This window comes from Nycticebus coucang, chromosome 1 (genome assembly GCF_027406575.1).
Source record: "Nycticebus coucang isolate mNycCou1 chromosome 1, mNycCou1.pri, whole genome shotgun sequence".
Taxonomy (NCBI): Eukaryota; Metazoa; Chordata; class Mammalia; order Primates; family Lorisidae; genus Nycticebus; species Nycticebus coucang.
In genome coordinates this window covers 7,853,720-7,997,898 of record NC_069780.1, presented here as the reverse complement: position 1 = coordinate 7,997,898, position 144,179 = coordinate 7,853,720, and the positions used below count along the sequence as shown (strand labels likewise).

Below are 144,179 nucleotides of genomic sequence, written 5' to 3'. Positions count from 1 at the left end.
ACTAATAACATGTGGTAAATCCACACAAGGGAAGATTACCAGGCAATGAAAAGAAACAAAGCACTAATGTGTGTTCCTACATGGATGAATCTTGAAGCCATCTACTAAAGGAAAGATGACAGACACAAAGGCCATGTACAGTATGATGCCATTTATGTGAAATGCTCAGGGTAGGTAAATCCAGAGACAGAACGTAGATTAGTGGTGTCAGTCACTGGGGGAAGGGCAAATGGGGAGAGACCGCTAATAAGTACAGGGTTCTTTTTGAGGTGAAAAATGCTCTGGAATTAGATAATGCTGATGGCTGCATAATTGTGAATATATTAAAAACCACTGAACTGTATGCTTTAAAAGGATAATAGTGCCTTTCGGACAGAGAAGCCATCTTCCAGTAATTCACCAAAATGACAAACACAAAGGGACAGAGGAGAGGAACCCGATACATGTTCTCTAGGCCTTTTAGAAAACATGGAGTTGTTCTTTTGGCCACATATATGCAAATCTACAAGAAAGGTGATATTGTAGATCTAGGGAATGGGTACTGTTCAAAAAAGCATGCCACACAGATGTCACTGTGGCAAAATTGGAAGAGTCTCCAATGTTACCCAGCATGCTGTTGGCATTGCTGTAAATAGACAAGTTAAGGGAAAGATTCTTGCCAAGAGGATTAATGTTGGCATTGAGCATATTAAGCACTCTAAGAGCTGGGATAGCTTCCTAAAACGTGCGGAGGAAAATGATCAGAAAAAGAAGGAATTTCTCAGAAAGGTAAGCGTAGAGTTATATAGCACCAAAGAATTATCACTTTGTGAGAAACAACAGAAAGGAGCCTGAGCTCCTGGAACCATTCCCTATGAATTCATGGCATGAGAGGCTTATAGCTTAGCTCACAGAACCAAGAGAACCAGTTGAGCAGGAGGATAAGGTGCTGGAACCCATTCCCTATGAATTCATGGCATGAGAGGCGCACAGCACAGAACACAGGAGAACCAAGAGACCCCCCTGAGCCGAAGCATAAAGGACTGGAATCTTTTCCCCATGAACTTGTGGTATAATAGGTGTACAGCGTAGCACACAACCTAATAACCAAGAAAACTAATGAAAGAGTAATAAATGAGGTGCTGGAACCTATTGGCCATGAATTCATGACATAATGGTCATACAAAGCTTTGTCACATTCAATGGCAACGTGCCTCCTCGCTGGAAACTTTTCCCTATGAATTCATGGCATAATAGGTATTAAAAATAAAAGGCTATTGGGCGGCGCCCGTAGCTCAGTGGGTAGAGTGCTGGTCACATACACCAAGGCTGGTGGGTTGGAACCCAGCCCGGACCAGCTAAAACAACAATAACAACTGTAACAAAAAAATATCTGGGCATTGTGGCAGGCGAGGCAAGCTACTTGGGAGGCTGAGGCAAGAGAATGGCTTGAGCCCAAGAGTTTGAGGTTGCTGTGAGCTGTGATGCCAGGCACTCTACCCAGGGTGACAGCTTAAGACTCTGTCTCAAAAAATAAATAAAAGCCTACTCTAAAAATAAATAAATTAATTAATTAAGGATAATAGTGTATGATATATGAGTTACATATCAATAAAGCTGTTATAAAATACTTTTAACTTTAAAAATAAAGTAAGTTATAGGGCGGCACCTGCGGCTCAAGGAGTAGGGCGCCGGCCCCATATGCCGGAGGTGGCGGGTTCAAACCCAGCCCCGGCCAAAAACCACAAAAAAAAATAAAAATAAAAAAATAAAGTAAGTTATAATAGTATTATGTATGTGAGGCATGACAAAAAACAAATATGGAGTAAGGAACGAAACGCCAGGGAGGAAGGGTTGCAAAATTAACCACGATCGGTTGTTACAACTCCAAAGGGTTTAAAAATTATTGTTTGAATTCAGATCATCAGGAGAAGCTACAATTATTTTTTTTTAAATGGCATGGAAAAGTTGCCAACAAAATCATAATTTTTTTAATGAAAAGAAATCTAGCTTCAAAAAGGTTTTTCAAGTTTTTTTGTTTGTTTGTTTGATTCTGGTTTGAAGTTCAGATTGGCTTAGGTTAAATTTGGCAAGATAAAAAATATTACCTTGGGGAAATTAATATTTATGAAATTTTATATTCTTTCTTAAGAATATGCTGATGTATGATATGCAAAAATTTCAAAAACAAAAGGAGGGCAAGAACCAGAGAATGGAGTCAGAAAAACTCTGCCTTTCTTCAAAATAGAGAGGCTAATTTTAATTTGCTGAGTTTGGGACCCGGAATGCAAAACATCTCAACTTGACACTTTGAATGCATTCTCCTCCCCAGCCCATCCCATTCCTTTCTCTGTCTTCACGTTAAGGCCGGATGAAAGGTTCATCAGTTCCTGGATCTGACCCAAATTAGATTTGAAATTGTACATATGAGAACCTACGATCTTGGCAGTGCCTGGCTTCTATCAGTTCTCAGAACTTCATGCCATCACTGCAATGGTATGATAACCAACACTGGCAGCATCATTTATTCTAGTCATATGAAGTATTTTAGAATAAATTATTCCTCTTTTAGAAAACATTTTCGAGAGCAAAGTTTACATAAATCAAAGATACCATTTTTAAAATTTTAAATAAACATCCATCTGCCCACCCTGGTTTAAGCATCCAGAATAGATGTGAAGAACTCCCAGAAGCCTTTCCAGCTCTATGGAGGGTCTGATTACTAGATTGCTTTAGATCCTCTTGTTCTTGGTTTTCTTCAGAAAATGTTGTTCAGAGAGGTTAGGTAAACTGGCCCAGGTAACACAGTGATGGCTGGACTAAATTTAAACTCTAGCTTTTTGTCTCCAAGTTCAATTGTTTTTCTCAACACCTCCCAGTTGCCTCACATTATTTCAACTTTATTTGGGGGGATTCTAGAATTTACAAGTTACATGACCCTTGGCAAGAAAATTTTAATAAAATGTGCTCTCTTAATAGGTAGGTGGAGGATGTACATAACTTAAAAGGGGGGGTTCCTATTACTTAGGCGAAAAGAACAAATGCAATCACGTTAGCTTTCCAGGGGAATAACTGATTACGTGTTATAATCAGACTGCCAGGAACAGACAGGAAACTTTTTTTGGAGTGATTTATCATTGCCTTTTATTTAAAGCAGCCCTTATTTTTAGATTGTTTGATTAATGGCTATACCAGAAGCTCGGCAAATTTCTTAGTAGGCAATTTTAATTTTCCAAAAATGTCCTTGTGTGTCCACTACTCTCTTTTCAAAATGAAATCTACCCCTCTTCAGGACACTGGCTCTGAGATGATCATCCAGGAGTACCTTAAGAACTCTAAATATATCAGAAGCACTCCAACCATATCCTGGGAAAAAACCCAAACTAAGTCACATGGTTTCCACCCAAAGTGAGAGGGGCAGTAAATACTGTGGAGACAACGACAATGATTCGACTACCATGTGCCAGACGGAAGCCAAACAACAGCTTCGGGCTGGATGCCCCACCCTGTCTCTCTGCCATTTGAGGTTACTGATTTTCTATTTATCAACATTAGTCAGCTCTTAGGTTAGTTATTTTCTATCTATCAAAATTAGTCAACCAGCTGCCTCAGAACTTGTCACATAGAATTCTCCTTCCTGAATCCTCCCCAACACGTTCTACAAAGCAAATATCACCCTGATTCCAAAAACAGGAAAGGACTCAACAAAAAAGAAAAACTGTATCATTAATGACTACCAATACGGAAATATACAGTAAGAGCCTAGTGAACAGAATATAGCTACACATTAAAAAAAATTATACATCTTCACCTGTGGTCCCAACTACTTGGGAGGCTGAGGCAAGAGAATTCTCCAGCCTAAGAATTAGAGGTTGCTGTGAGCTATGACGCCATAGCACTCTACCAAGGGCGACAATGTGAGACTCTGTCTCAAAAAAAAAAAAAAATGATATATCCTGATCAAGTGGGTTTTATCCCAGGATGTAAGGTTCATTCAACATATGTATATCCATAAATATAATTCACTACATAAATAAAATATAAAACAAAGACCATATGATTCTCTCAATTGATGCAGAAAAGGCTTTTAAGAAAATAGGCATTGGTGGGACATTTCTTACATTGATAGAGGCCATCTGCAGCAAACCCACGCCAATGTCATATTGAACGGAGTAAAACTGAAAGCATTTCCCCCTTAGAACTGAACTAGACAAGGATGCCCACTATCACCACTGCTATTCAACATAGTGCTGGAAGGCGAGAGGAGATCCAGGCCCTCAGGCAGCACTTGTTAGGATGTTTAGTGGCTTCATTTTCTTTCTTTCTTTTTTTTTTTCAGTTTCTGGCCAGGGCTGGGTTTGAACCCACCACCTCTGGCATATGGGGCCAGAGCCCTACCCCTTCGAACCACAAGTGCTGCCCTAGTGGCTTCATTTTCTTCTTTAAAAACCTCTGCTAATTTCTCTGCATCTTCCTTGGAAAAATTACTTAAAGTTTCATCTAACCATGTGGCAGCACCTTGGTTTTGTTGCTGCTTGCCCGTTAGGGCTGCAGCTGACCCCTCTCCAACCTGGGTCTGAAAGGGTCCTAAACCTGTGCGGACTATAGACCACCTTGCTCATATGATAACTGGCACGGGTTGTCCTCTCTCTGCTTCCTTAAACTCTATCTACACGTTCCCAACCTGCTAACTCTAAAGGACCCTCTTCTGGGAACTATAGACAATGCTTGTCCACTGTGGGTTTTTTTTTTTTTAGACAGAGTCTCACTTTGTCACCCTTGGTAGAGTGCCATGGCATCACAGCTCACAACAACTCCAAACTCTTGGGCTTAAGCAATTCTCTTGCCTCAGCCTCCCAAGTAGCTGGGACTATAGTTGCCTGCCACAATGGTTAGCTATTTTTTGTTGCATTTATTATTGTTGTTTAGCTGGCCCCGGGGCCAGGTTTGAACCCACCACCCTAGGTGTATGTGGCTGGCGCTGTAACCACTGTGCTACAGGCAGCGAGCTTTGTCCACTGTTTTAAAAAGTAATTCCTAAAAGAATCCTAAAGAAGTTAATGTTACCAGAATTTCTACTTCATAAAGTCCTTGGTTTCGGGGATTCGAAGAATGACCCCATGGACCAGAGATCAGTGGCAAGATAGGATTTTATGAGACAGAGGGGAATATAGAAAGCCCCAGAGCTTCTGGCAAAGGAAGACCCAAGTCAGAAGTCTCTCTTGGATCCTTTGTCTAGGGGTATATATTGTCTGGAGAATTATTTTGGCTAGGATTTGGTAGGTGGAAAATATCCTTTCAAAGTTGAATGCAGTCCCTCCCCTGGGGCAAGGTAATTAGATCTTTGCAGTTTTTGTCTCAGGGAAGGGATTGGAGTGTGTGCTGAAGGGATCATGGGGAAACTTGCCCTTTTCCCCTAGGTTGGTTCGCTGAAAAGATCAACTCACAGTCATGGTAGATAAATAAGAGAAAGGTTTATTTCAAAATACCATGCGAATGAGGGGAACCATAAGAATGATTTCTCAAAGTCTCATTGATGGTCAGTGGCTCTTAAACATGTCTTTTAGAAGAGAGGGGGAAGGATGGGGAAAGTACATGTGCAGCATTTGGATGCTAGGGGGAAATGTGTGTTGATGGGTGGAAACAGATTGAGTTGCAGATTAACCTGAGAGAGGTCTCCTGCTTCAAATGACCTTAGGGCTGGGTCTCCAGCAGCCCCTTTTCTGATTCTAAATCAGGTTACTCAGGTTTTGTAGAGGAGAGGCCAGTGTTTTCTAAACAAAAATGGCCTTTTCACTGAAAATACTCTTTATATCAAGGAATTATATTTTAGGGTAAAATTTCCTTAGCTCCTTCAGTGCTCCCTACTAAGTGGAATCACCCCAAAAACATCTCAGTCTGCTTTGTTCATGATCTTGTTAGAGCCCACAAGGTGTGGCCTAGAAAAGGCAGCCTGTTTGTGCCTGAAATGGGGGTCTGATTTCTGAGCTCACCTGGGCCTACAGAATGGGGGAAATCCATGTTCAGTCCTGAGTGGGGGAATCCTGTATCATTAAGATACTTAGAATAGTTAGTGTTAGCTTGCCCCATGGTTTCCCCAGATTCCTCCAAACACAGAAGCTTACCGGTCTGTTGAAAAAGATGTTTTTGGGAGTCCTTTGTCTTCCAAAACCTCTCAAAAACTCACACGCTCATGGGTGTTCCTTCATCAAAGCAGAAGGGAAGCCACCTTGGACGCCAGATGTAGGGAACCAGCCCCCACACACCCGTGAGTGTCCCCAATGCTCAATGGTAACAAGGGAATAAAGAAAAGACAATTAAAGTTACAAACATTGGCGGTGGGGGGTGTCCTTTATGGAAGAGAGACAGCAACTGCCCTAAGTCTCCATTACCCACTGCATCACCCTTAGCAATTTTCATTACTTCTTTAAAATATTTATTAATCACTAACAGGATAATAGAAAACAAAAGAAAAAGGAACATGGATTTTGGAGCTAGATGCCACCCAGTTAATCCTGGGTTCCTGTGGGGCAGATTAGTTAAGGCCCTACCAAGAAGCTGAATCCACTTATCTCAACCCACAAGAACTAGTTTTTCCTGCTCAATGAGTCAGCAGCACATGCCATTTTAGTTAATCTTAAAATGGCTTCTCAAGACCTTTCAGACCTTTCCCCCGGGGTTCCTTTCTGGCTTTAGCCAGGCTCTTGCAGGCCTCTTTCCTGAAGTCTGCTAACATTCATGCCAAGCCGCCTCGTGAAGCCCCCAGTATGGTATATTCTTTGTGGAGGCTCATGTCCTCACCCATTATCTGCATACCTGACCCTGATCACAAAACTTTTGTACAATCATTTCATTATTCTATCAGTCTAACTCTATTCTCACAATCCTAACTTACCAAATGTTCATGCCACGCACCTTCCTCTGGACATCAGCAACCCTTTAACTCTCTTCCACCTTACCTTATCATATTTGCATCACAGCAATTATAAAACCTACAATTAACCCTCTATATTTGTGTTTTGTCCTTTTTGTCCTCCTCTGGAACAAAAACTTTATGGAGCAATCCCAGCATGCCTGCTGGATGCCAGCCAGCGTGGGGGCCCAGAGTGGGACTGCAGCAAGATAGGGTCAGGCAGTCATAGTAAGGGACCCTGTCTGAGCTATGTGGATTTAGGGAGACTGCGCCTAGGAGGGAAACAAGGTTAATAACAGGTAGTAGTCTGGGACTCGGGCAGGTGGTCTCAGTCCCTCTAATTATGATACTGGAATTTTGCTCTTCAGTGGATCCTTGGTCTCAGGGATTCGAAGAATGAACCCAGGGACCACAAATCAGTGGTAAGATAGGACTTTTATTAGAAGTTAGAAAGGAATACAGAAGAAGTAAAAAGCACCAGAGCTTCTGGAAGGGGGAACGAACTGAAGAACTCCCTCGGGAGTCCCCACATGGGCTCTTTTATCTAGGGGTCTTAAGTCTAGAAGATTACACATGGCTGGCAGTCTTTGTACCTGAGAAGGGATTACGATGTGTGCTCCTCCTCAAGGTAGAACCACCAAAAAACCATCACAGGCTGCTTTGTTCATGATCTTATCAAAGCCCAGAGGGTATGTCCTGAAGAAGGCAGTCTGCTTGTGCCTGGAAATGGGGGTCTGACCTCTGAGCTCACCTGGGCCTAGAGAATGAGGGGCTCCCTGTCTAGCCCTGAGTGGTGGAATCCTGTATCAATCAGATCCAGGTTACTTCTCCCCAGCAGGTCAACTCCTGCAGTGATGACTCGGGTGAACCCTGCCCTGCCAGGCAGTGCTGTCCCAGACCTCCTCCACTCCTGGAAGAGGCAAGCCACTCCAATCTTCTCCACCCTGTTTCCAGGAGCTGATGTGGGTAGAAGAAAAGGGACAGGTTGGGTCCTGGGACATGGCAACCTCTGGCTGCAGCAGCTACCAGAGCTCATAATGCTCCGGACTGGCTAGGACCTTGTCCTTCCCTGTTGCCCTGGACATCCACACAATGAGCAAGGCAGCAACTATTTATTGAATACCTACTGTGCGCGAGGGACACCCCTTCCCCCAAAAAGAAACAGCATGGCAGTGCGGAGCCGTGGATAGCAAGTACACTGAGAGCTTCACAGGCCTGAACACCTTCCAGACCTGGGAAGCCTTTTTTTTTTTTTTAGAAACAGAATCTCACTTTCTCGCCCTCGGTGCCGTGGCGTCACAGCTCACAGCAACCTCCAACTCCTGGGCTCAGGCGATTCTCTTGCCTCAGCCTCCCCAGTAGCCGACACCACAGGCGCCTGTCACAACGCCCGGCTATTTTTTGGTTGCAGTTTGGCCGGGGCTGGGTTCGAACCTGCCACCCTCGGTATATGAGGCTGGCACCCTACTCACTGAGCCACAGGCACCACCCCGGAAGCGTCTTTTTTTGACACAAGCCCAGGCTCCAGGAAGCCGCTGTGCAGGGAGCTCAGAGCTGGGCCTGTGTCTCGCCCTTGCTGTAGGGCACTTTTACTTCCCAGATAGACCTGAATTTTTCCATCAGTAAAAGTGATAAGACAGGACGTATGCCTGCACCCTTTACCTGGAATGGTAATTGAGGTTTCTGATAAGAACTGAAATGTTAATCTGGACGTTTCCTCGGGGAACTTGTGTACGGATAGCAGAACTGGGTTGTCAATTCTTGCTTTTCCAGTAGATCCTATGCCCAGCACAGCACATCTACACAGGGCAATTATTTTAATAAACAGTTCATAACTAAGGCACATTCTCAACACAACTGACCCTAGCTGCCTACTCCCTACCAGACAGATTAAGCATCCTGCAAACCTCGTCAAGTGAAGTGGACCGGGCGTTCGCCTCCGGAGAAGGGGCGGTGCCTCTGCTCTCGGAGATTTGGAGCTCTCAAGAGATATGGAGCTCTCAGGAGAGGCTCCCCCCACCCCCAAAGCCCTATAAAGGCGGGGGCTGCGGGAGCAGCAGTGTCACTTCTCTGGACTCTTAGGATCCTCGCTGCCACCACCTGGTGGCCACACCTGGCTCGTGGCCGTGTGATCGGAGCGGGGCCCTAGTGCGGAGAGGGCACCAAGTTGGGTTGCGCAGGGGCTGCAGAGTGTTCTAGCACTTGTGAGTCATTCGCTTAGCAGGTAATGGTTTTCTGTCTGTTGGCAGCTTGGGCATGGCGAGTAAACCACGTAGGTTTCGTCCCTTTGCGGATGTTGAATTTGGGCAGAAGGACACCACAAAACCAGACTGCTTCAGGTGGCGGTAGTTGCTATGGAAGACATAGAACAGGGTGTTTGAATAGGGTAGGACTGAGGGGAGAAGAGGATGAGTGGAGCAGATCACTGGAGGGGCTGCCTGGAGGGGGTGACATTCCAGATGAGGTCTGGACGGGGAGCCCGTTATGAGCAGAGGGAGGAGCAGTCAGGGCCTTGCAGACCTTAGTCGGGTGCATTCCAGGGACAGAAAGAAGCTTCCTATGGGTGACGTTTAGAGAGGTAGCCAGGGGCCTACTTAGTGATGATCATAAGGTGATGTCGAATTTGGAATTTCCTGAGTGCAATGGACAAAGCTACAGGAGAGTGTTCACAGCAAAGCAATACAATCAGATGTACAGTTTCAGAGGTTATTCTGGTGTCTGGACTTGGGGTGAGGTGAGGCAGGAGAGGAAGCAGGGAGATGAGGTGGAAGCTTTTGCTCCGGTCCAGTGGAGAAGTCCTGGTCATTGTTGGCTGATTGGATTGAATGGGAGTAGCAGAGGCGGGAGGACTGGAATGTGAGTCCTTAGTGTTCTCAGTAACTGGGTGGATGCTGTTGCAGACGTCTGTTTAGGCAATCAGCACCCACGATGACCAGTAGACAGGTGTCTACAAAGTTGGGAGCCTGGAAAGAGTAAGGATTGGGGATGTAGGTGGGAATTACCAGCCTTGACTGTGTTTAATGTTTAATGCCTGGGACTGGGACCTATTTTATCCAATAGTTCTCAATGCCAAGACATTTTAAACAAAGTAAATGGAAACTGCTGCAGTGATGGGAGATGACAGGGAAACATCGCAGGCAGCCGTCATGGTGAGGTGGCAGACAGTCCCACCTGCCTTCTCGGCACCCAGGGCATCTTTCCTCTAAGACACCTTGATTGCTTTCTCATTTGTGTACTTCATGAGCAGTTGGATCATCTGTTGTCTTTGTGTCAAGATAGGAAGTTGTGCTACATTTTAAAAGACTAAGAATTAAAAAGGAGTTTTGTATATCCAGTTTTATTCGATTACCTGGAAAATACTTTTAGTCCTCCAGAAGTGTTTTGGTAGTAATTGCTGTGCAAGAGAGATGGTGTTGTAGTTGATGTAGTTCCATCCAGACGGAACATCGTTGGACACCCCACCGTATGACCCAGGCAAAGTTCAGTCGTAGACCACATGAGCAGTGACTACCGTGATACTGAAATAGACTTTTTCTTTTTTCAATTTAAAAAGTAATGCACAAAGGTGCTCGTAGCTCAGTGGTTAGGGTGCCAGCCACATGTTCCAGGGCTGGTGGGTTTGAACCCAGCTTGGGCCTGCTAAACAAACAAAAAAAAACCAGCCAGGTGTTGTGGCCTGTAGTCCTACCTGTCAGGGAGGCTGAAACAAGAGAATAGCTTAGGCCCAGGAGTTTGAGGTTGCTGTGAGCGATGACACCACAGCACTCTACCGAGGGTGACAAAGTAAGACTGTCTCAATAAAAAAAAAAAGTAGGCTCAGCACCTGTAGCTCAAGTGGCTAAGGCACCAGCCACATACACCAGAGCTGACAGGTTTGAATCCAGCCTGGGCCTGTCAAACAACAATGACAACTACAACCAAAGAAAAGTAATGCACAAAGTAACATAGGCTATTTGGGACATCATTAGATAGTACAGAAATAGGGTAAGAAGTGAATCTTTCCCAGCTCCGCTGTGCTGCAGTAACCCCCAGTAACGTTTCATGCCCATACTTCCAGAACTGGCAAGCCCCAGAGATTTTTCTTAAACAAAACTGGGCTTTTTTACAAGTATTTTATGTTTACAAATACTATACCACGTGAGTATAAAAATCCACTTAAGTCCAGTTGACTGAGCCTTGTGCCTTGTGAGCTTACTGTGACAAATACCAGGTTTGGGGGGCTGAGGGGTGGGCCGGGCTGGTGTTTAAAAAAACAAAAACTACGTCTGCCTTTCAGAGCTTCCAGTGTGTGGTTTGAATGCTGTCATCGTGAGAGCTGATTTATTTTTTTATCTTGCAGGTTTTGAAAAGGCCTCAGCAATCCAACAGCGAGCTATCAGGCAGAAAATAAATTAAAGGAGAGATGAGGAACTGGTCATAGGATCAGAGAGGGAGACTGTCTGGACACAACACCTCTCACCTATACCAACGTGGACTGGCAGCCCTGTTGCAGTCATGCTGGCTGGACCCGTGCAGGTGGTGCCTCTGCTGCCGCTGGTAGCCACCGAGCCCAAACAGCCCACGGGGAAAGAAGCATGTTTACAAGATGATTCTACACCTTCTAAGCCAGTGGTGGGGATTATTTACCCTCCTCCAGCAGTCAGAAATATTGTGGAGAAGACAGCGAGCTTTGTGGCCAGAAATGGGCCTGAATTTGAAGGGAGGATGCGACAAAACGAGAACCACCCTAAGTTCAACTTCCTGAACCCCAATGACCCTTATCACGCCTACTACCACCACAAGGTCAATGAGTTCAAGGAGGGAAAGGCTCAGGAGCCCTCGGCTGCCATCCCCAAGGTCATGCAGCAGCAGCAACAGGCCACCCAGCAGCAACTGCCCCAGAAGGTCCAAGCCCAGGTGTTCCAAGAGACTAATGAACCCAAAGAACCCCCTCCCAAATTTGAGTTCATCACTGATCCCCCTTCCATCTCTGCCTTTGACTTGGACGTGATGAAGCTGACGGCTCAATTTGTGGCCAGAAATGGGCGCCAGTTTCTGACAAAACTGTTGGAGAAAGAACAGTGCAACTACCAGTTTGACTTTCTCCGTCCACAGCACAGTCTTTTTGAGTATTTCACAAAGCTGGTGGGACAGTATACCAAGATCTTGATTCCACCTAAGGAATTATTTGAAAAGCTGAAGAAAGAGGCTGAAAACCCCCAAGAAGTTTTGCAAAAGGTGTGCTACCGAGTGGAACGGGCTAAGTTCCAGGAGCGTGAGAGGAAGAAGGAAGAGGAGGAGAAAGAGAAGGAGCAGGTAGCCTGTCCTCAGACTGACCGGCATGGCTTTGTGGTTGTGGGAACAGTGGACTTCCAACCAGTGAGCAAGGGAACTTCCCTCCCCCACCCACGCCAGAGGAGCTGGGTGCCCGAATCCTTATCCAGGAGCGCCATGAGAAGTTTGGGGAGAGTGAGGAGGTGGAGAGGGAAGTTGAGTCTGATGAGGAGTATGGCCAAATCAGTACAGGAGAAATCAGAGGAGCCTCCTTCCCAGCTGGACCAGGACACCCAAGAGCAAGACATGGATGAGGGTTCGGATGAAGAAGGGCAGAAGGTGCCCCCACCCCCAGTGACAGTCATGCCTCTGCCTGTGCCCCCAACTCCAGACCAAGTCATTGTCCACAAGGACTATGATCCCAAAGCTCCCAAGTTACTGCCTCCAGTCCCTGGTCCGGATGAATATCTTGTGTCCCCCATCACTGGAGAGAAGATCCCTGCCAGCAAAATGCAAGAACACATGCACATTGGGCTTCTCGACCCCCACTGGCTGGAGCAGCGGGATCATTCCATTTGTGAGAAGCAGAGTGACGATGAGGTGTATGCACCAGGTCTAGATATTAAGATCAGCTTGAAGTAGTTGGCTGAGCGGCGTACTGACATCTTTGGTGTAGAGGAAACTGCCATTGGGAAGAAGATTGGTGAGGAGGATATCCAAAAGCCAGAGGAAAAGGTGACCTGGGATGGCCACTTGAGCAGCATGGCCTGGACTCAGCAGGCTGCCCAGGCAAACATCACTCTCCAGGAGCAGATTGAGGCCATCCATAAGGCCAAGGGGCTGATGCTAGAACCTGACACCAAAGAGAAGATTGGTCCCAGCAAGCCCAGTGAAATCCCTCAGCAGCCACTGCCTCCGTCTTTAGCCACCAACATCCCCAGTTCAGCCCCACCCATCTCAGTGACCCAACCACCCACATTGTTGCCTCTTGACCATACTACAGTGGTGTCTGCAGTACCCATCATGCCCCGCTCCCCAGTGGCATCTCTGGTCCAACTGCCTCCTGGCTCAGCGATTGCCCCCTTGCCGCCCATCCCCATGCCACACCCAGGATCAATGTGGTCCCCATGCCTCTCTCTGCCTCTCCTATCATGGCACCCTGCCCACCCCCAGTGATTGTGCCAACACCCTTTGTGCCTGTTCCACCCGTGGCAACTGTCCCAGATCCGGCCCCAATTCTCCCTATTCATCCCCCACCTCCCATGGAGGATGAGCCTGCCTCCAAGAAACTGAAGACAGAGAACCGCCTCATGCCTGAGGAAAAGTTCCTGCATAGGAACAAGGGTCCAGTGTCCATCAAAGTCCAGGTACCCAACATGCAGGATAAGACAGAATGGAAACTGAATGGGCAGGTGCTGGTCTTCACCCTCCTGCTTACAGACCAGGTCTCTGTCATTAAGGTGAAGATTCATGAAACCACAGGCATGCCTGCAGGGAAACAGAAGCTGCAGTATGAGGGCATCTTCATCAAGGATTCCAACTCGCTGGCTTACTACAGTATGGGCAGTGGTGCCATCATCCATCTGGCCCTCAAGGAGAGAGGTGGGAGGAAGAAGTAGAAAGAGGGAACCCCCACTGTCAGGTCCCTGCCTTTGTACCTCTCCTGTCCCTACCCCCTGCTCCAGACCCAGGAGGCCTATCTTGAGCTTTGCATTCTGCCTGCATGTTTTCTTTCCCTCTTACTCACTTTGAGAATTTAAATTGTTCCGAGCTTCATTCCTCTCACCCCTTCCCCACATTGGTAAGAGTAGCAGGGCTTTCTAAGCCACTCTCTGGAACTCCTCTGTTAGAGTCTTGATTAGAGGACATTTCTTCAGGCAGCCCATTAGGAACTGAGAATCCAGGGATATTCTACAGGACAGTTTCATAGTGCTAAGAGGTACTTGGCTGATAGAATATGGTAGTTACTGTCTTTAATAATTTTATATCTTTCCTGGGGCAGGGCCTGTGGCTGAAGGAGTAGGGTGCTGGCCACATATACCAGGGGTGGTGGGTTCAAGCCTGGCCCCAGCCAAAACTGCAAAAATAAACAAACATAAAAATAATTTTTGCATCTTTCATGGACTGTCTAATAAACCTCTTGGACCCACTTGTGAAGAAAAATTGAGACACATCATCGCGTAGTGAGTTGCCCTGCTGCAGGGGCAGGGCTCAGGCCCATGGTGGGGAAGTGTACTGCGGGTAGATGCTTTGAAAATACAGCTCCATTTCCTCAGTTTCTGGGTAGTTGGCACTCTGATGCCCTGACTCCATCCATTTTGAGCAAGTGAACCAGATTTACTCCATCTTGTTAAGAGCTTGCAGCCCACCCCCCACCTTTGTAACCGAAAAAGTTCCTGAGCAAGCAGCATCCCTGCAAAAACAGGAAGAAAGTTAGCTGAGAGCTGCAGAATCCTGTAACAGCTGAAAAAATCTTATGAAAAACCACAATCCTGTCACAAGTCTGTATGCATTGTAAGACCCCTCCCCATAGTTCTCACCCTGCAGATACAAGTTTCTGTAAAATTTTTACATTCAGGTTTCCCATCCCCTGCTTGAAGTCCCATATAAAAACTTTGCACCCCAGGGCGGCACCTGTGGCTCAGTCGGTAAGGCGCTGGCCCCATATACCTGAGGGTGGTGGGTTCAAACCCGGCCCCGGCCAAACTGCAACCAAAAAATAGCCGGGCGTTGTGGCGGGCGCCTGTAGTCCCAGCCACTCGGGAGGCTGAGGCAAGAGAATCGCTTAAGCCCAGGAGTTGGAGGTTGCTGTGAGCTGTGTGAGGCCACGGCACTCTACTGAGGGCCATAAAGTGAGACTCTTGTCTCTACAAAAAAAAAAACTTTGCACCCCAGCTTCAAGGGGGTCAAGAGACTTTGTGGCATGAGCCTGCTCTTAACTGGCTGGTCCAGTAAAGAGCCCTTGCTTAATTTGAACTCAGTGTGCTGGCATTTATAATTCCACTTGGGGCTGATACAACATTTGGAGGCCCCAGAAAGATTGGTTGGCCCCCCTGTGCAGTCCCCCAGAGAGGGCAGGAATTATAGGGGAGGTACCCCCCCAGAGATGTTCCAGAACCCCATAATTCCCTGGATTCCTCCTGAAGGCTTTGGAGGGACTCCTGCCAACTCATCCAAATTAGGTCCTATAGTCTACTCAAGAGGTGTTATTTGTGTCTTGTTGCATTTTGTTTGTGGTTAGGGCGTTCCCTGAAATGGGCTACAGAATAGTTGCTGAGATGCTAATGCCACTTGGGATGCTAGTGAGTGACCTGGGGACCAATTTTGCACAGGGAGGATGACAGGGACCCAAGAAGGAGGCCTAAGTACTGCTGAGGGGTGGCCAGTAGTGACCCAAAAAAGAGACAAGAGCTCTTGAGGTTCAACCAAGGAGGAGACATGGACTCCTGGAGGCTGCCTGGAAGCTGGGGAGGCCTGTCTCAGGGTTCCTAGAAAACTCCCAGATGCTGTGGATAGGGGGAGATCTTTGGCCTCAGATGTACCAGTTAGATTTATTTATATGCTTCATTCTTGTAGTTGTCATTTTTTTGGCTATGATTGGTTTTGTGTGCCTTCATAACACCTCTGTCTTCTGAGTCACAACAGTGGCAACTCAGTAAATCTTTGACACCTTTACAATGTATGCTAATGAATTTCACCGTGGGCTTCTCAGAGGATTATGGAATTTGGTTCTCAAAGAATCCCCTCTGGGTCCTCTGTGAGGTCGAGTGGCTGAGGTTTAATGTGGGGTGGCCATGAACAGGCTCCCTGGACCCAGCCCTGGTGACTGCAATGCACCAAGTGGTCACCAGAAAGCCAGGTCACCCAGACCAATTCCCTTATATTGACTAGTGGCTCAGTTTAGTTCACAGAACCCTTCCCCCCCACACCCCACCTTGGCTGTGAGCCTGTGCTATTGAATCCTATTCTGCAGTCCTCCTTGCCTGTCCACACCTATGGAGAGGCCAACAAGTTCACCAACCAGTACTCCCTCCAGGGAGGAAGAGGACTTGCTGCCTCCCTACCATATGGGAAGGCCATGTTCACCCATGGTCTGAGGTAGTCCCATTAGTGCCTCAGCAGAAGCCTCTGACTCCCCAACAATGTACCTATTCACCCCCTGCATCTCATCTTCAATCCCACGTGGACCAGAAGGGGGCCTCAATCCCCCCCCTCGCGAGGCACCCGCAGGGAAGGAACTGGGAGAGGCAACCAACCCTTTCTTGTCTATGTTCCCTTCTCTACTTCTGGTTTGTAGAATTGGAAAACCCCCAACCCACCTTTTCTTTTTTTTTTTTTTTATTAAATCATAGCTGTGTACATTGATATGATCATGGGGCATCATACACTCGATTCATAGACCATTTGACACATTTTCATCACAATGGCTAACGTAGCCTTCCTGGCATTATCTCAGTTACTGTGCCAAGACATTTACATTCTACATTTACCAAGTTTCGCAAATACCACTGTAAGATGCACCACAGGTATAATCCCACCAATCCCCTCCCCTCCCTTTCCCACTTCCCCCTATTGTTAGGTTGTAACTGGGTTATAGCTTTCATGTGAAAGCCCCAAATTAGTTTCATAGTAGGGCTGAGTACATTGGGTACTTTTTCTTCCATTCTTGAGATACTTTACTAAGAAGAATATGTTCCAGCTCCATCCATGTAAACATGAAAGAGGTAAAGTCTCCATCTTTCTTTAAGGCTGCATAGTATTCCATGGTATACATATACCACAATTTATTAATCCATTCGTGGATCGATGGGCACTTGCGCTTTTTCCACGACTTAGCAATTATGAATTGGGCTGCAATAAACATTCTGGTACAAATATCTTTGTTATGTTGTGATTTTTGGTCTTCTGGGTATATGCCCAGCAGAGGAATTACAGGATTGAATGGCAGATCTATTTTTAGATCTCTGAGTGTTCTCCAAACATCTTTCCAAAAGGAATGTATTAATTTGCATTCCCACCAGCAGTGCAGAAGTGTTCCCTTTTCTCCACATCCACGCCAACATCTCTGGTCTTGAGATTTTGTGATATAGGCTAGTCTCATTGGAGTTAGATGATATCTCAAAGTAGTTTTGATTTGCATTTCTCTGATGATTAAAGATGATGAGCATTTTTTCATATGTCTGAAGGCCGTGCGCCTGTCTTCTTCAGAGAAGTTTCTCTTCAAGTCCCTTGCCCAGCCTGCGATGGGATCCCTTGTTTTTTTCTTGCTGATGCATTTGAGTTCTCTGTGGATTCTGGTTATTAAACCTTTGTCAGAGTTATACCCTGCAAATATCTTCTCCCATTCTGAGGGCTGTTTGTTTGCTTTACTTACTGTGTTCTTGGCTGTGCAGAAGCTTTTTAGTTTGATCAAGTCCCAGTAGTGTATTTTTGAAGCTGCTTCAATTGCCCAGGGGGTCCTCCTCATAAAATACTCGCCCAGACCAATTTCTTCAAGGGTTTTCCCTGCACTCTCCTCTAGTATTTTTATAGTTTCATTTCTTAAGTTTAAATCTTTAATCCAATGAGAGTCTATCTTAGTTAATGGTGAAAGGTGTGGGTCCAATCCCAGTCTTCTGCAGGTTGCCAGCCAGTTCACCCAGCACCATTTGTTAAATAGGGAATCTTTTCCCCACTGAATGTTTTTAATTGGCTTGTCAAAGATCAAATAACGGTAAGTAGCTGGATTCATCTCTTGATTCTCTATTCTGTTCCAGATTTCTACTTCTCTGTTTTTGTGCCAATACCATGCTGTTTTGATCACTATCGATTTGTAGTAAAGTCTGAGGTCTGATAGTGTGAATCCTCCTGTTTTTTTTTTTATTTCTGAGTAATGTCTTGGCTATTTGAGGTTTTTTCTGATTCCATATAAAACAAAGTATTGTTTTTTCAAGATCTTTAAAGTATGACAGTGGAGCTTTAATAGGGAGTGCATTGAAATTATATATTGCTTTGGGTAGTATGGACATTTTAATAATGTTGATTCTTCCCAGCCATGAGCATGGTATGTTTTTCCATTTGTTAACATTTTCAGCTATTTCTTTTCTTAGAGTTTCATAGTTCTCTTTATAGAGATCTTTCACATCTTTTGTTAGGTAAATTCCCAAATATTTCATCTTCTTTGGCACTACTGTGAATGGGATAGCGTCCTTAACTGCTTTTTCAACTTGACTATTGTTGGTGTATATAAAGGCTACCAATTTATGGATGTTGATTTTGTAACCTGAGACGCTGCTGTAGTCCTTGATCACTTCTAGGAGTTTTGTAGTAGAGTCCCTAGTGTTTTCCAGATATACAATCATATCATCTGCGAAGAGCGAAAGTTTGATCTCTTCTGACCCTATATGTATACCCTTGATCGCCTTTTCTTCCCTAATTGTGGTGACTAAAACTTCCATTACAATGTTAAAAAGCAATGGAGACAATGGGCAGCCTTGTCTGGTTCCTGATCTGAGTGGAAATGATTCCAATTTAACTCCATTCAATATGATATTGGCTGTGGGTTTGCTGTAGATGGCCTCTATCAGTTTAAGAAAAGTACAGTGAGACTCTGTCTCTACAAAAAAAAAAAAAAAAAGAAAAGTCCCTTCTAGAACAATTTTCTTGAGTGTTCTGATCATGAAGGGATGCTGGATATTATCAAAAGCTTTTTCTGCATTGACTGAGAGAATCATATGGTCTTTGTTTTTTAATTTGTTTATGTGCTGAATTACATTTATAGATTTACGGATATTGAACCAGCCTCGAGACCCTGGGATAAAACCAACTTGGTCATGGTGTATAATTTGTTTGATGTGTTGCTGGATTCTGTTTGTTAGGATCTTGTTGAATATTTTTGCATCTATATTCATTAGTGATACCGGTCTATAATTTTCTTTTCTTGTTGGGTCTTTTCCTGGTTTGGGGATCAGGGTGATGTTTGCTTCATAGAACGTGTTGGGTAGTCTTCCTTCTTTTTCTACATTTTGGAACAGATTGAGTATATAGGTACTAATTCCTCTTTAAAGGTTTGGTAGAATTCTGACGTGAAACCATCTGGTCCCAGGCTTTTCTTTTTAGGGAGTTTTTGTATAGTTGATGCTATTTCTGAACTTGATATGGGCCTGTTCAGTATTTCCACTTGATTCTGGCTAAGTCTTGGAAGGTGATTTGCTTCCAAGTATCGGTCAATTTCCTTCAGATTTTCATATTTCTGAGAATAAAGTTTCTTATAATGTTCATTAAGGATTTTTTGGATTTCTGAGGAGTCTGTTGTTATTTCATCTTTGTTGTTTCTGATTGATGATATTAGAGATTTTACTCTTTTTTTTTCTCATTAGGTTGGCCAGAGGTTTATCTATTTTATTGACCTGGCTTGAATTTTTGTATCCAGTCAGCTAACCTATGCCTCTTTAGAGGGCAGGTTAAGCCGTTCACATTAATGGAGAGTATTGATAAGTCTGGTGGAATTTTGGGAATGGAGTTTTTCAAAGGTCCAGTGGACATTTTTAATCCTTTCGCCAATGTGGAAGTTGGAGTTTGATCTGAAGTTTCTGAGTGAGTTTATTTTTGTCGAATAGGATTGGGTTGGTCATTGTGGAGGATAGGTCTGAGAATATCCTGAAGAGCTGGTTTACTTATGGCAAATTTTTTCAACATAAGAATGTCATTGAAGTATTTAATTTCTCCATCATAAATGAAACTCAGTTTAGCTGAATACAAGATCCTGGGTTGAAAGTTATTTTGCTTTAGGAGGTTAAAAGTCGATGACCACCCTCTTCTGGCTTGAAAAGTTTCAGCAGAGAGATCTGCAGTTATTCTAATATTCTTTCCTTTGTACGTAATGGTTTTCTTTTTTTTTTTTTGTAGAGACAGAGTCTCACTGTACCGCCCTCGGGTAGAGTGCTGTGGCGTCACACGGCTCACAGCAACCTCTAACTCTTGGGCTTACGCGATTCTCTTGCCTCAGCCTCCCGAGCAGCTGGGACTACAGGCGCCCGCCACAACGCCCGGCTATTTTTTGGTTGCAGTTTGGCCGGGGCTGGGTTTGAACCCGCCACCCTCGGCATATGGGGCTGGCGCCCTACTCACTGAGCCACAGGCGCCGCCCACGTAATGGTTTTCTTTCACTGGGCTGCTTTGAGAATCTTCTCTTTCATATTAACTTTAGTGAAGCTAATTATGATATGCCTGAGGGATGACTTATTGGGGTTGAATCATGCTGGGGTTCTGAAGCTGTCTGCTATCTGAATTTCAGATTCTCTAGGCATGTCTGGAAAATTTTCTTTCATAATTTCATGCAGAAGGGCCTCTGTGCCCATCGAGGCCACTTCATCATTCTCAGAAATCCCAATTATTCATATATTGCTTTTCTTTTAATTATCCCAGAGTTCTCTGAGTGAATAATCCATTTTTGCTCTCCATTTCTCTTCCTCTTTGAGAGATTGGGAGCATTCGAAGACTTTATCTTCAATGTCAGAAATCCTCTCTTCTGCTTGCTCCATTCTGTTGCTGAGGGATTCTACTGTATTTTTCATATCTTTGAGGGCTGTAAATTCTTGCTTCAGTGTGTCTAAATCTTTGGTGGTTTTGTCTTTAAATTCGTTAAATTCTTGAGACAACTTTTGAATTTCTCCTCGAATTCCTAATTCCATTTTATTAATCTTGTCTGCAATCCAAATTCTGAATTCGATTTCTGACATCTCAGCCAGTTGTTTATGAATGGGATCTTCAATTACATCTGCCATATCTTTTCTTGGGGGGGGGGGTTGATCTATTCTGGTTATTCACGTTACCAGAGTTTTTCTGCTGATTCCGCCCCATGGTTATTTTACTCCCTTTGATTTTTCCCCTGGGGCTTTATTGAGGGCCCGTAGTACAGTGTTGTGGCCTGAGAAATTGGGGCCCTGTCTTGTGTGGTGGGACGAAGCGGTTCTGTCTTTGTTTTCAGCTGGTTTCTGTTTGATCCTATTGTAACATTTACTCTGGCTTGAAGTCTCAGCTGTGTGGAAAAACCAGCAATTAAGTCACCCCGCCTGCCCACCTCTGGCACCAATTGGGAAAGGAAAATCAAACCTTCCTACAACTGCATACCCAGGGCACGGCCTGAAAAGTCCTCAGTCTATTAGTTCAGTTTAAAAGGTCCAAATCGATTATGTCAATCGGCACATGTCTCGGGTGGGAGAGTTCAAGAAGTCTCTGGGAACTGGATCACAGGGGTCTGGTGACTCCTCTGATATGGCTTACTCCAGTGCTGCGTGGAGTCAGGAGGAGCCACCTAGCAAATAGATCAGTCTGGGAAGGTTGATGTCTCCTTCCCCACTTTGCCCCTCCATCAGACCCAGTCACTGGTATCTCTGCAGATGGCTAACCCAGTTGCCTATAGTGAACAGATACTCCAGGGGTTTGCACCTGCCTGAATTGCAAGGAAGTCTGCCAGGCCCCTGCAGTCTGCCGCTATCTAGCAGGAGGGGGCCTGACATCTTCGAGTGCTTGATGCAGGTGGTGGGGGGGAGGTGTTCACTCAGGCTTAGCCCCGTCCCTGATTGATGTTGCTAACAGAACAGAACAGACAACTTTGCGGGATTCTGTCTCTGTTTCTGCTAAAATCGCCTGCAGAAGACGGGCTGTTCTGAGTTCAAATGACTTTGCTGCTGGAGGTTTGTGTCCAATTACCTCTCTGAGTTGGCCCTGCCCTGGAAGCTTCCCGGGTTTGTGAGCAGCATCAGGCAAATCCTTTGCTCACTGGTGGCCTCCTCTGGTTGCCCAGGGAGACAGGGGGTGTGGCTTCAGAATATCCAGAAGTGAGCCGTTTTGCCATTAAAGAAAAAACGGCTGTTGATTTGCCTCCAGGAACTGCTGCTCTGGTGTGGGCACCCAGCCGACCCTTTTCTCCTCTGTCTCGCGCCCCAGAGTCAGCACTGACCAGCCGCAGTTTATGCTCTGTCCACACCCCTCGAGAGATCTCCCAAGGATCCGAACTCTTGGGGGACAGGCCCCCAGACCCTGCGTGAGAGTGGGGGGGAGTGCTGGGAGCTCAGCAGGGAAGCTAGAGTTTTATTCAGTTTTATGCCTGGCTGTATTGTTGCCCGGGGAGAGCTGCTGCACCGCACCACAGGGAAGTGCCGCCAAGGCTTGACTCCCCCTCAGCAGAGTGCCCTCTCCTCGCTTGCATGTCTCAGAGTCAGCGCTGACCAGTCGCAGCTCGGGCACTGTGCACTCCCCTCGAGAAATCACCCAAGGATCCGAACTCCTGGGGGACAGGCCCCCAGACCCCGAGTGAGAGTGGGGGGGAGTGCCGAGAGCTCAGCGGGGAAGCTAGAGTTTCATTCAGATTTATGCCTGGCCGTATTGTTGCCCAGGAGGGCTGCTGCACCGCACAGCAGGGAAGTGTAGCCGAGGTGTGACTCTCCCTTAGCCAGGTGCCCTCTCCTCACTCGCGTGCCTCAGAGTCAGCGCTGACCAGTTGCAGCTCAGGGACTGTCCACTCCCCTTGAGAAATCACCCAAGAATCCGAACTCCTGGGGGGCAGGCCTCCAGACCTCGGTGTGAGTGGAAGGAAAGTGCTGGGGGTTCAGGGTTGCCGAAAAGGATATTTAAAGTTTTATACAGTTTTATGCCTGGCAGGAGAACGCCATGGCACCCTAGTAGGGGAGGTAGGTCCAGTTTTTAGAAGGTCTCTCCTGTGGAGTGTAGTGGGAGGGCCTTTAATTTCTGCCCGTTTGTTTAATTGTGGGGCTCTTGAGCCGGTCTCATGGGGGAGGGGGACTCCCGTCCACTTGGTGATGGATTTTGTACCTTTTGTTTGTGTCCTTGTGATCACAGCTTGCCTGAGCAGTGTTGGTGTGCGTTCTTCAAACTTCTCTCTTGGTGCAGCTCAAATCCACCAGGATACTTACTAAATTTTTGTCCCTTAACTCTCCTTCTGGACGGGAGCCTCTCTGGAAAGCTGGCTTCAGTCCACCATCTTGTCTCTCCCCTCCCAACCTACCTTTTTCAGAAAAGCCACATGCTCTTATTTCCTTGATTGAGTCCATTTTCCAGACTCATCATTTCACTGGGGAAGATTCCCAGCAGCTTCTCCTGATGCTCCTCACAGCAGAGGAATGAGACAGGGCTTGAATAGAGGCTAGAAAATCATTCCTGGCCAGCTCTGGAGAAGCTGGAGAGGAAGCACAGAGAGTTTAATAGAATTTTCCCAGCAAAGCAGGCAGACTGAGATCCCAATACCTTGTGGGGTTCCAGGCTCTAGAAAAGCAGTTCTCAACCTTCCTAATGCCACAATGTATTTTTTTTTTTTTTTTTTAGAGACTGAGTCTCATTTTATTGCCCTCGGTAGAGTGCAGCATAGCTCACAGCAACCTCCAGCTCTTGGGCTTAGGCGATTCTCTTGCCTCAGCCTCCCAAGTAGCTGGGACTACAGGCACCTGCCACAGTGCCCGGCTATTTTTGTTGTTGTTGTTGCAGTTTGGCCAGGGCCGGGTTTGAACCTGCCACCCTCAGTATACAGGGCCAGGCCCTACTCACTGAGCCACAGGCACCATCCTGTATTTTCATTGTTAAAAAGGGGTTGCAACCCACAGGTTGAGAACCACTGCTCTAGAAAGTTTTTACCCATCTCTTAATTGGTCTATGGGCAGCAGCCCAGAAACCTATAAATTTGTCAAAAACAACTGAGGTGGTCCAAGGCCTAGAGGACTCACCTAGGGCATATCTGGATAAGGCTCAAAGATACACCCCATTTGACCCCTCAGCTCCAGAGAATGCTAGAGCAGTAAACTTAGCCTTTGTCCCCCAGTCAGCTCCAGATATCAGAAGGATGTTACAAAAGTTAGAAGGATTCACAGGCATGAACATTTCTCAGCTTTTAGCGATAGCCCAAAAAGTCTATGATAACAGAGGTGCTGAGAAAGAGAAACGGAGAATGGCAGAAGCAGAGAGGGGATCACACTGGCAGGCAAAAGTTGTAACAGCTCAGCAGACAGTGCAAAGAACAAAGGTACCTCCAGGAACATGGCGGAAAGACCAACGGCCCCAAACCACAGGTCAGTTAGAATGGGAACACTTGGTGAGAGACCAATATGCATACTGTAAGAAAAAAGGCCACTGGAGAAAAGACTGCCCTGAGCGCAGGCCCAATAAGGCCTTGGCACTATCAACTGAACAGGATAATGATTCTGATGGGCTCAGGGCTCACTCCCTCTAGGCCCCTTGAGAGCCGATGGTACTAGCCATAGTGGGGGTCTGCCAGATCCTATTCCTGATGGACACGGGGGCAGAGCGATCTGTTTTGCAGGAACCAATGGGACTCTTGTCTGAAGAAAAAATCCCCATCCAGGGAGCCACTGGGGCAACTCAGATGTGTCCAGTCACCCAACATCGGACTGTGGACCTTGGATGGAAGCAAATGATCCACACTCTCCTGGTAAGTCCAGATTGCCCTTACCCCATCTTGGGCAGAGACTTGCTCTGGAAACTCCAGGCCACCATTTCATACTCCCCACAAGGAGATTAAATAGTCCTGGACCCAAGCCCCGCTCTGGCTCCTGAGCTCCCAGTCTACCAGTTAACATCAATCCACACCTTTATCTGAAGAGTACCTTCTCCTCAGTAATCCTGGAGAAAAGTAAAAAGCAAAACAGCAGCCCCCGCATTATTGACTCAGCTCCAAAAAGACTTCCCCTTAGTGTGGGCAGAATCAAATCCCCCTGGACTGGCCAGCCACAACCTCCCAGTTGTTGTCCATCTCCTTGCTGGAGCCTCTCTGGTCCAAACCTGATAAGCTGGCAAGGCCGACAAGGGATAACTCTCCATGTCCAGTGTCTACTAGAAGCTGGAATCTTAACCCCCTGCCAGCCTGGAGCACACTGTTTCTTCCTGTCAAGAAGCCAGGGACCTCAGACTATCAGCCAGTGCAAGATCTCTAGGAGGTAAACAAGTAGGTGGAAACCATTTACCTGACAATTCCAAACCTGAACGCTCTTGAGTCTCCTCCCACCAGAATTCCAGGTGTTTATAGTCCTAGACCTGAAGGATGCCTTCTTCTCTATCCCACTGGCCCCAGCCAGCCAGCAGATCTTCACCTTTGAATGGACCAACCCAGAGTTTGGAATGACCAGTAAACTGACCTGGACAAGGCTCCCCCAGGGTTTCAAAAACTCTCACCCTCTTTGGAGAGGCCTTGGGAAAAGACCTGAAAATCTTCAAAGACAGGTATATGAACTGTGTTCTCTTGAAGTATGTTGATGACATCCTGCTGGCTGCTACGAATTATGAAGACTGCTTAGAATATACCCATGAAGACTGCTTAGAACATACCTGGGATTCCTCCATTACCTCCACGATCTAGGTGACAGAGTGTCAGCAAAGAAAATGCAGCTCTGCTTGACAGAGGTGAAGTACCTCAGGTCTGTGTTGTCAAAAGGCCAATAGATGCTGACTGGAGAAAGAAAACAAGTTATCCTGCAAATCCCAACTCCTACAACCAAACGGCAGTCTGGGAATTCCTGGAGGCAGTGGGATACTGCCAGCTGTGGATCTGCAGTTTTGCTGAGATTGCAAAACCTGTTTGCTGCCAGTGCTGGGGATGGACCCCTGCAGGGGACAGACCAGGAGAACTAGGCCTTTAAAGCTGTGAAACAAACCCTTATAACAGCCCAGCTTGGGCTCTGCCAATCACCAAGCCATTCTACCTGTTTATACATAAAACAAGAAGTAATGCAAAAGGTGTGTTGACCCCCCAGACTCTAGGGCTATGGAAGCTGCCCATGGCTTACTTATTGCAAACTAGAGCAGGGAAAGAGAGCAAACCAGAGTGGAAGTGGTAGGGATTGAGTTTTGAAAATATAGCACAAGAGAAGACACAGAGACAAAAGATGGGATCAGGAGGTCTGACTGAGCTGATGGCTGCAGCCAGCACCGAAGCACAAAATCAGCTTTATTTTATAGTATCTCCACAGGGTTCTCTATAGGGAAGTAGCATAGACAATATAGAGAAGTAGCATAGATAAAAGACATATCTTTGATCTTACAGTATGATTGGAAAATGTAAATAAATGACTTTAGTAAAGACAAGTCATCCTGTTAATGGTTTCTACTTAACTTCTTTAATGTATGATAAGAAGTGAAAAGGGAAAGATTACAAGGATCTCTGCATAGTTCTTAAAAACTAACTAGAAAAAGAGCTAGTGACTTCTGGCAGGGCCCATGAAGAAAGGAATATGGCTGTTTTGGGAAAGGAGGAGCAGTTGGGGGTTCATTCCCTGAATGTTTCCCAGGCTGTGGAGGCCCTGCCACCTCACGGCCCACTCTCTGCACTTACTTGTCTTATCACCTAGACCTGGTTGTCCATGGGTGGCCAGGCAGTCTGCAAGCCATTGAAGCCAAAGCCCTCCCAGTGTAGGAGGCAGACAAATTAACTCTGGGACAGGACTTAATTTTGACATCTCTTCATGCCATGAATACACTCCTCTGAGGAGCCATGGGTCATTAGATGTCAAATGCCATGCTCATACAGTACCAAATCCTGCTATTTGACCAGCCTTGACTGCAGTTAGCTCAGACCCAAAATCTGAATCCTGTTACACTGATCCCAGAGGATGACCCAACAGAGCCAGTGCACAACTGTGAAGATGTCCTAGACTACTCCCAGCACTGGCGCACCAACTTGCGAGGCACCCCTATCTCAAACGCGGAGACCACGGTGTTCACAGATGGCAGCAGCTATCTATGGGAAGACTCCCAGAAAGTAGAAGTGGCAGTGACCACACCAAAAGAGGTACTCTGGGCACAGGCTCTTCCCACTAACAGCTCAGCCCAAACAGCAGAACTAATTGCTTTCACACAGGCTCTCAGATGGGGAAAAGACAAAGTCAATAAAATAAAATGTACACTGACAGCAGATATGCCTTCAGAATGGCACACACCACAGGAAAAATATATAGAGCGTGAGGCTTACTGACATCAGCTGGTAAGGCTATTAAAAATAAAACTGAAATTCTGGCACTGCTAAACGCCCTCTGGTTTCCAAAGAAAGTTGCTATCATCCATTGCCAAGGCCATCAGAAGTCTGACACCCCAGTTGCCATAGGCACTGCCTGGCAGACAAAACTGCCTAAGAAGTGGCTCTGACATTGGTGAAACCCTTTGAGTTCTTAAAAGAAGCAGCAAGAGAAAAAGCTTGCAGAGCTAAAAATGAACCATCTCAGGAAGCTCAAAAATTATCACCAGTCACTGGAGTGCAGTTTCCAGATCCTATTCTCATTACCACGCCTCACTATTCATAAGAAGAAAGAACATGCTATCAGCCTGGGGGCAACAGAAACCACTAGATGATGGCTGCAACTGCCAGGGGGCCAAATAGATTTACCAGAATCAGTGGGAAGAGACCTAGTCCAGCAAATACACACAACCACCCATCTAGGAGATAAGGTGCTACTGCCACTCAGATACGCATTTAAAGGACTTTCAAAACTGACCCAGTCACCAGCGGCCAGATGCAACACTTATGAAAAGGTCAACGCCAAGGTAAGAACAAGGCTTCTGGTGGGAATGTGCCCCAGGGGGCGTGTGCCAGGAGACAGTTGAGAAATTGACTTTACCTAACTCCATCCAGCCAGTAAAGCATATATCTCCTAGTACCAGTAGACACCTTCTTGGGGTGTGTAGAAGCTTTCCCCACCCAAAATGAAATTGCTTTAACCACTGCAAAAATGCTTCTAAATGAGATAATCCCTGGGTATGGACTACCTTTTTCTTTTCTTCTTCTTTTCTTTTTATTTTAGAGACAGAGTCTCACTTCGTCACCCTTGGTAGAGTGCCGTGGCATCACAGTTCACAGCAACCTCCAGCTCTTGGGCTTAGGTGATTCTCTGGCCTCAGCCTCCCGAGTAGCTGGGACTATAGGTTCCCACCTAACACCAGGCTATTTTTTGTTGCAGTTTGGCCAGGGCCAGGTTCGAACTTGCCACCCTGGGTATATGAGGCTGATGCCCTACTCACCGAGCCACAGGAGCCACCCTGTACTATCTTTTTCAATTGGCTCAGATAATGGGCCAGTATTCATTTCTGCCTTGACCTAAGCAATCAGTAAAGCCTTAGGTATACGGTGGAATCTCCATTGTGCCCACCAGCCCCAGAGCTCAGGACTGGTAGAAAGAATGAATCAGACTCTTAAAAAAAACTTAAACAAAACTCATTGATGAGACAGGTGGAAAGTGGACAGAGCTCTTGCCCTTAGCCAACCTTAGAGCAAGATGTACCTGCACCATTAACAAATATTGACTCTTGCTGGACAAAAGATATGAATTTATGAATTTGAAACAATAAAAATTCTAGAAGAGAGTGTAGGGAAAATACTTGACAAAATTGGCCTGGGAAAAGATTTTATGAAGAAGACCCCCCTTGGCAATTGCGGCAACACCAAAAACAAGTAAATGGGATGTGATCAAGCTAGAAAGCTTTTGCCCAACTTTTGCACTGCTGGTGGGATTGCAAACGAATACAATCTCTATGGGAAGAAGTATGGAGAATTCTCAAAGAACTAAAAGTGGACCTTCCATTTCATCCTGCAATCCCATTACTAGATATCTACCCAGAAGAACAAAACTTATTCTACCATAAGGACATTGCACCAGAATGTTGACTGTAGCTCCTTTGACAATTGCCAAGATGTGGAAGTAACCCAAGAGTCCATAGACCCATGGATGGATTAACAAACTGTGGTATATGTATACCATAGAGTACTATTTCAGCCATAAGAAAAAATGGGGACTTTACATCCTTTTTGTTTACCTGGATGGAACTGAAACATATTCTTCTTAGTAGAGTATCTCAAGAATAGAAAAAAAAATTATCTAATGTACTCAATACTAATATGAAACCAATATATAAACACTTATACACACACATGAAAGAAAACACATAAGTATAGTCTAGCAAGGGGGAGGGGAGAGGAGGAGGAGGGCAAGGCAAATGGCAGGGGGGAGGGTGATTGGTGGGATCTCACCTAAAGGGCACAATGTGAGGGTGTTCAGCACATCCTCTGGGTGAAGGGCTCAACTACAACATGAACTTAGAATTGTAAACAATGTAACCCAAACATTTGTACCCTCATATTAATCTGGGGAAAAAAGAATATTCCTTCCCTTCCTCACCATTATTGGTGCTCACAAATCAGTGTGAGGCTAATGAAAGAGAGCAAAAAAAAAGAAGAAGGCAGCTGGTAGTTTTAATAATACTTTATACAACCACAGCCTTTGGCAAGACAAGAGTTGAGCTTACAGAGAAATCAATGCTCAGATGGGACAGAGCTTGAGACTGGCTTTCAGCCCTAGATAGAGCCAGAAGGAAAGGGAAAGAAGCCCCACCAAAAAGCAAACTTGGTGAGTGCGTGGGAAGCTGAATGTGAAAAGTCAGAGACAGGTAAAGGCCTCAGTTACACCACCATAGATTCCTGGAGTCCAAAGACAAGAATGGACCCAGATACCTGGGAGGAGGGGATGCCCGGTGGGGCCATGCCATGTCATGTCATCTGATGACACGTCATCATTTCACTTCCCACCACCCACACCACCTTTTCTGGAGATAAGAATGTACACCTGACCCTTGAACAACAGCTCTGATATGAGAGGACTCGTACTCCTCTTCCACATGAAGGCGACAATGATGAAGACCTTCATGTTGACCCCTCCACTCAATAGTGAATATATTCTCTCTGCCTTATGATTTTCTTAATGACATTTTCATTTCTCTAGCTTAGTTTATTGTAAGAATACTGTATATAGTGCATATAATGTACAAAATGTGTGTTAATGACAGTTTGTATTATCAGTGAGGCTTCTAACCAAGAGTAGCCTGTTAGTAGTTACATTTTGGGGGAGTCAAAAGTTGCACATGGATTTTTGACTGCACAGGGGTCAGCACTCCTGATCCCCTTATTGTTCGAGGATTCTACGTACCACATGAACGTGTTGCTGTTCATGTGGTTCCCATGAACTATGACATCTACCACTGAACCCAGGAGTTGAGGGGTGTGACTGAGCTAAAGCCAGCCTGTGTATTCTATCCCTTTACAATAATTGTTTAGTCCCTAAGATCTGCGACCTCTCTTTAGTTTTTTGAGGATGAGGACTATCGCTACTGTTGGAATTACAGATGTGAGGAAACCTAGAGCTGCCTGAGGATGGAGCCAGTATGGGAGAGAGCAGAGCTCAGAGGTGCAGACAGAGGGAAGCTGAATTCTGGCAACAGAATCGGAGCTTCAAATCCTGCTCCAGATGGAGCCCTGGGATTTTTCAGTTCATGGGCCAGTGAATTCCCCTTCTCTGATAAAACCAATTTAACTTGGATCTTCCATCACTGGTTACAGAAAGAGTCCACGGTGATAAACATTTACACAAATGCCTTTGAGCAAACTATAATATATAAATGTTTTCATATGTTTGGCCATTTCTGTTGGGAGAGTACTTGCAGAATCTGTTGAAGACATTGTTAGATGTGTATCTAGGACAAATGGAAGTAATTATGTTCTTTGTGAAATATGTAAGTGTGTGGCATCACTTTGTCACACCAGAGCATTATTATTGCAGTCAGAATTTCTCCATGGGCACGTCGCTGACCACCACAGGGACCACACGTGAATGTGACCAATCTGAGGTCAGCAATGCCCAGACTGTCACATGCAGAGAGCTGATTATGTAAGCAATCAGAACCCAGTAATTAAACTGAGTAGATTATGTTTTACTTTAAGTAATAGAAATCAATTTAGAAGTAAATTGCCAGTGATTAGGGACTAATAATAAAATAATAAAGTGATACATTTTTTTAAAGTTCAAATGGAAAAAGACTGAACATTTGATTTAGGTCATGAAAAAAACATGGTTTTCTGTTATCTTCCTGTGTGACAGTCTGTCTGAAGTTTCAATTGAGCAAAAGACACCACTCATGGAAGGGAAAGGAACGAAACAGTTATTTCTGTGTCTGTTATTAGTTATGAAGCTTTCTGTAGCACAAACACAATTTATTCTGGCTCAGAAAATGAGGCAGTTTATCGACTCATTTAATTAGAATGAAGCTAGGGTCAGTTTGATCCAAAGGTTTGCAGTATCTTCAGGTTCATCATTTTTTTTCTTTTTTTTTTTTTTTTGCGATTCCCATAGCTGAGCTCTCCTTCCTGTGGTGGCTTTTTATTTGGGCTGCCTTTCCTAACAGTGACAAGGGTGGGTCCCAGCAGCTCCCAAAACTAAATGCTTTCTCATTTGTACTGGGGGGAAGAAAGGCCTCCCTTCTTCCAACCATAAAATCAAATGCCTAAGCTTCATGCTGACAGAACTCTCCAACCTCTGAAAAGAATTGCTATGGCCAAAGAAGTCAGAGGAATGTCAGACCTGGGAAGTGAGCTTGTGCCTGAGTCAGTAACAACCAGAAACTGAGAACCCACTGTCAGGGCCCAAGACTGGCCAGGTTTCAGGCCCGGCTTAGGTAGGTTCCAGATGCGGACCGCTAAATTACCTTGCTCAGGTACAGTTTCTCTACTTTAGTTGGAGAGAGAGTGTGTCTTAGAGAGAGGAAGCAGTCTTCTTAGAAAGATAGATGTTAGACTCTAGTAGAGCTTGATAATCTTCAATAGGGAGACGCTGTGCTGGCGTTCTGCAGGCAGGAAAGGAGACAGAGTCAGAGTAAGAGGGTCCATGATAGAATGTGCATGCTCCCGACTACCTTTCCTCCAGCCTAATAGAAGGCTGATCTCATGCCTCTCAACACCACAGGTGTAGAGACTACCAATTTACCACAAGTCTCATCTCGCAAGCTCTCATGCTTGTTAGGAGAGCTAAATCCCTTTCCATGCCCTTTTCACCCAGGTGTTCCATTATTGAGCTATACAGGTATTTCTTATAACTTTCAATCCTCCTAGTCATAGGCTATATGGGCTGCTATAGACCACCTCTAGAGCTAGGGAAGAAATTGATCCCACTCTTCTGCAATAGGCATTGTCCAAAAGAAAGGAAGGAGGGATGAAAAGGAGGAGGAAGGTAGAAGGGAGGAAGGGAAGAAGGAAGGAGGGAGGGAGGAACAGAGGGAAGAGTCCTGCTCAGCCACATGATTTCTACCAGAGTAAGACTGTGAGGTGGATGCCGTGGAAGCAGCCACAATACTTGTTACCACCATGCTCCAGACTGACGCTGAACAATAGGATGAAGTAGAGGGCAGTAGTCAAGGGTGCCAATCTGTAGGGAGTTTTCACTGCAAAACTACCTAGCCCTAGAGGAACAAAGTTGTTCCAGGCCAGCCCACATAGGGTCACGTTCTTTAAGCCTTGCATAATTCCAGACTACTTAATCTCCTTACAAGAATAAATGGAAACTAGGGAGAGATGAATTCTCATAGCACCTGCATCTACTGCCGTTAATGGACTATTTTTCCTTTAGTCATTGCTTTATATGTTCTCAAGATTATCTCTAATATTTCATAGCATGCTTTCACCAAGGCTTACAGACCAGTGGGTGAGTGTTGTGACTTATTTTAGCATCTCTAAGCTTTATTCCAAAGATACTGATTTTCAGACCCATTTTCTCAGTACTGTCATTTGGACCACCTTCAACCACTGTAAATATAATTACAGTGAATGTTAAAATAAAGGTAAAATAGTTACTCACAATTACAAAGTGATTATAGCAAAGACTTTTGGTGTCTTAAATCACATGCCCTAAGCTTATTTCTTACCTCTAGTGACAATGGACGGTGACATAATAAAACATATACATTTGGTATGTTCCCCTGTTCTTGGCACAGAAGACTAAAACTTTTGTAATTTCCTGAGCAATAGGGGTGCTAGGTGGATTTTTTCCCTTAATATTTGATCTTTGTCTCTGACCCTAAGCTCCTAATACCTTGGGATTTCCTGGGTGATAGGAGTGTCTTTTGTTCTAATAAAGTGACTCTTGGTGGGCCTGTGAGTGGGGGCTGATCACACAAAAAACCAAGCCTTGATTAGAAGCTTGGAACTCAGCCCCATCCCTTCCTTAGGAAAGGGGAGAGAGGCTGGACACTGAGTTAATAATCAATCATGCCGGTGCAATGAAGCCTCCATAAAAATCCCCAAATGACAGGGTTTGGAGAGCTTCAGGGTTGGTGAATGTGTGGTCCAGAAGGGTGGTGTGCCCACAGAGGGCACGGAAGCTCTGTGTCCCTTCTCCACACCTTCCTATGCATGTCTTTCCTCTGGCTGTTCCTGAGTTGCATCCTTTAAACTTGTGATCTAGCATGTGAACTGCTTTCCTGAGTTCCGTGAACCATTATAATAAACTGTCCTTTATATCCAACTGGTCATCTCACATGTAAACTGCTTTGTGAGCCATTCTAGCAAATAATTGACCCAAGGAGGGGGATAGAGAACCTCTGATTTATAGACAGTTGGTCAGAAGCACAAGTTACACCTGGACTTGTGACTGGCATCTGATGTCCTGCAGGATTGAGCCCTTGTCCTGTGGGATCTGACGCAAACTGTGATTAGCGTCAGAAATTAATTGAATTATGGGACCTGATTGGTGTCTGCAGAGAATTGGACAATTGCTTAGTGTCGGCAAGTCCCCTCACACACACATCAGAATTGAAGTACTGAGCATTATTAAAGAGAAAACAATAAGTTTTCTCTATATAGACAGTCTCACCTCAAACCCCACCACCTCTCTTGCCATTTTCTTTTTCAGGGCCTTGGTCCATAGGCAAACAAAGCCAGAAAATATAGTAGGTGCTTAACCAATATTTGTTGAATGAGTGAATGGGAACGTATAACAGATGGCCAGTAAACTGCCTTGTCAGTAGATGAGTGGCAGGGCTCTGGCTACACATGCACGTTTGTATACGTTGGGTCATTACTTGGGTCATTATAGTACGACCCAGTAGAACCTTCTGTTATGCTGGAAAGAAAGGTTCTGTATCAGTGCTATCAGATATAATCACCACTGCACACATATTGTAGTAAGCCCTTGAAATGTGCCTGATAAGAGCAAATAGCTAAATTGTTCATTCAATTTTAATCAATTTGCGTTTACGTGTCAAGAGCCAGATGTATTTAGATGTGCTACCATTTTGGACAGCACAGGGTAAGAAACACCTGTGTGCGGCCCTGAAAGTCCCCTCATCCTTGCCATATGTAGCTGAAGTCGTATTTAGTTTTAGTAACAGTTTGTGGCTACACAAAATTATTAGCCTACCTGGGAAACCCAGATGGCAAGGAGTACCTCCAAAACGCACTGTACAAGGCTTTCTTCTTTTAGACTCTAAGTCAAGACCTGGAAAAGGCAGACAGGTAGTACCAGGAAGTTGCCTATGGTTACCGTAGCTTGTGCTGGTGATGAGCTTTGAGCACAGACTTTGTCACACCTCACTTCTGATACTACTTGTCAGGCCCAAGACTGGCCAGGACTCAGCCCGGCTTAACTAGGTTCCGGACGCAGACCACTAAGTTACCTTGCTCAGGTCTGTTAGGTGCCTGAGGGTTATCTACTTTAGCTGGAGAGAGAGAGTGTCTTAGAGTAAAGCAGTCTTCTTAGAAAGATAGATCTTAGTCTTTAGCAGAGCTTGGTAATCTTCAGCAGAGAGACACCATGCTGGCATTTTGCAGGCAAGAGAGGAGACAGAATCAGAGTAAGCGGGTCTGTGGTGGAATGCGCATGCCCCAACTGCCTGCTCCTCCAGCCTAATATAAAGCTGATCTCGTGCCTCTCAACACCACAGGTGTAGAGACTGCCAATTCACCACTGCTCTGATCTTGCGAGCTCTCATGCTTGTTAGGAGAGTTAAATCCCTCTCCATGCCCTTTCCACCAAGGTGTTCCATTATTGAGCTATACAGGTATTTCTTGTAATTCTCACTCCTCCTAGCCATAGGCTATACAGGCTGCTACAACTTTCACTGCTGGATTTCCCTATATTGGCTTAGCCAAGTAGAGAAGGATGTGATTTAGAAATGCATGTGACAGTTTAAATCCAGGCCTTTTAGATTCATTTACATTTAAATAAGAAAAAAAGTGCTGCTTTAAAGCAACCATTCATGTCTAGGAAAACATCTTGGAAGCCTTACATTTATTATTGAAAGAGCCCTTTTCACTAGGAAGGAAAAGAAATGTATGTTTTGTGTAATTGCCAGTGTGCAGGTTGCAAAGACTGAACCGTTGGTTTCAAAGAAGTCTCTAACCTCGGTAAGCTCTGCTTCCCATCACTAATAATACAAACTGCACTGTGCACACACAGCTTGCGCTGTGTATTTCACAGGTCACAGGTGGGCATCAGGTGCTCAGGGCTCTAGTCCCAGTTCTCCCACTGGCTCAGTCTTTGACCTCAGAAAAGCTGAGGTAGATTCAGCGCAAGGGTCCCAAGCACACAGTCAGAACTTGTGCATGCTACAGATTTTGCTCCCCTTCTTGAAACTCTCAGAGCTGAACTTTGACACTGCTTTGATGGAACAGGTCAAGGTACAGACACACACCATTTTTTCCAGTTCCCCATACTTTCCAGGAACCACTTTCTGAGATTACTGTTCAAGAATTTGCCTTTTTCTCTTCTCTTCCACATCCCTCTCCCTTCCCATGCTGCTTCCATGATGGCTGCTCACTACGAATAGAATTAGCCAACCAATTAATAGCAAGGAGAACGTGGTATTGTTTTAGATCTTAGGGTACAAATAAACACAGGGAGGTGCCTCCTACACCATCCCTTTGCTTAGACTTGCTTGATGCAGTTGAGCACATTGGTGATGCTCTTTTTCTGACGCAGAGGATCTGATCCCTGCAACTATAGTCGTCCCAGAGCCACAAAGACACTTGACCTTCCAGACCCAAATCCTCAGTTTTGCCTTGCTCCCCGCAGCCTCTCAGACCTGGATTCCAGCTCACATCTGCTTATCCAGGCTTTCTCTCCCAGGACCCCTTCTGGATGAAATCTGCTTTCTCTCTTTCAGGACCCCTTCTGGATGAAATCCTCAGTTGTGGCCCTTTGGGAGTCCTGGGAACTGAACAAAACAAAATAAAGCAAGACCAGTGTGACGGGCAGCGAGTGGGAGATCCTGCCATCCTGTGCAGTCCAAGAACAATGGGAAACCTCAAGCCAATTCCCAAGGGCACAGTTCTTTTAAATTTAGATTTTATGGCTATGGCTTTTACTCTGCATGAAATGGGTTGCTGCTGGAGGATTCTGAGAGAGGACTGACCAATTAGACTCAACTAAAGACTCCCCCTGGCTGCTGGATTTGGATCTCCGGGTATCACGCCCGCCTGCGTTTTCCACTGCCGTGTTCTTGCTGTGCCTGCCGAGTCCACATCCTCTCTCCACCACCCAGAGCAGCTCTGCTCTCCCTCTCAGCAGCCTTCCCCTCTGTCAGGCAGCTCTTCCTCCAGACCCAAGCGTCTCTGTCCTAGGCCACCCCACTGCAGAGCCAGACATGGCCAAGTCCTTATCACCATCAACAACGTGTTAACACTTTGCCATCTGAAATCACTGTCGGGCTCTGTGCTGGTTTGATTCTGCACAGACTTTCCACCTTTTTCTCAGAGGTTCTCAGGCCAAGGCGACCCCCAACCTCTCCCACACAGGTTCCTTGTCGCCTACTGAGCTCGCCACCCTGCTTCTCACTTTGCAGTTTTTTGCATTCTAAGGATGCCCTCACACTGTTTTGAATATCAACCGCTGCCTTTTGGTAATCAATTAGAAAAAAATACCTGAAATAATTTATTATCAAACCTTAATTCCTTTTGATAAAATTATAGAAAGTCTGGACAGGCCAGTCATGGTGGCTCACACCTGTAATCCCAGCACTTTGGCAGACTGAGGTGGGCAAATCGTCTGCGCTCACAAGTTCCAGACCAGTCTGAGCTAGAGTGAGACCCCATCTCTAAAAAAAAAATAGCTGAGCCTTATGGGTGGCACCTATAGTCCCAACCACTCAGGAGGCTGAGGCAAGAGAGCCCAAGAGTTTGAGGTTGCTGTAAGCTGTGATGCCACGGCCCTCTACCAAGGGTGACAAAGTGAGACTCTGTCTCTAAAAACAAAAACAAACAAAAAAACTGGACAATACAGATAGGCTCAAGTAGGAAACAGATTTGCAAATCTCTAAAATTTCACTAACCAATAAATACATTTTCCAAAATCGCATACATATTTATATAAAGTTTGTTTTACAAAATTGCAACTACATATTTGTATCTTGTTTCCCTTCATATTATATAGCAAGAATTTTCCCATCTTCTAAATAAATGATTTTTAGTTCCACTCTGTGCTTTTATCATTACTTAATCAATCCCCTACTTCAGTATTTTCATCATTTCTGGCTTTTTGATATTGTGACTAGGTCATAACAACTGTTCTATCCATGATGAATACCTGCATAGACCTTGGATGGTTTCATTCGGTGAAGTTCCCAGAAGTGGAATCACTGGGTCCGAGGATAAAAGACATGTGTAAGGCAGGCTGAAACTCTTCCAGGGGTGTCCCACCTGCAGCCTGCGGGCCGTACGCAGATGAATTGATGTCTGTTTTGTTTATCTGTCAGATATCACAAAAGTAAGCTTGAACCTTCTCTTTTTCTCATCAGCTTTTGCTAGTGTCTGTGTATTTAATGTGTGGCCCAGGACAACCCTTCTTCTTCCAATGTGGGACATTAAAGAAAAAAGGTTGGCCACACCTGAAAGACCTCGAATCCCAACGCAGATGAAGAGTCACAAGAGAATTGTCTGGTCTCCTCATGGTTCCCTTTCTGTGAGCGGGAAGCGAAGTTGAGGTTGATTCTAGAATTCCCCCCCTCCCCCAGCCTCCCCGTGAGGCATTTAATCATTTAAACTGATTTCTAAAGGCCTGCACTTGCCAGAGCACATCAATCCATGCTAATGAAGGGCTGCAGCTACCAAGAACAGCGGAGGATAAACACGCCTGGCCTCACACCGTCCACCATGGCTACCTCAAATTCTGAAGAACTTCAGTGCTTCTCTAAAGCAAACATGGGCGTCAGGCAGCAATGTCATCATCGTTGATTCTCCCAGTCCATGCAGTGAGACACCAGTTGACCCTGGCTCTGATTCTCAATTATATTTCGAGACCATATTCAATCTGAACAGCAGCTATTCAATGGCAGTGAGAGATCTGTAAAGCATTAATACTGCTCAGAACCGGGAATGGATGAGAACAAGCAGATTACTCAGGTACTTGCAACATCAGCAAAACCAGGACAAGGTTTATGCAGACAGCTCACAGCAGAGTGCGGGAGGGTGACTGGATGTTCCTGACAGTCATCTTCTGAGCAATTTTCTCCTACCACTCCCTATTGACTCTTAAATTATACCTGTGATGGAAGTCAGAATACTTACTCCTTTCAGATAAGCAGATAGAGTATTTCATTTGTCCCAAATCATTTGGGTTGGATTCACTTGCCTCAACTTTTATTTGAAGGCTTCTTATGAGCGAGGCATTGGGCTGTATTAGAGAGTTATAAAGGTGATGAAGACAGGATCTCTGCTGTTGAGAAGGCAAAGTCTATTCATGGAAGCAAAAATTCTGATAGTGTGTTCAAACACGCTTAGGAAGCAATAAAAACAGCAAGGAGTTGAGAAGCAAGTAAGCTAAACAAAGCCTCGAAGTCAACATTTATTTGGACAAAAACTACAAATGTACCAGGAATTGGATAACTTGGAAAAATGATAAATAAATGTGGATATAATGCCCAAATTTATTCTCCCTATTGAACCCTAGAGATGAGTTGCATTTATACCTAAATCAAAGTTAGTAAAGGTAAATAAGTCTTTTTTAGATCCTTTTCCAATGCAGTAATTACTCTTCATAAAAGCTCACAGTAAACATCAATTTCCACATCAATTAAAATCAGTGCCTTTGTTAGCATAATTAGCTCATGCCATCTCATACGTGATGCTGGTCCAAGAAAGACAGATTCAAATGAGAAGATGTGTTTATAATTAAGAATGCCTTAGGGAAACAGTCAACCCTAGGAAAGTCTGTGATAGTCTGAAGAGGTTAGGGATTATTTAGACCAGTGATTTTCAGCCATTGTGCCCTGAGAGGATCTTACATGTGCCATGAAAATTTTTAAAGATGATTAATTAAATTATTTTCAAAAGAAGTTCAAAGGGCAGTAAGTATATTCTTCTCTTCACTCTTTTTTTTTAGACGGAGTCTCACTGGTGTTGCCCTCGGTAGAGTGCCGTGGCGTCACAGCTCACAGCAACCTCAAACTCTGGGGCTTAGGCGATTCTCTTGCCTCAGCCTCCCGAGTAGCTGGGACTACAGGCGCCTGCCACAATGCCCGGCTATTTTTCTTTTGTGGCACTTGTCATTGTTGTTTACCTGGCCTGGGCTGGGTTTGAACCCACCAGCCTCAGTGTATGTGGCTGGTGCTGTAACCACGGTGCTACAGGCACGGAGCCTGCTCTTTTTCTTTAATCAACATAATCAACATAATTTAAATGTGTCCTGGAATTTTAACTATAGGTTCTAGTGTGCCGTGAATTAAAAGAGGTTGACAAGCACTGACTGAAAGATGCTTTCCTTTTCCTTTTTTCTTCCTCATGCTGCTTGGGCCTTGCCATTTGTTATTTACTATTTTCACCTGGGACCCATAGCAAGGTGGAAATTTTGCTGCCCCACAGAAGGTCCAGTGAAAAAGTTTGATAGTAGTCAATGTTAAAGGATATAAAATAGTATAAATAATGTTTGGAAAATTTCAGAGCATTTTAATGGTCTTAGATAGTTCCAGGCCTTCTAACATGAAGAATGGAAAATTAGTTATTACTGTCATTAAACATGCATAACCTTGAGTTTTCCAAATTTTTAAGGTATCTAATCACTGTTCAAATGTAAGGGGCTAATCATATTTTGAGACAGTCCAGGTCCCAGCTAGATCCAGGAAGTGGAATCACTGTAGGGACACGTCCTTGCGATAATGGCTTCCCTGCCGACCCATCTCAGCTGAAACAAACCCGCTGATGAGGAGTAAGTGGGGAAGCTGAGCAAAGTGTGTTTCCAGAACTGGAAACACGATCCCTCTCAAGGAACCCAATCATTCTGACTTTGTTTCTATTTATCAGGAAGTGAGTGTTGAAGAATGAATCACGTTAGTTCAATAGCTGCTGGAAGGATCAATAAATGCCTGTACATCCTACACTTACTTGACGCCTGCTGTCAGGAGGTCAGAACAGCACTCCTACCTTGAGAAGCAGTCCACTCTGGCTGGGTCGTCCACTTTGCAGTATAGATCCGTTTTTTATTCATCATTTCTGATGCTATCTCTAGCTAAAGACACAAGGCTCAGCGAGAGGAGGTCACCTCGCCATCTGAATCAGCCATCGCTGTCCTGTATAAGAGTTTCATATATAGGCTGGGTATCTGTAGCTCAGTGGGTAGGGCGCCGGCCACATACACCAAGGCTGGCAGTTCCAGCCCTGCCCCAGCCTGCTGAGCAACAGTGACAACTGCGACAAAAAATAGCCATGCCTTGTGGCAGGCGCCTGTGGTCCCAGCTACTCGGGAGGCTGAGGCAAGGGAATCACTTAAGCCCAAGAGTTTGAGGTTGCTGTGAGCTGTGATACCATGACACTGTACCCAGGGCAACATAGTGATGCTCTGTCTCAAAAAAAAAAAGTTGCATATACAAGCTGACCCTTTACATACTGTGATGGCAGAGGGAGTATCTGGGTTTGCGCTTTCCTTGCCAGAACTGAATGTTCCGACCGAGTGTTCCTCTCTGTCCCACTGAGCCATTCACTTCACACTGATTGGAGGCCTATCCAAGAAAACGGAACTCCTCCTCGGTATCATCTTGCAAAGTGAAATCTGGAGTGTGCTTCACTCCAGTTCCCTCTTCATTTACTTCTCAGTCTGGGTAAAAAGGAAGGGTATGCCCCTGCCTTGTCGAGTTCTGACTTTACAAGAGACTTGCAGCCTTGTGTGTAATTTTAAATATCTCAGATTCACAAAGGGAAAACACTCTCCTGTCCTAGGGATTGGGGTGGGGGAGAGAAACCTTCATGGTTAGTTGGCTCCCCAGCTGTCCCCCTTCCCTTGCTCCAGGCTGCCCCATCTCCTGTAGCCTCCTTGCAGCTGGGTACGGCCATGTGCAGTGTGGCCAGGAGCTCTGCTGGGAAGTCTATTGGTCCTCACGAAATGCACAGACTGGAGCTGCGGCTCCCTTCTCTCTTCCTCCTGCCCCACCCTTGACAATGGCATCCACAATTGCAGGAGCTCTCTTGGGAGAATAAGGTGATAAATGATGCTTTAGGATGCTGAGCAGAGAAAAACTAGTTCTTTCAGTAACATCCCTGAGTCCCTGCACCAGCCATGGACTATCTCTAGTCTATGAAAGAAAAATGAACCACAATTTGCTTAAGTCACAGTTTTGTTTTGTTTTGTTTTATCTATACCCAAAAGCATTCCTAACTGAGGTAGTGCTCAACTTAATATTCCCAAATGTGGGCTCATCCTCTTTCCTAAAGTGATTGGCTCAGATAACCCAGGTTAGGCCAGGCATGGGGGCCCTCGCCTGCAGTCCCAGCTCTCGGGGAGGCCAACGCAGGAGGATCACTTGAATACAGGGGTTTGTGGTGGTTGTGAGCTAGGCTGAGGCCACAGCACTCTAGCCCGGGCAACAGAGGGAGGCTCTGTCTCAAACAAAACAAACAACACCCCCCCCAAACAAACAAACAAACAAACAAAAAACTGGATAATTCTTTTTAGGCAAATTTGACATTTCCTTGGCCATAGGGATTAGATCAGGAATGGGTCAAGGCAATTTCTGGTTTTCTTTCTCTTTCAAGAAAGCCTCCAAAAGCTACCACACACTCTCTCCCTTTTTGGATCCTGTACTTGGGTGAGGCCTGACATTGCTGTAATCATTTCACCACCAGGAAGGAAATCAGTAAGCGATACGTGGGTCACTACCATCCATGATGACCCGTGTGCCATGGAAGGCGGCACTGCAAGGTGAAAATAAACTTTTTCAAAGACACTGTTGAGCCTAACACATGTCCTCCCCTGAATTTTCCAGTTATATAAACCAATGGACTCTTGCATTGTTTGAATTCAGTTTTTCTGTTATAGACATTAAATAAAAGAAAACCTTACATTCTAAGGATTTGCCTGTCATACTCCTAAGTGTGTTCCCTGCCTTCTTCTCCCCTTCCCCAATTATCATTGCCTGTGTTCAAGCCTTATCACTTCTCCCTTGATTTTACCACATAGAAGTTAGCAAGTCTTGTTGACTTTAATCTCTTTTCCATTCAAACTGTTAATTACACAGCCATCGGAATGCTCGTCATAAAGATCTGATCATTTGAGTCCCTCGCTCAGGACCCTTCACGCATCCTCCTTGTACACAGATGAGATTTAAATCCCTGGTCCTAGGACACAAGGCCCTTCAGGATTTGGCTCCTCTTGCCTGTACAGACTCACTGCTTGACATTCTCTCTGTCCCATCTCTCCCAACGCACATATGCAGGGAAACGTACATTCTTGAACTTCTAAATATGAGCAATTCTTAGACACACGTAGCTATTTTTTGTCCTGGTCACTGCTCATCTGCTATTACCTCTGTCTAGTTTCAAGAACTCTTCCCCAAGAAAGAGTTCATCCAATGGGTAAATTAATGTTCATCCTAGCCCAATGTCTTTTATAAAGTTTATTCCAATTTCTCCATATTATCCATCCACGACTATTTCCGCACAAGACCAAGATCTTTTGAAAGCATCTCTTACCTTATTTTTGTATCTTCTATATGATAAATAGCTAATTAAAATAACAATCATTGAGAATTTGACTAAACCTTTTAGATGACTTCTCACTGAGCCATAGTCCCTGAAAGAAATTTTCGTAACTATGGCAGACATTGTTCTTATCTGTCCAGAATGCTTTTTTACTATTTCACCTTCTTCCTCAATTATTTCCTGACCTTGTTGAGAAAGGTATTTGAATCCTGGGTGTTCTTTTTTTTCCCCCCTCTTATGGTCCACTTTTATCTCCCAACACCCTTAGGGCTCAAGCCATTAGAAGGAACACACGTAAGAAGAACTGCAGCTCCGAGGCTGAGAAACCTGGAGCCATCTTGATGCTTGCTCTTCCCAAAGCTTTCTAAAACTTTTGTTTTCCAGCCCTTTTATTCTGTGGCCTACCTCTGATATCTTTCCAATAAATCTCTGTTGTTGCGTTACTCAGAACTGGGCCTATTTCATGGAATCACAAAAATTTTAGCTGATGATACTTCCTTGATGCATGCTAATTTAGGGCTTTCTGTAAAGTAACATAAAAAGGATATATATTATTTTTGACCAATAAGACAGACTATTGCCACAAATCCCACATGCTTGACATACAGCATATCAAGGAATATTTGCTGTACAAATAGGCTTCCAGATGTGAGTACTTAGGAACTGATAATGTCGTAATAAGCAATAGAGCATGGGTCTTTTGGTTGTTATATTACTCTGTTTATCACATGTTTTCATTAAATATCATCTATTCCCCAATAGCCAAGAGATGGAAACAACTCAAGTATCCATTAACAGATGAATGGATAAGAAAAATGCAGTTTATATGTACCTACAGTGGAATATTATGCAGCCTTATGAAAGGAAGGAGTGTTGCCCCAGGCTACAATGTGGATGAGTCTCGAGTATGTTATGCTGTGAGCAAGTTGCCAATCACAAAAAGACAAATACTGTATCATTCTATGTGAAGAATCTAAAGAAGGTAGAATCACAGAAAGAAGAAAGGTGGTTGTCAAGGGTTATGGTGAGTGAGGAGAGGGAATTAGTGTTTAGTGAGTATAAAGTTTCAGTGTTGCAAGATGAAAAAGTTATAAATATCTCTTCCACAACAATGTCATTATACTTAACACTATGGAACTGTACACTTAAAAATGATAAAGATAGTAAATAGAACGTTATGTTTCCTACCACAATTTAAAAAAATCATTTGATGAGTATATGCCATGTGCTGGGTTATCAAGGAGCTTGTAGACTAGTTAGTTCAATCATGGAATTAATAAATTATAGCTTTCACATGAAGGCTATAACCCAACTACAGCACAAGACTATGGGGAAAGGGCCAAGGAAGGGGAAGGGACGGGGGAGGTTATGGTGGAGGGAGGGTAATGGATGGGGCCACACCTACGGTGCATCTTAGAATGGGTACAGGCGAAACTTACTAAAGGCAGAATACAAATGTCTACATACAGTAACTAAGAAAATGCCATGAAGGCTACGTGGAAGAGTTTGATGAGAATATTTCAGATTGTATATGAAACGAGCACATTGTACCCCTTGATTGCACTAATGTACACAGCTATGATTTAACAATACAAATAAATAAATTAATTTTTAAAAAAGTTATAATCCCCACCTTCATGGAGCTCCCAGTCTAGCAGAGGAGATAAGCTGTAATAGAGTTAACCTCATACAGTACAATAAAGTGCAGGAAAGTGAATCCTAACATTGTGGGTAGGGAGATGGTAAAATGATAGTTCACACAGGTAAAACCTAACTCATACTTTGGTGGGGGAACATTTCCTGGAAGGAGTGAATTCCAAGCTGTGTTCACCTGGAAAAGTGGTTGGGAAGGACAATTCCAGGCAGAAAGTACAGCATGGACAGAGGGGTAGGACGGAAAGTGTGGTGTCCTTGGGAAACAACCATAAATACATGAGTCTGTGCAGAGCTTAGGGTGGGGTCAGGTGAAATGAGGGTGGAGAGCTGTACAGCTTGTAAGTACAGCTTATCATCACGGGTCTTGGAGGCTGATGCAGTGTGGAATCAATCAAGGACCTTAAACAGGGGAGTGATAGAATCAAATATGCCACAGGGCTGCTGTGGGGAAAAGGGATTAGAAGGGGAGAGTCTGCAGGAAGGTCGACCAGTTAGAGCTATGCTGCCACACGTGGCTGCTGAGTTCTTCCAGCGTGACTATTACAAATGGAGATGCTTTAAAGTGGAAAATATACACTGGATTTCAAAGAATTAGAGTTAAAAACAATAATATAAAATACATCAATAATTTGTGATAATTTTATAGTAGTTACATGTTAAAATGATAATATTTGGGATATAGTAGGCTAAGTATAACATATTTTGAGAATTAATTTCAATTGTTCTTTGTTTTGTAATGTGGTTATTAGAAAATTTTAAATTGCACACATGGCTTGGGGTTATGGCTGACATTATATTTCTATTGAATGATGAGTTGCTTGGGCAACCTATGGAAAATGATGAAAGTTTCTATTGAGTCAAATGTAATTTGAATGAAGTGGACTTATTGAATGGCTATAAAGACTGAAGATAGTCAGGTCATGTTTATGGTTGGATGAGAAGGGAGAACGAGTGGAAACAGCTAAGCTTGGCTCTGGGTGCCTGGCTTGGGTAACTGAATGGACACTGAGGTTCTCAGTGAGGCAGGAGAGGAGCAGGCTGGAGAGGAAGCTACTGAGATCAGTATATAATTGGACTCAGGAGACAGTGAATTCAGTGGATAATTGAGTTTGAGGGCCTCGATACTCAGTTGGAAAAATTGGGTAGGCAGATAGATGTACGTAGAATCTGGAGCTCAGGAGACACGGCCAACAGAGAAGTGTTTGGGCATCACCAGACTACAAGTGCCATTTAAAACCTTGAATACAACCGAGAGTGCCCAGAGAGAGTACGCAGTGGTCAAAGAGAGCTAAACAACCACCTGTGACAAATATGGACTTCATGGACTATTTATTATGTAAATGCCGACAGGTGCGCTAGGCTTTCCCATGTTGTATTCTGTAGCAGAAAGTCTAGGAAAGCCTTTGAGTGACTGGGAAAAAGCTGCCCCCTAGAGACTGCCATACACACCACATATGAAGAAACCTCTGTAACAAGATGAAGAAACCTCTGTAGCAAGCTTTTGTGTAAAAATCGTATTTGACTACAGAAAGTTTTCTCTCCAAAAATGCTTGTTAGTGTCTTAGGAAATGTGTGTAGGTAACATATTTTGAGAAGTTTTTTCCTATGGTAATCCAGTCCTTTAGTAGCACAAAAGGTCAAATAGAATTACATGCAACGTGTGTTCATTAGGGCAGATTTATAAAGAAATTACTTTGTCATTTCCGTCAAATAAGATGTATTTTCCATATCCAGGTTACTCTATGCAAGCCTAAACATATTTCTGGGCATTTCCAATGCTTTTTAGAACATGAAGTGCTTGGGATTAAAATAAATACCTTATTTTCTATGAGCAACTTAACATCAATGCCAAAAACCTATTCTAAGATCATAACAAAGAAAATGCTTGCTTTAAGTTTGAATATAGGATATCTGATGGTCTAATAAAAAAGATTATCTCACAGAAACAAAGTTTGAAGGACAAAAATAATTTTCCAAAGCATCAATTTAAATTGAGAAGAGGTACAAAGTTAGGTGGGATTTTTTTGTTTGTTTCTTATAAACTGCTTATTCAGGTGAAAAATGTGCAAGCTCCATAATTTACATTACTTCTGGTGTCCTTGGTATGTTGATTCAGAAAATGCATTGGGTAATAACACGCCTTAAAAAAGGCACCAGATGGCATAATAATTTCCCTTGCTTAGCAACTAATATGTTATCCACTATGGGCAGAGTCTAGATTTCCACATTAATGCATAGTATTAGAACATTTAACAATAGGAGCCCCAACTCCTACAGTCAGGAGTCGAGGTACAAGTCAGGTGTTACATAAATGGCCATAAGCCATATCTAAACAAAGGGGTTCAGATGTAAATTTTAAATTTTCTTTTTTTTTTGTAGAGACAGAGTCTCATTTTATGGCCCTCGGTAGAGTGCCGTGGCCTCTACACAGCTCACAGCAACCTCCAACTCCTGGGGCTTAAGCGATTCTCTTGCCTCAGCCTCCCGAGTAGCTGGGACTACAGGCGCCCGCCACAACGCCCGGCTATTTTTTGGTTGCAGTTTGGCCGGGGCCGGGTTTGAACCTGCCACCCTCGGTATATGGGGCCGGCGCCTTACCAATTGAGCCACAGGCGCTGCCCGTAAATTTTAAATTTTCTTTGGATTTAAGGCATCTTGAAATGCCATAGTTATAAAAGCCACTTTAAATCTGAGTTATGCCATCATTTTATATTTATGCACTTACAGAAGATGTTGAATAAATTGGATCTTTCTTTTCCTCAAAAAATTCCTACACAATAGAAGAGGAGTTGGGAGAAGAAGGATCACATAGTGGGAAAGGCTAAATATGTGGTTCATACATCTGGTTCTTGAACCCACTAGCTGAATGATCTTGAGCAAATGCTTAATTTCTCATAGCCTCTAGTTCCTTCTTAGTAAATTAATAAAAATAAGTCCTTTCCACTTCACAGGGCTGTTGCGAAGACCAGAACAACACAACAAATTTTGCTAGAACATAAGCATCACGAGGCAGAGATTTGTTGTTGTTGTTGTTCATTGCTGTATCCCTAATACCCAGAAGAGTACCTGGCACAGAGTCGTCCTTCAGTGAATCCTGTTAACCTGTTTTTAATATTTTAAAGATGTAATATTATGTTCATAAGGTATCTCAGTTACTCATTAAGCCAAGGAAAGCAACCAAAGCAGAAAGACAGTAAGTTACTAGCTCAAGTTACTCACTAAGTTAGAATGAAGTTCAAGGCAGGTCTCTTGGTATTTTATTTATTTGGTCATTCAACAAATTTTTGAGAGTGTGTACTACATGTCAGGCCTGGTACTAAGTGCTGAACATGTAGTGGTAAGATGATCGTAATTTTTTATCTTTCATTATGTTTTACACATGTACAATGTATTGTATCACATTTCTGATTTGCATATGTTGCAAATCAGATGTTGATCTGCATAATTTCTTTTTTGGATATAACCCCAAATGTACAGGCAACAAAAGTAAAAACAGACAAAATGGAATTGCATTAAATTAAAATCTGCTAGGAAACACTCAACATCATAATAGCATTGTTCATGATAGCCCAACAGTATCTGTCAGCTGACAAATGGATAAACAACATGTGGTGTATCTATAAAATAGAATGTTATTCAACAATAAAAAGAAATGAATGACTAATGCATGCTGCAACATGGAGGAATCTTGAAAGCATTATACTAAGTGAAAGAAGCCAGAATACATTGTATTTTTCCATTTATATGAAATGTCCAGAAAAGGCACATTTATAGAGACAGAAATAGTTTAGTGGATGTTTAGGGTTGGGAATGGGTATGTTGGGAAAAAAAGAGGGTGACTAAAGAGGGGATTTCTTTTTTTTTTTTTTGTGATTTTTGGCCGGGGCTGGGTTTGAACCCGCCACCTCTGGCATATGGGACCGGCGCTCTACTCCCTGAGCCACAGGCGCCGCCCTAAAGAGGGGATTTCCATTTAGGTTTATGAAATTATTCTCAAATTATTTATGTTCACAACTCTGAACATATAAAACCCATTAAGTACACATTTCAAATGGGCAAACTGTATGGTATGTGAATTATAACAATAAGGCTGTGATAAAATAGAAGAAAATGCACAAACAATAAAACAATCAATAAATCAAAACTGCTTTTTAAAAATGGTTGATAAAATTATAAACTTCTAGCTCATCATCCTTAAACATCAGAGAAATGCAAATCAAAACTACTCTGAGATATCACCTAACCCCAGTAAGAGTAGCCCACCTAACGAAATCCCAAAACCAGAGATGTTGGTGTGGATATGGAGAAAAGGGCACACGTCTACACTGCTGGTGGGAACGCACACTAATACGTTCCTTCTGGAAGGATGTTTGGAGAATACTTAGAGACCTAAAAGTAGACCTGCCATTCAATCCTATAATTCCTTTACTAGGTTTATACCCAGAAGACCAAAACTCACAATATAACAAAGACATCTGTACCAGAATGTTTATTGCAGTCCAATTCATAATCGCTAAGTCATGGAAGAAGCCCAAGTGCCCATCGACCCACGAATGGACTAGCAAATTATGGTACATGTATACCATGGAATGTTATGCAGCCTTAAAGAAAGATGGAGACTTTACCTCTTTCATGTTTACATGGATGGAGCTGGAACATATTCTTCTTAGCAAAGTATCTCAGGAGTGGAAGAAAAAGTATCCAATGTACTCAGCTCTACTGTGAAGCTAAATTATAGCTTTCACATGAAGGCTATAACCCAACTACAGCACAAGACTATGGGGAAAGGGCCAAGGAAGGGGGAGGGAGGGGGGAGGTTTTGGTGGAGGGAGGTAATGGGTGGTGCCACATCTATGATGCATCTTAGAATGGGTACAGGCGAAACTTACTAAATGCAGAATACAAATGCCTACATACAGTAACTAAGAAAATGCCATGAAGGCTACATTGAACAGTTTGATGAGAATATTTCAGATTGTATATGAAACCCACACAATGTACCCCTTGATTGCACTAATGTACACAGCTATGACTTAACAATAAAAATAAATAAATTAAAAAATAAATAAAAAAAAACTCTGTTTCTTAAAAAAAATAAAAATAATATTTTAAAAAATTGGGAAATAATGCTGTGGTAGGTAAGCAAGAATAAAAAATACAATTGTGAACAAACAAGTGGGATTTTTGAAATATACTATCTTTCTCTTAATACACAATGAGCCTCATTAAGAAAATAGCCATACACACTTCCTGGGTGATGGATACAACTACAACTTGGGTTTTACTTTTACAAATGCAAACAATGTAACTGTGTGTGCATTTGTATTAATCTGAAATAAAGAAATAAAAAAATTAAAAAAGAAAAAAATTATAAACTTCTAGCTTATACCAGTCAAGAAAAAAGACACTAATTTCCAGTAAAGAAATGAACGAAGAGTATTACCAGAGGTATTATAAATGTTAAAAGGATAATAAGTATTTAAGCATATTTATTCTAATAAATCTGACAACTTAGATAACATAGATCAATTTCTTAATAGTCAAGAATTATAAAATCAAAACTGGAAGAGAATTTTTTTAAAAAAAAACTTGGGTTATCTATTCAGAAAGCTCTACATCAATTAAATAAATTGAATCAATAACTTAAAATCTTCCCACAAAAACATTCCAGTTCCAGATGGATTCACTGGTGAATTTTTTTTTTTTTTGTAGAGACAGAGTCTCACTTTATGGTCCTTGGTAGAGTGCCGTGGCCTCACACAGCTCACAGCAACCTCCAACTCCTGGGCTTAAGCGATTCTCTTGCCTCAGCCTCCCGAGCAGCTGGGACTACAGGCACCCACCACAACGCCCAGCTAATTTTTGGTTGCAGTTCAGCCGGGGCCAGGTTTGAACCCGCCACCCTTGGTATATGGGGCCGGCGCCTTACTGACTGAGCCACAGGCGCCGCCCTCACTGGTGAATTTTATCCAGCATTTCAGGAAGACACAATAGTTATCTTACAGATAGTTTCAGAAAATAGAGGTAGTATTTCCCAACTTACTCTACTCAACCAGTATTAGTCTGATACTGACAGAAAAGCTATTTTAAGAAAAGAAAATTAAAGATCAATATCTCCAGTGAACTTAGTTGAAAAGTTTCTAATAAAATATTATCAAACCTGAATTAGCAACATATAAAAAGGGTAATGCATCATGACCAAGTAGAACTTATCCCAAAACAAAAGGTTGGTCTATCTAACCTTTGAAAAACAATAAATGTAGTTCATCAGTTTAATAAACTAAAAAAGAACATCCATATGGTCTTCTATATAAATTAAGAAAAAGCATGTGATAAAATTTAACACCTACTCATGGAAAAAACCAAACTCTCTGTAAATTAGGATAGAAAAAACCTCCAATGTTTTCCTGAGAGCCCTTAAAGAAGACCCAAACAAACTGGGAGATATACCATTTTATGGATTAGAAAAATCAATATTGTTAAGGTAGTGGTTCTGTCTAAATTAAAATATAAATTTAATGAAATCTCAACTAAAACCCCAGCAGTCTTTTTTGTAGAAATTGACAAGGTGATTCTAAAATTTTATAGGAATATAAGTGATGTACAAAAGCATGAAATTTTAAAAAGAAGAACAAAGTCGGAGTATTTAAATTGTCTGATTTCATGACTTACCATAAGTCTCAATGATCAGGACTTTGTGGTATTAGTGTAAGGATAGATGTGGTTGTTCAAGCCTATAATCCCATCACTGTAGGAAGCCAAGGCAGGATTGCTTAAGGCCAGGAGTTTGAGACCAGTCAGGGTAACATAGGGAGATCCAGTTTCTACAAAAAAATGTCAAAATTAGGCAGGAATGGTAATGTGCACCTATAATCCAGCTACTCAGGAGGCTGAGGCAGGAGGATCACTCGAGTCTAGGAGTTAGAGGTTGCTCTAAGTTAGAGGTTGCCCAGTTTAGAGGCTACACTGTAGACTGGGCGACAGAGTAAGACCTTGTCTCAACAGCATTTTTTAAATAAAAAAAAAAAGGGAAAGGATAGACAACAATATCAATGAAACAAAACAGATTCAGAAATAGACCCACACATAGTGTAACTGATTTCTGACCAGGTGCCCAAGATGAAGGAACAGATCTTCTCAACAGTGGTGGAGACAATCAGAGATCTGAATGGAAAAACTATACTGTGATCATCACACCCTGAAAAAGTTAACTTGAAATACATCATAACCCTAATGGTAAAACTTACAAACCTTACAGAAGAAATGCAATAGAGAAAAACAGGAGAAAAATTTTTACAACTTTGAGGAGAGAAAGAGATCTTAGGATACAGAAAGCATTAATTGGCTTGGTGCCTGTAGCTCAAGTGGCTAAGGCCCCAGCCACATACACTAGAGCTGGCAGGTTCAAATTCAGCTTGAGCCTACCAAACAACAATGACAACTACAACCAAAAAATAGCCAGGCGTTGTGGCGGGTGCCTGTAGTCCCGGCTACTTGGGAGGCTGAGGCAAGAGAATCACTTAAGCCCAGGAATTGGAGGTTGCTGTGAGCTGTGATGCTACCCCACTCTACCCAAGGTGACAGCTTGAGGTTATGTCTCAAAAAAAAGAAAGAAAAAAGAAAGAAAGAAAGAAAACATTAACTATGCAAGAAATTTCAAAATGGACTTTATGAAAATTATAAAATTCTGCTCATTGAAAGACACAGCTAAGAAATGAAACGTCAGCCCATGATTGGAAGAAAATACTTTCAATATTTATGTTTGACAAAGGACTTAAAATCAGTACTCTTACAACTCAATTAGACTACCTAATTTTTTTTTTTTGTAGAGACAGAGTCTCACTGTACCGCCCTCCGGTAGAGTGCCGTGGCGTCACACGGCTCACAGCAACCTCTAACTCTTGGGCTTACGCGATTCTCTTGCTTCAGCCTCCCAAGCAGCTGGGACTACAGGCGCCCGCCACAACGCCCGGCTATTTTTCTGTTGCAGTTTGGCCGGGGCTGGGTTTGAACCCGCCACCTTCAGCATGTGGGGCCGCTGCCCTACTCACTGGCGGAGCCACAGGCGCCGCCCAGACTACCTAATTTTTTTAAAGGGAAAAGTTTCAATAGACACCTTAAGTGGAAAATGCTACAAACTTGGAGACCTATTGGACAGTTTCTTATGAATTAAACATACACTTACCATGTGACCCAGCAGTTTCATTCATTAAGTATTTATCTAAGGGAAATAAAAGCAAATGTCCACACAAAAAGAGCTTACACATAAATATTCATGCAACTTTCACTCACAATAGCCCCAAATTGGAAATAACACAAATATCCATCAACAAGGGAGTGGATAAGTATATTTGATATATCTATACGATGGAATATTTCTCAGCAAAAAAGAGCAAATGAATGGCCATGTGCAGTGGCTCCCGCCTGTAATACCCAATACTTTGGGAGGCCAAGGAGGGAAGATCACTTGAGGCCAAGAGTTTGAGACCAGCCTGGGCAACATCGTGAGACTCCATCTCTGTAAACCAACTTTTAAAAATCAGCTGGGTGTGGTGGTGGCACACCTGTGGTCCCAGCTACTCAAGAGGCTGAGGAAGGAGGATGGCTTGAGCCCAGGGGTTTGAGGTTGCTGTGAGCTATGATGGTACCACTGCATTGTAGCTCATTCTAGTTTGTTTCTTTAGAGACTCTGCCTCTAGAGAAACAAACATGCAAAAAGAACAAATGACCTGTTAATACACACAGCAACACGGCTCAATCTCAAGAACATGATTCTAAATAAAGCCAGGCACGTGCATCCCTGTTTGTATAATATTCTAGAGCAGGTAAAACCATAGTGACAGAAATTCAACCTATTGTTGCCAGGAGCTCAGGGCAAGACTGAGTACTAAGCACACAAGTGAACCTTGGGGGTGATGGAAATGTTCTGCATCTTGATTCCATCATGCGCCATACTCAGTGAACTCTACAGTCGGTTCTACTATAATAACCCCTGTTTTTGAAAGTCCAAATTTTTTTGAACATGACAGCTAAAAATTATAACTTGAATATTAATTTTGCTTATGTGTGATTTTGTTGACCAAAAACACTAAATGCAGAAAATTGCACGGCTGAACTGAGCCATACAGAATACCCTGCCCCGCTTTGTGCTGCTATTGTCACACGTTTTACCTCAAACTGCTGTAAGCCCCTTTCTATACTGTTATCTTTACTCTGGATGGGTAATTTTTTTCAAGAAATGGTAAAAATGAGAAAAAACATCATTTGTATTTTCGCACATATTACCATTTCTGGCATTCTCTATTCATTTTCAAACAATAAGTTTGCATCTGGGATTGCTTTTCTTTCTCTATGACAGTGATGTTCAACTGGTGTGCCACAAAAATTTTTAGGGATCATTAATTAAATTATTTTCTAAAGAAGTTCAAAGCACAGTATGTTCTTTTTTTACTCTTTGTTTTGATCAACATAAGTATGCTGCAGAAGTTTAGCTGCAAGTTCAAGTATGCCATGAGATAGAAAAGTTGAAAAACACTGCACTAGAAGATCTTTCTTCAAAATGTCTTATAATTCAGGTCTGTTGAAAAAAAAAAACTCCCATGGTTTTCTTTGTCAAAGAAGTCTTTATTTGGCTGTCATTTATAATGTTTATCTTTACATGACAGAACCTTAAATTAACTTTTTATTTCAAAAAAAGTTAACATTTTTATTCCATTGCCTTTTGTTTTAACTTGCATTATTTCTGACACAAAATCAGTAGTAATTCTTATTTTGATACATTTCTATTTAATGTTTCGTTTTTCTCCGGCTGCTTTTAAGAGTTTCACTGTGTTACTGGTTCTCAATAATTTGAAATATGATGTACCTTAAAATGGTTTTTTCTTTGATTATTCTGATTGGAGTTTGCTGAGGTTCTTTAATCATCATAGTTTTCATTTTGCTTGGAAAAAATTTAGTCACTATTCCTTCAAATATATTTTTTGGCTCCTTTCTGTCCCTTTTCAGAAACTCCAATTACACATGTCAAATCACCTGGAAAATTCCGGAAGTCACTGGAGCTGGTTCTATTATTTTCTTTCTGCACTTCCATCTGGACGGTGTCTATCACAGTACCTCTAAGCCCACTGTTCTTTTCTTCTGCGGTGGCTACATAGCTGATCATTTCATCAGGCACATTTTAGCTCTAGAGGTTAGTTCCCTTTCCTTCTTTGTAATAGCTTCCATCTCCCTCACCGTGCTCATGTATTCCTGTAAATATCTGAATATTTATAAGTTGTTTTAATGTCTCTGTGTCTTCACTCATCTCAGTAATTTCTCAGGTAGTTTCTATTGATTGATTTCCTTCTTTGCATTTTCCTGCTTCTTTGAATGTCTCATTTTTATTAGGTGCTAGGCATCATAAATACTATGTTCTTAATAAGATTTTTGGATTTTTTTTCCTTCACTTAGGGTGTTGCTTTTGGCAAGAGTTTCCTGCTGATGATCCTGATCCTTCAGAGGCTGTTTTTAACTTTGTCAGTAGTGGTCTTTCGCGTTTTCCCTCCAGGGCTCTTGTCACCTATTCTATGGTACTAAGCTGAGGTACCCACCTGCCAAATGACCAGAATTTTCAGTGAGGTCCTGCCACTCTGGTAGTTGAAACTCAAGTACCTCTCACCCATGTTTAAGCTGTGGGAATCATTCAATTTGCAGCTCCAGTGACTGCTTTCCATCTCACCCTCTTTGTGTGCACCTTGGCACGCAGTCAAAGACCCAATGAAACCCCTGTGCAGGTTCCTGGAGCCTCTCTGCCTGGCTCCCACATCACTGGTGCTGAGACCCACACACTGAACCTGCCACAACTTTCTGTCTCTTCTAAACAGACTACCGTGCTTTCCTGGCTTTCCTACTTCCTGCACTGTCTGGTTTGGTATGAGTCACTCCATTATGAGCAGAAATAGTAGCTAGAATTTATTATTATTATTATTTTAGACAGAGTCTCACTTTGTCGCCCTCAGTAGTGCCATGGCATCACAGCTCACGGCAACCCCGAACTCCTGGGCTTAGACGATTCTCTCACCTCAGCCTCCCAAGTAGCTGGGACTACAAGCGCCCACCACAATGCCTGGCTATTTTTTGTTACATTGGCTGGGGCTGGGTTTGAACCCACCACCCTTGGTATATGGGGCCGGCTCCCTACTCACAGAGCCACAGGTGCCACCCAGAAGCCAGAATTTTAAAAAATCTAGTTTGAGCATTTTACATGTGGAGGCTCATATAATTGCCCTAGTATTTATGAGAGCACAATTTATGACTGCACTAGTTTTATAAAGTTATTTAATGTACATTCTGATTTGGTCCTCACAATAACAGTGAGCCAAAGATGAGCTGTTTATGATCATTTATAGTCAATTAGCCCAAGGCTCACAGATGCGAGAAAATACTCAGAGAAGCACACCTGCTAAGGGTTGAGGTTGGGAATGCGACATTCCCAACTTGTCTCTGGGTTTTCTTTTCCTCAAATCCCTGGTTTCATCAATTTTCAGGAAACTCTTTTATTTTCCACCATCTATTCTAACTTCTTCCTTTTTTAAACTTTTAAATTTATTTTTATTATAGGTTAATATGAGGGTACATACAATTAGGTTACATTATGCATTGTATTAGACACCTAAAGCAACCTCTTTAACATGCCCCAAATAGAAGAAAATGAACAATAATTTTAAAAAATCGCTCCAAAACAAAGGTCCAAGTGATCTATAAAGTATCTTTGCTATTTTATTTGTATAGGCAAGTGAAAAAACCATTTACCAGTAAGTACAGAACTATTTTAGTTGTAGAAAAGGCTATTACTGCCACCTACTGGATATGTCTGTAATTGACAACTTGCTATAAAAAAAATTAGCAAGATTAAAAAAAATCACTATTTAATAAATCCCCTATTCTACCCCAAGCATTGTAACAAGATAGTGTTAAATAATGCCATTAAATTTACATATAATTTGTTTATATTAGTAATGCTAATTAATAATGAATATCACTTGTGACCATAAAAATGCCACCTACTGGTGTACCATAAAATTTTGGTTGCAAGTACACTGGTGACCATCTTATGATAGCTTGTATTAGGGAAGATCCCAGAACCTGAATTGTTTGCCCATAGGTTTAGACCCAGAATTTCAATTATTTACACCAGCTCTAGATAGAGCAGAAGGTTAGAAACTAGTCTTGGCTCTGAAGTTCAGTGCATTGTCTTTGATCTCAGTCTTTTAAAATCTCAGCTTACACTGCAAAGTGTATATCCTTCATAACTCGACTAATGATATACTCCGGTGATTCTTAACCCTGATGCACCAAAATCACCTGTGAAATTCTAAAATAAACTGATGCTGGTACCAAAGCCAGAGATTCATTTTATCCTGCCAGGGTTTAAAGAGCCATTAGTAGATACTAGGGGTTCTAAAAGCATGGTCCCTGGACCAGCATCACCACCTGGTTAGAAATACACATTTTCAAGGCCCACCCCAGATTCTTGGGTAGGGGTAGTAATTTGTGTTTTCCAGGCCTTTCAGGTGATTGGGATACAAGCTAAAGTTTGAGAATCACTACTATTTACTATAAAACTTTTCTTTTTTTTACTCTTGTTTATACGTAAAATTTAGTTTACTGTTCTCTAAGAAAAAAATATGCTAAAAACAAGATTTGCATTAAGAGTAATATAGTGCAGTCCTATTTTTCCAGAAGCATACCATTATAAATATTCAACAAAGTTCCAGTTAGCCAATAGAAAAGTACTCTGGAAGGGTAAAGAATAATTTATCCACAGGCCAGTGAATAAGACCCTGGAAGGTTCCTGCACAGTGCAAGTTTTACAGTCATATTTCCTTATTCTGGCTTGTTCTGATCAATAAGGTACTAAAGGCCTTTTAGCCACAGTAGACCTTTTGACCCAGGATTACCTAGTACTAATATTTTAGTTTTCATTTGAGAAAGTGAGAGTGTGTGTACATGATGCTACAAGGCATTTCCCTGTGTTATTTTAAATACCTTATGAAAAGCATCATTTTAATGATTGAACAATATTTCACTCAGACCTTTTGCCACTTCTGGAAACAGGAAAATAAATCATGCCTAAATATTTTCTCTACCTGTAGCTAATTAAGCCGACCAGGTTCTTTTCCTCATGGGGCCTGGTGTGCAGTGGCTGCAAACAGCAGCCTCCTTGGTAGTGTACGCAGCCTGTTGCTTATAAGGGTTGCTCTAAAGGACCTTGGAGATAGTCCTTCCTAATACAAGTTCATGTGTTAGACCTTGTGCTCTTCCCAGGCTAGGCTCCAGACAGGTATACGTGGTGCCTTTGGAAAACTCCAGGGAGCTGTGGCCAGGGTTCACATTGGCCAAGTCATCGTGTCCCCTGACCGCCAGAAGATTCACATCTCCAAGAGGTGGGGTTTATCAAGTTTAACTCAGATGAATTTGAAGGCATGGTGGCTGAGAAGCAGTTCATCCCAGATGGCTGTGGGGTCTAATACATCCCCAATTGTGGCCCCCTGGGCAAGTGGCGGGCCCTGCACTCGTGAGGACTTAGACTATGCTGTCTCTCATTTGCACCTACCAATAATAAATCCTACGTCCTGTACACTTAAAAAAATAAATACTTTCTCTAAAGCACTGTAAACAATGGGGGGAGGGGACCAAAAGTTAAATGAGCAGCTATTGGGGAATGATTCATAAATGAGAACATCAACAGGATGAAATATTGTTCAATCATTAAAATGCTTTTCATAAGGTATTTAAAATAACACAGGGAAATGCCTTGTAGCATCATGTACACACTCTCACTTTCTCAACTGAAAACTAGAGGCAGGATCATGAGTGATTTTTAAGATCGTCTTTAATAAAGATATTTAGTCTTTAGTATTTAAAATACTAAAATGTTAGTGCTAGTTATCCCTGAGTGGCAGGATCCTGAGTGATTTTTAAGATATTTAGTCAATGTTTTTAAGTTTTTCGAGTATACTTACTCCCTTAATCAGAAGAAAATTTACAAACATTTAAAATAACAGAGCTTCTACTTTATGAATTACGATCTTCAAGTAAGATTTCAGGAGATGGTAACTGTGGGAAAGCGTCTTTTCCATCCTGTGCTCTTCTCTCATCTCACTCCTTGCTCTTCCATTTCTACTTTCTTCACATCAGCCCTGCCATGTACTAGAAAGACCAGGAAACTGAAGGGTAATTATTCAATATTATAAAGTTTTAAAATCGTTCAGTTACATGGTTTATGTTAGACCATATGAAAAGGAGGTAAAGTACCTTAACAGTCAAGAGAGCCTAAGGGGTTTAAAATCAGGTAGATTTAGGTGTGAATCTCAGTCTTGCGGGACCTCACACGAGTCTCACTTTCCCCATCTGTACAGTGGGAGCACTGGGCTGGGACCTGCCATGAGGATGAAACGAGAGGAAGCACAGAAAGCACGAGACCGTAACAGGTCCTTTGTTTGTTTGTTGTGTGCTGCTCTAACAAGATCCCAGAGCCTGGGAAGTCTCAGATCAAGGTGCCAGCACCTGGCAATGACTTTCAGGCTCCCATGGCAGAAGTCCAAAGGGCAAGAGAGAGCAAGGAGGACAGCAGAGGCCCCTGCAGCCTCGAGGCTTTCACTGCAGGCTGGAATCCACACAGGGGGAGAGAGCCCTCGCCACCTGCACCCCCATCAGACGCCATCTCCAACACTGCTGCACCGGGGATTAAGTTTCCAACACATGCTTTTGGGGGGACATGTTCAAACCCGGGCATCGCTCAATAACAGATAATTGCCATTACTGTAATGTTATTGCTATTTTTTGGTAAACAGCCACTAAATTTTAATTTTCCTGTGGGAAAAAAACTTAGAGGAGTAGAGTGGTTATTCATAGTCATTTGAACTTCCCAGACTACTAAAATTTCAAAAACAATTCAGGAGACCTACATAAAGCTGTCAAAAGTTTTCTTTACAAAGTGGATGTTATTAAAACCCCACCAGTAAATTTATTGTCACTATTATTTCATAAAATAAAAAGCACAAAATACCCCCTTAAAAAAAAGTAGAAGACAGTCTGAGAGTAAAGGATTCCTTCCCAAGAAAGAACAGTTGCCAATAAATGTATGCTAAAATTATGCTTATTCTTTTCATTTTGTAATATACCAGTAAGCGCTTAAGGTTTAACATCAGTCTGCAAACTGGCTCTTGATGAAGTAGACTTTACTTCTTAGCCTGATGCTTCACCTAGGCATGAAGTTGTTCTGCTTCCTCACGGGTGTTCATTCAACACACACTAACACTTACTATGTCACCAAGGAGAGGATTCACCATCAAATGAGGTTGAGCATAATATGAAAACAATACAGGCACAGTGCCTTGTATATTATGAGCATCATAAAAATATGAGGTATTATTACCACAAAAAGTACATTATTACACATTGATTCCTAAGGGAAAGAGATTAGTGATGGCTTAGTAATTTTCTATATTCATGCTATCACAAATGGTGATATGTACTTTTTCTTTTTTAAAGAAAAGTCGTATTTGTGATGTACCTCACAACTCTGCCATTCTTTGCCTTACGGGAACTGAGAATGCAACTATTCCCTCTGATGATTATGGCTCCTGAGGGAAGGTTATTAAGCTACAAATTGCTGCTATAATTAGCCAGTATGTACACTCTGGTTTCTAAGGAAGAAAATGTGATAGCATTGAAAAGGCAGGTTCAGACATAGGGAAAATTTTATTTTCTTATTCTTGAAATTGTTGTAAGATTTTTCGGTGTTGAAATTCACTTTCAAGTATGATGGTTGAGAAATGATAAGACAACAAGAAACCAAACATAGAAATTATGCAGTTTTATAATTTTCTCTGTTGCTTCTTCACAATGTAATCGTGAAATTCACAAATTTAAAGTTGTGAATTCACAAAATTCACGAATAATTTCATAATTCAACACACATTTAGGCAGCTTCTTTATTACTTTCTTCGGTTTTTACTTCTTTAGGCAAAAATGGATCCATTTTTAGTAGCAAACCTTCACTTGTTGAAGAACGAAGGAAAGCGCGCACCACAAAGGGACCTGGAAACAAAGACAAGAATCACCTTTATTTTATTCCATTGATCACCTAATGACCAGAGTAGGTCCGTACTTAATGTCATCAATAAGTTCTTGGAAACTGGCTTTAAATGACTTACAATGACCAGTTTTACTGCAGGCTAATTGACAGAAACGAGAGTTAAGTCTCTACAGCACATTTCTGGTCACAAGTATATCATCAAACTTCTAAAAAAGACCCAAAACACTTCTAATACGGAACACAGAAATAAATGTACACTATAGACGCATTTTCAAAAGATTAATAAAACAAGTAAAATACTTATTTACCCAACTTTGGGTGAATCAGTGAGTCACAAGAATCACAATGCTGGTAGATTAAATCAAGGAATAACTGTTTGCAAAGTGAGACCGACCTCTCAGTGCAGGATCACAGGAACAGACAAACAAACACCACACACACTCACTCAAACTGGAACTGAACGCTCAAAATGCAAAATTCAACAGAAACAGAGCAGGTGGGAAGGGGAGGTGGGTGATTCAGTGAACGGGCCCAGTGCACAGGGTCTGGGGATGGACACAGTTGTAACCTTGTCTCCAACTGTGAACAAAAGCAAGCATGTAACCAAAACATTTGAATCTTTGTGACAGTAAAGAAAAAGGTCATTGTAAGGACCACCTCCACAAAGTTTTAAAAAACAAACACACCTAGCACCATTTGTTAAATGGGGAATCTTTTCCCCACTGAATGTTTTTAATTGGCTTGTCAAAGATTAAATAACAGTAAGTAGCTGGATTCATCTCTTGGTTCTCTATTCTGTTCCAGACATCTACTTCTCTGTTTTTGTGCCAATACCATGCTGTTTTGATCACTATCGATTTGTAGTATAGTCTGAGGTCTGGTAGCATAATTCCTCCTGCTTTGTTTTTATTTCTGAGTAATGTCTTGGCTATTCGAGGTTTTTTTCTGATTGCATATAAAACGAAGTATTGTTTTTTCAAGATCTTTAAAGTATGACAGTGGAGCTTTAATAGGGATTGCATTGAAATTATATATTGCTTTGGGTAGTATGGACATTTTAACAATGTTGATTCTTCCCAGCCATGAGCATGGTATGTTTTTCCATTTGTTAATATTTTCAGCTATTTCCTTTCTTAGAGTTTCATAGTTCTCTTTATAGAGATCTTTCACATCGTTTGTTAGATAAATTCCCAAATATTTCATCTTCTTTGGCACTACTGTGAATGAGATAGAGTCCTTAACTGTTTTTTCAACTTGACTATTGTTGGTATATATAAACTCAAACGCATTAGCAAGAATAGAACAAGGGATCCCATCGCAGGCTGGGCAAGGGATTTGAAGAGAAACTTCTCTGAAGAAGACAGGCGCACGGCCTTCAGACATATGAAAAAATGCTCATCATCTTTAATCATCAGAGAAATGCAAATCAAAACTACTTTGAGATACCATCTAACTCCAGTGAGACTAGCCTATATCACAAAATCCCAAGACCAGAGATGCTGGCGCGGATGTGGAGAAAAGGGAACACTTTTGCACTGCTGGTGGGAATGCAAATTAATACATTCCTTTTGGAAAGAGATATGGAGAACACTCAGAGATCTAAAAATAGATCTGCCATTCAATCCTGTAATTCCTCTGCTGGGCATATACCCAGAAGACCAAAAATCACATCATAACAAAGATATTTGTACCAGAATGTTTATTGCAGCCCAATTCATAATTGCTATGTCATGGAAGAAGCCCAAGTGCCCATCGATCCACGAATGGATTAATAAATTGTGGTATATGTACACCATGGAATATTATGCAGCCTTAAAGAAAGATGGAGACTTTACCTCTTTCATGTTTACATGGATGGAGCTGGAACATATTCTTCTTAGTAAAGTATCTCAAGAATGGAAGAGAAAGTACCCAAGGTACTCAGCCCTACTATGAAACTAATTTGGGGTTTTCACATGAAAGCTATAACCCAGTTACAACCTAAGAATAGGGAGAAGGAGGAAAGGGAGGGGAGGGAGGGGGGAGGTGGGTAGAGGGAAGGGGGTTGGTGGGATTACACCAGCGGTGCATCTTACAAGGGTATATGTGAAACTTGGTAAACGGTCTGTGAAGCTAGTGAGTGATGCCCCATGATTATATCAATGTACACAGCTATGATTTAATAATAATAAAAAAAACCACACAACACAGACATGCTGAGGAGCGTCCCCACAGCAACATTTACTCTCCTGCTTTCCCACGACTGTCATACACTTTAGAAACTTCTATTTTACAGTAACTTGTATTCATTCCTTTGTTATTTCAATCCAGTCATTTCAGTTCAGGGTCTGGCTGGCCAGAAGCTCTACTGGCAGCTCCAGGTGCCAAGTGGAAATGAATCCAGGACAGGACCCCAAACCATCACTGGGGATGCTCATACCCACACCCACACCCTGGACAGTATAGACCCACCAGGACAGGACATCACACTGTCAGAGGGGACACTCACACCCCCACCCTGGACAGTGTAGACCCACCAGGACAGGACATCACACTGTCACAGGGGACACTCACACCCCCACCCTGGACAGTGTAGACCCACCAGGACAGGACATCACACTGTCACAGGGGACACTCACACCCCCACCCTGGACAGTGTAGACCCACTAGGACAGGACATCACACTGTCAAGGGGACACTCACACCCCCACCCTGGACAGTGTAGACCCACCAGGACAGGACATCACACTGTCACAGGGGACACTCACACCCACACCCTGGACAGTGTAGACACCAGGAAAGGACATCACGCTGTCACAGGGGACACCCACACCCATACCCTGGACAGTGTAGACACACCAGCACAGCAGATCACGCTGTCACAGGGGACACTCACACCCACACCCTGGACAGTGTAGACCCACCAGGACAGGACATCACACTGTCACAGGGGACACTCACACACCCACACCCTGGACAGTGTAGACACACCAGGACAGGACATCACACTGTCACAGGAGACACCACATACCCACACCCTGGACAGTGTAGACACACCAGGATAAGACATCACGCTGTCACAGGGGGCAGTCACACACCCACACCCTGAACAGTGTGGACACACCAGGACAGGACATCATGCTGTCACAGGGGACACTCACACCCACAGCCTGGACAGTGTGGGCATACGAGGACAGCACATCATGCTGTCACAGGGGGCACTCACACCCACACCCTGGACAGTGTAGACCCACCAGGACAGGATATCACACTGTCACAGGGGACAGTCACACACCCACACCCTGGACAGTGTGGGCACACCAGTTAACCCAATGCACAATCTTTAGGATGTGGAAGGTACTGAATTACCTGGAAAAATCCCACGAAGACATGAGGAGACATATAAATCCCACACAGACAGTGTCATCCCAGGCCAAGAATCAGCTTTTTCCCACCAATGTTGTAACAAAACAACATTGAATGAAATGATGTTATTTGAGGACCTGCTCTAAATACAGGGTGTCCTAAAAAGTCACCATACATAGGGGAAAAGGGAGAATTGTAGCTAAATGTACCTTTATTTATGAAATATTCATTGTAAAATTTTATAAACAGGTGACCAACACATAAAGAATATTTTGTAAATACTCTGTAAAAACCGTATAGGATTCATCATATTTTCACTTGAAAAGTGCTATATCATTGAACTATATTACTGTATTTTGTTTTGGGGGCTTTTAAAACTATTTATTTATTTATTTATTTTGAGACAGTCTTACTTTGTCACCCTCGGTAAAGTGCCATGGCGTCACAGCTCACAGCAACCTCAAACTCTTGGGCTTAAGTGATTCCCTTGCCTCAGCCTCCCGAGTGGCTGGGACTACAGGTGCCCCCACAACGCCCGGCTAGTTTTCTAAGACAGGGTCCCTCCCGAGTGGCTGGGACTACAGGCGCCCGCCACAACGCCCGGCTAGTTTTCTAAGACAGGGTCCCTCCCGAGTGGCTGGGACTACAGGCGCCCACCACAACGCCCGGCTAGTTTTCTAAGACAGGGTCCCTCCCGAGTGGCTGGGACTACAGGCGCCCGCCACAACGCCCGGCTAGTTTTCTAAGACAGGGTCTTGCTCTTGCTCTTGCTCATTCTGGTCTCGAACTCGTGAGCTCAGGCAATCCACCCACCTTAGCCTCCCAAGTGCTGGGATTATAGGTGCGAGCTATATTTTGTATTGTAAGAAAGGGAAGATAGTTTCATTTCTAGAGTTGAAGATAACCAAGTTATAATCTAGAATATTAGAGATTTATCCTTGAAACTACACATACTAACTAACCATTTCTGTCTTCCAGAAAACGACCACCTAAAGTTTATTTTATTACAAAGTCAACTATGAAGGGAGCAAGTGGTCATACTTAGATGGAAATAGTCTAAATATTTATTTATTATAGTCAGAACAGATGCTGTATTTGTGTTACCAGTTGGCAAAAATTCTCTAAAAATTAAAATCTTTTTATGAGAATGATATTAAGGCTTAATTTAAAATGGCAAAAAGAGAATCACAATATTGCTTAGAGGACTCACTGTCCGTCATTCCACCTGTGCTACAGTCCCACAGGACCCTATGCAGAAACCAAAGTTCTCCATGGAATATGGAATACTATGGAATCTAAGAATCTGTACACAACAATTACTAAGTAGTATGGCCATATTTAGGACAATAAAGTTAACAGATGAGGTATTTATTCACCAGAGTGTGTGAGAAGGTGAAAAATAGCTTAAATTGTGTCTTTATTATAAACTTGGTTATAAAACTAAACTTGAAAAATTCCTGCCATAATAAGCCTATAAATCAATTGAGTATAACAGACCCTTGCTCAGCTTCAAGCACCCAAGAGTGAAATTTGAGGGAGAAATATAACGCAGTGATAAAGGCACCAGGCTAGACCGCATTCTGCCTACTACACTGCTCCCACATCTTGATCAAGTTTAGTGATTTACCAGGAATCTCCCCATTAGTGACTTCCATGTTCACTTGGTTGTTTTCTTAATATTTTACATTTGTTGTAAAGTATCACAGGGCTACAGATTAAGTCCACCTCAGCAAACCACTTACCCAAACTCAGTGGTCTGTGCTTACAAACTTCATTAACAACTGCTTGCAGATTGGCAATTATCTGGTCACTCGACATATTCAACTGAAAGAAAGGATATATGTATATATATATAACATGAATAAGAAAATGAGATGATTATACAATTTGAGTAACTGTATCAGTATTTATTCTAGGCTATTTTTCAAACATTCAACCAATGCACATTATCTAGGAAGAGACCCTACTGTGAAAGGAAAAAAATCTCTGTAACTCTTCTTTTAGAATGCTACATTATCCTGTCTTTACATGCCAAGATATAATTGCCTTACAGAACTTATTATGGCAAAGTATTTTAAGGTTTTGTACTTGAAAGATCTTGAGCAGTGCCTGTGGCTCAGGGAGTAGGGCGCCGGCCCCATATACCGAGGTTGGTGGGTTCAAACTCAGCCCTACCCAAGCTGCAACAACAACAACAACAACAACAAAAAGATCTTGATTTCTAAGTCATTTCCCTAAAGCATATCTTGGAACAAAATACACCACTTCGCACATCCACCCCAAGAAATTAGTGACACTTTCTCTTAAAGTTATTTGTTCATTTATATGTAAAGGAAACTAAGAAAATGTTTAAAATTAATGCCTTCATGAGTCCAAAATAAAACTACTTGCTACATGCATTCAGATAGTAAATATCTCAGACAGAGACGTTTCCAGGATGCTGTGCTACAGTCGGATTTTTAACACACCCTATACAGTAATAATTATCTTGCTATTGAGCAAAAACTATGGCAAGTAAATACACAGTGAACGAGTCCTATTCATAAAACTCCTAAACCTGGCTTGTATCCTTAAAAAGTCCTTCATTTATCATTCAAATTCAATAAATATGAACGATATGAATATCCTAAATATATCAGTTAAAATTGGTTTCTTACATTTAAATGTTTAGAGGATTTTGCATTGTGCCAGTTTTTTAAAGCAATTTTTAAAAATTCATATAAAACTTACAATAGCATAAATGTCAAAAATCATATAGTAAAGAGTCCAAATGCAAACAAGATTTCTATTGTCTACAGACTCTGAGACCATCGTGAGGAATGTGCCCCACACAAGCATAAACAGAATTCCTCCCAAGAATTTTTTTCCATTATCATCAAACAAAGTTAATTGACACCCACTTGGGCATGATGCATTCCCAAACCCTAAATGAGGAAGTCTGGACAAATATTGGAAGAATTCTCACTTTGGGCCCATCCCTACGAGGGAGTTTGGAAAGGAAACTAATCAAAGCAACACTGAGTTCACCTTTGAAGTCCACAGACCCTGTAGACTTCTAACGTGCACTGAAGCAAGCTGTTCATTGGCAGAGAAGTCACTTTACATATTTTGTTTAAAAAAAAAAAGGCTAAGGGCATCAGCATGTGTCTCTACCTCCTTTCATTCCCCTCTGATTCTCCACTTGACCTCAACCAAACTGACCATCAGAGCTAGCAAGTTCCTTCACTTTTTATTAAAGACTATACTTACCTTAGTTTGAAAAACAGAAAAAGCAAGATTTTCAACATATGTATTTTTAGCAGTTATAATCTTTATTGTTATTTATAACTATACTTTCTGTAGCCTTATGTCCACCATTCCTACAGAAAGCTAAAATGACAACATACGCTTTAGGCCAGGCATGGTAGCTCACGCCTGTAATCCCAGCACTCTGGGAGGCCAAGGCGGGTGGATCTTCTGAGCTCAGGAGTTTGAGACCACCCTGAGCAAGAGCAAGACCCCGTCTCCAAGAAATAGCTGGGCATTGTGGGGGGAAGCCTATAGCCCCAGCTCCTTGGGAGGCTGAGGTAAGAGAATCACTTGAACCCGAAATTTTGAGGTTGCTATGAGCTGTGATGCTACAGCACTCTACCAAGGGTGACAAAGTGAGACTCTGTTTCAAAAAAAACAAACAAAAAAAAAAAAAAAAAAAAACAAATGCTTTAAATGCCATGTAATTACTTCCCCTGCAACTTTCATTACTAGGATGCCTTCAATGATTTTCTTTAAGTTTTAAAAAATATAAAATGTTTTTTAAACAGTTTGTATTTTTCTTCAGATTTTAGCATCTGTTGTTAATCTATAATACTGTGCCCTCTGCTGAATTTTAAAATATATTTATAGCCATAGCACTTTATTTTACTTTGTCTTTTAGATATTATATAAAATTATGGAAAAGTTACATATTTTATGGGATTATAATCATTAAATTGGCTGATGACAAGATAGCTACGTACAAAAATAAAATGTGCGCATGAGTTTCATCAAAACTTACATAGGAATTTAGTTGGGCTGAGCATGATTTGGAGATAACTTAGGAAAGGAACACCTACGAGCTTTTCCGCCTCCCTCTGCAGGAACATTCTGAGGTCTTCAGACAGCAGAGATGACTATTTTGAAGACAGTATCATTCATTAGATTCTCAACAACACAGCATACGACTGGTTATAGCAGGAAAAAAAACCCCAGGGCTGAGGTGACCTTGAGGGGTTGACAGAACTATGTTGAGCGTGTTCGTGTGCATGCATATGTGTGTCTCTGAACATACAAGAGTCACAGTACTGTCTACGCTAGCATCATTATACACTACAGGGCAAAACAGTTACCCTTCATTTTGGAGCATCAATGGTCTCAAAAAAAGACAGTTGTACAGAATCCTACTCTCTGCGTGGCAACCTTTATGTCAGAAATCCTTCCCTAAGCAGACTAGACGGAAGACTTTCACCAAGATGTCAGTGCAGGCAGGGGAGCTGCTATGCCTCTCTCTCTGCTTTAACTCTCAGATTTTCCCCTTTCATGCAACTCCTGACCTTTATCTTCAATAACTTTCCTACCTTCAGGAGAAAATTAGAAGTCAGTGGTTCTTCACCATATCTGCCCCTTTGGGTTGGACATATTTCATTTCAGGACAAACTTAATTGTGAGCATGCCCAAGGCAAGTTTAATTCTTAAACTTTTTAAGGCCACTGAACCTTGCTCCAGAAAAACACACAACCACAAAAAAATGTAGCCTATACTACTGGGATCTTCACGGATTCTCCGATGTAAAAGAAAGGGGAAGAGAGAAGAAAGAAGAAAGACTGCTGAGGAAAGTGTGAGTTAAAGGGATCCCTGTGCCATACTGTGAGAACCATTAGTACCGAGGGCAGTCTGTACGAGCACCTTAGGGGACCAAGGATTATAGTGTGAAAAAATGAATTCAAAAAAGCAAAGTACATATTATATGATTTTTATTTTTTTATTTTATTTTTTATTTTTTTATTATATGATTTTTAAACAACTGTATGTTCTTTCTAAAGTGTCAGCTTCTGTCACTTGCACCTAATCACCTTTCACTGAAAACTGCAGAGAGGGCTACTGCCTTGGAGAAGCACCTATTGGACCATACGCCATCCAAACTCCCTTCCATGTGCTACATTCTAAGGTTATATAAAGTGTGATGCCTGGCAGACAGTTTCTGCAGATGGGCCAAAACTGGGAACTCCCATGACTCGGAACAGTCTGAAATGAAGGAAAGGAAGGTAACCTGTGTCTCCCACACTACATAAGTAGTAACAGTGATAATCGTGCAGTTTTATTTACTGTGTAGTTACTTTGAGCCAAACTCTCTTCTTGTATTTACATAGATATGCTCATTCATTTCTCCCATGAACCATATAAAGTAGGAACTATTATTATTCCTTATTTACATATAGGAACGGAGATTTCGAAAACTTTGTAATTTACCCAAGAGCATACACATAGTCGGGAGTCGCCCAGCAGCCACATGCACACACACTGAGGGCAGACCATGTGGATACGAACCCCACTTCCTCCACTTACTCTAATGTGAACAGCCTGTGACCCAAGACACAGTTATCACATGTTGATGGTCCTTATGGAAAAATGAAAGGTAAGTTGTCTCAAAAACATAAATGAGCTTGCTGCAAACTAAAGGAAGAAAAAAGGGACACTAAGTGAAATAGTGAAAGGAAAAAAATAGGCATTTAAGAGGAAAAATATCGTTTTCTCTCTGCCTAATGACTCCTTCATTACCATCCCAATTGTTCCATGTTACACCACATAATCTGGCAACATTACTCAGCCCCCACTCTTCGTCAAGCAACACACTGGGAGCCAGGAACAGAAAGATGAGTAAGATACAGGTCTTGTCCTTAAGAGGCTTACAATCTAGTCCCTAAAACACAATGTGACAAGTGCCCCTCTGACTATATGAACACACTGCTACAAGGCCACAGAAGAGAATGACTTTGACAGCGGAGGCTTCACAACATGATATCTAAGCTGAGTCCTAAAAAGTCAAAAGGTCTTGTCTTCTAGACATAGGTCTAGGCAAAGAATTTATGACTAAGACCTCAATGACTAATACAGAAACAACAAAAATAGATAAATGAGGCTTAACTAAACTAAAAAGCTTCTGTACAACAAATAATAACAATAATCAGCAGACTACATAGGCAACCTACAGAATAGGAGAAAATATTTGTAACGTATACATCCGACAAAGGACTAAAACCCACCATCTACCAAAGAAGGCAAACAAATCAGCAAGAAAAAAACAACCCCCCCCCCAAATCAAAAGGTATGAACACAGAAGTTCTTCAAAAGAAGATAGACAAATGGCTAACAACCATATAAAAAAAAGTTTGACACCACGAATCATTAGGAAAATACAAATACAACCACAAGATACTACCTTACCCCTGTCAGAATGGCCGTTATTAAGTCAAAAAAATAACAAATGCTGGCATGGATGCAGAAGAAAAGGAGCACTCACACACTGTCAGTGGGACTGCAATCTCATATAACACCTGTGGAAAACGGAAGGTTCCTCGAAGAGCTAAAAGCAGACCTACCATTCGATCCAGCAATCCCACTACTGGGTATCTGACCAAAGGAAAAGACAACATTTTATTAAAAAGACACCTGCACTTGAATGTTTATTGCAGCACAACTCAACCTAAGAGTCCTTCAATTCATGGATGGGTAATGTAAATGTGGTACGTGCACCATGGAGTACTACTCAGCCATCAAAACGAATGCAAGAATATTTTAGTGCAGCAACCTGGATGGAATTGAAGATCATCATCCTAAGTGAAGTATCTCAAGAATGGAAAAACAAACAGCACATATGGGCACAGGGATATAAAGAACACTGGAAACTCAGGAGGAGGGTGGCTGGGAAGGGGGTGAGGGATAAAGTTGCCTCCTGAGTACAGTGAACACTGTCCTGGTGATGGGCACACCAAAGCTCTGACTCTAGCATTATACAGTGTATCCATGTAACAAAACCAATTGTAACTCCTTAATATTTTGAAATAAATGTTTCAAAAAAGATGAAGAGTTCTGAAAGACAATGAGGATCTTTTAGGCAAACAGACCAGCATGAGGCAATGCGAGAACAGGCAGATCAGGAGACGGTGGGGAAGCTCGCTGTAGACAGGTCCATGCTGCATACGGGGGTTTCACACTCATATGCCTACCGTGCCCAAAGCAGGGACACTGAAGAGGATGTGTAAGTGCATGAGCACACATCACGTGCACCACACAGGCTGTGAAGGGGGGAGGCCTGTCTGGGGGAGGAGGCAGTAGACTGTACCATGAAGGCTGGGGGCCAGTGTCATCAGAAGAATTCCTTGTATGTCAAGAACAAAAATCTCATATACAAATGCATTCAGAAAAGAAATCAGACGATTGCTGCAGCAAAATATTGAGCAATAATAATAGTGCAAAAAAGTAACATTCACAGTGTCAGGTAAGAGTATGTTTATTATAGAATGCTTTGACTCTGAGGTTCAGTATGGAGTCATCAGTTAACTTCTTATTTTTTTTCCAAAGTCACAAAAAATAGACAAAATAATATTTATAAATAAAAATAAAAGATAATTTCAAAAAAAAGATGATACCAAATCTTATAGACAATAGAAAAAGAAATATTTCAAAATCATTCTACTTTATCTGGATACACTTGATATTAAAATTAGAAAAAATATATTATTATAAAGGGAAATTACAAACATATTTCACTTATAAATGAGGATGCAATATCCTAAACAACTTATTAACAAGGTGAATTAAAAATTAATGTTCAAATAATATACTTTGGTCAAAATTAAATCCAATTTAAGTGAGAATTAGGCACTATTTTTTTCTTTCCTTTCCCTCACCCCTCGCTCCTCCTCTGTCTGCTGTCCCCTTCCTTCATGCTCCACCGTGTCGTTCATTGTCCTCATATCAGAGTTGAGTACATAGGATTCATGCTTCTCCATTCCTGTGATGCTTCACTAAGAATAATGTGTTCCACCTCCATCCAGGTTAATACAAATGCTGCAAAATCTCCTTTTTAATGGCTGAACAGTATTCCATGGTATATATATAGCACAGCTTGCCAATCCATTCCTGGGTTGAGGAGCATTTAGGCTGTTTCCACATTTTCGCGATTGTAAATTGAGCTGTGAAAAACAGTTTAGTACAAAGTTTCACATATGCCCTTGTAAGATGCACCGCAGGTGTGAAACTTAGTAAATGTGGAATGTAAATGTCTTAGCACAATAACTAAGAAAATGCCAGGAAGGCTATGCTAACCAGTGTGATGAAAATGTGTCAAACAGTCTATGAAACTAGTGTATGGTGCCCCATGACCACATTAATGTACACAGCTATGACTTAATAACAAAAAAAACAGTTTAGTACAAGTGTCTTTATAATAAAAGGGTTTCTTTCCTTCTGGACAGATGCCCAGTAATGGGACTGCAGGATCAAACGAGAGGTTTAGGTTGAGTGCTTTGAGGTTTCTCCATACTTCCTTCCAAAAAAGTTGTATTAGTTTGCAGTCCCACCAGCAGTGTAAAAGTGTTCCCTTCTCTCCACATCCACGCCAGCATCTGCACTTTTGAGATTTTGTGATATAGGCCATTCTCACTGGGGTTAGGTGATATCTCAGGGTGGTTTTAATTTGCATATCTTTAATAATTAGGGATGATGAACATTTTTTCTTTTTGTTTTTGTGGTTTTTGGCCGGGGCTAGGTTTGAACCCACCACCTCTGGCATATGGGACCGGTGCCCTACTCCTTGAGCCACAGGCGCCGCCCGATGAACATTTTTTCACGTGTTTGCTAGCCATCTGTCTATCTTCTTTAGAAGGTTCTGTTCATCTCTCCTCCCCACTGATGTATGGGATTATTGGTTTTTTTCTTGTGGATTAAGTTCTGTATAGAGCCCAGTTATTAAGCTTTTGTCTGATTCAAAATATGCAAATATCCTTTCCCCTTGGATAGGTTGTCTATTTGCTTTGGTTGTTGTCTCCCTGCACAAAAGCTTTTCAGTTTAATTAAATCCCATTTGTTTATTATTGCTGTTGTTGCAATTGCCATGGCAGTCTTCTTCATAAAGTCTTTTCCCAGGTAGATATCTTCCAGTGTTTTTCCTATTCTTTCTTTAAGGATTTTTATTGTTTCATGCCTTAAATTTAAGTCCTTTATGCATCTTGAATCAATTTATATATATATATATATATATATATATTTTTTTTTTTTTTTTTTTTTACTTTTTTTTTAGCAGTTTTTGGCTGGGGCTGGGTTTGAACCCGGCATATGGAGCTGGCGCCCTACTCCTCTGAGCCACAGGCGCCACCCATCTTGAATCAATTTTTATGAGTGGAGAAAGGTGTGGGTCCAGTTTCAGTCTTTTACATGTGGATATCCAGTTCTCCCAGCACCATTTATTGAATAGGGAGTCATTCCCCCCAGTGGATGTTCTTGTTTGGTTTATCGTTAGGTGGTTGTAAGTTGTTGGTTTCATTTCCTGGTTTTCTATTTGATTCCAAATGTCTATGTCTCTATTTTTGTGCCTGTACCATGCTGTCTTGACCACTATGGCCTTGTAGTACAGCCTAAAATCTGGCATGATGATACCCCCAGCTTTGTTTTTATTACTAAGACCTAACTGCCTTAGCTATATGAGGTTTTTTCTGGTTCTATACAAAACACAGAATCATTTATCTTCGTTCGTTCTTTATGAGGTTTTTGTTTCTAGTCCTTATCTTAAACATTGTTATTGTTATTAAATTTTAAGCCTTTTTAATTTTGTGAAGGCAAAAAAGTGGAAACCAAATAAATACATGTATATGTAATAAAAAAAACTGATCTACACCGAGACTCATCATAGTATTTTAGAACACTGGGGATGAACAACGACAACAAAAATCTGATATGTAGTACCTTCCAGTTCTTGAGCGTTGATGCAACAAAACAAAACAAAAGCACTGTTTGGGCCAAACAAAATAACTGTGGGGGCCAACACAGCCTGCGAGCTGCCATTTGATAACTGTGGTCTTCAGGACCCAACCTGAAAATAGCAGGGCACACTGAATTTAAACCTGAAAAGGGGATGTGAAACTGCAGACTGCAAAGCGAGTTAAAGCTGAAGATTTCAGGACATATCCTGTCAGCAGTGAAAAGACATTTCATGTTTCCAAGCAGCTAAATTGTCTATGTTGTTCTACATTTTGATAGAATTCTGCAGGAAGAGCATGAAACACGGGTTGGAGTATATTCCTTGTAAATAGCAAGAGAGTAAATATTTTAGGCTTTGCAGGTCAAATGGTCTCTGTCACAACTATTCAAATTCTGCCACTACAATACAAAAGAAGCCATAGAAAATGCTACAAAAATGACTGAGTGAGGCTGTGTTCCAACAAAACTTTATTTACAAAACCTCCCCATAGTGCAAAGTTTGCCGATCTCTGGTAAAGAAAACAAAATATGCAAAAATAGAATATGCATATTAATATGCAAATTAATATGCATTAATTTTTGCTGGAGCAGAACCATTTGCTGTGTATTTTTTTTTTTAATGGAAGCTTTGTTGGGTGGTGATAGACTTTTGGTTTCCTACTATGCATCCACTAATCTGCTATGTAGTTGAGACAAAAAAAAAAAAAACGTTTGTCAGGCTAAATATTACATTACGGTTTAAAAATAACAGGAAAAATTCTTAGCAATGGTTCAACAGCTCTTGTAAAAATAAAATAAAATTAAAAAATTAAAAATATATATATACATGCATTTTTTTTTTTTTTTTGAGACAGAGTCTCTATTTGCTGCCCTTGGTAGAGTGCCATATGGTGTCACAACTCACAGCAACCTCAGACTCTTGGGCTCAAGCCATCCTCCTGCCTCAGCCTCCTGAGTAGTTGAGACTATAGGTGCCCACCACAACTCCTAGATAGTTTTCTATTTTTCCTGAGCTCAGGTGATCCACCCGCCTCAGCCTCCCAGAGTGCTAGGATCATAGGCATGAGTCACTGTGCCAGGCCCAGTACCCTTATGTTCTAAAGAAAGGTCAACAATTAAGACCACATAAAAGGTCCTACTGTAACCAACACCCAGCCCAGTAGCAGGAGAAGCTGAGCAAGGGAGCATAGCCCCCAGCAGCTCAGGTGTAGACTCTGGGGAGTACCCGTAAGGAGAGACTGGGGCTGGTGGAACCTGTGCCATGTGAAGGGCACCCAAATAGGAAGAGACGGCACCAATGAAGTGACAACCAGAACAGGATCAACACACACTGGCAGGGATGGAGAGACATCTGCCTGTATTCCCCTATTCTCCTCCCCAGGCCTCTACCCAAGAGGGGCTGGGGCTGGAAAAGGCACAAGGCCAAGGCACGTTAGCACTGAGCACTCTGAGGTCTGAACATGTAAGAAGCTTTCCTCACTTCAGGTCACACAGCCATAACAGTGGCTCCAAATCAGGCCAGGGAAATTTTGAGGTATAAGATTAAAGTTTTGAACCGCATCAGGCTGCACTTTCAATTATGTTTCATTTGCTTGAGCCTAACAGAGGAGGGAAGTTACACAGTGCATGACAGAGGAGTGAAGGAACTATTCCGTGTTTGTTCCTCACTGAATTCAGACTTTTCAATAAACAGTTACACATTTATACTCAGACGCAGAATGCATGCCGCGTACAACAGGCGTGGATTTACATTTAATAGAGTGATATTTATTATACTGAGATATTAGAAACAATCTACATGCACAAGAAAAGAAATAAGGTTGAGTAAGTTATAATACCCCTACCCAACGGGCTATGAAACAGCTAGTAAAGTGTTATTTTGCAAGAATTTTAATGACATGGAAAAATGCTCAAGACACAATGTGAAAAAGAAAAAGAACACAAAACTCAATATAATGGGAATTACATAAACAAAAAATATATGCATACAGAAACAGCAGTAATGAAAAGTACTAAAATGTTACACATAATTACAGGAATGTTGAATGATTTTTATAGTTCTATCTATGTTACTCAGTAATTCCCAAATATTTTATCATGTGCACTTACTACCTCTTAATAAAAAATGTTAGTTTTAGTTTAGCATTTAAGATTATAAAACCGACCCTTTATAGCACTTTATTTCTTTGTAAAGAAATAAAGCAAAATAAGAATTATTCTCGCTGGCCCAGTGTGGAGGCCCATGCCTATAATCCCAGCACTCCGGGAGACCGAGGTAGGTGGACTGCCTGAGCTTACAGGTTCAAGACAAGCCTGAGCAAGTGTTGAGACTCATCTCTAAAAAACAGCCGTGAGTTGTGGCGGGTACCTGTAGTCCCAGCTACTTGGGAGGCTGAAGCAAGAGAATTGCTTGAGCCCAAGAGTTTAATGTTGCTGTGAGCCATTATGCCACAGCACCCTACTGAAGGGGACAAAGTGAGACTCTGTCTCAAAAAAAGAATCATTCTCACTAACGGTACTGGGGATAGACCCAAATCCCTACCCCAACCACCATCATAGCTCCTAATAGGCTAATTATATTGTCATATGTTTACATATTTTTTAGTTTTTTTTTTAATTAAATGTAGTAAAATTGACCCAAGGGAGTGTAAAGTTCCATAAATTTTAACTCCTGTGAAGATGTAATGATCACTCCAATACAGGACACAGATTCCAAATGTACTCCCTCATGTGAGTTCTCTTAGGCAAAAACACCATCCATTCCTAACCCCTGGTAACCACTGGTTTGTTTACTAGAGTTCCGTCTTTTTGAAAATGTCATACAAATAGAATAATAGATATACAGTTAATCACTAACTCCTGACTTTCCCTCTCCCCCAGCACATGACAACCATCATTCCACTTTCTGTCTCTAAATTTAACTGCTACAGGTACCTCATACAAATGAAATCATGTAACATTTGTTCTTCTATGACTGGGTTATTTCATCTAACATGTTTTTAAGGTTCATGTATGTCATAGCACGTGTCAGAATTTCCTTACTTTTTAAGACCAACAATATTTCATTGTATGTACACACCATGCTTTATCCACTCATCCGCTGATGAACACTTGGGTTGCTTCCACTTTGTGACAACTGTGACTGCTGCTGCTATCAACACAGGTATACATATGTCTGTTCAAGTCCCTGCTTTCAATTCTTTGGGGTATATATCTAAGAGAAATGGAATTGCTGGATTAAGGGTAATATGTTTAAATTTTTGAGGGACTACCATATGTTTTTCATAGTGGCTATACCATTCTACATCCGTACCAAGAGTAAAAAAAGAGTTCCAATTTTTCCACATCCTCACCAACACTTGGTTGTTTGTTTGTCTTGCTTTTTCTTTTTGTTTTATTGTACTGATCGACGAAATACAATATTTGGGCACTCTTTCTTTCTTTCTTTCTTTTTGTAGTTGTCATTGTTGTTTAGCAGGCCTGGGCTGGGTTGGAACCCGCCAGCCCCAGTATATGTGGCTGGCGCCCTAACCACTGACCCACAGATGCCAAGCCTGCTTTTTTGCTTTTTTAGACATTCTTGCTCTGTTGTCCAGTGCGGGGTCATCATCACAGCTTACTGCAACTTCACACTCCTGGGCCCAGGTGATCCTCCTGCCTCAGCCTCTCAAGTAGATGGGAATAAAGGTGTATGCCACCATGCCTGGCTAATTTTTCTATTTTTTGTGGAGACAGAGTCTTACTCTTGCATGGGCTGGTCTTGAAATCTTGGCCTCAAGCAATCCCCCGGCTTTAGCTGCCCAAAATGCGAAGGGTGAACCACTGCATCTGTCCTTGTTATTTAATTATTTATTTTAATAATAGCCATCCTAAATAGTGCAGAGCAGTATCTAATTGTGATTTTAATTTGCATTTTCCTGATGGATGCTGTTATGTGTTTACTGGCCGTCTGTATATCTTCTTTGGAAAGATGTACATATAGGTCATTTTAGTCATTTTAAAATTGAGTCATCTTTTTATTATTGATTTGCAAGAGTTCTTCATATATTTGAGGTGTAAGTTTCTCTCTCTGTATGTGATTTCCAACTATTTTCTCTCATTCCATCAGTTGCTTTTGAACTCAGTATGTAACCTTCTAACTGGCTTCTTTCACTCAAAGGAGGTAAATATTTGAGACTCATCTGAGTTGCTGTGTCTATCCATAGCTCATACCTTTTCATTGCTGAGTAGCATTCCATAGTATGGACATACCAGGGATTTTTTTCACATGTAAGACAACTGAGTTTTTCCAGTTTTTGGTGATTATCAATAGAGTCATTATAAACATTTGTGTTCAGGTATTTGAATGAATGGAAGTTTTCATTTTGCTTTAAATTTTTCTTTCTCTTTTTTTTATTGTTTGGGATTCATAGAGGGTACAATAAGTCAGGTTACACTGATTGCATTTGTTAGGTACAGTCCCTCTTGCAATTGTGTCTTGCGCCCAGAAGGGGTGGCACATACCAAGGCCCCACCCCTCCCTCTTTCTCTCTCTGCTTGCCCCTTCCCCCACCCCCACTGTGACCTTAATTGTCATTAATTGTCCTCATATCAAAACTGAGTACATAGGATTCATGCTTCTCCATTCTTGTGATGCTTTTCTAAAAATAATGTCTTCCACTTCCATCCAGGTTAATACGAAGGATGTAAAGTCTCCATTCTTTCTAATAGCTGAGTAGTATTCCATGGTATACATATAGCACAGCTTGTTACTCCATTCCTGGGTTGGTGGGCATTTAAGCTGTTTCCACATTTTGGCGATTGTAAATTGAGCTGCAATAAACAGTCTAGTACAAGTGTCCTTATGATAAAAGGATTTTTTTCCTTCTGGGTAGATGCCCAGTAATGAGATTGCAGGATCAAATGGGAGGTCTAGCTTGAGTGCTCTGAGGTTTCTCCATACTTCCTTCCAGAAAGGTTGTACTAGTTTGCAGTCCCACCAGCAGGGTAAAAGTGTTCCCTTCTCTCCACATCCACGCCAGCCATTGCAGTTTTGAGATTTTGTGAAGTGGGCCATTGTCACTGGAGTTAGATGGTATCTCAGGGTGGTTTTGATTTGCATTTCTCTAATATATAGGGTTGATGAACATTTTTTCATGTTTGTTAGCCATTCGCCTGTCTTCTTTAGAGAAGGTTCTATTCATGTCTCTTGCCCATTGATATATGGGATTGTTGGCTTTTTTCATGTGGATTAATTTGAGTTCTCTATAGATCCTAGTTATCAAGCTTTTGTCTGATTGAAAATATGCAAATATCCTTTCCCATTGTGTACGTTATCTCTTAGCTTTGGTTGTTGTCTCCTTGGCTGTACAGAAGCTTTTCAGTTTAATGAAGTCCCATTTGTTTATTTTTGTTGTTGTTGAATTGCCATGGCAGTCTTCTTCATGAAATCTTTCCCCAGGTTGATATCTTCCAATGTTTTTCCTATGTTTTCTTTGAGGATTTTTATTGTTTTGTGCCTTAAATTTAAGTCCTTTATCCATCTTGAATCAATTTTTGTGAGTGGGGAAAGGTGTGGGTCCAGTTTCAGTCTTTTACATGTGGATATCCAGTTCTCCCGACACCATTTATTGAATAGGGAGTCTTTCCCCCAAGGTATGTTCTTGTTTGGTTTATTGAAGATTAGGTGGTTGTAAGATGTTAGTTTTATTTCTTGGTTTTCTACTTGATTCCAAGTGTCTATGTCTCTATTTTTGTGCCAGTACCATGCTGTCTTGACCACTATGGCTTTGTAGTACAAACTAAAATCTGGTATGCTGATGCCCCCAGCTTTATTTTTGTTACAGAGAACTGCCTTAGCTATACGGGGTTTTTTCTGGTTCCATACAAAACGCAGAATCATTTTTTACAAATCTTGAAAGTACGATGTTGGCATTTTGATAGGAATGGCATTGAATAGGTAGATTGCTTTGGAAGTATAGACATTTTAACAATGTTGATTCTGCCCATCCATGAGCATGGTGTGTTCTTCCATTTGTTAAAATCCTCTGCTATTTCCTTTCTGAGGATTTCATAATTTTCTTAATAGGGGTCCTTCACCTCCTTCGTTAGGTATACTCCTAGGTATTTCATTTTCTTTGAAACTATGGTGAAGGGAGTTGTGTCCTTAATTAGCTTCTCATCTTGACTGTTATTGGTGTACACAAAGGCTACTGACTTGTGGACACTGATTTTATATCCTGAAACATTACTGTATTTTTTGATGACTTCTAGGAGTCTTGTGGTTGAGTCTTTGGGATTTTCTACGTATAAGATCATGTCGTCAGCAAAGAGGGAGAGTTTGACTCCTCTGCTCCCATTTGGATTCCCTTTATTTCCATGTCTTGCCTAATTGTATTGGCTAGAACTTCCAGCACTATGTTGAATAGTAAAGGTCACAGAGGACAACCTTGTCTGGTTCCAGTTTTAAGACAAAAAGCTTTCAGTTTTACTCCATTCAGTAAAATATTAGCTGTGGGTTTGTCATAGATAGCTTCAATCAGTTTTAGAAATGTGCCACCTATGCCTATACTCTTCAGTGTTCTAATTAGAAAAGGATACTGGATTTTATCAAATGCTTTTTCTGCATCTATTGAGAGGATCATATGATCTTTATTTTTGCCTCTGTTAATATGGTGGATAACGTTTATAGACTTGCGTATGTTAAACCAGCCTTGCATCCCTGGGATGAAACCTATTTGATCATGATGTATGACTTTTTGATGATAAGCTGTAATCTATTGGCTAGGATTTTGTTGAGAATTTTTGCATCTATATTCATGAGTGAGATTGGTCTGAAATTCTCCTTTTTGGTTGGGTCTTTTCCTGGTTCTGTTATCAGGGTGATGTTTGCTTCATAGAATATGTTGGGGACGATTCCTTCTTCCTCAATTTTTTGGAATAATTTCTGCAGTACAGGAATAAGCTCTTCCTTGAAGGTTTGATAGAACTCTGGTGTGAAGCCATCTGGACCAGGGCATTTTTTGGTTGGAAGCTTTTTTATGGTTTCTTTAATCTCAGTGCTTGAAATTGGTCTGTTCAGGAGCTCTATTTCTTCCTGGCTAAGTCTAGGGAGAGGCTGTGATTCCAAATATTGATCCATTTCCTTCATATTGTCAAATTTCTGGGCATAGAGTTTCTGGTAGTATTCAGAGATGAGCTCTTGTATCTCTGTGGGATCAGTTGTTATTTCCCCTTTATCATTTCTGATTGAGGTTACTAGAGATTTTACTTTTCTATTTCTCGTTAGTCTGGCCAATGGTTTATCTATTTTATTATCTTTTTCAAAAAACCAACTCCTTGTTTCATTAATTTTCTCAATGATTCTTTTGTTTTCAATTTCATTGATCTCTGATTTGATTGTAGAGATTTCTTTTTTCTACTGACATTAGGCTTAGATTGTTCTTCTTTTTCCAACTCCATAACATGGCTATGAGTTTGTTGATGTGCTCTCTGTTTTTCGAATGTAGACATCTAAAGCGATAAATTTTCCTCTCAAAACTACTTTTGCAGATCCCACAGGTTTTAGTAGCTTGTGTCTTCATTGTTGTTATGCTCAAGGAAGTTAATGATTTCCTGTTTTATTTCTTCCTGCACCCATCTGTTATTCAACGGAAGGTTGTTTAATTTCCATGTCTTTGTGTGGGGTTGAACGTTTTTGTTAGAGTTGAGTTCCACCCTTAGTGCCTTATGGTCTGAGAAGATACAAGGTAAAATTTCAATTCTTTTGATATTTGTTTTGTGTCCCAGGATATGATCAATTTTGGAGAATGTTCCATGGGGTGAGAAGAATGTGTATTCTTTACCTTTGGTATGGAGTGTTCTATATGTGTCCATCAAGCACAGTTGTTCTAGGGTCTCATTTAAATCTCTTATATCTTTATTTAATTTCTGTTTAGAGGATCTGTCTAGCTCTGTAAGAGGAGTATTAAAGTCCCCTGTATTATGGTATTATCAGATATCATATTGCTCAGACTGAGTAAGGTCTGTTTCAAGAATCTGGGAGCATTTAAATTGGGTGCATAAATATTTAGAATTGAAACGTCTTCTTGTTGTAGTTTTCCCTTGACCAATATAAAGTGACCATCTTTGTCTTTTTAGACTTTAGTTGCTTTAAATCCACATGTATCTGAAAATAAGATTGCAACTCCTCTTTTCTTCTGAATTCCATTTGCCTGAAAAATTGTCTTCCAACCCTTGACTCGGAGCTTTAATTTGTCTTTTGAAGCCTGGTGTGTTTCTTGCAGATAGCAAATGGATGGCTTGTGTTTTTTAATCCAGTCAGCCAATCTATGTCTCTTCAGTGGGGAATTCAAGCCATTGACATTTATTGAGATAATTGATAAGTGTGGTAGTATTCTATTCATCTTATTTTGTGAGAGTTCATTGCTTAGTTTTATCTTTTGCATCAGTGTGGAGTTTAGGTTCTGTCCTTTAATTTCTGAGTTCTTACTTTGCTGCTGATCCATTGTGGTGGTCAGTGTGCAGAACAGGTTGAAGTATTTCCTGTAGAGCTGGTCTTGTTGTGGCGAATTTCCTCAATGTTTGTATATCCGTAAATGATTTGATTTCTCTGTCAATCTTAAAGCTTAGCTTAGCAGGGTACAAAATTCTGGGCTGGAATTGTTCTGTTTAAGTAGATTAAAGGTGGATGACCATTGTCTTCTTGCTTGGAAAGTTTCATCAGAGAAGTCTGCAGTCACGCTGATGGATTTGCCCCTGTAGGTCAACTAGCAGAATCTTTTGTTTCTTTCTTTTTTTTTTTTTGTAGAGACAGAGTCTCACTTTATGGCCCTCGGTAGAGTGCCATTGCATCACACAGCTCACAGCAACCTCCAACTCCTGGGCTTCAGTGATTCTCTTGCCTCAGCCTCCCGAGTAGCTGGGACTACAGGTGCCCGCCACAATGCCCATCTATTTTTTCGTTGCAGTTCAGCCGGGGCCGGGTTTGAACCTGCCACCCTCGGTATATGGGGCCGGCGCCTTACCGACTGAGCCACAGGTGCCGCCCAGAATCTTTTCTTTTGTCTTGATTTTGGACAGGTTCATCACAATGTGTCTGGGAGAAGCTCGGTTAGAGTTGAGGCGACCTGGGGTCCGATATGCCTCTGAAAGCAGTGTGTCAGAATCTTTGGTGATATTTGGGAAATTTTCTTTTATAATATTCTCTAGTATGGCTTCCATTCCTCTGGGGCATTCTTCTTCCCCTTCTGGAATTCCTATAACTTGTATGTTGGAACGCTTCATAAGGTCCCATAATTCTGACAGTGAACGTTCTGCTTTCCCTCTCTTCTTTTCTGCCTCTTTTACTATCTGAGTTATCTCAAGAACTTTGTCTTCTACCTCTGAAATTCTTTCTTCTGCATGGTCTAACCTGTTGCTGATACTTTCCATTGCATCCTTAAGTTCCCTAATTGACTGCTTCAGTTCCTTCAGCTCTGCTATATCCTTTCTATGTTCTTCATATCGTTCATCTCTTATTTGATTCTGTTTTTGGATTTCCAGTTATTTTCCACTTTATTAGCAGTTTCCTTCATTGTTTCCATCATTTCCTTCATTGTTTTCATCATGTGTATTCTAAATTCCCTTTCTGTCATTCCTAACATTTCTTTATTGGTGGAATCCTCTGCAGTAGCTACCTCATGGTCCCTTGGAGGGGTTGTTCTGGACTGGTTCATCATGTTGCCTGGAGTTTTCTGCTGATTCTTCCTCATTGAGTGATTTCTTTTATCTGTTTCCTTGCCCCAATTTTCCTTTCACTTCCTCTTGGTCTTTAAGTTCCCGTGCCTGTGGAGAATATCTGTTGAATGAAAAAGTGACTGAATGATCTTGGCCAGGAACATTAGAGAGAGGATTCCAGTCAGCTCACTTTTAATTTTTCATTCTGTGGAGTCAAGTCCCAGAGTAGAACTGTGGGCATATGGTAAGTGCATGGTTAGCTTTACAAGGACCACCACACTGCTGTCCTCCTCTGCATTCCCACTAGTAATGTCTTGAGAGTTCCAGTTTCTCTGCAATCCTTTTATTACTTTTTTTTTTTGTGGGGGGGTATTAAATCACAGCCTTTTATTACTTTTGAAGTAATTTTACATTTCCTCCTTTCCTTCTGGAACACCAACAACATAAAAGTTAGAGCTTCTCTCACTGTTCCACAGGACCCTAAGACTCTCCTTTGCTTTTTAATTTATTTTTTCTCTTTAAGTCTTTTCTCTCTGTTTTTTCAAATAGGATAATTTCTATGATTTTCAAGTTCTCTGACTCTCCTCTGTCATTTCCATTTATTTTATGTCCAAGAGCTCATAAATAATTTTATGAGGTCACTTTCCAAAGTTCTGCTTTCTCCTTATCTCCCTAGTATTTATGGGTTCCCAGGGGCTCTCCTTTTTCAGCTCTCTGCTCAGAGAGCTGGGGCTTTATTCACCCAGTGCTGACACTTTCTCTCTGCAAACTATTCCTCCAATGAAGGCTGACTAGTAGGGGACAGGAAGAGGGGAAAAAATGCCCACCCTTCTGTGATTCTGGCTCCTCTAGTCAGAAAGGAAGGTTCCCTCCTCAAAGACAGACACCCACATCTTTCACAACACTGCTGTCTCTATAAGACATGATTTCCCCTTCTCAAGCCAGTGACGACAGACCTTCTGCTGGAGCTCTCTGCCTACACCCAGGTCCACTGCCTGGCTGAGACAAGGCCAGTAATAACTGAAGGGGATAGATGACAAACTCCACAAGTTTGGCGGTGCTTCAGATTCTGGTCTTCTTTCCCAATCTACTACTATTTGCTCTTTACTACTTTACTCCTCAAATAGCTGATCAATACATTCTATCTCAGTTTTATATCGACTCGGTTCATGTGGTCCTCACCTGGAACCAGAACCTCCCGGGGATTATGAATTGTGTATTTATACTTTAAGCTTGGCAAACATTTTCTGCAAAGGGAGAAACAGTAAATATTGTAGGCTCATGAGGACCACATCTGATCTCTATTACATCATCTTCTCTAAGCTCATAGCCCATACAAAAACAGGCTATACAGCCATGGTTTGCCAATCCCTGTTTAAGAAGCCATTATTTATCTATAAATATATGAAAATTCATCCAAAGACAAGGGGCAATATAAGTTACGCTTCACAGCATAGGATGGTCTTAGGCAGAAGTAGCTTTCATTGTCTATGACAAAGTTGTTTAGAAAATGCTTAATTTTGTGTTTATATTTAATGATTCATAATAGGGTCTCACAGATATCTTATTGTTTACTGTAAACATTATATTAATGAATGTTATTATTTGCTTAGACATAAAACTAATGAAACATACAAGGAATTACCTTTCAAATCCATTGAACTTCTCCCATTTGGATAAAGATAGAATTTAGCAAAAGCTATGTTATTTATCTCAGGTTCTTAAAATAAAGCTAACACACCAGGTGCGGTGGCTCATGCCTGTAATCCTAGCACTCTGGGAGGCTAAGGCTAGTGGTTCTGAGCTCAGAAGTTCAAGACTAGCCTGAGCAAAGTTGGGTCAGCCTGGGAGCCATCTCTACTGAAAATAGAAAACTAGCTGGATATTGTGGCAGGCACCTATAGTCCATCTACTGGGTAGGCTGAGGCAAGAGGATCACTTGAGCCAAAGAGTTTGAGGTTGCTGTGAGCTATGATGCCCCAGCACTCCACCCAGGATGACAGAGTGAGACTCTATCTCAAACTAAATAAATAAAATAAAGCTAATGAAAGAAAGCTACATGTGGAGGGAGGGGCATTGAAAGGATCACACCTGTGGTGCATCTTACAAGGGTATATGTGAGGCTTGGTAAATGTGGAATTTAAATGTCTTAGCAAAGTAACTAAGAAAATGCCAGGAGGGCTATGTCAACTAATGTGATGAAAATGTGTCAAATGGTCTATGAACCAAGTGTATGGTGCCCCATGATCATATTGATGTACACAGCTATGATTTAATAAAAAAAAAAAAAAAAGAAAGGTACATGTGCAACATGCTGACAATTACAACCATGGTGGTTCTTCTCTACTGGTTTACCTCCCTAAGTTGACCTAATTTTCGTAGACTGGACATACACATGTTGGTATCAGTACACTAGGCCTAGTTCTTTATGTTGACCAGTTTGTTACAGTCTCTTGGGTGGTCAACTTACACAGGTCCTATTTACTTGTTAGCAAATGGACTCCAACGGAGTAATTGGCAAAGGAAAGCTAATCAGTTTACTCTCCTTTTACAGGACACATTTATGTTTTTCCTCACGTGTTATTCTATTAGCAATGACTATTACATCGTTGAGTTAATCAATGGATTAATGAGAAAAGTTAGCTGTTTCTCTCAAATGGTATGGTTTTCTTATGCTATTATTCATATCTGACAGAAGGGGAAAGTCACACTTTCTTTCTTTCTCTTTTTTTTTATTCAGACAGACCTTCACTTTGTCACCCTCAATCGAGTGCCACAACACCCATCTATTTTTTTTGTTGCAGTTTGGCCAGGGCTGGGTTTGAACCCACCACCCTTGATATACAGGGCCGGCGCCCTACCCACTGACCAACAGGCAGCACCCTACCCACTGAGCCATAGACACCGCCCTGAAAGTCACACTTTCAACTCCCACAAGTTCTAGGAAATTACCATCTGATTTTATAGTTTGAAAACAATAATAAAATATTTTTTATTCTAATATTCCTATTGGTAAGAACATTGGTAAAAATCCAGCCAAAGAATATAACCGAAGCTCTATACTTTTAGCAATTATAGACCTACTGCCAATCTACCTCCTGCTCTACATTCTAGTTTTCAGAGTTTAAAATTTCCTTGTTTATAACACAGTATACCAGCATACCAAAAATAATGCAATAAAAGAAAAGTTAATCATTAACTGGAAGGAATAAGGGGGAAAAAAAGAGGGCAAGTGGCAGTGAGCCATAAGCCACTAATGAGGCTAATGCCTTTTATCCAGCTATTGTTTGTATCTAATTAGCAATATTTCTTGCTGGCCACTATTATAACTTATGGACCTAGTTGCTCCAAAGTAAGTATTCAGTTTCCACATCTTGCTGTTTAACTGAACTCCAACACATTCACTTTTCCTGTTCTAACATGCTAACTAAAAGCAAAGGCTCTCTGATTTCAACACAAGGTTTTACTATGTTTATATTCCTTTAATTTGTTTATTTTTGTTACAACATACTTCAGCTTTTATCAGCTGTCAGGCTGACAGTATTCTTGCCACAAAACAATTTGCTATTACATAAGCAAACATACTGATTCTCACCTATGAATGGACCATGTCTACAACTTTAAAAAGAAGGGGGAAAAAAGCACATCAAAGACACCACCTTCACTTTAAGTATGTCAAAGCTTCAAATGTATCTGACCAAGATAAGGAACACTTGTTAATTCAGGTCTTGGCATGATTTGGTATAAACATAAGTCTGAATTATCTTTATAGAAAACAAGCTTAGGTTTGATGTGCCAAAACCATGACTATTTGTAAGTTCTTAAAATGTGGATATTTACATGACTGTAAAAGGGCTACACTTGTTTTTTCTTTAACCCTATGATAGATAATTTAATGTTGAAAGTAGGCTATTATATAAATATATTTATGTAATGTATTTTTAAAAAATGTTCCCCATAATTTCAATCATATTTAGTGAAATTTTTATAATTCTTCCTCATCCTAAATTATCCAAGACTTTATGTTCTAATTACATGCTAATAATTTAAAATAATAGATATAGTAAATAATTTAAACTAAAACAAGTGGCATCCAGATTTTTAAAGTTTGTAGTTTCTTTATAATACTTTATTGACTTAACTTGAATTTATAGCATACTAATGGGAACATGTCCTGTGATATAAAAAAAAAAGTAGAAGAGTAGGACTCTACTCATTCATAGGAGGAATCAATGCTTCGTCATAAACTTAATAATGCTACTAATTTATAAATAGTTCAGAAACAATGTCAACCGTGTTTAAAAAGTTTTATGAGGTAGTGAATGAATAACATACATATAAGATGAGAGGAAAATGTTTAAACATCTGATTTGTTATTTACATGCCATTATGAATTTAGGCAGCGTCTACCAAGGCAACATTTTTTGGTTAGATTCTCTGTAATTAAGATTAATTTAGTTGTATGTCATTGAAAAACTGTTCTATGGGACACACTCCCCACTAATTCATACTAATTTTCTCATAAGTTTAATTTTATTTTTCATGTGTCTTTCTGACATGTAGGTAGACAACTAAGAAGTGAGGGACAAGTATAAAAGCACGAGAAAGTAAAGACAGAGAGAGGGGAAGAAAACAGAAATGGAGAACTTCAGAAAGCTGTTTAAAAAAGATGACAGGGGGTGGCGCCTGTGGCTCAAAGGAGTAGCGTGCTGGCCCCATAAGCCACATGTGGCGGGTTCAAACCCAGCCCTGGTCAAAAGCTGCAAAAAAAAAAAGATGAGAGGGAGAGAGGAAGAAAGAAGGGAAACCTGACAAGTAATATCAAAAACGAACTATGAATTAAATCAAATACTTCTCATAAAGTACCAGAAATGAACAATTATCTCTTCATCTGGAGCTGGAAAGAGAGAGTAAAGCCACCATGAATGTTTAAAATGGGAAGGAAAAACTTGTACAGCTGGTTCACATGCCTTACTATCATTATACCTTCAAACTAAACAACTACTATCCTGCTGCTGAGAGGGCCAGAGTTCTGAGCCAAGGCACGGAAGCCGGATGGTGGAGAAGAAAAAGGAGTCTCTCGGGATTCAATATACACACACTCACCTAAGCCACCCAGCTGCTGCCATGGAAAGGGCTGTTGCCCAGGGCTATCAAGTATGTGAGGCTTTTCTTCAACAGCTTTCAACCAAAGCCCCCTCAATATACCACGCACACCCGGTTCCAGAAGTGTCTAGCGCAGCGGTTCTCAACCTGTGGGTCGTGACCCCTTTGTAACAGTGAAAATACATCTTGCATATCAGATATTTTAGGATTCATAACAGTAGCAAAATGACAGTTATGAAGTAGCAATGAAAATAATTTTACGGTTGGGGGTCACCACAACATGAGGAACTGTATTAAAGAGTCGCGGCATCAGGAAGTATTAAGAAGGTTGAGAACCAGTGGTAGAGACAGATCCTTGCCTTTAAGATCCTGGACTTAGACTGTGTTCAATTTTTGACTTTCTTCTTTGCTGAACTAAGGATTTGGCACTTTAATCAGTTACCACTGTGGCATACAATTAATTCACTATGTTTACCTGGAAGCCTCAGAACACATACTATTTTCAAATGTCCATGAAATATTTGAAAAAAGAATATTAACTTTATACTATAGGCTACATGAAAGTCTCAATAAATTAAAAAATAATAGAAACCACAAAGGATGCATTATTCAACCATAAAACAAACTGAAATACAACAAAACTAAAACAAGCCCCCCAAAGGCTGCAAATTTTAAAATATTCTCCCAAATACAAAGAAATAATAGTATCATCATAGACTATTTCTATCATAGGAAACACTCAATAAATATTTGCTTAATGAATTCCTGAAGAAAAATACAATCACTCACCCAAAAAAAGTACATAGACATATACACACGACACTCTGCATACAATTTCAGGAAGTTCACAAAATCGTGAAGTCCACTGTCAGCCTCGTAAAGGTTTCCTGATTTTAAAAATCTCTACACAAAAAGATTTTCTATTTACGTAAAAGTCAAGATTGTTATTATGTAAAACTATTCAGAAACGTATTGTCAAAATAAAATACATAATTCTATGTCTCTTGTACGAAAATAGTTTCCTTTGTGTGTTTTAACACTTATTCTCAATATATTTTGAGCATGTATTTCTTCCAGGACATTTTAGCCTTTTCTAACACTCAGCAGAGAAGGCGACTCCTGTTCCTGTAAAATCTCAGGCCCTTCTCTTCCTTTGTGCTTGCTGGCTGTCCCCTCACCCACGATGGCTTTTCTTCCAGAGATCTTCACAACTTGTTCTCTTACTCCAATCACTATTCAAATGTCACCTCGGAGAGGTCTTCCCTGACCAACCTGTTTAAAACAGCCACACACACCCCACCATCACTCTGCCCCTGTATATGTATTGGTACAGTACCAATATTCTGAACTAGAAAGTAAGCTATTTGAGGACAAGAACTTTTTGGTTTTATTCACAACACATCTACACAGTTAAAAGTTTTCTGTCACACACTAGGCATTCAGGACGTGGATATGTGTGTACTTCCTGATAGAACAGTAAGGAAGGGCCAGAGGATTAAAGGAGGTGCCAGCCCACATAAGAAAAGCAAAAAGATTGTTTCACTTTTCCTGTATTCAGCTTGATATGCTGAATTACTAAGTCGAGGGATGAACACAACAGAGAGGACACCTCAGAGGGAATGAGAGTGAAATAACAAAGTTTGTTTTAGACATCATACAAGTATGGGCTATTCTGCAGAAGCTAGACTTTCTAAGTGTGCACTGGAAGTTTTGCCACTCGAGAATCACATTTCAGGTGATCCTAGCCAGTTGCCTATATTCCCTCTCCTCAGAAATTTCCCCCTTTTTTAAAAAAGAACTTAACTAGAATTAAGGCTCGAAGGAGCAACAAATTCCAAGAAAACACATGATGTTTCATTTCTTTACTTTCTTACCTGAAATGTTATGAATATGAGTTAATTTCTCTTTAGATTCTCTTTTAAAAAGTGCTATGAACCGAAAGAGTTCCCAGTGTTCTAAGACAAAATGAAGATAAAACATCAAAATTTCTGATTTTATGCTTTTTCAGAAATTATTATAGTAAAAAGTTACTTTAAAGCTTCACTGGTGTATACATGTATACCTGAAAGAATTACTTTGAACTGAAAACTTAAAACAGAAGCTGACTGGAAATATAGCAGCTCTTCACTAAACACCCTTTAGAGGCCAAACATTTTTTTATAAGGTGTGGCAAATTCTACCAAACTGTTGCACTGACAGCACTTAAAAAGCGGCCAAAATTATAAAAAATGATCCAAAACTAAGTAGCTTTCACAGTACACGGATCTTTTAAAAGGAGCAATGTGCATCATCAAGGCAAATCCATCTTCTTATCCTCATCATTTATCTAACTTTACCAAAGATTTTTTAGTTAGAATTGATTTGAAAATTAAAGTTTAAAATAATTTAGGCTCTAAATCCATGAAAACTACATTAAATACTTTTACATATATGGATTCTACTCAACTGGATGTGGCCGTAAAAGTACCTAGTTGCTACTTAAAAACATACACACAGAAACATGAGTCTCATTTTACAGGCTCTTGAGTATATATAACAGATTGGGAGAGTCATATAATTTATTATGGTATTAAATGTATCAAATAAGCACATTTCAAATTTGCCTTTAAGTTAAACTAAAGTCATAGTATATGATTATCCACTCTCTTGTGGATAAATACTTGTTACCACAAGTCCTAAAATAATGTATTTAAGAACTCTTTCTTAGTGAAAAGTTCTCCTTGACCTCTGCCACTTTCAGCAATGAAAGAAACCTCACCTACCATGCTAGCACATGTGTACATTTCTGAAATATGTGAGGGAGTCAACACTAAAAGTGAAAGAAGAAAGAGGGAGAAAACAATTAAGTTTTCGACAAATATAAAGGTATTACGTGTGCCTCCGTAAAATGGGATAGGCAATGTTATGAGAAATTACAAAGAACCTTTCCCTTATAATGAAGGCCAAGTGAAGAAAACCAATCAACAATGCAAGTGGCCTTCAATTAACTTAGGAGTGCCAGGGAGAAGCACTCAATTACAACTTGGACTTAACCTAACAAATGCAAACAATGAAACCTAATTGTTTGTACCCTCATATTAATCTGAAATTTTTTAAAAACGGAGTATTCTAGAAAAGCAGACTGAAGGCTAAGACTCTTAAATCACACAAGGAATCTATCAGTGAAAAAAAGCAAAGCAAGTTCTGAGAGCCTCACAGCTAACATAAAATGGATTTGTGGTATGGTATAAAACAGCCTAATGCCCACCAACCCAGGAATGGATCAACAAGCTGTAGTATATGTATATCATGGAATACTATTCAGCCACTAAAAAAAAACATGAAGACTTTACATCTTTCGTATTAACCTGGATGGAAGTGAAACACATTCTCAGCAAAGCATCACAAGAATGGAGAAGCAATGTACTCAATTCTGATATAAGGACAATTAATGACCTAGCACAGGGTTGGGGGTGGAAGAAGGGGACAGCAGAGAGAGGGAAGGAGGGAGGAGGTGGGGGGTGGGTCACTGTGGGGAGGAACACTATTATAAGAGGGTCTTTATCTGACACGAGCAATCATTGTAACCTGGTTCTTTGTACCCTCAATGAATCCCCAACAATGATAAAAAAAAATACTAACAGGTGCCCATTGAAAATACTTCAAAGTTGGGTGGCACCTGTGGCTCAGTGAGTAGGGCGCCGGCCCCATATCCCGAATGTGGAGGATTCAAACCCGGCACTGGCCAAACTGCAACAACAACAACAAAAACCCCCAAAAAGAAAATACTTCAAAGTCATAATCTGAGAGGATTATGCTGTATTATCTGCATACAATTTAACTTTTATGAATAACATCAAAATATACACCTGGATAGCCATTTCTAAAATAAACAGGACAGGATTCTTAATTCTAACTCACTTTGGGAAACTCCCAGTGACATTTCACTTGCAATATTACCTATTTTGGAAAGTTTAGTACTAATCAGTCAAATTGTTATAAAATAAAACATTTTGGGCAGTGCCTGTGGCTCAAAGGAGTAGGGTGCTGGCCCCATATGCCGGAGGTGGCAGGTTCAAACTCCGCCCCAGCCAAAACTGCAAAAAAAAAAAAAAAAACTTTACCACTGATCACATTATTTGAAATATCTTCCAATAACTTCTAACTGATCTTCACTTGACAAATTTTATTTATTTACACATATGTACACTACTCATTCAATACTCACTGAGCACCTATTATTTGCCAGGCATTCTTCTAGGAATTAGTGATAGAGCAATAAACAAAATGAACAAAAATTCTTGCCATTTTCTCATTCTTTTAGGTGGCTCCTCAGCTAAGGTAAAACCTTAATTGTCTCTCCAAATCTACCCTTCTTTCTACTAATCAATGTTTTGGCTGGGTACATGGCCACCCAGCTAGATGCTAAAAAACACAGTCCTTGAACTCTATGACATGTGACTGACCCCTGGACCAAGGAATGGAGGCAAAAGTGACAAGGGTGACAGCTCAAATACCTGAAAGAAAGCTGCCTACTCTCTACCTCCTCTTGTCTCCTTCACTCAGGCTGAAGTCAGACATGGTAGTCAGCAAGCTTCAATCACACAGAGGAAGGGAGGGAGGGAAGGAGATGAATGATGACCATTAGTTTACCTGGGATATATTTTCAAACTCCTCCTAGAAGCCATCCTTGACTATATAAATCATTGCCATGCCATGGTTATATAAATCATTGATTCTTTTTTGTAACTTCTGTGTCTCATAATATATGTATATATTTCTATTGTTGGACTTATCACATTTTCCTGTAATTTATTTCCATGTATGTCTCTGTTAGATGTATCTTTTTTCAGAAAAATGGTCACGATCTTTTTAGCATCACTCACATTGTGCCTGGCACAGAGTCAGTATGTATTAAATATTTGTTAAGAAGAACTTATACGTTAAGTTGGTTGTTTTCTATTGTTATTTCTTGTTTTTCTTCTTTGGTTAAATTAGAAATAAGCTAACAATAATTTTTCCTATTCAGAGAATAAAGTTTATGAAAAGTCAATAAAAGGGCCAGGCATGGTGGCTCACGCCTGTAATCCTAGCACTCTGGGAGGCCAAGGTGGGTGGACTGCTTGAACTTAGGAGTTCAAGACCAGCCTGAGGAAAAACAAAATCCTATCTCTACTAAAAATAGAAAAACTGAGGCAAGAGGATGGCTTGAGCCCAAGAGTTGGGAGATTTCTGTCAGCTATGACACCACAGCACTCTACCCAAGGTGACAGCTGAAGAGTCTGTCTCAAAAAAAAAAAGAAGAAGAAAGAAAAGTCAATAAATGGATATAATTATTTAAATACATAGGAGATGTAAAAATCTCTATTAAATCATGGGTCAGAAAAATCAATCTGAAATATAGGGTAAAAAGGGCTTTATTTTCAGTAGTTAGCAGATGCCATGAAACCTCAGTGTTTCTTGAACACTTTGATTTTATAAGCAGTCAACTTTCAACAACCACGGCTCTTGTCATTTTCATTTACCAGGCACTAGTGAAAAGAGCAGGTGACGGTAGGGAGTGTCAGGTAGGGAAGTCAATGGAGTCTCTCACACACACACACAAGAAGGAAGTTGGAGTCTCACACACACACACAGGAAGGAAGTCAATGGAGACACACACAGTAAGGAAGTCAATGGAGACACACACACAGATTAAGGAAGTCAACGGAGACACACACACACACACAGTCAGGAAGTCAATGGAGACACACACACAGAGTCAGGAAGTCAATGGAGATCCACACAGAGTAAGGAAGTCAATGGAGACACATACACACACACAGTAAGGAAGTCAATGGAGACACACACAGAGTAAGGAAGTCAATGGAGACACACACAGAGTCAGGAAGTCAATGGAGACACACACAGAGTAAGGAAGTCAATGGAGACACACACACAGAGTCAGGAAGTCAATGGAGACACACACACACATTCAGTAAGGAAGTCAATGGAGACACACACACAGAGTCAGGAAGTCAATGAAGACACACACACAGAGTAAGGAAGTCAATGGAGACACACACACACACACACAGTCAGGAAGTCAATGGAGACACACACACAGAGTCAGGAAGTCAATAGAGACATACACACAGAGTTAGGAAGTCAATGGAGACCCACTCGCAGAGTCAGGAAGTCAATGGAGACACACACACAGAGTTAGGAAGTCAATGGAGACATACACACACAGAGTCAGGAAGTCAATGGAGACCCACTCACAGAGTCAGGAAGTCAATGGAGACACACACACAGAGTTAGGAAGTCAATGAAGACACACACACAGAGTAAGGAAGTCAATGGAGACACACACACACACAGTCAGGAAGTCAATGGAGACCCACACACAGAGTCAGGAAGTTAATAGAGACATACACACAGAGTCAGGAAGTCAGCGGAGACACACACACCAAGTAAGGAAGTCAATGGAGACATACACACACAAGAGTCAGGAAGTCAATGGAGACCCACTCACAGAGTCAGGATGTCAACAGAGACACACACAGAGTCAGGAAGTCAACAGACACACACACACGGTCAGGAAGTCAACGGAGAAACACACACACAGTCAGGAATGGAGACACACACACAGAGTTAGGACGTCAACAGAGACACACACACGGTAAGGAAGTCAATGGAGACACACACACAGAGTCAAGTCAATGGAGACACAGTCAGGAAGTCAACAGACACACACACAGAGTAAGGAAGTCAAGTCAATGGAGACACACACACAGTCAGGAAGTCAAGAGAGACACACACAGGAAGTCAATGGAGACACACAAACAGAGTCAGGAAGTCAATAGAGACACACACACAACCACAGAGTCAGGAAGCTAACGGAGACACACACACAGAGTAAGGAAGTCAAGTCAATGGAGACACACACACAGTCAGGAAGTCAAGAGAGACACACACAGGAAGTCAATGAAGACACACAAACAGAGTCAGGAAGTCAATAGAGACACACACACAACCACAGAGTCAGGAAGTTAACGGAGACACACACACAGAGTAAGGAAGTCAATGGAGACCCACACACAGAGTAAGGATGTCAATGGAGACCCACACACAGAGTAAGGAAGTCAATGGAGACACACAGACACAGTCAGGAAGTCAACAGACACACACACAGAGTCAGGAAGTCAATGGAGACCCATATACAGAGTCAGGAAGTCAACGGAGACCCACACACAGAGTCAGGAAGTCAATGGAGACACACACACACAGTCAGGAAGTCAATGGAGATCCACACACAGAGTCAGGAAGTCAATGAAGACACACACACAGAATCAGGAAGTCAACGGATACCCACACACAGAGTCAGGAAGTCAACGGAAACACACACGCAGAGTCAGGAAGTCAATGGAGACACACACACAGAATAAGGAAGTCAATAGGAGATAGGGAAGTCAAACAAACACACATATACACACACACTCATGACAGTGGCAGAGAATCAGAGTAGGACTAGCAATGTGACAAGAAAAGGAATAAGAATGACAGATGGATGAGGAAACTCAGAATCTTAATAAGTAAAACAGAGGCTTGGCGCCTGTAGCACAGTGGTTAAGGTGTCAGCCACATACACTGAAGGTGGCAGGTTCGAACCTGGCCCAGGCCAGCTAACCAACAATGACAGCTGCAACAAAAAATAGCCGGGCATTGTGGCGGGCACCTGTAGTCCCAGCTACTCAGGAGGCTGAAGCAAGAGAATTGCTTGAGCCCAAGAGTTTGAGGTTGCTGTGAGCTGTGACACCACAGCACTCTACTGAGGGCAACATAGTGAAGAGTCTGTCTCAAAAAAAAAAAAAAAAAGAAGATGGTAACCAAAAAAAACAATGGTAATGGTTCACACAGGAATTTTCAAGCTATTAAAAAATGCACACGTACTCACACCAATAATATACTGCCTATCAAATTGAAAAAAAATGTTTAAGTTTGATAATACTCAATGCTGGTAAGGGTGCAGAGACACAGGTACTTTAACACGTGGTCAGATAAATTATAAATTAGTGTGACCATTTTACAAAGTAATTTGGTAATATGTAAAATGAAATTTTTAACATATACATATTCTATTTTTAACTTTAACACATGTGGGAAATTTAGGCAATATTTACTTGTTAAAGTACCATTTGTAATACCAAAAAAGTGGCACAATAAAGGCCCATTGATAAGGAACTGATTATGGTATTATGACGGAAAATAATTTTATGCAGGTAGATCTCCGCATCTTGGAAGACTTCCATGCTATTATTTACGTCAATGGAGAAGAAAGTTACAGAACATTGTATGTGACATAATATCTTGTGCAAAAATTAATTTCGTGTGAGTGTTTATGCCTTAACATTTCTGGAAGGACAAAACTAAAACTATGAAAAGAAATCCCACAAGAAACAATAGCAAGGAAGAGAGCTTTAGTGTTTATCTGTTTTTGTGAACTGTTTGGATTAAACCACATGCATATATTAATTTGAAAAAAAAAAATCTTTTTTGAGACAGAGTCTCACTATGTCACCCTTGGTAGAGTGCTGTGCTTTCACAGCTCACAGCAACCTCCAATTCTTGGGCTTAGGCAATTCTCTTGCCTCAGCCTCCCGAGTAGCTGGGACTACAGGCGCCCGCCACAACACCCGGCTATTTTTTGTTTTTAGCTGGCCAGGGCTAGGTTCAAATCCGCCACCCTCGGTATATGGGGCTGGCGCCCTACCCACTGAGCCACAGGCGCCACCCTAATTTGAAAATTTTAACATGTCAAGAGAATTGTCTGAGTAGTGGGCTTATGACAAATATATTGTTTTCTATATTATAAACTCAGATAAATTCCTTTTAAATTATTTAATTACTATCTGAAACTAAACTGCTGTTTAGAATATAAACACTGGCCAGCTACATAATATCTCAACTTTAGTTTCAGTTCTATTTTATGGAAAGAGCCAGTGGGAAGAAAAAGGTTGAAGAAATGTACTTTTTCCTCCCCGTTCCCCTTTCTTTTAAGTGTCACGCTTTAAAACCTTTCCCTTAAATCTGATCAGTTAGCAATGTACTTTTATCCCAACCAATTATGCTCCATGCCAAGAGAGAAAATAAAAGGTGACCACATTAGCTCGGCGCCTGTAGCACAGTGGTTAGGGCACCAGCCACATACACTGAGAGTGGCAGGTTTGAACCGGGCCCAGGCCAGCTAAACAACTGCCACAAAAAAATGGCCTGGCGTCATGATGGGCGCCTGTAGTCCCAGTTACTTGGAAGGCTGAGGCAAGAGAATTGCTTAAGCCCAAGAGTTTGAGGTTGCTGTGAGCTGTGATGACACAGTACTCTACCAAGGGCAACATGGTGAGATTCTGTCTCAAAAAACAAACAAAAAAAAAAAGGTGACCATATGATAGCAATATAATTAAAAAAATAAAATATTCCAGTAACTTGTTCTGCCTTCATAGTGTCCAACGTATCATTTGAATGACATTTTCACTAATATGAGCATTTAATCTGAGAGTACAGTGACAACCAATTTCATGAATATGTAAGTTATAGGTACAGATGGTAGAAAAGATTAAGAATGAAACTAATTTACCTGTAAGTACTACAAACAAACATTAGATAACGCCTGGCTATTAAGAGCCTTAGTATGCATGATGCTGATATATGTGGCTCAAGATGCTAATCCCAAGAGAGATCATTCAACTGTTGTATTTAACACTTTGATGAGATCAGGCGTGTTCGGGGTGGTATGGCCGTACACTGTATTTAACACTTTGATACAGAAGGAAAACTAGTTTAAACTACACAAGATCAATTTCACAATATGTCAATGTTAGAACCAGATCTTGAAGTGCACAACCTTTACACAATCTCAACAAAGGGACATCAAGATGATTTAACTGAAGTCGCACAATCTCTTGTACAAATAGAAACACAAAACTAATCTATTTCACTCTCCCAAAAAGCATTTTTGTAGATCAGGAGTCAGCAAACTTTTCCTGAAAAGAGCTAGATAGTAACTATTTTAGGCTTGCAGCCCACATTCAATCTCTGTACTAGAAATTTCACATAAAAGGTATCATACACTGTGTGGTTTCTGTGCCTGGTGTCTTTCCCTAAGCATAGTATTTCTGAGGTTCATTTGTTAACTTTTTATTGCTAACGAGCATTGCATTGGACATGCTACACATCCTTAAAGTGGACAGTCTGTTAAGCTTTGACATATGTATAAACCATGAAGCCATCTCCAGTCAGGGTAACAAAAAGGTCCATCACTCCTAAAATTCATCACGCCCCTTTGAAATTCCTCCTTCCTGCCCCTCTCCATACACCTGTCCTCAAGGCAACCACTGGTCTGCTTTATGTCACTATGCATTACTTCACAGGTATTCAGAATTGCATATCCACAGAATCATACAACATGTATTTTTTTCCAACTTCTTTCACTCAGCATAATTATTTGGAAATTCTTCAATGTTGTAGCATGTTATCAAGAGTTTGGCATTTTTTTTTTTTTTTTTTGGATTTCTGCTAATAAATTCACCTGTGATGAATATTTAGAATTTTTCCAGTTTTTGGCTATTATAAATAAATCTCGGGGGCGGAGACAAGATGGCAAACTAAAGCCAGCTTTCCACAGAGGCTCCTGTCCAGAAGGAGAGTTAAGGGACGAAAATTTAGCAAGTAACCTGATGGATTCAAGCAGCACCAAGCGAGAAAGTTGAAGAACACACATCAACCCCGCTGAGGAGAGCTGCGACCACAAGGACACAAACAAAAGGTACAAAACCCACCACCAAGCGGACGGGAGTCCCCCCTCCCCCACCTGATCGGCTTAAGAACCCCACAAACAAACGGGCAGAAATCAAAGGCCCTCCCACTACACTTCACGGGAGAAACCTATTAAAATCTGGACCTACCTCCCTTACTAGGGTGCCTAGGCATTCTCCTGCCAGACATAAAACTGTATAAAACTGTAAATATCCTTTGCCGGATCTCTGAGCTCCCAGCACTTCCCTGCACTCTCTCTGAGGTCTAAAAGCCTGTCCCCCAGGAGTTCGGATTCTTGGGTGACTTCTAGAGGGGAGAGGTCAGTCCCCAAGCTGTGGCTGGTCAGCGCTGATTCTGGGGCACGGGAGAGAGGTGAAGACAGTCAGTGGAGGGCGACCCTCACCAGGGCGGCGCTTCCCTGAGGCGTGGTGCAGCAGCCCTCCTTGGGCAACAATACAACCAGGCATAAAACTGAGCCGAACTCTGGGACCTCGCCGGCAGCTCTGGGCTCCCGGCACTCCCCCGGCCCTCGCTCTGTGGTCTGGAGACCTGAGCCCCTGTCGTGTGCCCGGGCAAGGAACTGGGTAGAACTGAGTCTGTTCGCTGCCGGCAGCTCTGAGCTCCAGCTGCTCCCCCCACCCCACCCTCACTCTGAAGCCTGAAGGCTCGAGCTGTGGTGATGTGGCCGGGCGAGAGACCAGGAGGGAGCTGAGTGTGCTGGCTGCCTAGGGCTCTGGGCTACCGGTGCTCCCCCGGCCCTCGCTCTGTGATCTGGAGACCTGAGCACCTGCCAGGCGGCTGGGCAATGAACTAAGTGGAACTGAGTGTGTTCACTGCCGGTGGCCCTGGGCTCCCACCACTCCCTCTACCCCGCCCTCACTCTGAAACTTGGAGGCTTGGGCTTTGGCAGTGCGGCGGAGCTAGAGATTGGGAGGAACTGAGTGTGCTCCCTGCCAGCGGCTCTGGGCTCCTGGTGACCCACCCCACCCTCACTCTGGGATCTGGAGGCCTGTCCCCTGGGAGTCCAGATTCTTGGGGGATTTGTCGGTGCGTGGACAGTGCCCGAACTGCGGCTGGTCGGTCCTGACTCTGGGACACAGGAGTGAGGCTGGGGGAGAACCACATCAGAACGGCAGTGGTACAGCTGTTGTATGGCTGAAGCCACACCCCCTGCCTCCCTGGGCAACTAGAGGAGGCCACCTGAGTATAGGATTTGCCTGAGGTGACTCACAGACCCCAGAAACTTACAGGGCAGGGCCGACTCAGAGAACTGAGACTTCAACGCAGAGCAAGTGCTTCACTGGGGTCAAACAGAAGCCAGCTGAAAATAAGTCAGAACCACTTAGCCCCACCACACCAGACAGGGCCCCAATCTCTCAGGCCACAACAATGAACGGGCCCTCAACTAAACCCCAGGGGAAAAATCAAAGGGAGTAAAACAACCATGGGGCGGAATCAGCAGAAAAACTCTGGTAACATGAATAACCAGAATAGATCAACCCCCCAAGGAAAGATATGGCGGATGTAATTGAAGATCCCATTCATAAAAAACTGGCAGACATGTCAGAAATCGAATTCAGAATTTGGATTGCAGACAAGATTGATAAAATGGAATTAGGAATCCGAGGAGAAATTCAAAAGTTGTCTCAAGAATTTAATGAATTTAAAGACAAAACCACCAAAGACTTAGACACACTGAAGCAAGAATTTGCAGCCCTTAAAGATATGAAAAGTATAGTAGAATCACTCAGCAACAGAATGGACCAAGCAGAAGAAAGGATTTCTGACATCGAAGATAAAGCCTTTGAACGCTCCCAAACTCTCAAAGAGGAAGAGAAATGGAGAGCAAAAATGGATCACTCTCTTAGAGAGCTCTGGGATAATTCGAAGAAGGTCAATATAAGAATAATAGGAGTTCCGGAAAACGATGAAGCGGCATCTAGGGGCACAGAGGCCCTTCTGCATGAAATTACGAAGAGAATTTTCCAGACATGCCTAGAGACTCTGAAATTCAGATAGCAGACAGTTTCAGAACTCCAGCACGATTCAACCCCAGTAAGTCATCCCCCAGACATATCATAATTAGCTTCACTAAAGTTAACATGAAGGAGAAAATTCTCAAGTTTATCAGGTGAAAGAAAGCCATTACCTACAAAGGTAAGAATATTAGAATGACTGCAGATCTCTCTGCTGAAACTTTTCAAGCCAGAAGAGGGTGGTCATCGACTTTTAATCTCCTTAAGCAAAATAACTTTCAACCCCGGATCTTGTACCCAGCTAAACTGAGTTTCATCTATGATGGAGAAATTAAATACTTTAACGACATTCATATATTGAAGAAATTTGCCACAACCAAACCAGCTCTTCAGGATATTCTCAGACCTATCCTCCATAATGACCAACCCAATCCTCTGCTACAAACATAAACTCACTCAGAAACTCCTGATCAAACTCCAACTTCTACAATGGCGAACAGATTAAAAATGTCCACTGGACTTTTGAAAAACTTGATACCCAAAATTTCACCAAACTTATCAATAGTCTCCGTCAATGTGAATGGCTTAAACTGTCCTCTAAAGAGACATAAGTTAGCTGACTGGATACAAAAACTCAGACCAGATATCTGTTGCTTACAAGAGTCACATCTTAATTTAAAAGACAAATACAGAATCAGGGTGAAAGGATGGACATCCATATTTCAGGCAAATGGTAATCAGAAAAAAGCAGGTGTTGCAATTTTATTTGCAGACACAATAGGCTTTAAACCAACAAAAGTAAGGAAGGACAAGAATGGTCACTTCATATTTGTTAAGGGTAATACTCAATATGATGAGATTTCAATTATGAATATCTATGCACCCAACCAGAATGCACCTCAATTTATAACAGAAACTCTAACAGACATGAGCAACTTGATTTCCTCCAGCTCCATAATAGTCGGAGATTTTAACACTCCTTTGGCAGTGATGGATCGATTCTCCAACAAAAAGCTGAGTAAAGAAATTTTAGATTTAAATCTAACCATCCAGCATTTAGATTTAGCAGACATCTACAGAACATTTCATCCTAACAAAACTGAATACACATACTTTTCATCAGCCCACGGAACTTACTCCAAAATCGATCACATCTTAGGTCACAAGTCTAACCTCAGTAAATTTAAAGGAATAGAAGTTATTCCATTCATCTTCTTGGACCATCATGGAATAAAACTTGAGCTGAGTAACAACAGGAATCTGCATACTCATACAAAAACATGGAAGTTAAATAACCTTATGCTGAATGATAGCTGGGTCAGAGATGAGATCAAGAAGGAAATTGCCAAATTTCTGGAACAAAATGACAATGAAGACACAAACTATCAGAACCTCTGGGACACCGCAAAGGCAGTTCTAAGAGGGAAATTTATAGCACTGCAAGACTTCCTCAGGAGAACAGGAAGAGAGGAAGTTAGCAACTTAATGGGACATCTCAAGCAACTGGAAAAGGAAGAACACTCCAACCCCAACCCAGTAGAAGAAAAGAAATAACCAAAATCAGAGCAGAACTAAATGAAATTAAAAACAAAAGAATAATACAACAGATCAACAAATCAAAAAGCTGGTTTTTTGAAAAGGTCAACAAAATAGACAAACCTTTGGCCAACCTAATCAGGAAAAAAAGAGTAAAATCTCTAATCTCATCAATCAGAAATGACAAAGATGAAATAACAACAGACTCCTCAGAAATCCAAAAAATCCTAAATGAATATTACAAGAAACTTTACTCTCAGAAATATGAAAATCTGAAGGAAATGGACCGATACTTGGAAGCTCGTCATCTTCCAAGACTTAACCAGAATCAAGTGGAAATGTTGAACAGGCCCATATCAAGTTCGGAAATAACATCAACCATACAAAACCTCCCCAAAAAGAAAAGCCCAGGACCAGATGGTTTCACATCAGAATTCTACCAAACCTTTAAAGAGGAATTAGTACCTATACTACTCAACCTGTTCCAAAAGGTGGAAAAAGAAGGAAGACTACGCAACACGTTCTATAAAGCAAACATCACCCTGATCCCCAAACCAGGAAAAGACCCAACAAGAAAAGAAAACTACAGACCGATATCACTAATGAATATAGATGCAAAAATATTCAACCAGATCCTAACAAACTGAATCCAGCAACACATCAAACAAATTATACATCATGATCAAGTTGGCTTTATCCCAGGGTCTCAAGGCTGGTTCAATATACGTAAATCTATAAATCTAATTCAGCACATAAACAAAGTAAAAAACAAAGACCATATGCTTCTCTCAATCGATGCAGAAAAAGCTTTTGATAACATCCAACATCCCTTCATGATCAGAACACTTAAGAAAATTGGTATAGAAGGGACATTTCTTAAACTGATAGAGGCCATCTACAACAAACCCACAGCCAATATCATATTGAACGGAGTTAAATTGGAATCATTTCCACTTAGATCAGGAACCAGACAAGGCTGCCCATTGTCTCCATTGCTTTTTAACATTGAAATGGAAGTTTTAGCCACTGCAATTAGGGAAGAAAAGGCGATCAAGGGTATCCACATAGGGTCAGAAGAGATCAAACTTTCGCTCTTCGCAGATGATATGATTGTATATCTGGAAAACACTAGGGACTCTACTACAAAACTCTTAGAAGTGATCAAGGAATACACAACGTCTTAGGTTACAAAATCAACATTCATAAATCGGTAGCCTTTATGTATACCAACAATAGTCAAGCTGAAAAAAACAATTAAGGACTCTATCCCATTCACGGTAATGCCAAAGAAGATGAAATATTTGGGAGTTTATCTAACAAAGGACGTGAAAGACCTATATAAAGAGAACTATGAAACTCTAAGAAAAGAAATAGCCGAGAATGTTAATAAATGGAAAAACATACCATGCTCATGGCTGGGAAGAATCAACATTGTTAAAATGTCCATACTACCCAAAGCAATATATAACTTCAACGCAATCCCTATTAAAGTTCTACTGTCATACTTTAAAGATCTTGAAAAAACAATACTTTGTTTTATATGGAATCAGAAAAAACCTCGAATAGCCAAGACATTACTCAGAAATAAAAACAAAATAGGAGGAATCACACTACCAGACCTCAGACTTTACTACAAATCGATAGTGATCAAAACAGCATGGTATTGGCACAAAAACAGAAAAGTAGATATCTGGAACAGAATAGAGAACCAAGAGATGAATCCAGCTACTTACCGTTATTTGATCTTTGACAAGCCAATTAAAAACATTCAGTGGGGAAAAGATTCCCTATTTAACAAATGGTGCTGGGTGAACTGGCTGGCAACCTGCAGAAGACTGGGATTGGACCCACACCTTTCACCATTAACTAAGATAGACTCTCATTGGATTAAAGATTTAAACTTAAGAAATGAAACTATAAAAATACTTGAAGAAAGTGCAAGGAAAACTCTTGAAGGAATAGGCCTGGGTGAATATTTTATGAGGAGGACTCCCCAGGCAATTGAAACAGTATCAAAAATACACTACTGGGAATACTATGCAGCCTTGAAGAAAGATGGAGATTTTACCTCTTTCATGTTTACATGGATGGAGCTGGAACATAATTCTTCTCAGTAAAGTATCTTGAGAATGGAAGAAAAAGTATCCAATGTACTCACCGCTACTATGAAACTAATTTAGGACCTTCACATGAAAGCTATAACCCAGTTACAACCTAAGAATAGGGGGAAGGGGGAAAGGGTGGGGAGGGCGAGGGTGGGGGGTAGAATGAGGGGCATTGAAAGGATCACACCTGTGGTGCATCTTACAAGGGTATATGTGAGGCTTGGTAAATGTGGAATGTAAACGTTTTAGCTAAGTAACTAAGAAAATGCCAGGAGGGCTATGTCAACTAATGTGATGAAAATGTGTCAAATGGTCTATGAACCAAGTGTATGGTGTCCCATGATCATATTGATGTACACAGCTATGATTTAATAAAAAAATAATAATAAATAAATCTCATATGAAGACTTGCTTACAAGTCTGTGTAAAGCCATATGTTTTTAATCTCTCCTGGGTAAATTATCTACAAGTGAAATGGCAGGATCATATACGGGGTGGATGGTCAACTTGAGAAACAGCTGACTGTCTGCCACACAGGCTGCAGTGTTGAACACTCCCACAACATTTTCTGAGTACTGTCCTCATCCCTTACATCCTCACAATGATTTATGGCCAGTGTTTTAAATTTTATTCATTCTAATAGATGTGCAGTGATAGCTCATGTGGTTTTCATCTACTTTCCTAGTGACTAAAGATGCTGGGCACCTTCTCCTACGTTAACGTGTATCTCCTTGGGGAGGTGTTTTCAAATATTTTGCTGATTTTTAAATTGGGTGGTTTTATTATAGAGTTTTAAAGGACCTGTATAAAGAAAATTATGAAATCCTCAGAAAGGAAATAGCAGAGGATTTTGACAAATGGAAGAACACACCATGCTCATGGATGGGCAGAATCAACACTGTTAAAATGTCTATACTTCCCAAAGCAATCTACCTATTCAATGCCATTCCTATCAAAATACCAACATCGTACTTTCAAGATTTGGAAAAAATGATTCTGCATTTTGTATGGAAACAGAAAAAAACCCGTACAGCTAAGGCACTTCTTAGTAATAAAAATAAAGCTGGGGGCATCAGCATACCAGATTTTAGTCTATACTACAAAGCCATAGTGGTCAAAACAGCATGGTACTGGCACAAAAATAGAGACATAGACACTTGGAATCAAATAGAAAACCAGGAAATGAAACCAACAACTTACAACCACCTAATCTTTGATAAACCAAACAAGAACATACCTTGGGGGAAAGACTCCCTATTCAATAAATGGTGTTGGGAGAACTGGATTTCCAAATGTAAAAGACTGAAACTGGACCCATATCTTTCCCCACTCACAAAAATTGATTCAAGATGGATAAAGGACTTAAATTTAAGGCACAAAACAATAAAAATCCTCAAAGAAAGCATAGGAAAAACACTGGAAGATACTGGCCTGGGGAAAGACTTCATGAAGAAGACTGCCATGGCAATTGCAACAACAACAAAAATAAACAAATGGGACTTCATTAAACTGAAAAGCTTCTGTACAGCCAAGGAGACAATAACCCAAGCAAAGAGACAACCTACACAATGGGAAAGGATATTTGCATATTTTCAATCAGACAAAAGCTTGATAACTAGGATCTATAGAGAACTCAAATTAATCCACATGAAAAAAGCCAACAATCCCATATATCAATGGGCAAGAGACATGAATAGAACCTTCTCTAAAGAAGACAGATGAATGGCTAACAAACATATGAAAAAATGTTCATCATCCCTATATATTAGAGAAATGCAAATCAAAACCACCCTGAGATACCATCTAACCCCAGTGAGAATGGCTCACATCACAAAATCTCAAAACTGCAGATGCTGGCGTGGATGTGGAGAGGAGGGAACACTTTTACACTGTTAGTGGGACTGCAAACTAGTACAACCTTTCTGGAAGGAAGTATGGAGAAACCTCAAAGCACTCAAGCTAGACCTCCCATTTGATCCTGCAATCTCATTAATGGGCATCTACCCAGAAGGAAAAAAATCCTTTTAACATTTAAAAGTTTATTGTTTATTGCAGCTCAATTTACAATTGCCAAAATGTGGAAACAGCCTAAATGCCCACCAACCCAGGAATGGATTAACAAGCTGTGGTATATGTATACCATGGAATACTATTCAGCCATTAAAAAGAATGGAGACTTTACTTCCTTCGTATTAACCTGGATGGAAGTGGAAGACATTATTCTTAGTAAAGCATCACAAGAATGGAGAAGTATGAATCCTATGTACTCAATTTTGATATGAGGACAATTAATGACATTTAAGGTCATGGGGTGGGGAAGGAAAAGCAGAGAGAGGGAAGGTGGGAGAGGGGTTGGGCCTTGGTGTGTGCCACACCTTCTGGGGGCAGGACATGATTGCAAGAGGGACTTTGCCTGACAAATGCAATCAGTGTAACCTGGCTCATTGTACCCTCAATGAATCCCCAACAATAAAAAAAAAAAAAAAAATTCTTTATATATTCCAGATTAATCAGATACATAATTTTCAAACATTTTCCCCAGTCTGCAATTTGTCTTTTTAGTCCCTTGATGGCATCTTTTAAAGTGCAGAACCTTTTAATTTTTATAAAGGGCAATTTGTCAATTTCTTTTATGGGTCATGCTTTTGGTGTCATATCTAAAAAATCATTCCCTAAAACAACTTTTTCTTCTAGAAGTTTTATAATTTTAGGCTTTACATGTAGGCCTTTGAAGAATTTTGAGTTATAATATATGGTTTGAAGTATAGGTCAAAGTTCTTTTTATTAGATGTAGATATCCAATTGTTCTAGTGCCATTTGTTGAAAAGACTATTCTTTTGTCCACTAAAAATGCCTCTGCACCTTGCTGAAAATTAGTATGTTTGTCCTTCTTTGGATCCTCTATTCCATTCCATTAACTGTTTTATCTCTTTTGATGTCAATGCCACATTACTATAGCTTTATAAATCTTGAAATCAGATAGACCTCCAACTTTGTTCATTTTCAAAACAAAGAACATATAGATACTTTACATTTCTATACGAATTTTAAAATCGGCTAGTCAATTTCTACAAAAAAAGCTGATTGGGACCCCGAGTTTGCAATGAATCTACAGATTACCCCAGGGAAACTGACATTTTTAACAATATTGAGTCTACTGGTTAATGAATAAGGACCATCTCACTATTTATTCAGTCAGATCTTTAATTTCTCTTAAACGTGTTTTGAAGTTTTCAGTGTATGGATCTTTCATAACTTTTGTAAGACTTATCTTTAAGTACTTAACATTTTTGAATTATTATAAATGACATTTTTATAAATTTTAATTTCTAACTGTTCATTGCTGTTACACAGAAATACAACTGATTTTTGTATATTGAGCTTATGCGTTCAACCTAACTTAACTTCTTTGTTCTACTAGCCACAGCGCATAATCTGTGAATAATGACAGTTCCACATGTTCTTTTCTAATCTAGATGCCTTTTATCCGTTTCCTGCCTGACTGTACTACCTAGAATGCCCAAGTAAATGCTGAAAAGAAGCAGTGAGTGGATATCTTTGTCCTGCTCCTAATCTTAAGCAGAAAGCAGCACTCAGTCTTCAATCACTAAGTATGATGTCAGCTGTTAGGTTTTTTATAATGTCGTTTATCAGGTTAAAAACATTTATTTCTTTCCCTAGTTTGCTGTACATCAGAAATGGATGTTGGCCTCTGCCCAATGCTTTCTCTGCATCTACTGAAATGATCGTATGCCTTTTGTTTTTTAGTTTGTTAAGATGGTGAATTACAATGATTACTAAATGATGTATTCTTAGGATAAACCCTACTTGATCATGATACATTATACTTTTTATATACTGCTGGATTCCTTTTGCTAAAATTTAGTTTAGAATTGTCACACCTATGTTCATGAATGAGTGTACTACTTGTACTGTAGGTTTTTTTCTTTTTTTGATTGATTTTGGTATCAAGGTAATGCAGATTGTTTTAAGTAGGAGGATAAATCAGGTCCCTATTACTCTACCTTATCCAGGAGCAAGTCTGCTAAATAGTTATTATGTTATTTTTTCATTCATTTATTCCTCACCTAGGAAATAGGTACCATTATTACTATCACTTTACATAGGGGGGGAAATGGAGAATGAATAAAAACTGAGGCTCAGAGAGCAAACTGACATAATTCTTTCTAAGCTGGAACTAGGGTTTGAATCAGGACAGTATGAACCTAAAACCCATTCTCTTAACCTCCTACCATACTACGATGCTTTAATAGTATTTAGAAAGATTCTCTTTAGGCCAGGCATTGGGAGGCTGACGCGGGAGGATTACTTGATACCAGGAGGTCAAGATCAGCCCGGGCAACTTAGCAAGAACCCATTTCTATAAAAAAAATTTAAAAATTAGCCTGGTGTGGTGGTACATACCTATAGTCCCCACAACTCAGGAGACTAAGGCAGAAAGATTGCTTGAGCCTAGTATGATGCCACTGCATTTTATCCTGGGCAACAAAGCAAAACCCTGTCTTGAAAAAAAAGAAAAAAGGATTCTCTTTAAACACACAATTTCTTTTTCATTAAGAAAAAGCATTGTGGGAGACCCTGAGGGTGGAGCTTGCCGGGGCAGTTCTTTCACGATGGCTTCCTGCACCCAGCTCAGTGGCTCAGTCTGGGGCCCCAGACAATGCCCAAAGTTCTCCATACTCCTGCTCAAGCTCTCCCCAGGGCAGTTCATCTGAGTGCCAAGTCCAAGAACACCGAAACAGTTCACAGATAGACCACATGGTGCAGGGCCATGCTGCCTTCCCTGAACTCCAAGCCAAGGCCACAGCCAGATGCCAGAGCATATATGCATATTTGAACAGTCACCTGGATCTGATTAAGAAGGCCCAGCCTGTGGGTTTCCTCACTGTTGATTTGCATGTTTGGCCAGATTTCCATGGTAACCGGTCTCCCTTAGCAGATCTGACGCTAAAGGGCATGGTCACAGGATTGAAGCTGTCTCAGGACCTCGATGATCTTGCCATTCTCTACCTGGCCACAGTTCAAGCCATTGCTTTTGGGACCTGCTCCATTATAGAGGCCATGGAGGCAGCAGGCCATTCTATCAGCACTCTTTTCTTGTGTGGAGGCCTGAGCAAGAACCCCCTTTTCGTGCAAATACATGCAGATGTTACTGGCATGCCTGTGGTGCTGTCACAAGAGGTGGAGTCTGTTTTGTGGGTGCTGCTATTCTGGGTGCCTGTGCCTCGGGGGATTTCGCTTCTGTGCAGCATTGCCATCCCTGAAAACCATTGACTCCTCGCATTCCCACCATCAACTTTCCCTGTCACGTTCCAGACAGACTCCTGTGTCTCCAGACCAATACATCTTTGTGAACAAAGCTTCATCAGGGACCCAGGAGTGTCTTATGGGACCGTAGAACTAAAGCTTTGTACCAGCCCGACAGAAGAGATGGACTAAAATGAAGCAGCCATCAACGAGAGGGACGACAGATGTTGAAGCATATCCGATAACCGTAAACAGCAAGCCCACAGAGGCCCCGGGACTTGGCATCCTCTTCGTAAAAAACACCCTGTTTGCCTTCAAGAGAGAACAGTGTGGACTTTTTAAAACCACGTTAAGTGATGTATTTCTTTTTTCCCATTTGGACAATTGCTACCCCATGAAATATTTTTACTGAAAAAAAAAAAAAAAGAAAAAGAAAAAGCATTGTGGGCAGCGCCTGTGGCTCAGTCCGTAGGGCGCCAGCCCCATATGCCGAGGGTGGTGGGTTCAAACCCGGCCCCGGACAAACTGCAATCAAAAAATAGCCGGGCGTTGTGGCGGGCGCCTGTAGTCCCAGCTACTCGGGAGGCTGAGGCAAGAGAATCGCCTAAGCCCAGGAGTTGGAGGTTGCTGTGAGCTATGTGAGGCCACGGCACTCTACCGAGGGCCATAAAGTGAGACTCTGTCTCTACAAAAAAAAAAAAAAAAAGAAAAAGCATTGTATCTCCAAAAGATCCAAGTAGTGTGATATGGAGCCCATGTCTTAATCATTACAGTATTTGTTGAAGAAAGTAAATGAGATGGCATTGTTACTTAGACTCTGAGTTGGGATCCACATTATCTACTAAATATACAGAAGACATTATGTAAGAAAAGGCAGGGTAGACTCTTACACTGTGGCTACTTGCTCCTTGCCTCCTACGTGACTGCCGGGAATCTTTGCCACCCTGCCAGCATGTCTCAGGCTGAGTTTGACAAAGCCGCAGAGGAGGTTAAGCACCTCAAGACCAAGCCTGCAGACGATGAGATGCTTTTTATCTACAGCCACTACAAACAAGCGACTGTAGGAGATGTGAATAGAGAACGGCCTGGGATGCTGGACTTCAAAGGCAAGGCCAAGTGGGATGCCTGGAATGAGCTGAAAGGGACTACCAAGGAAGATGCCATGAAAGCTTACATCAACAAAGTTGAAGAGCTAAAGAAAAAATACGGACTATAAGAGACTGGATTTGGTTGCCAGCCATACGATTAACCTAAACTGATACGATGCCTTGTTTTTTCTAATACTGTGGATGATGTGAATAACCAGTTAACCCAGTTCCTCAAGGTCTAACAGATTAGGGGCTAAAATGATTACTGACCTTCTCTTAGTAGTTTTTATCAGAGATGAATTAAAAGTGTATTTGTTACTTTAAAAAAAAAAAGGCAGATTTAATTTAGCTAAAAAGGAAGAGTCTTATTAGGATATTCTATAGTTCCAAAAGGCCAACCAAAATAATAATAGATAGTACAGTACCATTTTAAAAAAATTTTATCTGATCTTCAATACCACATAGTGAAACAGGTGTTACTATACACATTTTATAGATGAGGAAATTTGAGACACAACATTAAGAAACTTGGTTAAAGCCTGTCATGTCATAAGTAGCAGAACAAGTATTCAAACTCAAGTCTCTACAGCTCCAGAATAGTCTCTTAAATTGTATTTTGGCTTTTTTTTTTTTTTTTTGGTTTGGTATTTAGATCACAATGTTGTCAACCCTAAGAACAAGAAACACTGCTGTGGGCCTTTTGGAAAAAGGGAATTTCACCATCAGATTCTCGCAGAGCTCAGTATCAAATAAATTGGAGCTGAGCTTTAATGGTAATGATGGCAAGTAGGGGCTTCACAATCTCTAGATTAAATTTCTTTTGCTCCTTTGGTAAAGCAAGATTTTCTACCATAAAACCAGCTCAGAAGCTAGGTGTGCTGGTGCAGTCACTGCTACTCAGGCTGAGGCAGGAGTAACACTTGAGCCCAGGAGTTTGAGGCCACCTGGGCAACACAGCAAGACCCTGTGTCTCCAAAACAAAAAACACCTAACTGCATCCTTTTCTTACAGTTTTGATGATCCGCAATGGGCACAACCCAATAAGCGTGGACTACTAGCTATTGATCATGATGCAGAATTCCTTTTAAGAGTAAGATGGGAGAACAGAGAGGGTTACTTGCTATTCGAGTAATTCCAGCCTTGAGGCAACATGATAGAGGAGTAAAGAGTCTGGACTCTTGAGAAACTGTGGTGGTTCTGGAGATCTTTTCTGTCTCACAGTAGATGTAAGACCTTGAAAAAGTTACTTATCTTTTCTTGGCTCCCATGCCTTTATCTATAAAATGGGGGTGATGGCCAGTGCAGAGGCTCACACCTTTAATCCTAGCACTCTGGGAGGCCGAGACAGGTGGATTGCTAGAGCTCACGAGTTCAAGACCAGGCAGAACAAGACTCTGTCTCTAAAAAAATAGCCAGGTGTTGTGGCGGGTGCCTGTAGTCCCACCTACTTGGGAGGCTGAGGCAAGAGAAACTTAAGCCCAAGAGTTTGAGGTTGTTGTGAGGTAAGATGCCACGGGATTCTACCGAGGGTGACATAGTGAGACTCTCTCCCAAAAAAAAAAAAAGAAAGAAAGAAAAATGGGGGTGATAATTTTACCTTTCATAGGGTTGAAGATTAAAGGAATAAATGAAAAGCATTTAAAATAGCACCTGACACTAAACATATATTTCAAATTACCAATAAAATGTAGATAACAATGAGAAAAAAAGAATAGCACCTGACACTAAGTAGACACTGTTTAGATTTTCCTATAGAGAATATTATTATTAACCTTATTATACTGAACATGAAAAAATTACATATGGGAAACAGGCACTTTAAAGACTCTTTAGTATAAATAATTTTAATATTTCTAATGACTGGATATTTAAAAGCACAGTCCTGTAAATCTGACATGGATATTAGGGTCCTAAAAATGGGCTTTGCATCTTTTGAAAGTAGGCAAAGAATTTTCAAAACACCAAGATAATCAGACAAAATTCATTAAAATACAACAAATTACTCAATTCCACTAAAGTATAAGCTAAAAATACTAGGGAACCAAAAAAAAATACATAAAATAAATAAATAAGGCAGAGTATAAGTAAATGTCAGTGAGTAGCACATTAACTCTGTGAGGAATCCTAAAGTACCGTAAAGGTCTTAGCAAAATAACTAAGAAAATGCCACGAAAGCTATGTTAACTAGTGTGATGAAAATGTGTCAAACGGTCTATGAACCAAGTGTATGGTGCCCCATGATCATACTAATGTACACAGCTATGATTTAATAAATAAATAAATAAATAAATAAAATAAAAAGAATAAAAAATAAAAAATAAAATGTATGAGTTCAATCTACAAAATAAAAAATTGGCTGGGCATGGTGGCTCATGCCTATAATTCTAGCACTTTGGGAGGCCAGAGGAGGAGAACCGCTTGAGCCAGGAGTTCCAGACTAGCCTGAGCAACATAGCGAAACCCCCATCTCTACTGAAGGAAAAAAAATTATCCATGTGTGTAGTTAGTGCCACTCCTAATGCCAGTGCCAAGAACAAGTTCAAATGACTGGCATATTATATAATATTAATGGATCACTTGAACAAAAAAGAAAATAGGGTCATTTAATAACTTCCATCGTAACTTACTGCTGCTATTTTGGTCTTCAGAAAGTTCTCCCTTTCTTCATCTACCTTAATTTCAAGTCCATATTGAAATAGTTCAAGCATTTTGGGGATGTCACGGCCAATAGAATCTGGTTAGAAAAACAGAAAAATCTAAAATTATCACTAAATCTAAATAAACAGGAATTACTGAATAAAATAAACATGTACCCCATGTGAAGACATAACAAATAAGTTGTGGCAGACAGACTTTAGGGTATCCTCAAGACCCCCGTTTCCTAGTTCATGCTCTCCTATGATCCCCCCTGCTATTGAGTGTAGATAAGACCAGCAACTTGCTTATAACCAAGTGATAGAATGATTATTTGCATGTGATTACATTACAGAAAACTACTATGCCTATCTTAGAGGAGAGACCATACCTCTTGCTGGCTCTAAAGAAACTACTTTTGTGAGCTGCCCTACAGAGGGTCACGGGGCAAGATGCTGAGCGCAGCCCCAGGCTGACAGCTAGAAAGCCCTGGTCCAGCAGCCCACAAGGAACTGAATTCTGAATAGGACGTAAGAAGGAAATAGTTCATTAAAACACAGAGATGAAGGTGCTAATGCAATACTGAAAGAAATGTATTTGTAAACAGTTAGAAAAAAGAAACCAGACAAGGTAATAGATTGAGGATGATGGAGAGTTTAGTTTTTAGGTCAGTGCCATCCTAAAACAAAAATAAAAACTTTCTTCCTTTGACCTCATGTAATTCTTTTTCTACCTTTCTCTTTACCTAATTTACATTTCTCTAACAACCAAGATATTTAGCATCATTCTACGTGTTTAGTGGTCAAATGTATATAGTATAGTCTCTTCTAACATGCCTATTCAATTCTTTGGTCCTCTTTTCAAAAAATTAGACTGATAATCATACTTGATAAGAGTCTGGATATAAGTCCTTTGTCAAAGGCCAGTCGTGGTGGCTCAGGTAGATTGCCTGAGCTCACAGGTTCAAGACAAGCCTGCGCCAGAATGAGACCTCGACACCAAAAAAAAAAGCCAGGTGTGTGGTGGATGCTTATAGTCCCAGCTAATTCAGAGGCTGAGGCAAGAGAATCACTTAAGCCCTAAAGTTTGAGGTTGCTCTGAGCTGTGACACTACAGCACTCTACCAAGTGCGACAAAGTGAGACTCTCTACAAAAAAAAAGGTGTCCTTTGTCAGGGATAAGTGTAACAAATATTTTCCCCTGACGTGGGCTTGTCTTTTCACTGTCTCAGTGATGTCTACCCATAAGCAAAAGTTTTTAATTTTGATAAAGTACAATTTACCATTTTTTTAATTTTTATGACTTATGCTTTTTTTACTTTAAGAAATCTTTGCCTAATCCAAGGTTCATGAAGATCTTCTCCTAGAAAATTTTCTTCTAGAATCTCATGGCTGTACCCCTTACATTCAGGTCTATGATCCATTTTGAATTGATTTTTGTGTTTGATATGAGAGGAAAGGGATATCCAGTCACTTCAGCACCATTCTTGAAAAACCCTAGTCTTTTCCCATAAAATCTCAGCACTTCTGTTGAACAGTTAACCATGTAACTTTAGGTCCACTTCTGACCCCTGAATGTTTAAACCACATTCATTTACCCATAACACCACACCACAGTGCCTTGATTACCACAGCTCTATAGTAAAGCTGTAAATCAGGTAATGCAAGCCCTCTACCTTCCTTCTTCCTTTTTAAATCATTTTTCTACTCTAGGTTCTTTACATTTCCACTTAAATACTGGAATAAGCTTGCCAATTTCTTCTTTTAAAAAAGCCTTCTCGGAGTGTGGCTAGAATTGCATTAAATCTAATCCTAAACTTTCACCAACAGTTTTCTGTGAATAGGTCTTATACAACTTTCATTAAATTTATTGATTTTTTTATGTTCATGTGAATGAAACTTTTATAAATTTCATCTTGATTGTACATTGGCAGTATACAGAAATATAGTTGATTTCTATGTAGTGATCTTGGATCTTGTAACCTTGCCAAATTCACTTAGAATTCACCTATTAAGGTATCTTAAGATATCATCTGAGAATATTTATTTCTTCTTTTCCCATTGTATGCCCTTTATTTCACTGATTTCCTGTACAGTGTTGAACATAAGTGATGACCTTTACCTTGTTCCTTATCTCAGAAGGAACTTCTCGATAGTCTTACCATCAAACATGTTGCTTCTTCACAGATACTTGTCAAGTTGAGGAAGTTTACTCCTATTTCTAGTATTCGGGGAATTCTTACTATTAACAGGCATTGGATTTTGTCAAATGCTTCCTCTGCATCCATTAAGATGGCCCTGAGGTCTTTATCTTTTATCCTATTAACACAGAATATTATATTGATGTTCAGGTGTTAAGACAACTCTATATTCCGGAATAAACCTCTCTGGTTAAGGTGTATTAACCTTTATTGATACAGTGCTGGATTCAATTTGTTAAGGTTTTTTTTTTTTGTTTGTTTATTTGTTTGCTTGTTTTTTGCTTCTATGCGCATGAAGAATACTTATCTGTAGTTTTTTGGTATGTCCTTATCTAGCTTTCATATCAGGGTAACACCAAGCTCATAAATCAAATTGGTATATATGTGTTTTTTAGTCACAGAGGTTACAAAAAATACGTATTATTTCTTCCTTAAATGTTGGACTAGAAGGTTGGGTTGGCCTGGACTTTTTATTGGAGGAAGTTACAAATTACTAATTCAATTTCTTTACTTGATATAGCTCTATTTAGATTTTCTATTTTTCCCAGATGCTTTTGGTAATATGTCTTTAGAGGAATTTGTCCATTTCATCTAAGTCATTATATTTACTGGCATGAAGTTGCTCATGATATTGCCTGACTGTCTTTTAATGTTTATAGACTACATATTAATGTCTCTTCTTTCATTCCTGACGCTGATAATCTACCTTCCATTTAAAAAAAAAAAATCAATCCAGCTAAAGTTTTATCAACTTATTGATCTCTTTAAAGAACCAGTTTTGCTTTCATTGATTGTCCCTAATGCTTATCCTTTTTCTATTGCAGTGACTTCCACTCTGATCTTTATTATTTTCTTCCTTCTTCTTACTTTGAATTTGGGTTTAATGTACCTTTTTTTTTCCAGGTGCATAAGGTAAAAGTTTAAAACAATGATCTGAAACCATTCTTCTAACTGAGGCTTCTGTTTATTTTAGAGGCAGAGTCTTCTGTGTTGTCCAGGCTGAGTGCAGTGGCTACTCCCAGCATCATCACTGTGTGATGCAGCCTCAAGCTCCTGGTCTCAGAAGATCCTCCCACCTTTGCCTCTCAAATAGCAGGAATGACAAGTCCGTGGTAGGCTAATTTTGGAGATCTGTCATGGTTATCAATTTCTAATTTAACTCAGTTATGATTAGAAAACATACTACATATGAGTTCAATTCTTTTAAATTAATAAATTTAAGACTTAAAGACTTGCCTTATAACCCAGCAAATGGTCTACCCCTGGTGAACGTGAAATACCAAGTAACACCAGCTGTTCCTGGGTGAAATGTTCTATAAATACCATTTAGGACAAGATGGCTACGAGTGTTGCTCAAATCTTTTACACCCTTACTGCTTTTCTCTCCATACGTCCTATCAATTACTGAGAGGATTAAAGTAATATCCAGCTGCACTTGATGACCAGCCTGTTTCTCCTTTCACTTCTGTCAGTGTTTGCTTCGTATATTTTGAGGCTGTTTTTAGATGAGTATGATCTATTATTGCAGAAGAGCCATTTTTTTCCTAGTAATAATCCTTACTTAAAAGTCTATTTTGAATGATATTAATACAGAATTCAACTCTCTAATGCTTACTATTTTCATAGCATACCTAACCTATCATTTTACTTTCAGCCTTTTTGCTTGGTTGAATATAAATGGGTCTCCTGAAGACAGCATATAGATGGACTGTTTCTTCCTCATCTTATAACCTGCCTTTAGGCTGGAGCGTGTGGCCTGTTTCCAATTAACGTAACTATTGATATGGCTAGATTTAGGTCTCATTTTGATACATATTTTCTATTTGTCTCATCTTTGTTTGTTCCTGTACCTCCTTTACAAATATATTTATTTATTTATTTATTGAGACAGAGTCTCAAGCTGTTGCCCTGGGTAGAGTGCTGTGGCATCAGAGTTCACAGCAACCTCAAACTCTTGGGCTTAAGCAATTTTCTTGCCTCAGCTTCCCAAGTAGCTGTGATTACAGGAACCTGCCACAACACCCGGCTATTTTTTTTTTTTTTTTTTTGCGGTTGCATTGTTGTTTTTTTTACCTAGCCTGGGCTGAATTGAACCTGCCACCCTCAGTGTATGTGGCCAGCGCCCTGCCGACTGAGCTATGGGCACTGCCAAATTTACTTTGTTTTAAACAAACAACAAAAAATTCAGTGTATCATTTTTACTACACAGATTTAAGCTGTTTCCTTATGTGTTCTTTTTACTTCCTCTTGATTACATTGTCCATACTGAGTTATCACAACCACTTCAAATTGATACTGTTACTATTTCATGTTAACACATAATAAAGTTGTGCCAACTTATCTGTTCCCTCCCCGCCTCCCACCCTGTACTATTACTGTCATGCCCAAACCTGCTACATATTTAGCTTTTGTAATTCACTGGGCTACCCAAGACCAAAATTAGAGAATCATTCTAGACTCCTCCCTCTCCCTTACCCACCACATCTAGTTAATAACTCCTGTTAATTCTACCGCTTCAATATCCCACACAGCCTTCCTGTTCTGTCTTTTTGCCACCGCCAGATGCTGTCCTTCATCTTTTATCCAGATTACTACAACAGGGTCTTCATTGGTCACTATTCTTAAAGTAAGACCACCCTAATGTGGATGCCTTACTACTTGCAGAGTCCCTATAATACTTATTCTAATAAGTAAACATCTTTTTTTTTTTTTTTTTTGTAGAGACAGAGTCTCACTATACCGCCCTCGGTAGAGTGCCGTGGCGTCACATGGCTCACAGCAACCTCTAACTCTTGGGCTTACGCGATTCTCTTGCCTCAGCCTCCCGAGTAGCTGGGACTACAGGCGCCCGCCACAACGCCCAGCTAATTTTTTTTTTGTTGCATTTTGGCCAGGGCTGGGTTTGAACCCGCCACCCTCGGCATATGGGGCCGGCGCCCTACTCACTGAGCCAAAGGCGCTGCCCGTAAGTAAACATCTTATATGACTGTTCTGAGCAAAAGTTTTTAATGGGTCCTATTGCAAGGAGGATAAAAATCTAATCTCCATGGTGTAGCACACAAAGCCCTCTGCAACCTGGCCCACTGCCTATCTCTGCCAAACCCCATTGACCACCACTATCTGATAACACTTATCTACCAAATGGCAGAAAGCTACTTATAATTTCCTGAACACAACTGGCTCTCTCGTACTTTTGTACATTAGAAAAGGTCATCGCCTCTGTCTAAATGTCCTTCCCACGCATGCCAGAAAAGCAAATGCTTCTTCTTGCTTAACCTCTGAACTGCCAGCTATCCTCTTTATATACTCTGATTCTCCTAAGCAGTCCCTATTCCTCTAGGTACCTTGTACATCTGCCATGAATACGCTTACTGCATTTTAGCACAGCAGTTTATTCTCATCTTTCTAACCTCTTAATGTTTATCTTCTTGAAGATGAGAAAATGCCTTTATTTTAAGTGCAAAGCTTGCATACTCTCAGCATTCAATAATTATCTGCTTATCCAATAAGTTGTAAAAGTAGAAATGACATGAAAACATGAAAAAGAATAAGTTCTCCTAAAGTAATTGTGGAGAATGAATAGCTACTTAAGGAAGTACAGAGAGCCAATGAAAATAACAAGTGGCCCACAGGTACCGTATACTTGTTACCGGCCCAGTTTGTGCTGAGCTCTGCACACATTAGCACAAAAACACTGTAGGATAGATATTACCACGAAAACTATTTTGTAGATGAATAAACAGAGGCATAAAAATGTTCAAAAGTTTGTTGAACATCAATCATAATAAATAATAAAATCAAGACTAAGAGAGGTCTCTATAACCACTACTCTGCTTTTCATAGCTAAATGCTAAATTGTTTCTGCTGTTTCTAGGGCTTTACTATCCCCTATTACTATGTAACTGCTCTTTCCCATCTCTACTTCTCTTTCTTGTGTTTATATGCTCTTCTATTTTTCTCTTCTCTCTTCCTTTCCCCTTCTCTCCCTCTATGAATATAACCTACACTAAACCATATGATCAGGTGTTAACACCCTCATGTACCACTTCTTTTCTTCTAACAGGAAAGACAGAGAAGGAATAATGTTGTTCTACGAGTTACAAAGGAGGCGAGTTAGGATCGTAAACATAAGTTTCCAGAAACTGAGAAAACTAAAAACAAACCTTTGAATCCAGCAAAAGAAAGAACTGTGATTATAATTAAGAGCAATAATTTAGCTAAATTATGGAAGAAAAGTAAGACAGAGTAACACTTAATAAGGAAATAGAGACAGCCAATCTTGGTATAAAGCAACAGAAACAACTAAGATCATAGCTATAAAGGACAGTTGAATCAAATGAAGGGTGGGGGCAGAGAGAGGCTGTGGTTTGCTTTTCGTTTGTTTAACTAGAGACATCTGAGCATAATTAAACGCTAAAGTCAAACCAGTTTGTCTACTGAAGAATACAAAACTATTAGTTCTATGAAGGCAACAACCTTGTCTGTCTTGTTCACAGTCATCACACCCAAGGTTTCACACACAGTAAATGATTACTACAAATATGATTATTCTAATCCAAGAAAAATCTTTAAATTGTAAATAGTCCACTTTTAAGTTGTAGCATTTAACTCTACATCACCTATCAAATGAATAATGTATTAAATGTTCATTCTACAAATATTTGTAGAGTATATGCTACAAATATGTACTATAGGATAGGATGGGAATGGGAATATAACAATGGACAAAACAAAACCACCCTTGATTTAATGAGAGGAACTAAATACATCCACAAATAGAAATAAGATACCAAGAGCGGCAAGTCCTGAAAGTTACAAGAGAATAATGAGGAGATATCTTATGATAATGGGAAGTGGAGGTTAATACTTTGTCAAGGATGGTCATGGACAGTCTCTCTGTTCAGGTGTCATTTCACTGAGAAAGTGAGCAAGGCACACAGGGAAAGGGCACCACAGACACCTGGGACAAAAGTCCAAAGACCTGAGGAGGAAGAGCACTCAGTGTGTGTAAAGAGCAAGGAGGCAGCGCGCAAGTGTAATAGGACCAGCTGTAATGTAGCTACAATTCATCTATTAACACAACAATTGTAACAGTACCTAATCATTAATAAAGTCTTTCGCATATGGGCAGTTTATAAACAAATACATAAAGGGAGGAAATCTTTTTAAATTTCAAATTGACTACCTTTCCAAAATTCTCCATTTTAGTTTTTCCTTATATAACCAAAAGAGTTCTGATCCTTTCAATAACACAAACAATAGTCTCAAGTACATGTTATTCTATGAGTTAAAAATACTCCACGTTAAGTTATGAGAATTTCAGCATCCTTAAGTCTCAACAACCAACTTTCTTACAGAAAGCAGTGTCCTTGAACAAGACTCCGACTGGAGCACTGGTGTTCAATTCTAAGAGCTACATGCTAAGATTATATATTAGCATAATTCGAATTTACTAATCATGTTTCTTTCTCATTTACCTGCAAATAACTTAGTATGGTTTAAAAGAATTCAACTGTTTCCATACATGCTATGGAACCTATCACGGGTTAATATGCATTAACAGAAAATTAATTCTAAGTCAAGATATTTTTCGTACTAGTATTTTTGGTTTAGAAAATGCTGAAAAATAAAGATTAGGAATAACATTTTTTAAATCAGCAAAGTATACCTATACTAGAGATGGAAGAATTTCAGGGGGCACTTATATTGAGTGGGGAAAAGCCAGATGATGAACAAAACGAAGCAAATTTTCTTCTTCTAAGAAATTTTAAGAAGTTTAAAAATTTAGAAATACTGAAAAAAACAAGCCAAATGTGCATCTGAAAAATGGAAACCTTGCTTACAGTAATGTAAGCAATTACAATAAAACAAATAAAACCACAGCCTTAAACATGCAGCAAAATGTGCTGATGCCTCCTCCATTAGTGAGGCTGGGACAAAGTGGGGCATGGACAAGGTCAGCTGCAGAGGCTCGTTTGTCTGTTAATTCCAAGCACTTGCTCAAACCACAATTTCTAATTTACCCTAAAGACTTTCTTGGAGATATGGGGAATCAGACCTTCTTAAACAAGAATCTGAATGCGCTCTGAAAAGGCATAATTAAGTTTCATCTGTTCTAATGCACATCTGATGTGTTCTGTTTTAACGTTTTTGACAAGTTAATCGCGTCTTCATGTGTAAAGAACAGAAATATCTTGCCAGTACTGTTAAACAGATCGTGTGGGGGTGAAAAGAAAACGTTAGAGAAGGGAAACTTTTTTTCGAGGTGCCTCGTTAAGCAAACAGGAGGGAAACACACTTAGGCACTTGGCCATGACATGCAAAGCTGTGATTCAGTCTGAAAGCAGAAATGAAGTAAAGCCCACAAATAAAAGTGAACATTTTTAACAGGAAGCTTCCACTACTTGAAATAAATAAGATATTTAAAAACTAAAAAGTCCCAAATTTTGTGATGACAATGGTAATTAAAGAAAAACCTCAAGGCTAAGTTAAATGGAAGCCAAAAATAGTGTTACACAGACAATGAAGAAAGTAGCAGAGGTGAAAAAATTAAAGTCTGTGAAAAATCAATTCACCATGCAAAGTAAGGAGCTGGAGGAACACAGTCATTTTCAGTTTTGACTATATTTAGTACTATTTGTTTTGCTCTGATGTGAACTTGAATTTAATTAAAAACAAAATAATCAGAAGAATATTTTCATCACACTTAAATGCAATTCTGGTTTAATTTCCAAAATAATGTTCAGTTTCAAGTCTTACCCAAGAAATAACATAAACTGTTTCCATAACAAAAAGCACTACTGTAATGGAAATCACTAAGAAAAGGTGTCAAACCTCAGTCCAATATCTAATAAAGATGTGTGCTTTAATACAGGCTATCAAAAACAAAACTTTAGTACAACAAAGGAACTAGAGAATCCGTTTGAATTTAAATTAAACGGAGCATGATTTAGAATTCAGACACGTGTTAGTGGCTAGCATGTATGAAAAATTTTAGCAGAATTTTTTTAGCTCAACTAGAGTTAAACTTTGAAGACAAATCTATTAATCCAAAAACAATTTTAAGTATTTATTGTTTACACTACAAAATTTTATTGGAAATAATACTCCTCTATACCAGACATAAGGACTACGTAAAAACAAACTGTGTTGTCAAGTGAACTTGTTTTCACTCCCAAATGTGTCCATCAGATACCACTTATTAGGAAAGGTCGCTAGACTTAAAAATCTCAGCATTGTTTGATTCTTCCCTTGTTCGCCCTGAAGCTCACCATTCCTAAATACTTCGCTGCAAAGTCTTAGTATCTCTGACATTTGTCTTCTTCACTCCAGTCCCCTTATGAAGGCCTCAGTTTAAATGTCACCTTCATCACTCTCTTGTAATTCCATACTGATCTCCCTGCCTCTAGTTTTAATTCATACCAATACATCTTGCAAACTCTTGCCAAATTAAAGTTCTAAAAAACAGATGTCACTCCCCAGTCCATGCCTATTAGCCCATCATTCAAAGTCCTTCTCAATATGGCATCAATCTACCTTTCCAACATCATTTCCCATTATTCTCTTCTGTTTCAATAGGGGGGTACCATTCCCTATAGCCAAAGAGAACTAATTGATTTTTCTTGTACTTGGCCTGTAATTTCTGACTTATTCTAATGACTAGTACATTCCTCATACTCAAAATATTCCCCTTACTCGATTCATCCAATTAAAGTCACCTCATTTATTTTTAAAGGTCAGCTCCTTTATGATGCCTTTTCTGATTTCCCACCTGTATGTAAACTCCTTCCCCAATGAACACTCACAGCATCTTGTGAATTTATTATATAATATTTCACACTTGATAACATGGCTGTTCATATAGCAACCTTTTCTCTCTATGCATTTTCTTAAAGGGAAAACATCTAAAGGAGAAAATACACTAAGGGAAAATACCTGCAGAGTCATGCACACAGTCAGCATTCTTATACATATTGAATGTTTAAATAAATAAGAATATGTATTAATTGATAAAGAAGTACAAAAGTTAATAAAATATACCTTGTAGATAATACAGTCTACTAATTTGGAGCTAGAATATAATTTAAATGTAAAGAACCATTATTACAAAGTAACTAGCTTTTCAAATTATATTGGATCAAATCCACATGTTCTTATATAAAATGAAACTCAAATCAGGATATATATATATTAGATATAGATATAGATATAGATATATATTACACACACAGATACAGGGTGTCCATAAAGTTCATATGCAATTTAAAATAGTTGACTATGTATTTGTGGGTGTGTATATATATTTTTTCTCTGTGTGTGTGTGAGACAAGAGTCTTACTCGGTTGCTCAGGCTAGAATGCAGTGGCCTTAGCCTAGCTTACAGCAACCTCAAATTCCTAAGCTCAAGGGATCCTCCTGCCTCAGCCTCCCGAGTAGCTGGGACTACAGGCGCCCACCACTCACTCTTGCTCAGGCTGCCCACCCGCCTCGGCCTCCCAGAGAATAGGCATGAACCACTATGCCCAGCCCAGGACTTACTATTTTCAATATTGATTCTACATAAATATTAACAACTCACTGAACAAAGTTATGAAGAAAGTTGTTGATTGTATATTGAAATAATAAAAAAAATTCTCACTTCGACTAAGCTTTGGAAATCTTTTTTTCAGTTTCTTCCTTAATGGGTGAAGCTCAGGCATTATTTCTGGGACAGCTACATAAAAGTCTACATGAATTTCATCATCCAAAATCTGAAAATGAGGAAAGAAAAATGAAGATAATTTTAATTAGATGAAAAGCTTTATCCCTCTGAGAATAAAGGAGAATGTAGTCATTCCCTTATAATTCAGAAAACAGACATTAAGCACAATTATTTTCTTCAAACACAAAGATCATATGAATGCATTTACCAATTATGAAAACCATCAGAAGCAAAACATTTTCTTTTGTTTTCTTTTAAACTCAGCTATATCCATTTTGTTAAAAAAAAAAGTACTTAATGGTTTTAGTTGTTCCATGAAGTTGTGCTTGGCAAAAGTGCTATAAACTAGAACATAAAACTGCTATGTACATGGCTCATACAATCCCACAAAACTGAATTTGTATGTCCCTAAACTGAAGAAACCTATTAAAGCTAAATAGTTTGCAGTAGGACACATGTGAAATTAATAACCACTAGCTGCCAAACTCATTAGCAAGCAGTAGCTTCCTAAATTTAGAGCATCAAGAGAACTGAACCTATAATTATTTTCACAAAGAACTAGAACTTAAATTCCCCTTGTCACCAATAACTAAAAATAAAAGAGGGGGGGAGTGATCAAAGACAAATTCATGTAGAGTTTATTATCCACATTCTATTTCCATTCTCAGAGCAAAGGGATTAATACTCATATTTAATTTTCAGAAAACATATTTAATTCAGGCAAGCACCCAAAATAATTATTATATTACCATGATATACTTAAAATTTGTATTGATTATAAAATAAAGCAACCTTTTAGAATGATACCGTCTTGGCAACAAATATTTCACCAATAATTTTTTTTGCATGAATGTGCCATTCAAAGCCTTGATTTGGGGCTACAGAGTGAACCCTAAAAACTGAACTGCAGCAAAATTAAGTAGTGATTATGGAATTTTATGTTCTTGTTACTGTCCCTTCCTTTTACAAACCCTTTACTCCCCAAATAACATAGCACGCTCTCCTCAACAGTAACAGTTACATCACATGAGCACTTCTCATGCGCCAAGTATTCTGCTACGTATTCTACCTGGTTTAGTGCACCCAGTCTTCACAAGGCCCTATGACAGGGGTCTTCAAACTTTTTAAAGAGGGTTGCCAGTTCACTGTCCCTCAGACTGTTGGAGGGCCGGACTATAGTTTAAAAAAAAAAACTATGAACAAATTCCTATGCACACTGCACTTATCTTATTTTGAAGTAAAAAACAAAACGGGAACAAATACAATCACACCGCCTCATGTGGCCCGCGGGCTGTAGTTTGAGGACCCCTGCCCTATGAAGTATTGATACTGACCACACATTACAGACAAGGAAACTGAGGGCTCAAGGAGGAATGGTCAGCCTGTGCACTCAGATGTGGAGCCAGAAGCCAGAATCCCCACCCAAATTCACAGTACTCTGAAGGTAGGACAAAATAACAAGTACTGTTGTATATCCCCACGGATGAGCTCAGTTAAAAGTTCCTCAGATGAAAATATGAATATGAGACAAGGATACATTTTTTTTTTTGAGACAGAGCCTCAAGCTTTCACCCTGGGTAGAGCGCCGTGGCATTACCGCTCACAGCAATCTCCAACTCCTGGGCTCAAGTGATTCTCCTGCCTCCGCCTCCCAAGTAGCTGGAATTACAAGCAGTCGCCACAACGCCCAGCTATTTTTTGGTTGCAGCCGTCATTGTTGTTTGGCGGGCCAGGGCTGGATTCAAACCCGTCAACTCAGGTGTATGTGGCTGGCACCTTAGCTGCTTGAACCACAGAGGCACTAAGCCAAGGATAAATTTTCAAGCCACTTTTTTTTTTTTTAGAGACAGTCTCACTTTATTGTCCTCAGTAGAGTGCCGTGGCATCTCCAACTCCTGGGCTTAGGTGATTCTCTTGCCTCAGCCTCCCATGTAGCTGGGACTACAGGTACCTGCCAGAATGCTGGCTATTTTTTGTTGCAGTTAGGCCAGGGCCAGGTTCGAACCTGCCACCCTCAGGATATGGGGCTGGCACCCTACCCACTGAGCCACAGGCGCTGCCCAAGCCACTTTTACTTTTCTCCCTCCCCACTCCAAAAATTCCATAAAGCAAATGATTATATTTAGAAAAGAAGTTTTCAAAGAGTATTAGGAAAATCTTTTGTATTTTCAAAAATAGTTCCATGCCTCTTTTCCCAATCTCTTAAAAAAATTTTTTGTTCTTCTTTTCAAACAGGCTCCACAAGTTCTTTGTTATTTTCTGAAAGCAGGCTACATAATAACTTCTATTTTTTTTTTTTTTTTTTTTTTTGAGAGAGAGTGAGTCTCACTTTGTCACCCTCGGTAGAGTGCCGTGATATCACAACTCATAGCAACCTCCAACTCTTGGGCTTAGGTGATTCTCTTGCTTCAGCCTCCCAAGTAGCTGAGTTGATAGGCACCCGCCATAACACCTGCCTATTTTTTGTTTCAGTTGTCACTGCTGTTTTAGCTGGCTGAGACCAGGTTCAAACCTGCCACCCTCGGTATGTGGGGCCGGCACCCTACCCACTGAGCCACAGGTGCCACCCCATAATGACTTCTCATTGCTCTGCTGAGCCTATGCCACTCTGAACTGACTAGGGGTAAAAGTTAAGAGGAACCAAAAGCACCAGATTATACAGGTCACATACCATACTTTGTTAACTGCTAAGTAAATCATACTTTCCTTCTAAGAAGCAAAGTAAATATTTGAACTTTAAAATATCAATAGACATATCATTGTGTGCCACCTTTTCATTTTAAATCTCTCATTCAAAACCAGAGTCATATTTCCCTTTCTAGTCTCCCCCAAAACTCTCATAGACAAAAAGAAAAAAATTATATCAAGTATAAAGTAAAAAAAAAATCAATATACAAAAAAATATATATCAAGTATAATCAATATCAGACTGCCTGGATAGTTTAGTCTTAGCATGATTTAAAATTATAAAAGGTAGGAAAACTTTTTAAGTCCTAATAAGTATCATGAGATATGAGCCCAGTGGTTACGTCCCTCATGTAATAAACCAATGGATGGCAAAGATAAGAGAAGGATCTCTATACTTAATGAAAATAAAAACACTGTACCTTTTGAATCAGATCAGTTCCTCCTGCAAAAGCAGCTCCATTTTCTTCTGCTATTTTAACCTCTTCTGCATTCTACCAAAACACAATAGTTTTTAATTTAAAACATATTCCATCTACTTTCAAGTATTTTGTGAGAAATAATATCACAGTTCAAAATAAAAATTGTGGTTTTTAATTTTAACTGAAAATACATCAACATCAAATGCTTCAAAATACAACATTCAAAACAAATTTAGTTTGTCAGGGATTATAAAACAAATTCATAATCATGTTATAAGCAGACATTTATAATACAAAAGAATGACAAAGAGCTGTACTCTTACATCTGCAATCTACTTGGCTTTTTGACTTTTCAGACTAGATATTTGTAAAAGTTGTAGTTTCTGAGGCACAAAGCACTGAGTGGCCCTGCTGCTTTACAATAATCCTGCTGATGTTCAGGGAGGGAAGTTAGAGCAGGAATGAGTTAACAGGATAAATCCTAGACTTCCCTTTGGTGTCGTGGGAGAAATAGTGTGATGGGCTAGTAATGATGAAATTAACGTTCTAAGCTCTTTCTCACACTAGTGACATAACTTTAAATAAATAATCTAAGTGCTTTGAGCTCCAAATGGAGAAAATAAGACTAGATTTTCTCTATTTATTCAGTGGTTCTCATCACTGATTGTGATTTCTACAAAAAATTAATATAAATAGTTAACAAAAGTTAGTGGTGCCTATATCTTAATGGGTAGGGCGCTGGCTACGTACGCTAGGGCTGCTGGGTTCCAACCCAGCCAGGGCCTGCTAAAACAACAATGACAACTGCAACAAAAAAATAGCCAGGCACTGTGGCAGGCGCCTGTGGTCCTGGGTACTTGGGAGGCTGAGGCAAGGGAATTACTTAAGCCCAAGAGTCTGAGGTTGCTGTAAGCTGTGATGCCACAGCATTCTACCCAGCATGACAGCTTGAGTCTCTATCTCAGAAAAAAAAAAAAAAAAAGTTAACAAAAGTTACTCACCCCTGTAAATACAGCAACTTTATTGATTTCTGAAGAGAATGGGTATGGTAACCTAACAACACTGGCAAATGGTTCCACTTTTTTCTAAATAAACAACAGGGGGGAAATAATTATGAAAATTTCATTGTGTGTATAGCTCTCATATTCTATCAAAATTAGAACTAACAAGTTTTAGTGTTTTAATTCTACCATATAAGAATACAGCTTATATGCCTAGTAGATCATCCCCAATTACCATCATTGGCTCTTAAACAATCAGGACTATAAACCCTAAATCTAAGACCACCAAGACTAAATAGCTCTTCTGAGTGGGTCTATTTTGAAACAACCTGGACCACCACCACTTTCGGATTTATTTGGAAAGTCAACTGAAGAATCCCAAAAAACAATGGCATGCATCTGAGGCAGTCTAATATAGGCATAGACTCTATGGGGTCTCAGAAAAAAATAATCCATTCCATGATCGTAGCTAGGGACCTAATGAGAATGGAGCCTCAGAACTCTCAGACTTCACATGGAAACAAGTTCTAGGCCCTCCATAGCTTTGGAGTAGGCTTAAGGTTTGGAAGAAAGAGAAGAGGGAGTGTCCCTTCACAAAACTGAAAGACTAATATTTTTAGAAAAACTTTATTTTGAGTAGAGACGTCCTCCTGGGGATTTCTTTTCAGATAAGTAGGCACAAATTCTTAAGCACACTTTATACAAGGCTAGTTCACAATTCACATGAACTTAGTTATGGACTGGCATTCCATTGCCTTGAACGTGTCTCAACCAGTTTTAGTAAATTTTTCAATGGGGAGCAATCACGATAATAGCATCCCCTGCTGAACACTGGCTTGTTGTACAAGCAACTCTATAAAGAACAAAAAGTGCCTTAGGAAGACAATAGTTATCTTTCCAATGCCATGTGTTTACAAGTGGCTTCCACACATGATAAAATGAAGCTTGTGGACCTATAAGACCTTGTGATCAACTACATTAACAGTCCATTGAGAACGTGATCATTTTGAATACCACAACATTTTTAAAATAAAAGAACAGTAATACCATAATACAAAATAAAAATTGTAACATGACTGGTAATAAACTATTTCTAATAAATGGGAACCAAGAAAGACCTTTTAGCAAGTCACTTCACTTTCTATGCCTCAGCTTCCTCTTCTAAGATTATAGAATTAAGTGAGCAAATGCATGCAGTACAGCATTATGATGGTACGCAAAAACAAGAGGGTGGGACTCTAGTCTGTATCTGACTCTAGAACCTATGCTTTTAAGCACTACTGTGTCCCCATAAGGGTAGAGAGGCTCTGAATGAAGCAAAAGAGTTGTACAAGCAACTCTATAAAGAACAAAAAAAAAAATGCCTTAGGAAGACAATAGTTTATAAGTGGCTTGAACTCCATTCATGAAAATTTACTCTTAACCTAGGACTCTCAGGAAGACATCTGAAGGCCATGAGCTAATCCAAAGCCTCATTTACAGAGAAGAAACATGCCACCCAGGCAGCTTACATCATTTTCCAAAATTATAGTAATGCCTCAATTAATTTAAATAATACTTTTGTTGAAATTTATACTAGTGATACTTTAAGGAAATAGGAGATATATATTCAACAACTCTCCACAGGATTTTCAAAATGACATTTTACATTTGGAAAATTAAAAAAACAAACATTCTTCATACTAACATATAGAAAGAACATGAGACTTTCTAAAAATTATGGGAGGCAATAATTTTAAAAATTAGGAAACACTAATTCATATTGTCACTGTTCACAAATAAACTTATTTTAACTGAGTCTACATACCTTCTTTCCCAGTGCCATATCCAATGTCAAATCAAGATAAACACCTTGCCTTGGATTAGTAAAGTCAAGAATTTGAAATTTCTTAAGTAAGGGAATCGCTTTCTCCACGTCATATATCTGCCTTGGGTATAACCGTTTTAAATACACATCATCCTCAGGTTCCTCTTCCATGTAAGAGTATGACTTTATTTTTTCTATGTCGTCTTTTGTTTTGTCTTGTGCTTTGTCTTTACCACCTTTTTTTGTTTTCTTTGCGGGCCTTCAAAAAAGATAAATTCAAGATGAATTATATGTATTCTGAAACTTTTTAAAGTTAATATACATAAAGCAGAGAAAAAAATTAAAAATTTTAATTCAAAAGCACGGATTCCTATGTAGTGTTTCTAATTCAACAACTATCACGTGAACTTTTGTATGGTTTGCAGTCATGAATAAGTTGAATAAGGCACCGAAGCTGATACAGTGTTGTAAGTACTACGAAAAAATTACTAGCGCCTTACAGAAAACACACTCAACTCAATGTAGGAGGCAAGGGAAAAGTTCTCAAAGAAATAAGCTCAAAGTCAATTCTTAAAGGATAAAGAACAGTTAGCTTAGGTATACCCAAAAAGAAGTGAAAATGTGTCCATATAAAAACTTGCATACAATTGTTCATAGAAGCATTATTCATAATAGCCAAAAAGTAGAAACAACCTAAATGTCCATTAAGTGATGAATGGATACATAAAATGTGGTGTACCATACAGTGAATATTAATCAGCAATAAAGAAGTGATATACTGGTACATGCTACAACATACATAAACCCAAAGTGACAGAAGCCATTCATGGGGCCAGGGGCAGTGGCTCACGCCTATAATCCCAGCACTCTGGGAGGCCAAGGCAAGTGGACTGCCTGAGCTCAGAGGTTCGAGACAAGCCTGAGCTAGAGCAAGACTCTGTCTAAAAATAGCCAGGCCAAGATGGGCAAATCTATGGAAACTAAAATAAATTTAGTAGTTATCTAGAGCTGAGAGGAGGTTGGGGGAATAGGGAGTGATAGCTAAAGGGCATAGGGTTTTCCAGGAGGACAACAAAAATTTCTAAAATCGATTTGCCACAGTTTGCTAAAATAAAAGGGAAGAAGGCAGCAAGAGTGGAAGACAAGGTTGGAAAATCTGAATCACAGAGGCCTTTTCTGGAGGCAATTAAGTAACATCTGTATTACAGGTAGAGTGTCCTGGCTGCAATAGAAGGGATAAATCTAAAGGAAGCTGAATTGGAGACAATTAAGAGACTATTCCCTCTCTTTCTTCTCAAGAAGATATGACAGCCTAAAGCAGAGCAGCGAGGGAAATAAGCCTAGGAAAGATGAGAGGTGAGAGAAACATTTACAGGGTAAACACTGAAGATATGGCCAGGAGAAAGAAGAGACTCCAAAAGGCATTTTAGGTTCTGTCTCAACTGACTAGAAATGAAGACAGCCAAACAGGTGCCCGGTGGGGGAGGCAGTCATAGAGACAAGCTCAGTTTGGAGTATACAGAGTTTGCATGTGGGGCAGATTGTGTCACTGGTCTCAATTCTTCACCCCTTCCTTCTCCATTCAGCCCCTCTGCTAAGTGACTATAGTTCCTCCCAGTAAAGGGGTACAGCATGTTTCCCAGACCCTTGATTGGGCCAACTGACTAGTCTTGGCTGACGGAATAAAGCAGAAGCAACAGTTTCCCTATTCCAAGCTTAGACCATAAGAAGTTTCATCTGTTACCACTTTCGTGTTTGTATTCCTGACATTTTCATTAGAGGAACATGCCTAGGCCAGCCCAAAGGTAGGAGGATAAGAGAAAAGTAGAACAGAGCTGCCTCCACAAAGCCCCAGGCTGCATTAGATAATTCTCGGCTAAACTCACCCAATCTTGTAAGTCCAGCCAGGGTCACCAGAGACACCCACCTGAACCCAGCCTATGTAGCTGAGCCACAGCTGTGCAGGTCATGATAAGTACCTGTGAATAGTTTGTTACAGCAAAAGCTAACAAGGTGCTTACATAATATCTAAGAAAAAACATTCAACAGGTAATTGTAGTTCACAGTTTAAAGCTAAGGAAAAAAAGACAAATACAGGTAATGTAATTTTTCTCATCATTAATTCGAATCGTATCTGTAATCTTAAAATCACAAAAGTTTAAAATCAGTAAAATATTAACAATATTCTGGAAAGATATTTGAGTTTTGAGGTAAGTAGAATAATGGCCCCCAAAGAAATATCTTAATCCCAGGACCTGTGAATAGATTACCTTGCATGGCAAAAAGGACTGCAGATGTGATTAAGGTTAAAGACCTCAAAATAGAGAGATTATCCCTAGATTATCTACATGGGACCAATCTAATCACATAAATCCTTAAAACTGAGAGCATTCCCCTTTCTCAGCTGCATCAGAGACGGAGAAATCACACTGGAGAAATGTGAGCAACGCTGCTGCTGCTCTGAAGGTGGAGGAAGGGAGGAGCCACAAGCCAAGTACACAGGAACCCCTGAAGCTGAGAAAGGCAAGGAGACATTACCCTACATCCTCCAGAAAAGAACTGCCAACACCTCGATTTCAGCCCAGGGAAACCTATGCCATACTGCTGACCTACAGAACTGTGAAATACAAAATTTGTGTTGTTTAAGCTTCAAAGTTTATGGTAATTTTTTGTGACAGCAACAAAAAATAAATATAGGGTCCTAAAAATTAATGTGAAAGAAATGGATGACACTAGAACAAATTTCTTGAAAAGGATCAAAAACCAATCCAATGTATAATTCCACTCTCACTTTTAGCACTTAATAAATCCTTATTACCACCACTAATAATAGTATCCTCCCAGCTAACGAGCAATTCCACAGAACAGCAGATAATGATAACGTTAATTCTTAATGGGGTGCAGGTGTCCTTCTGGACTGCTGACAAGTTTAAGCCAGTGCCAAAGTGGATGGATGCAACACATAGCAATAGCTACGTTGGAAGGACTCCACAAATACTGCAACCTTCCAAACTGGAGAAACCACATTTTTACTTTATATTTAGCAAAGAAGCAGAGAAGCCAGAAGAAGGAAGAGCCTGGAGAGCCCATCTTAGGAATAAACTCTCCTTCTCAAAGTAAACATGTCCTCGCTATAGCCTCCCAACATCACATAAATGCACATTTCACTACTAAGTTTGCAATCACAGTTGAATCTGTACATTGATTTTGCAATTAATATAAAATTCTCAGGTGCTGAAATACAATGTTTTAAAATTAATAGCAAAACCCAACAAAAGTCTGATACATAAAGAGGCTGAGTTGGGTATATAGCAATTTATTTATATTTGAAACTTGTTTCACAAAATATTTGAAGTGGTTTGGTGAAAATACTTGTAAAAACAAAAAAGTATAACATCCTTGTAACACAGATCAAACAGAACTCTCAGGAAAATGCATTGTTTGGGGGGAAAAAAACACTGCAACTGAACAAACTTCAATAATAAATAATCTCACTGACCTGCAGCCTTTTTTCCATGGCCCTCCACAAAACATCTATCTTTATTCACAAGAATCACATTCAAAAGAACTCTGTTGTTCACATAATTATGTCAGCTGTATCAGGAGAGCTTAAATACTGTGATTCTCAGAGAATAAAATAAATCACACTAGGAAGATTTGGGAGATGTTGGAGGAGAAACACCTGGCAGTCTGAACAGAATTCAGCTGCAGTTACCTGGGTAACTAAACCTCACAGATTAAATGCGTAATGAGAGACTGTACTCAAGTAATAACTTTCTCCCTAACTCCAAAAACATGAAAGAAAAAATAATTCCACAGTCATACCCAGTAAAACAAGATTTTAAAAAATCAGTGCTATAAAGCTCACTTAAAGACCTTTGAAAATCTGTGACCCCTCAAGAGACCAATCCAAGTCCTTCTAAGGCTAAAGAATCCTTTACATTGAGCAATCTGGGGGCTGTAAATCATACAACCTCTGTCAAACTAATGAAACTACAGAGAAAATGCCTCAGAGATATATTAATGGATGGAAATGTCTGGAATCCTTCTCAGTGTAATCAAATGAATGAATTCACCAACATCTCTGATGCTGGGTTATTCTTTAACTTTTAAATTAAATGCACAAGTTCTGCTTCCACACAAAATATAAATGTAAATGCTGGAAAGACCATTAACAATGAGAAGGAGCTGGATAAAATCAGAGCTTTTCATGAACCCATTACAGAGCTGAGATGCTTGCAACCAAGTATCCTGAAATTCATAGAGTGGGTCCCCTACCCCAGGCAGCTGAGCTCCCTGTGTTAGAACATGAGAGGACGGCAAACAAGAAACAGTCAGCTGAAATGTTAGGACCCTGGGACACCCAGGCACACCAGGAGTTCACACACAATTCACACACTCTCCTGCACCTCCTACCAGGTGCTCCCAGGAAAGACTGCAGCAGGGCAGGAGACTAAAAAGCTTCCCCAGAGAGCACTGGCAAGGAGGAAAAGACACGGTAAGCACCCGTTGTGTCTGGTGGAAACAAAAGAAGAAAATATCCCCACAAAGACTACTATCCCGGGGAGCTGGGCAAGAAACAGTCCTGAGCCCAGTATCCTATATCAATCCAGCTAGGGAAGGGCCAGGACACTACCCCATAACACCTGCAACAGAGACACAGTACCGTGGGCAAAAGGAAAGGGACAGCAATGCGGAAAAAACTCGTCCCCAAGGTCCAGTCACGCTGAGCCTACTTAAGACTAAGGCCGGATGGAGACAAGAGGGCCCTTTCCACCTCCCACCCCCTACCCCCTGCCTGGCAGGCACTGACAAGTAACAGCAGCCCCTGCTAGGGGAGGGGTGCCAGTACAGAGAGTGACCCCCTCTGCCGCAGCTGCACAGGACAGCAGCAAGCTGGACAGGGAGCAGGGACACAGATAAACACCCCTCAGCAACCCAGCCCCCACCCTGAGTACAAGGTAACTGCACAGAAATTTGAAGCTGGTGGTAACCATGGCAACGACAAAACCAAAACCTAGCTAAACCCCTGACTAGACTGACTCTATGTTGTGACGATGAAGAGGCGAGTTCAGTCAGTTCCTACCATTCTACATAGGATGTCCCGTGTTCAATAAAAAACTCTGGGATACACAAAGAAGAAAAAAGAACAAACAAACAAAATCAGACTCAGATCGCCCAGTGGCCTTTTCTTTTTTTTTTTTTTGGCCGGGGCTGGGTTTGAACCCGCCACCTCTGGCTTATGGGACCGGCGCCCTACTCCTTGAGCCACAGGCGCCGCCTCAGTGGCCTTTTCTTTTTAACCATGGTCTGCAACTGGCAAATAGAGGACACACGTGACACATGGGAAGGGGAGATCCACAGTGACCAAGAGGACACGCGTGACACACGGGGAGATGCACAGTGACCAAGAGGACACGCGTGACACACGGGAAGGGGAGATCCACAGTGACCAAGACAAGAGGAGCCTGCACACGCCCCCTGCCCCACCTCACATCCTGATTTTTTAAGAAACCAGCCATGAAGAAAACTGTTTTAGTATTTATAGTTAGTACATTAAAAAACATTAAAAAATTTAGCTGTACATCAGAAAATAAATATACAACTAAAGTTATGAAACTATGTCATCAAGCTACTAAAAAACTTACTGTCAGACCTAAAAAAATCGTCTGCTTATAAATGTTCATAATTTTTTTAAAGTATACACATTTCTTTCCTTTTTTTAGACAGAATCTCACTTTGTTGCCCCTGGTAGAATACTGTTGCGTCACAGCTCACAGCAACCTCAAACTCCTGGGCTCAAGTAATTCTCTTGCCTCAGACTCCCAAGTAGCTGGAACTACAGGTGCCTGCCACAATGCCCGACTCTATTTTTGTTGTAGTTGTCATTGTTTAGCAGGCCCGGGCCAGGTTTCAACCCACCAGCCCTGGTGTATGTGGCCAGCGCCCTACCCACTGAGCTACAGGCACCAAGCCGAGTATGCATGTTTCTTGTACTATGCTTTTTAAGTTGGCAAGAAGTATTTTTAAAAAGTTGAATATTCTACTTTTAGAGTAGAATCTGGGGAAGATATAAAATAAAAAGATTTCTACAGAATAAATGAAAACATTTAAAGATAAAATATTCTCAAAATTATTAATACCCTTAATAAATACTTTCACAAAGCAGAAAGAAAATGACAAACAGCCCAACAGAAAAATAGGCAAAGACACAAATCAGAAATACAGTGAAGAAAAGACTGATGCTATCCAGAGCTGGCAGTAATGTGCAAAACTGGGCACTCTTCAGTCACCACTGGGTGGGGATATGAACTGGTACAAGCAGTATTCCTCCAACTTCTCCACCACAAAAAAGACTGCAGGCACTTTTACAATCAAAGGAAGCTTCCTTTCTTGTTACATTTCTGCCACAGCCCTACTAATCCTACATTCAAGCCACGTCAAACTGCACTTACATCCATACCATGTGCCTTCGTTCCCATGCACCACTGAAATGCCTCACCCAACTCCCCTGCAGAATTCTGTCTTCCAAGACCCTGCTCAAACACTTCTTGTCCTACTCTTCTGGGTAGAATTAATGAAACTTTCACCTGTCATCCCATAGCACTTGATCCATTCCTCTAATGTAACAGTTGAAACATTATAGTGAAGTTCCACCACAGACGTGTGCTAATTTATAACAAAGAACTCCTACTCATCAAGAACAAAACACAGAAATAGGACATAAGCATAAAATTCACTGTAAAAACAAATGGCTCTTAAACATATGAAGACATATACAAACTTAATAATAATAAAATATAAATTAAAACCATAATGATACCATTTATTATCTGTTGAACTGGCAAAGATCAAAAAATTTGACGATACTATATATGAGGAAAATAGTCTAATAATACTTGCTGGCCAATAAATTGGCGAGATATCCATGAAGGCAATTTGGTATTATCTATCAAAATTATAAATGCACACGTCTTTTCACCCAACAATTCTATTTGCTGGAGTTTATACAACAAATACATTCATCACATTTGACATGATGAATGTATTTGTTGTATAAACAAATGTGCATGACTATCACTGGAGGATCAGCTGTAATAGCAAAGGACTGAAAAGATGAATGTGCATCAGTAAGGAACGGCTACGTAAATTATGGTACATTCACACAACGAAATATACTTACAATGACTAGATAGCACCAGATGAAACAATTCCCAAGATATACTGTTAATATGAAAACAATAGTATGGGTAATTCTATAACACTTTTTCTATAAAAATAACCTAAGAGGAAAAACTATAATTTAAAGAGCAAAATGAACCACATAAATACACACATTCAAACACATACAGTACACCTTAATTAAAATTCATTAACTGTAACAGTGGGTTCTATCCTCAAAAGGCAGTGATAGCACACTAGAAAAAGCTTAGATTCTGGAACTAAACTCCTTGGATTCAAATCCAAGCTCCAACACTTACTCTTTGACTTTGGGCTAGTTATATAACCTATTAGAATCATACTTCTCCTTTCTATAAAATGAATTTAACAACAATAGCTTCCTAATAAGGTTGCAATGCGGATTAAGTCAGTTACTGAATATTAGTGTTCAATAAATCATTAAGTAGTATTGTAACGTCTTATTTTTCCTTTAGGACTATAAGGTCAAAGCACTAGAAATTACTTTTGTCCCTATGAGTCTTTATGCAACATTGCTTTTTAAACAAATTTTTAAGTGACATGAAATAAAATAATAACTTAAAAAAATACTTACTTTGTAGAAGCAGCAAAATGTCTGTTGGGCCCCAGAATGTTTACAGAACAAGGATAAAGAGATGTCTGACAAACCATCTTAGAAAAACAATGCCTTTGATGATGTATCAAAACTTGAAAGGAAGAAAATATAAAATATTAACATTAAATAATTCTTATAGTCATAATTTTTACATTCTAAATATCAGTTTTTTCAAAACAAAAGCATTCACTATTTTGATTCTTAACTATACCTTACAAAATGTAATAATGGGCTGGGCATAGTGGCTCATATTGGTAATCCTAGCACTCTGGGAGGCAGAGGAAGAGAGTATTCCTTGAGCTCAGGAGCTGAAGGTTGCAATGAGCTACAATTTGCCCTTGCACTCTAGTCTGGGTGATGGGAGGAGAAGCCATCTCTTTAAAAAAAGCCACACACCTAACAACTCCATTTCATCTCTAATCTTCCAAACTGAAGTACGAGATAATCACCAAAACTGAATTCTGGCAACACACAGGAATGACAAATGAGAGAGTATTAAACTATTTGTCCCTAGGAATTCTTTGGAGGCAGAAAAGCCACAATGGGGATAAAACAGCTAGGAAGAAAAAGGTAAAGTAAAAAAAAAAAAAAAAAAAAAAATCCAGTTCCTGTCCTCCAGAATCTCAAATTTAGTGTCCTTTGCTGGTACACAACAGCCTAGGAGAAGGTCCTCCACATTTTTAAAGAACACAACTACCTATCTTGAAAAGTCACACATGGTAAAGGAAGGAACCAGCAATTATCCATTCACAACTTGGCAAACACTTCCAAACAACACTAATTATACTAAATAAGAAACCAGCAACCTTAGAGGACCCTAAAATAATTCTTTTGGTGAAACAAACAAAAATCTCTTGAACACACCAATTGCAACTTGCTATTAAAAAATCAACTACTAACGTTTAGAATCCACAGTCGAGACAACCAGAAATTAAAATCAACAGAAGTCTATCATACTGCTACAGCCTAAAAGAAACCAAATTACAAAAATACCACTATTTAAGTACAGCTAGACCATAATATCTATTTTTTTTAATCTACATTTTCAACACTCTGGAATCAATTTGCCTATCTGTATTACTTTATCTCCTTTAATACATTTCTTCTCTCCACACTCTAAGCAGACAACTTCACTTGCTACTTTGGAGAAAATAAGTCTCAGAAGGTCCTGAACTACTTATGAACCTACCTAAATTTGCACTCATCCTCAAAAGCCACACACACCCCCTTGGTAATGAGAAAAAAACTGCCCCAGCTCCTGTGCTAGTTAATTCTCTTATAATTGATACTGAAACACTAGAGCTTCTCAGGGATCAATCCTAAACTGTCTTCTCACCTCACTCTGTAATCTTCCTTCTTCCTAGAAGATCTTATCCACCTAATCCTTGCCTTGTAGGGGCACTACAACCACCATAGTACAGGCCATGCTCATCTACCACCTGGATTATTGTTCTACCTTCTACTTCTGGCCTCTCCTTTTCTTTTCTGCCTATTCTTAGTAAAGATCATTTAAAAATGAAAATCTCATCCTGCCCTTAAAAACCTTTGGAGCAAAGGTTTCACTTGGCTCTGTGAACAAAGACAATTCTGAGCAAGGTACTTCAAGAGCTACTTCTAACCTCTCTAGTGAGCTTCATCCCATACCACTCTCCCTCACACTCACTGTGCTTCCAACACCCCACTGCTTTCAGTTACTTGAACATTTCCCCACTTTAAGCTCCCCCTTCACACAGTTAATTCATGGTAATCCAGCCATTTTGGGGGTACTCCACATACACATTACTTCTTCAAAATATTCCCTAAAGACTCACAATGGATTATGTATCTCATATACACTCTTAGAGTGTGTATCTTCTGCTTTTCCTTCACAGCACTTAAGAAAATTGTAATTAATAATTATCCAATTAATCTTTGCTTCTTAAAAGATGGTAAACCACGGGCAGGAATAATGTATAGCTTCATCACCATTACATCCTTAACACCTAGCACAGTGTTTAGCAAGTGGAAACTCAATAAACATCTGTTGAATGAAGGGAACTTGAACAAAAGAGCAAAAACTGGATTCAAACTATTTTAAGTATTATCTATTACAGCACATAGAAGGGGAGGCATTTTTTTGATGCTCCACCTCTTCATTCATTCATTGTTAAAGAAAACAATGAATGAGCCTCCACTGCTTTCAGCATTTAGGACACATCAATGAACAGAACAGATGAACATCCCTATCCTCATGGAGCTTACATTCTAGTAGGGGGAAGAAAATATCAATAAACACAATATTGGGGGATGGAGGACTACAGTATAAAAGGGATTGAGTCGGGGAAAAACAGTTTGCAATTTCAAGTAAGGTATTTAAGACAGGCCTTGTTACAAAGATGACATTTAGAATAAAGATTTGAAAAAAAAAAAAAAGAGAAAATTAGCCATGCAAATATGTAGAAAAAGTGTTCCAAGCCAAAGATCCCAAGGCAGGAGCGTTCTTGGTGTGTTTAAGAAACAAGGAGTCCAGAGTGGTGGGAGCAGAACAGAGTGAGGGAGGACAGTTGGAGAAGAAGACAGAGAGGTGAGTGGTGGGTGAAAACAGGCATCAGATGATGTGGAAGACTGAAGGCCAGCGCTGTTCCATAGAATGATCTGAGCCATGTGTGTAATTTTAAATTTTCTAATAGACTCAGTAAAAAAGGTAAAAAAGAAATAGTGAAATTAGAAATAAAATATATTTTATTATAGCATATACTCCAAAATATTCTCATTTCATTATCAATGTAAAAATACTATTGAGATATTTTACATTTGTTTTAGTACTAAGCACTCAAAATACAATACGCATTGAACACAATTCGAATTAGCCACATCTGAAGTGCTCAATAGTGGCTAAAAAAATGGACAGTATAACTATAGGCCATTCTAGGGAATCTGGATTTAGAAAAATGGAAAGGCTTTGCCGAGTTCTAAGCAAAGGAGTAATATGATTTAAGTTCTTAAAGGTCTAATTTCACTACTTACTGACAACAAACTATAGAGAAATACAGGTGAGTGATAGTATGCTAACAGCCATCAAGGTAGTTACAGTAGTGAGATGTCAGTATCTATATTTATTTTGAGGGAAAACCCAACTGAATTTGCCAACTAGTTAATGTAAAGTGTGAAAAAATGAGAAGTCCCTGCCCGTTGGGAGGTCAAGGTATGAGGAGCACTTTGATCCCAGGAGAGACCAGCCTAAGCAACACAGGATGAACCCATTCTACAAAAAATAAAAATTAGCCAGGTGTGATGGTTCATGCCTATCAACTCAGCCACTTGAGAGGCTGAACATACAGGAGTTTGAGCTTACGGTGAGCTATGATAACACTGCACTCTAGCCAGGAAACAGAGTAAGACCCTGTCTCAAATTTTTAAAAAAAGGGACGGACTCAAGGATATTCTGAGATTCTGGCCTGGACATCTGAAAGGATGGAGTTACCACCAAATTTGATAAGAAGGACTGCAGGTTATGCTAATGAGTTTGATTTGAAATAATTGCAAGGTGCTGATAAACTACCCAAGCGGAGACTGAGAATGCTCAGAAGAGTATTAGAATCTGAAGTTCAGGAGACAGGTACCAACTGCAGATATAAATTCAACAGCCCAAAAGGTGAATTTAGATACAGAACAGGTAAGAATGAAGGACAGAATCCTAGCTCCTGGGACACTCCAAGGAAGGAGACTGGGGAAAGGAGGAGGAACCAGACCAGTAATGTGAGAAGAAATGACAGATGAAACAGGAAGAAAATTAAGAGAGTGAAGTATCCTGGAAGCCACAAGAAGAAATAATATTCAGTTCTCTTTTTGGTTTCTTTGGTTTTGTCTCTTGTGATTTCTGTCATGAAAGACACATGAAGATGTATGCCATCCATCTATTTTCAGTAACAATATCCATTTTGTTTTGCTCCCTTAGTCATCAAGGTCTGTTCTGATCTCTCAGCATCCCTAACGTCTGAGCAACAACTATTCCAAGTAAAGGATGCTGGTCTTAACACTGAGCTTTCCTTTCAGAAGCACAAAGAGAAAACTATGATGCAATGTTGAAAACAAATATCACTGGCATAGGAGTGCAGTCCTTCTGCCACTTAACAGGCTAGATACGAATTTGTTCACATACCTAACAGGATCAGTTTCTGCCTCTGTAAAATGGGGGTGATACTGCTGCCTCATCCTAAACCTAACTTAAATAACATAATAGACCGTTGTACTTCAAAAACACAACAAAACCGAAAACGCATTGAGCAAGAGCTGTCATTCTAGCTAACAAACTGGACTTTTACTAACTGCTGAAAAGAAGTGCTACACAGAAGTACTACAGAATCAGCCCCCAAATGATAAAAGTTGATCCAAATTAGACAACATCTAAAAATTTAAGAACTGGAATTGCCTGCAACGATGTGATTCAGAAAGTATCAACAGCACTTTGAAAACTGTTACAGACGAAAGCAACTCAAATATACTACCTTTTTCTTACCAGGACTCACTTCACATATCAAACGCCAGCCCACACCCCAGTATCGGGAAGAGAACCTTCGCCTCGCCTTCTCCACAGGTGGCTGGAGAGTGTTAATGTACAGACCCCAGGCACCCCACTCTCAGGGTGGACGGTTCCAGAATGAAGTGAAGTCACTTTTAAGGTCGCTTTTAAGTAGTAATGACCCTCTGGAGAACCTAAAACTCGGAAAGAGCACGAGCTACTTCGAGCCCCCAGAACAGACCTGGCTTGCACCCCGCCAGACAAAACCCCGTCTTACCCCTACCAAAGCACCCAAAGGCAGCCGCCATCCTGACCACTCCGGATGGTGTTCGCGAAATTGATCCTACGTTTCATCGCGGAAGAACTGTTTGAAGGTTCCGTAGTAGAACTGAGGCCGGGGGAAGGGATTAGGAGTAGCAAAAGGAACTGGGCGGGGATGCGAACGGGCTCCGCTGCCCGCGTGGCGGTGCGACTGTCAGCCTTCCGCGCCGTCCGCGGAGCGTTTCGTGGTTCCTGCCAGACAGCTTGACCACCTCCAGGAAAAACGATCCTGCTGGCAATGCCGTAATTATTTTATTCTCTTCTTTTTTCTTTTCCTTCTTCTTCCTTCTCTCACAGGCGTACTCAAAACGATGATTTTAACAGATTCTAAGAGTACCTACTACCCAGCCTGAAATCGTAACAAACAGAAACCCCGAGGAAGCTACCGGCTTGCAACGCCACCTTTCAGTCCTTGTGACGACTTTTAAAAAATTCGCCGGGCTCTTCGCCACCACCGGGCGGGAGTGGGCGTGGGAGTGTCCCACTAACAAACGTTCCTTTTAATTCAACGCGACATCAACCGTACTTTAACACAAAATATTACGTTAATGTGCTTTACATTTTCTCCC

General features: G+C 40.7%; 2 protein-coding genes, 1 non-coding gene and 2 pseudogenes across 5 annotated transcripts; 4 read left to right on the top strand and 1 right to left on the bottom strand.

The window, feature by feature from the left end:
• The first annotated feature begins 11,386 nt into the window (after positions 1-11,386).
• On the top strand, positions 11,387-14,130 carry LOC128588143 (splicing factor 3A subunit 1-like; annotated as a pseudogene). Its single transcript, XR_008380722.1, has one exon. The product of XR_008380722.1 is annotated as a splicing factor 3A subunit 1-like (transcript).
• A 43,573-nt stretch (positions 14,131-57,703) lies between these two features.
• Positions 57,704-57,837, top strand: LOC128593074 (small nucleolar RNA SNORA70). Its single transcript, XR_008382253.1, has one exon. It is a non-coding gene; the product is annotated as a small nucleolar RNA SNORA70 (small nucleolar RNA).
• A 2,466-nt stretch (positions 57,838-60,303) lies between these two features.
• Positions 60,304-143,653, bottom strand: MRPL1 (mitochondrial ribosomal protein L1). 2 transcript variants are annotated; one of them, XM_053590434.1, is made up of 9 exons: positions 143,567-143,653; positions 138,768-138,879; positions 130,994-131,252; positions 129,187-129,270; positions 128,186-128,257; positions 125,016-125,127; positions 114,171-114,277; positions 65,745-65,826; positions 60,304-60,659 (listed from the first exon to the last, which is right to left on the bottom strand). In XM_053590434.1, exons 1-9 carry the CDS (start codon positions 143,595-143,597, stop codon positions 60,541-60,543), a joined length of 978 nt encoding a protein of 325 aa, XP_053446409.1. In that variant the 5' UTR covers positions 143,598-143,653; the 3' UTR covers positions 60,304-60,540. The 2 variants fall into 2 exon arrangements, with proteins under 2 accessions (XP_053446409.1, XP_053446501.1); XM_053590526.1 differs by lacking the exon at positions 143,567-143,653 and adding an exon at positions 143,287-143,343 and having other exon boundaries at positions 60,305-60,659.
• LOC128587637 (FGGY carbohydrate kinase domain-containing protein-like) lies at positions 97,014-110,562 on the top strand (annotated as a pseudogene).
• On the top strand, positions 111,325-111,774 carry LOC128585468 (acyl-CoA-binding protein-like). The gene has a single exon (XM_053590590.1). It carries the CDS (start codon positions 111,408-111,410, stop codon positions 111,669-111,671), a length of 264 nt encoding a protein of 87 aa, XP_053446565.1. The 5' UTR covers positions 111,325-111,407; the 3' UTR covers positions 111,672-111,774.
• Positions 143,654-144,179: the final 526 nt, after the last annotated feature.

Excerpts from the sequence above, each read along its gene's own strand:
- LOC128585468 (XM_053590590.1), top strand. The coding sequence starts at position 111,408 with ATGTCTCAGGCTGAGTTTGACAAAGCCGCAGAGGAGGTTAAGCACCTC.
- MRPL1 (XM_053590434.1), bottom strand. The coding sequence starts at position 143,597 with ATGGCGGCTGCCTTTGGGTGCTTTGGTAGGG. Across the intron at positions 125,128-128,185 it reads GAACTGATCTGATTCAAAAG|ATTTTGGATGATGAAATTCA; the intron begins GTACAGTGTTTT and ends CCTCATTTTCAG. Across the intron at positions 60,660-65,744 it reads GCACAGACCACTGAGTTTGG|GTCCCTTTGTGGTGCGCGCT; the intron begins GTAAGTGGTTTG and ends CTTTGTTTCCAG.